The sequence below is a fragment of the Xyrauchen texanus genome, chromosome 21 (assembly GCF_025860055.1).
Source record: "Xyrauchen texanus isolate HMW12.3.18 chromosome 21, RBS_HiC_50CHRs, whole genome shotgun sequence".
Classification (NCBI taxonomy): Eukaryota; Metazoa; Chordata; class Actinopteri; order Cypriniformes; family Catostomidae; genus Xyrauchen; species Xyrauchen texanus.
Genome location: NC_068296.1, coordinates 27000146 through 27110896, shown reverse-complemented (window position 1 = coordinate 27110896; position 110751 = coordinate 27000146). Strand labels below are relative to the sequence as shown.

Below are 110751 nucleotides of genomic sequence, written 5' to 3'. Positions count from 1 at the left end.
GAGCATATTGAGGTTGGGCCACTCATTTCTTTTATTAACACATAAATCATAAAAAGTATATTCTCACAAAATCATGTTATCCAGAAAATAAAACAAAACAACCCCACAAACAGACTGTTTATACAAACTGATTGTTTATAAAATCAGAAGACACTCACCCAATACTAGCAACGGCAGTTTATCATTAAAACATTAGCTATGAAGTGTGCTGTGAAAATTGCTGGGCTACACAGCTTTTGCCTCAGAGAAACAATGTAAACAGACTGTTCGATTGCAGTCACTCACAAAACTATACACAGCTTTTAATGTAAACATGAAACCGCATTCGCAGCCCATTTGTCCACTGTAAATTGATGTATTTTCAACTGAAACAGTATATATAATGAAAAATATTTTTTTACGGTGGGACAAATAGGGTTTGCTGACGTAAGCTGAAAAATAAACGTAGTTTCAAGGATGAAAAATTGTATTACATTTTGATGAAATTTTTCATTCATGTTGACTTTAAAAACATTTTAAAAGGACACAATGTTTTAAATATTTAGACTCCCACTCGCAATTTTCTGGGCAAGCAACATTTAAGCACATGAAGATGAGAAGTTTTTCTCACACATCATCTCATATTTTACGGCCACATGGTTCTCATTTACAGGACAGATGCTGAGAAAGATGCTGGCCAGGTCAGATCCATGATCATCATTAAATTCTTATCATATGATTGTTCTATATATTACTATGTAGAAGATAGCTCCAGCAGGTTAGAAACATATGATTCTATCAGCGCTCCACCGACATCAGAGACGTCCCAGTCTTTAAAAGTGCCTCAGATCAAAGGAATGTCTGGCTATCTTTGCACAGAGAACACATCAGAACAGCTGTACAACAGAAGACACACATGTAGTAACTTTTTTTATTGCAGTCCTGCCATACAGGTGTTGTATAAGCTAAACTTATCTCAATAGCCATTTCTTCTTTAATTTTTTTATTCAAGTTCAATGAATCAGGATTGGGCATTGCAAATGTTAGTTAAGCTTCGTAAATTGCATCCATGACATGCTGTTGATTAACATTGTTGATTCATTTAGATTTATCCCTCAGTTAGAACAAAAATAAATCCTGTTTACAGTAATGGCCTTAAATGGAAGTCTATAAAACAAGGCATTGCAGCAGGATAAACATTAATATATTCACCATTTTAAAACAACCACCAGGAATTACCAGACTGATCTCACTGTGAATGTAGTGACAGGAGGTTGAAATTGTGCTGCTGAAATCGGTCTGTGCTTACCGAAATTTGAACCACTGCCCCCAGTGGCCGTAGCTGGAAGTGTTGTTAGATTAAATGTCCACAGAGTGGTGCCAAAAGCAAGTATTTTTAGTTGTAAATTATGTGATATGGTCAACAGGAAAGCATATTTTATTAACTATATGCCCTAATCCAAACCCCAACCCTAAACCTAACTGAGAGTGAAGTAACAATTTAACCATCCCATTAAGTGATGAACTGTTACCCCACAACAGCAGTTCATTCAGCACACTGAAGCATCTCCTCCATAGACATCCACTCAAAAAGAACAGCCTCTTGTCTCCTCACCAGTGTAATGTACCTAGAATGTCTATGGGACTGCCATGCATTTTGTCAACCTTGTCGGCTCCCCTTGGTAAAAGGGCTCAGTCCCTATCTCAGAGTGAACACAATTACTTCTAGGTTTCCATAGGACCAGATCCCATGTCTCGGAGACTGCTTGCACAATACGCTATCAGTATTAACACAGGTAAAGGAAAACACATTTACATTTATGCATTTGTCAGACACTTTTATCCAAAGCGACTTTAAGTGCACTTATTACAGGGAAAATCCTTGGAGCAACCTGGAGTTAAGTGCCTTGCTCAAGGACACAATGGCAGTGGCTGTGGGGATCGAACCAGCAACCTTCTGATTAACAGGTATGTGCTTTAGACCACTACGCCACCAACACATTTTAATTAATGCAAAAATGTCTTATAGGGGTGGTTCTTGTCAGCAATTAGGCAAAATAGGGTTGATTTTAGTGTACTGGAGGATTTGGAAGCAGCCTGTTGATTTCCCATGTTATCATGTTGGAATTACATGCCACAGATGCTGTCTGTAATTATTTTATATAGTAATATTGTAATCTGAAACATGACATAAACATACAGAGTGTGTTTAGGATGCCTTTGTCCTTGCGCAGAAATTATTCATGATGCCCACCTTGCCATTAACCAGAAGAGTTCTATATCGATTTCAGGGGAAATACTGGAATTTCTGGAATAATTTATTTCCCTTTGGAAAATTTGCATGTATTTCCCCCTTAAGTGTTCTTATCTATACCCTAAAAAATCACAGGTGACTTTATCCAGTAAAAGTAGTGGTGATACAGGTTGAAATAGGCTTGGCATTCCTCACTCAGCAGCAGGGGCACATGAAGGGTAGAGAGAGTGAGGGGCTGGAGGCGGGATGTCCTACTTTAGGAGGGAACCTGAATTTTCAAAGACTAGTGGCCCCTTCCCCTGATTTCAACACACGCTTTCATTCTTTCTGGTTGATTAGCCAGTTTTATCCCATGAACATGAGTACACACACACACACACAGGTCACAGCAACACTTCAGAACAATTGTTGCTGTTAGAACCTTCCCATAAGAAAAACATAAAAACACTTTTTAGAAATAGTAGGCTATATAGATTTTTTGCATCAAGTACATTGCATATCATTTACATTGCATTTCCCATACAAAAACACAAATGTGTGTATCATCCCTGGAAACTTGCATCCGTGCAAGTCATAAAACTACCAGAATAAGACATGAGGTCAAAGGAAAAGTGTAAGAAAACCTCATTCTCTCAACTTGGTTTTCCCTTCCTGCTCGTCCCTCCCTCTCTCTTTCTCTCGCTCTCTCTCTCTCTCTCTCTCTCTCTCTCTCTCTCTCTCTCTCTCTCTCTCTCTCTCCTGCTCACTCAATCCCTCACTCGTTCAAAGAGTAACCATGTGCTTTTCGTGTCCGACACATTTAACCCTCTCCTCAGAATAACCGATGCACAGACAGCTGTCTCTTGCTTTCCACACCCTCTCTTGCTCCTTTTCTCCTTATGTGGTTCAATCTATTCTTTCTTTGCAGCTTTTTCTTTCTATGTGTGGCATTAGAAACTCTCCTGTAGAGAAATTTATGTAAGGGAAATAAGACAGAGACCTCAAGCAGTGCCAGCTACAAGACACACACATCTACACACACTTGAGAAAGCCACAAAAACACATCCAACAACAAAGCAAGAAGAGGACATCTGGAACAGAAGTACCAACTTCAAAAAGTTTGAGGATTACTTTGTGAGAGAGAGGCAAGCTGAAACAGCAAGACCATGCCAGACTGTCAGATCCGGATTGGGTTTGTGCCGGTACTGATGGTCTACTGCTTGCTGCTGTTGGCAACTGGTTCAGGGAATGCACGCATGAGGAAAAGGGGACTAAACCAGAAGGTGAGGTTTCAATGAAAAATTTGTGATTCTATATACTATTGATATTGTTTGTATGGGTGTTATGGATAGTGAAGACCTATCTTCAGCAACACATCTGCAGTCCAGCTATGGAAGATTAATGTATGATGTTGTAGTATTGTAGACATTTCTTGGAGGAGACTTTGGGGGAAAGGTTTAATTTGACACATTTCTTAAAAAGAACCCTTACCAAAAGGATATTTGTGGTAATACCATAATATAGTGATGCTATCAGATTGTAATACCATGGTATTTACATAGTAATCCAAGGTACTTAACATAACGTTTTTTGCTAGTAGATTATGATCTATTATGATGGATGATGATGATTAGGATCTATTTATTTATCCAGATTTTAAGATTTGCGGATATCCATCTAGATTTTTACAGTTTTATTTAAGATATTATGCAGTGCAAATATGCTATTTAAAGAAGATATGGAAAATGAATATTATATATCAAATAAATATGCAATCTAATATAAATCTGCATAATTGCCAAACAAAGTACTAAATTGTTCCTTTTAAGGTATAAGATCTGCTAATGAGGTGGTACCCCTCAAGAGGACCTTTTTTTTGTACCTCTAGTTAGAGTTCGGGGGTACATAATTGTACCCATGAGGTACCCAATTGGTCCTTAGGTTATATTATGTACCCAAAATGAGTCACAAAATCTAACTTGAGGTACAAAAAAGGTCCCCTTCATAGTACCACCCCAATGTCGGCACTTATACCATTTTTACTGAGAGTGTATTTTGGCTAAATGGTTCTTCAGTACCATAATACTGTCATCATACGCATCCAAAAATCTTGGCAGTATTATGGTTCATTTTGGAATTAAAAAATAAAATACAAAACGATTTGGCAAAAGTTGTTATTTGTAAGTCTGGTTTTTAGACATCTTGGTTTTCAGAAGGTTCCAATAAATGGTGAAAAAGAAATGAATATGCCATGTCCTCGGACTCCAGTTGAGTTGCTGTGGTTATGGTTGAATACACAGCTGGTATAGAATGTGTGTGTGTGTGTGTGTGTGTGTGTGTGTGTGTGTGAGCGTGTATTTATCACTTTGTGGGGACCAAATGTCCCCATAAGGATAGTAAAACCCGAAATTTTTGACCTTGTGGGGACATTTTGTCGGTCCCCATGAGGAAAACAGCTTATAAATCATACTAAATTATGTTTTTTGAAAATGTAAAAATGCAGAAAGTTTTCTGTGAGGGTTAGGTTTAGGGGTAGGGTTAGGTTTAGGGGATAGAATATAAAGTTTGTACAGTATAAAAACCATTATGTCTATGGAAAGTCCCCATAAAACATGGAAACACAACATGTGTGTGTGTGTGTGTGTGTGTGTGTGTGTGTGTGTGTGTGTGTGTGTGTGTGCAACAGAAGGAGGGGGAATTTCAGGCGGTAAGTCTCTGGGTCTCTGCTCATTAGTACTGATAAGTGTAGGTTTGACTGATAACAACTAACAAGGGATGGCAAGAGGGAATTTGTTGAATGGATATCCCTTCCTGACTGACTGAATTCCAGAGTTTTTTTTTATCACAACACTACTGTGGAATTCAAGATAGACATTTACAAACAGATCCATTCACATGCCACTGAAAATGGACCATGCCCAAAGTTACCTCCTAGTAACTCACTTTTATCTTTTTCTTGCCCTTAAATGTTCTCTGATAGTATTTTTTTGTTAATTTGTCTTTCATTTTGACAATGTGACTAGCAGTCTTTCCTATTTCTCACTCTCTCTTCTCTCTCTTTCTGCTGAGTGACTTGTGTAAACTGATTAATCATGGGCAGACACTAATATGATCACACAGGAAGTCTGCATGTTGTTTCCGAGAGGTCCAGTACCCTAGGATAAAAGTAGATATAGCTGCAGGCTGGAGATCTCCAAGTGGGGACGGATTCTCCAAAAGAGGTCAGGGTTACTCCAGAAGGGAGCGGGGTTCCTCCTAAAGATGGTTGCATCAATTTCACACAAACGGGGGCACAATTTCCACACATGGTTAAGGTTAGGGAAAGGGTTAGGTTAAAGGCTACCTATATATTGGCTGGCGGTTTGGACCTCCAGCCGCTTTTTGGAGCTCTGCCCACAGCTATATCCTTCTTCTGCGATCAACCACGTTATGCCGACTCACTGACAAGCGACATCTCTTATCAAACATTTTTGCATTATCTACAGTGTTTTTATCTTCCCTTGTGGTGTGACTGGAAGAGAGTTGTGTCTCAGAAGCTTGGGAGACCCAGGTTCGGATCTCACGTTGACACTAGGAAGTAATTGCACCCACATAATCAGTGACAACCACAATTCGGAGGTTGTATTTTTCACTCTAACAGTACATCTTCACTCCACTGATAATTAAGTTTAGGATTGGGTGGTTTGGGTTATAAAATATGCATTCCTTTCACTGTATTACAGCCTGTACAGCTTTGATGCCCCTCTGTTTACATTTCACCCAGAAAATGAGAAGGATATAGCTGCAGGCAGTGCTCTAAAAAGGGGCGGGAGCTCCAAACTGCAAGCATTTTTGGTGAGACTAATTTTACCTAAAGAAAACTCAACCTGCTGTTGCCAATTTCACTGTGAGATCAGTCTGCAGACACAGTACAGCACTGTTACAGCAATGAATCATAATTAGGTTCATTTTGAGGGTAATTAAGATCTATATACTGATGGTGACCTCTTTAACAAAAGCAGCTATAAGTAGGCAAACTTTCCCAGTTTAGGTGTTTTGTAAAACAGCATTGTTGGTGAAAACAGACTTTTGAGTCAGCATTCTGCTGAGCTGTGTGTTCTGGGTGGGCCCAAAACACCAAGCTGTCCAAAAATCATTGTGGTCAAACTGGCTCCCAACTTTCAGAGTTTTTGTGTTGGTAAAAATGCTTGTGATTTAGCATTTTAGGTTTTTGTAGCTCAAAAGAATGCACCGATAAATATAAGGGCATGCAAAACTCAGAATTAGATGTTTCTGAGCTCTTTTGGTTCATTTTTATGAAACTACTGCCTTACACTGATGATGGTTTAACAAATCATTTGTTTAAAGAATGCAGTAAGGTTATAATGATAAATATTCTCATTTATGTTTGTATAGATAGCCATTAGCCATCAGAGCAGGCTAATGGCTTATATGGAATTACTGCTTTAGTGTGGCATCTAAATGCAAGGTTTCTCACAGTGTCTCTGCAAAACATGTGATGGCATGTGAAGGAGGGTCGTCTCGACACTGCTTTGACCACACAGCCCCATCTATCTCTGAGATCCATGCTGATGATTTAACAGGCCAAGGGAGGAAAGCTTAAAAGCTAACAGAGTTTACAGATATTTCAATGCTACCTGTCAACAATCTCCTGAGAGGATATGGGTGTCTGTCCTCCTGTCAGTCTCCCATAGTGTACTCTTACTATATTCACATAAAATAATTTTTTATTTATATGCTTAAATCAAGACTGCAATATCTGCTTGTATGGCATGTAATTTTTATTTGGTTGTATTGGTTAATAGATGTAGCATATCAATTAAAGGAATTGTTCACCCAAAATTAAAATTCTCTCATCATTTACTCACCCTCGTGTCATCCCAGATGTGTATGAATTTCTGTCTTCTGCAGAACACAAATTAACATTTTTAGAAGACTATCTCAGCTCTGTTGGTTCATACAATGCAAGTGAATGGTGACCAAAACTTTGAATCTCTAAAAAAAGCAGCATAAAAGACTCCAGTGGTTTAATCCATGTCTTCTAAAGCGATCCAATTGGTTTTGGGTGGGAACAGACCAAATTTTAACACGTTTTTCACTGTACATCTGACCATTGCAGTCTCTAGGCATGCAAAGAGTCCTATATTGTGATAGGAAGAGAAATCAAGATCGCCAATGTAAGTTCAGATGTCAAGATTTATAGTGAAAAAAAGTTATATTGTGGTCTGTTCTCACTTCAGAAGATATGGACTGTACTACTGAAGTCTTATGGGTTACTTTTATGCTGCCTTTATGTGCTTTTTTGGTGCTTCAAAGTTTTTGTCACTTTTCACTTGGTTTGTATGGACCTACAGAGCTGAAATATTCGTCTAAAAATAATTGTTTGTGTTCAGCAGATGAAAGTAAGTCATACACATGTGGGATGGCATGAGAGTGAGTAAATGATAAGACAATTTAAATTTTTGGGTGAACAATTCCTTTAACATCCCTAACTTCTCTTCTACATTATTAAATAGTATGTTCTTGAAGAGGAAATTGACTCAAGCCGAGACCCATCTGGCCCATTAGGAGTTCAATCAAAAGCAGTTGTACAGCAGTCATGTGTCCTAGGTCCCAGAGTGAGTTGAGCATTAATCCCAGTCATCTGAGGAGACCATGTTTAAATACTAATAGTAGGCCTAATTTTAGAGCATGATTGACTCACTAGTGACACAAAATAAAATAAAATCACACATAAAAACGTTTTACCCTTTTAAAGACTATACAAATATTTAAATGTATTCATTCCTAATTTTTAAACAACATACATGAACGCTTCATTAATGGATTATTTCAAAAAATAGATTTGGAGGAAGCCATTAGAATAGAGAGCAATGGATATCTGTGTTTTGACGGAGGTTGCTTTTGGCTTATAGGTGAAAATGTAAGTTAATTGCCCTTTTTCTGGAATTGTATTATTATATAGTCCTAATTTGGTATTATTTGGTGTTTTACTCTTAGACTATTGTTTTTCTGATTAACACTTTTCATTGATTCACACACACTTGAAACAGAAAAGCAAAACATATATTCATAAGAATCAACTATAACCCCCATAAGCTTCAGATTTAAAACCAATTAACTGTATTCTGAGAACTTAGAAAAGGAATTAATAATTCTGTGGAAGCAAGGTATAGATCTAGTAGGGTCAGAGACAAATAATAAAATATAATCTGCATAAAGCAAAAGCGTATGAACCACACCTCCCACCACCACCCCTGGAAAATCATCCTCCTTTCTTATCACAGCTGGTAATGGTTCCAGGGCAAATCAGAACAATAATGGAGAAAGAGGGCAACCCTGCCGGGTGCCCCTATCCAGAGTAAAATAATCTGAAATGAATCCAATAATCGTTTGAACCGCCACTACCGGGTGTCTTTAAAGTAATTTAATCCACCCAATAAAAGTATTCCCGAATCCAAAATCCTAAAAAGATAATCCCATTCTACCATATCAAATATTTTTCAGCATCAAGCGTATATATATATACACTCACATAAAGGATTATTAGGAACACCATACTAATACTGTGTTTGACCCCCTTTCGCCTTCAGAACTGCCTTAATTCTGCGTGGCATTGATTCAACAAGGTGCTGAAAGCATTCTTTAGAAATGTTGGCCCATATTGATAGGATAGCATCTTGCAGTTGATGGAGATTTGTGGGATGCACATCCAGGGCACGAAGCTCCCGTTCCACCACATCCCAAAGATGCTCTATTGGGTTGAGATCTGGTGACTGTGGAGGCCATTTTAGTACAGTGAACTCATTTTCATGTTCAAGAAACCAATTTGAAATGATTCGAGCTTTGTGACATGGTGCATTATCCTGCTGGAAGTAGCCATCAGAGGATGGGTACATGGTGGCCATAAAGGGATGGACATGGTCAGAAACAATGCTCAGGTAGGCCGTGGCATTTAAATGATGCCCAATTGGCACTAAGGGGCCTAAAGTGTGCCAAGAAAACATCCCCCACACCATTACACCACCACCACCAGCCTGCACAGTGGTAACAAGGCATGATGGATCCATGTTCTCATTCTGTTTACGCCAAATTCTGACTCTACCATCTGAATGTCTCAACAGAAATCGAGACTCATCAGACCAGGCAACATTTTTCCAGTCTTCAACTGTCCAATTTTGGTGAGCTCTTGCAAATTGTAGCCTCTTTTTCCTATTTGTAGTGGAGATGAGTGGTACCCGGTGGGGTCTTCTGCTGTTGTAGCCCATCCGCCTCAAGGTTGTGCGTGTTGTGGCTTCACAAATGCTTTGCTGCATACCTCGGTTGTAACGAGTGGTTATTTCAGGCAAAGTTGCTCTTCTATCAGCTTGAATCAGTCGGCCCATTCTCCTCTGACCTCTAGCATCAACAAGGCATTTTCAGCCCACAGGACTGCCGCATACTGGATGTTTTTCCTTTTCACACCATTCTTTGTAAACCCTAGAAATGGTTCTGCGTGAAAATCCCAGTAACTGAGCAGATTGTGAAATACTCAGACCGGCCCGTCTGGCACCAACAACCATGCCACGCTCAAAATTACTTAAATCACCTTTCTTTCCCATTCTGACATTCAGTTTGGAGTTCAGGAGATTGTCTTGACCAGAACCACACCCCTAAATGCATTGAAGCAACTGCCATGTGATTGGTTGATTAGATAATTGCATTAATGAGAAATTGAACAGGTGTTCCTAATAATCCTTTAGGTGAGTGTATATAATATATAAATAACATAAATTTCACAACCAGCAGATTGCCACCCGACTCAAAGTATGACTGTCTTGCATTGAATAGCCAAAACTCCACCTTTCACAACAAAATAGTATTATATCTGTATTTTAATCGGGTCAATTCTATGAGGCCATTAGATGACATTCGGTGCTTCAGCTCTGCCTCGGCACTTTTAATATTCCCTTCCAATTCCACGAGTTCTTGTTTTTAAGTGCCTCCCAAGCCACACCCACAGAGGATACTGAGGGCCAGTTGGTCTCCTTAAAGACATTGATTTCAACCTTTAATATTTGTTAGAATTCAGGATTTTGCAAAAGGGATACATTAAAGCATCAACTATATGATTCCCTTTTCTCCATATGTGGCAACAGCTCTAAACACACTAGGGTGTGATCTGACATTAAAATGTTTCCAATTGAGCAATCAGAACCCTATAAACTCAAACCGTCCATGCACACCTACGAGATCCCCCATGACAACTTTGCCATGGGATTACTCAAGTCCGGTGTTTCTAAACAGATTTTGTGAGACAGAAATACACGGCAAAAGATAATCTATAGAACAAACTCCAGCCAATAGGTGGAATAAACACAAAGAGCTTGTAGATTCATGCATAAAACTGTCCAGAAGGTGTGTTACTCTACAAAATAAATTCCAGCCGCTAGGCAGAACCAGCACAAAAAAGGTGCGCAGATTCTTTAAACAGTCAAATTAATGTTCAGTGAGCCAGTCTACTTGGCTGCAACATTAGTGCAAACAAATTACTTAATCACTCCTATGTCTTTGCAAGAAATACTCCACAAAACAAACTCCAGCCAATAGGAGGAATAAGCACAAGGAGCGTATAGATTCATCCATAAAACTGTCCTGAATGTGTGATATTCTACAAAATAAACTCCAGCCGTTAGGTGGAACAAGCACAAAATAAAGTGTGCAGTTTCCTCAAAAAGTCAAGCAAATGTTCAGTGAGCCAGTCCACTTGGCTGCAACGTGAGAACCACAAGATTACTTACTCTCTCCATTTACATTATGAAGGACATTGCTTGCTGTGGACATGTGAATGATTTATGGCCATCCTTAGCATCTATTCCCAATTTCGCCAGGAATATGTAAAAGCGACCTTCCGTTCATGTAAATGTTTCTTGCATTCCTTGAATCGATCATGTTTCTCTCATGTCAAATTTGTTAAGTCTGGGAACAAGAAAATGCTGTGGTTTTTTCAAGAAAGCCTTCCTTTACTCCTCGCCTCGCATAACACAAGATCTTTATTGGATGATCTCAGCTTATGGCCTGCTATGTCGATAGTCCATCCAGCAATTTCACCATATCTGCCCCTCTTCGCCCTCAGGAATTCCGACAGTATGGGTGTAATTCTGCCGGATATAGTTCTCCATGTCCTCCAACTTCTCCCAGACACGCTCCTTATTCAGTAGTGAATTAGCTGATAATTGTTTCTCGACATCCACCACTCTTGTAACTACCTCAGTGAACTTCGCCTCCATGGCAGTGATCGATCGACATATCACAGCACAATCCTCCAAGTCAGCAACAACCTTCGTCAGTCGACTCCCAGGCTCACAGCCTGCTTTCGGGTGTTAGCTTGAGCACGTTTAATTTCTCCAGAGCCAGAGGATTTTGAATTCTTTGACATATTGTCCTCCTAGAATAGTTGTGGAACAGAGTGTATTGAATCTCACCGGTTTATGCCATTAAAAGTGTTAAAACTAGCAACGTGCGCAGAGCTCGCCGTTCAAACGTCCAATTCTTGCATGGCATCACATCAATCCCACTCTTAGACTATTGTTGCAGAATTAGAGTTGAATCTCTGTAGGTTGTTTGTTACCTAGAGTGATTCTATGTTGCTTGTTCTCTAGATTCTTGGTTCATAAATGGGCCTTACATTCATAGATGCAGCTGGCTTAAATAAAGGATGTAATTAGTTTTTCCCCAGATTTTTATTGGGGTGTAAATTTCAATAGGATAGTTCCTTTCAGTCATTGTTTCTCTGGCCATTCACAACCCTGTGAAGTTTTGGAGTGGAGCTGATGTTTAGACCAAGGTATCTTTAGTTTGTGTTGTGTTCTAAAACTTATTTAGTATGATCTACAATCTAGGCATATACCACACATTGATCACTGAGCATCACACTGCCTCCATTGGCTTGTCATCTTCCCCATCTTCTTCGTCATCACTTCCCAAGGTAAACGGTGTACACGTACATGGTCCTCCACATGATATAAAAGAAAACGGGACTCATCGGGCCAGGCGACCTTCTTTCACAGCTCCAAGGTCCAGTTCTGAAGCTCATGTGCCCATTGTAGGCACTTTTGACTGAGGACAAGGGTCATCGTGGGCACTCTGACCAGTCTGCGGCTACACAGCCCAATACGCAGCAGGGTGCGATGCACAGTGTGTTGTGGCATATTCCTCCCGTATCCATCATTACAATTTTGACTTGTGCCACAGTAGACCTTCTGTCTGTTCGGACCAGACAGAATAGCCTTCGTTGCCCTTGTGCATCAATGAGCCCTATTGCCGGTTTGTGGTTTGTCCCTCTTCGGACCACTGTTGGTAGGTACTCACCACTGTTCACCGGGAGCACCCCACAAGCCTTGCCGTTTCAGAGATCCTCTGACCCAGTCATCTGGCCATAACAATTTGGCCCTTGTCAAAGTCGCTCACGTCTTTACTGCTGCCCAATTCTCCTGCATTCAACACGTTGACTATGAGAACTGATTGTTTGCTTACCATATAATCCATCCAGACCTTGACATGTGGCCTTGTTAGGAGATGATCAACATTATTCGTTTCACCTGTGAGTGGTCTTAATATTTTGACTCACCAGTGTACCAGATTTTCCACTATCAAATTTTGCTCATCTCATTTGGTGTTTATTTTGCAATGTAAATGCAATGGACTATGCATAATAATGAGATACAGGCTAATTTATGACACATTCAACTCAACTGAACAATAAAAACATTGGTTGATTAGAACTGTTTTTTCATGAAAAAAAAAATGAAAATGAATTCGGCCACCATTAAATTTGTCTAATTAAAAAAAAAAACATTCAACATTGTGGCAAACCTAAACTAAACAGCATTGTTTGGTAATCTCAAATAATTTATGCTAATTAAGCTAATTACCTTGGCTCTTTATTTTTACGACTATTTTCGTCCAATTTTTCATAGCACAAATGTGCTTTTGCTGCCAAAGTGAAGTCAAATGTGTCCAGTGTTTCTCTACAACTGGAGATTCACGTAAGCCTGGTGTCCTTCTCTCCAAAAGATAGCAACGCAAGGTTTTAAAGCGATTCTGAATTGAGAAGCTTCACTGCAGACATGCAAATAGGAATAAAGCAGACTGCTTGTGTTAGTTTGTGGGATAGTTGTGGATCAGGACTCTGCAAGCTTCAGGACAGTTATACCTCTGTGGCAGTGAAGCGCTGTTATTAATGCATGGCATCACACTGTACAGTTGTGGCATCTATGAAAGGGGTTGCTGATGCATCGTGCTTATATTTTCACGAATTCATATTGTGTCTGACATTATTTGAATTTGTCAGACATTAGGATATTTTAATGGTCAAAATAACGGTAATTACCAGCTAACGGAAACCCTGCAGTGGACAGAATTCTGTCTGACAATGCAGACTTCTAGACCTCAATCACTGCACACTGGTGAAACTTAAAAAGAGAGGAAGGGGGCTATTTAGTTCCGCTGTCTTAATTACTGTAATGCTTGCTTGAAAAAACACCCTACAGAGCACTAGGTATGTCAACATGTATTTAGTTCAAATCGTATTGTCTGTACTAACAGGGGCCCCAACTCAGTGAACCTGAAGGATATAGAGCAGTAACAGCGTGAAGTTACATTTTGAATGAGAAAAGAAGGTTGTTTTGTGGTTCCTTGGAGGGTGAGTGAATGTAATTTTGCAGTCCTTTTGGTGCACTGGTGATGTTAACGTAATGGCCTCCTCTCAGTTAATTGTGCACACATTTTTCACCAGAAAAAACAGATCTAAGGCGGTAAAATCAAGTAAATTGTAGGTCCACGGTAGTTAAATAGAGAGAATGTAACTGTACATACCTCTTTTAAAATATTTTATGTTCTTAAAGGGATAGTTCACCCAAAAATGAAAATGCTCTCATTATTTACTCATTTTTTACTGAACACAAATGAAGATATTTTTTTAAGAATTTATTAGCTCTGCAGGTCCATTCATTGCAAGTCACCAGGGTCCAAAGATTGAAGCTCAAAAAGCATATAAAGGCAGCATAAAAGTAATCCACACAACTTATGTTAAAAATGTCTTCAGAAGCAATATGATAGGTGTGGGTGAGAAACAGATAAAAAAAAAATTGTCATTTTTAACTATAAATCTCCATTTTAAAACAGCCCTCACTCTTATCTCCTTATCTTTTGTTTTTGACAATTTGCATTCTTCATACATATCACCCCCTACTGAATTTATAGCAAAAAAGGACTTAAATATTGATCTGTTTCTCACCCACACCTATCATATCGCTTCTGAAGATATGGATTTAACACACTACAGCCATATGGATTACTTTTATGCTGACTTTATGTGCTATTTTTAGCTTCAAATTTTAGTTTTAACAAAACAATAAGCTATGGACCAAACTTGTACACTTATTATCAAGAAACAGCCATGCTATGAGGGTAGGGAATAGGATGTTTATCGAGGTCTTGCATCAGAAAGACCTCTTCGTGAGAAAGAAAATTGTTACAATTATCTGTAAACAGTACTTGGTATAGTGCCTGCAAATATAATGGATTTGCACATGTATGGTGGTGTGACTTCCATTCAATAAACACATGATTAAGAGTGACTTCCATTCAATAAACAGCTCATACAGCTTTTTGTGATGACATGTAGTCAGGCTGGTTTGCATTTGATATCACAAAAACAAACAGTTGACATTATGGCAACTATCACAATGAGGTCTCTGAAGACTCTCTAAATTCTGAATATTCCACTACAGTGCTGAATGATTACAGTACTGATATCTTCTGAGCAGGAATTGAGAGTTTGGGATAGATAAACCAAATAGAAGCTTACAGTACAGCACTAGGGAACACACTGTTGACAGGAAGAGCAAACTACCACTTCCTCTGTCTTGGGAAATGGTACATTACATTATGGTTTATTAAGAGCAATGATATTAGGAAATCATTAGAAAGCTGGCTGATCCTAACAGTCATGGCTATTTTACTGTCACCATTGGTAAAACATTTCTGAATAGTATACAGAATTACTTTGGCACTGAATAAGGTTGTAATTCAATCTAGATCATATTAATATTCATGATTATCCACGCCTCCTCGCATATGTCCTTTCTAACACTATGTGTCTTACAAAAGTTAAAGGACTATATTGTTTTGTATGAATGAGTGATCAGGATGATTTTCACATCCTTTTGTAGCAAACACTCTAGGCTACAAGATCCAGTCCTCAAAATCTTGTGGACAAATGATCATGATTCAAAAATCAAGCATAAACTTTATTTTCTCAAAAATACAAACCTGTACACACATGTTGCGCACATATTATTGTAGCCCAGTTTGTGCTGAATACGGTGTTATCAGACATTAGCCATTAATATGCTTTTAAGCAACTGAAAAAAGCACAAATATCAAGGCATCTCAAAATTCTCCAGGGCCCAAAACACCCTCAGACCCCAGAGGGTTAATTGTAACGCTCATTCCATGCATTCCATTTTTTGTATGTATAATTTCTTTCTTCTCCTCAGGAGCACTATTAAAGTATTTCGGGACAGGACCACAAACCACCTCCACCGATGACACTGCTAGTGAATGGCCCTTACTAACTGTTCTGGTAACTTATTGGTAAAATTCTCTCTCTGAAATGAGAGCTTTTTTTATTTAAAAATATCTAATTTCTCTTCTTTTTGGCTGGTTCAGAAACCTGTAAGGCCCCATAAACTATTTTTGTTTAGGGCCCCCAGAACCCTAGGGCTGGCTCTGGTGGTTACTTACATAGTGGTTAAAGTCCAAAGAGCCTTAATGATATTCTGGTCCATATATAGGGCTCTGTTCCCTCTTTCAGTGTAAATTTAAAGTTTTTTGTTTATTAATTTTTTTGTTGTTGTTGTTTTGCCCATTTGATCATCCTCTAGGTGAAAAGAGTACATCTAAGCGCTTAGAACAGTGATAGGATGACTCTTGTAAGTATAACAAATAGTTCAGTACCAGTTACATATCAACATATCTCATGACAACTTGGCTTGACCAAAAAACATACTGAAATTCAAATTGATATAATATAGGCATAGCCTCCTATCTAACACTTTATTTAGGTTTAGGGTTTGGGTAAGAGGTTAGACTTTATGGTTAGGTTTATTTTTGTTTTAAAATTTCAATTCTTTTGTTTGCACGGGCAACATGATCAGATCCAAAGAGACTCATCCATTTGGACTTTTTACCTTCTATTTTACTTTCTTTTATTTTTCTTTTTTTCTTTCTGGTTTTAAACCTTGGTTTTCCATGTCATAGGTTGTTTTCTTAACCTTTCCCCTACTGTGGCTTTCAATATGCTTTTGGCTTGGAGCTTTAATAAGTAATAACAATGGGGTCTTAAAAAACTTTGATAAGAACTCTTGTTTTAAATCAAAAATACAAAATATATCAATTGAACTAGTCTTGAACCTATGTCTCCAACATCATAAATAGCTTTCTTACCCACTCCTCTATCTTGGTAAATGTCATATGATTCTGTACAAATCAACTCGTATGATTTCTTAAGAACTTGTACAATTATTACAACTTTGGTTTGGTTGGTTGGTTACGCAGTTTACTACTTGTAGTTTAATACTTGCCTTAGCAAGCACCACTTCTGATATACTGTACATCGATCAGCCAGAACATTAAAAGCACCTGCCTAATATTGTGTAGGTCACACTCGTGCTGCCAAAACAGCGCCAACCCCCATCTCAGAATAGCATTCTGAGATGATATTCTTCTCAACACGATTGTACTGAGTTATCAGAGTTACCGTAGACTTTGTCAGACCTTTCTCTGTTGACCTCTCTCAGCAGAAAGGCATTTCCTGTCTGCAGAACTGCCCCTCACTGGATATTTTTTGTTTTTTGCAAAAAACCTAGAGAGAGATCAACAGTTATAGAAATACTCAAACCAGCCCATCTGTCACAATTTTCCCCACTCTGATGGTTGATGTGAACATTAACTGAAGCTCCTGACCAGTATCTGCATAATTTTATGCAATGCACTACTGCCACACTGATTAGATAATCTCATGGATGTTTGTTGGTGCCAGATGTGCTGGTTTGAGTATTTCTGTAACTGCAGATCTACTGGGATTTTCACATACAACAGTCTCTCGAATTTACTCTGAATGGTGCCAAAAACAAAAAACATCCAGTGAAAAGCAGTTCTGCAGGCAGGAAATGCCTTGTTGATGAGAGAGAATGGCCAGATTGGTTTGAACTGACAAAGTCTACGGTAACTCCGATAACCGCACAGTACAATTGAGGTGAGAAGAATATCAGCTCAGAATGTTATTCAGTGATGCGGGTTGGCACTGTTTTGGCGGTACGAGAGGGACCTACACAAAATTAGGCAGGTGGTTTTAATGTTGTGGCTGATCAGTGTAATGTTCTAAACTTCATGGGTTACAGACTCACAGTGCTTTGCTGTTGTGCCACTGATGTCGTCCCTAACGTATCAAGGGAGGACATTTTTTCAAATAGATCAAATATATTTATGAAAAAAGGTTCAAATTTGTGGGCAATTGGCATGAACTCAATAATCTACACAGGTCTAGATAGACACACAAAACACATAACACATTTTCTTTATCAATTGCCCAGATAGATGGTTCAATGCATGCAGTACGTTTTTTGTTGTTGTTGTTGTTATTGTTTTTTTTTAATGCTGATGCAGCTAAATGAACTGCTGGGCAATCCTCCACCCTCATTTTGATTTTGCAGATCACAAACCCATAATCTAATTAATAAACAAAATCACAGCCACATTTCAACTTGGCCTTGAATAAAACACTCTTTGGAGAAGAATGAAGAAATCTATGCCAGCAACTCTAGCTCCCACAGAAACAGAGAGATACGTGTCTGCTTTCTAAACAGATCTGGTCTGGAATTTCAGTAGCAGCATGAAGTTTATACCTGGCCAGTGTCAGAATTGGGGAATTTGTTGGCCAAACTGCAAAAAGAAAGAGAGAGAGAGAGAGAGAGAGAGAGAGAGAGAGAGAGAGAGAGAGAGAGAGAGAGAGAGAGAATGGAAGTAAAGTGAGAGGGAAAGATATAAGTTGGACTTTCAGAATAGAGTTTACCCCTACAGTACCCCTTCTACAAATGGAAACCTGGCTCAGACAGATCTATGAGTCCATTGAAGAACCCATGGGAGGAAGAAAACCAGAGTAGAAAGACATTTTTTTCCAGCAACTGCAGGAAAAGGATTATGTTCCTGAACAGTATATCCTTTATATTAACAGTGCTACATCTAAGGCATAGGCTACAGTGTTACATGGCTAAATCTTTCCTGCCCTCATCCCAACCTTCAGCCAGTGTTTTTGAGCTTGTACTTTTCAGAACATGGGCTTCAATGGGCTTAATGTGCCCTATATATAAATCAATAAGGAGCTAATGGTTTCTATCTCAATATCTCAATTTTCAGTTTATTTACAGTGGCACCCAAAAATGTTTGGACGGTTAAGCCACACTTAAAAAAATATTAAACCAAGTGGCATCTGCAAATAAATTCTGTCAGACCTTCAGTCAATTTTTCAATTATTTCAACAAAGGTCATTTTAGTGGGTGTGTAAGGTCAGTATCCCTCTTCTTCACACAGGTTTCATAATATAGTAACCATGTGTGGACATGAACCATGAACATGGACAAACTTTGTTCCTTTAAGTTTGCCAACCAGAAAACGTCCAAATGATTTTGTCTTCATTTTGATTAGTATATCTTTTGTTTAATCATTTAAAACTTAAACTTCAATGAAAAGTTCACCCAAAAATGTATATTCTAATCATTTACTCACCCTCATGCCATCTCAGATGTGTATGACTTTCATTCTTTTACAGTACACAAATGAAGATTTTTAGAAGAATGTCTCAGCTCTGTAGGTCCATACAATGTGAATGGTGACCAAAACTTTGAAGCTCCAATAAGCACATAAAGTCAGCATAAAAGTAATCCATATGACTCCAGTTGTTTAATCCATGTCTTCTGAAGCCATCCAATCAGATTTGGGTGATACCAGACAAAAATGTTACTCATGTTATACTGTACATAGACCAATCCCATTGTTTACAAAATGTCAGCACATCCGAAGTAAGTGGTGGCAGATTGGTGGTGCCAGATTAGACTATTTAACGAATGTATGACAAAACCATCTTAAATACACAAATGTTCTTAGATATACAATTATTATAATGATATGAGTTAATAACATACCTATAATAATGTTCGCTGTAAATGTTTGCACAAAGTCGTGAACTGAAATGATCTCCTTAGTCCAGTCAGTACTGCTGATGGCTAGAAGCCAAAGTCATCTACGAGAGCCTTCGAAATAATTTTTCAATAAGTTTCCCATAAAAGTTTACTGCTTGCGTATGGTTTTTGCCACCACTTCTGTGTGTGACGTAAGCAGTGATGTTGCTATAGGAGTGGTCTATGGAGTGCTAGATGGCCCTAGGAAGTGTAATCGAGCTTGAAATCATGATCGCCAATGAGATTTCAGATGTCAAACTTTATACTGAAATATGTGTTACATTTTGGTCTGTTTTCACCCCAAACTACTAAAATCACCTCTGAAGATATGTATTTAAATACTGGAGTCGTATGAATAACTTATAAGCTACGTTTAAGGTGCTTTTTTGAGCTTCAAAGTTTTGGTCACTATTCACTTGTATTGTATGGACCTACAGAGCTGAGATATTCTTCTGTAAGTCTTCATTTGTGTTCAGCAAAAGAAAGAAAGTCATAGACATCTATGATGGCATGAGGGTGAGTAAATGATGGGAGACGTTTCGTTTTTGGGTAAACTACAGTATTCTTTTAAGTGAGAAGAAACGTATATTTGTGAGTTTTGCTTAGAAAGTGTGCTGGTGCTATCTGTTTTTAACATTAATACTACTTGGTTATCTTATGACACATTTAGTGTGGCCCAGTTGTTCAGATACTTTAGGGGGCACTTTTCTCTTTTTGTCTACCTCAGACATTTGATAATGTCAGGAGTAAAGAGGTGGTTGGCTAACATAAAATCTTACCATAATGGGTGCTGCGTCTGCCTGTACAGGAATAGAATATAAAACTTCCTGAGATCTAACAACATAAGTTCATCACAGCTTACCTGCTTCCATCTGTTTAGCACAAAATTTGTGCTCAAAGACTAAACACCTAAATTTGCTATGAGTGTGCTTCATATGTTTGTGCATGTATTTTTTCCTCAGGACTACGAGTACCCCAACCACCCCGAGACCACTCAGCATCAAAAGAACGACCGCTGCCCTCCGCCACCCCAGATGCTGCCTGAGAAGGCCTGTGAGGTGCCGGGCTGTCGGTCCGATTCCGAATGTGAGAGACACAAACGATGCTGTTACAACGGCTGCATTTACGCGTGCCTTGAGTCAGTGCAACCTCCACCAGGTGAGAAAACACTGTCTGATCTATAATCAATAAAGGCAAACCACAGACACTCAAATAAGAACAAATTGATTTTAAAATTAAATGTTATTTGTTTTTATGTGTATCTTGTAAATCGGACTGCTGGTCATTTTGTTTGGTATTGATTTCTTATTTGCCAGTGCTGGACTGGTTGGTGCAGCCCAAGCCGCGGTGGTTGGGAGGGAATGGCTGGCTTTTAGATGGACCAGAGGAGGTTTTGCAGGGTGGGTATTAATTGATCAACATGAATAAGTGAATGAACACGCAGGCTCACACTGGTGCTAAACCATTAATTGTCTGAAGTGATATTAAGAAATATGACTCGTTTCCCCATTAATTCAGATCCAAACATTAATCAAACAATGCATTTTACATTTCAAGTTTCTGCTATGCTTTGCGACACTGCCACCTGTAGGTAATTCACTGGTACTACTGTATGTAGTAGGCCAGTACTTGCATATGAACAATTTACAAAATATTTACTATAAAATCTTGTTTCTCACACTGCTGGGGCTCAAACCATGAAATTATTACTTTGTCAATAATCGTTGTCATGCTTGTACATTTGGTAGTTGATGAAATACTGGATGACTGTAAATGTTGTAGAGAACACTAGTTCTCTTACATATTCACATACATCTAATTCAATGCATCCACTAAATACCTAGATAGTGTCACATTTTCCAAATATTTTCAATACAGTTAGACAATAATATAATTTTTTTTAAAAATCATATATTTTTTGATGTTTTATTTGTCATATATCAAAGAGATAATGCAACAAATCAGGAAAAACCTTGAACAGGAATATTACTTTCACACTTAATTTTATGAGTCACAACTGTCTGTCAAACATAACACATAATCTACACATAAAATAAACACAATCTAACTATTTTCTCAGGCACATATTCAGTCTAAATAGATGCACAAGTTTAATAATTTCAGTTGTACACCCAAATGATAATAGTCGTATCATACTGTTCATGTGTTGTACTTGCTATAGTTTACTTCTACCTTGTTGTTCCATTAAATAGCAAAGTCAATCACTGAAACAACAGCGCCACATTGAGTAAGAAATAGCATGTACAGTATAATATGTATTTGTATACACATATGGGATAAAGATAATTCACCATTGTTGCACAGAAAATCAACATAATGTAGTATTTATTTTTTATGAATTTAGTACTCATTTATCTTGTAATAAACAATAAATATATATATACTGTGATATTAAATTTATATAGATCTGAAATAATCATAAAAATGAAAATAATACATACCTAGGGTCTCTGATGACCCTATACACCTTTGGTGCTTAAGCCATCATATTTGTTTATTTTCAATTAAAAACAATGTGTTACACTATTCATAAGAGAGAGAGATTGAGGAATACTAAAGAGGTGTGGGCACAACTCCAAAAAATGGATAATGTACAGGGGGAGGAATGAGGTCCCGTGTCACTAAAGACCAGAGTAATGCATTTAAGGGTAAATTATGCATGCAGATCTATGACCTCATATTAATTATGAGATTATATGGAATATTTGTCATATGAAAACAGCAAAAAGGGGATTAAAACAGTGAAAAACTTAAAAGATTTGGTGAACAGTAACACAACCTGAGATATACTCCCTTATACATGCCACACTGCATCTAAAACTATTTTAAGCAGCATTTACTACCCAAATTCATAGAGAATTTTAACCCAAAGTCTTAATGTTATTTTTTTATGTGTCAACAGACAGACATGCAGTGGCAAAAATCAGTAATCAAACATTCTAACTGGCTTGACTGTGTTTTTCTATATTTAGCGGAGGCTTGCAGCACCACAGAGGATGGAGATGAGCCTTTGCTCTGTCCCACTGGTTATGAGTGCCATATCATTAACCCAGGAAACCCATCCGCTGGGATCCCAAACCGAGGCCAGTGCATCAAACAGCGAGGAAACTCAGGTCTGCAGGAACTCCACACCATCATTTACCATCCATCCATCTACTCACACATACAGTATGTTGTTGAGAATAAGGCTATACTAGCATGGTGGTGATATACATATTCATAGCACAACTAAGCAGGATTAGAATCTGTCACTTCAAAAAACAAATAGATAGCAACTAATTAATTTACATAAAACATTCATACAATAAACACAATTGTAATAACTGTTCTCCCCCCAGATGGACGTAGCCTGAGACACAAGTACTACAAAGATTACAAGGATTATTTAGGTTAGTATGACCACCAATTATATCTGATATCTTTTAGCCACAGGGAGGGGAAGTGTACAAGTATTAATCAATGATAGATTGACAATAGACTGGCATTTAATTTGTGACATTTTATTCAACAGGAAGTAACTCCAACAATGCAGTGAGCTATGAGAAAAATCAACACAAGCACTTAGGCTGAGACAGAGATGAGTTGAGTTTCAACAATAAGGAACAACCCTGAATTTTCATTTTTGTGATTGCTGTTTTAAAAAGAGGCATCACTTTTTTCTTTATTCTTTTAGGTGACTGAATGTGGATTTTGTTTTAGGAGACTGTCATAACCACTTACCCTTATACCTGAACATCGCCACAGTGAAACTGGTCAAGTCTTTCTCTTCAGCCTAAACCAGAGACAGGTTCACAGCTGGTGCTCAAACATTGTGACAGAATTTAAAAGCTAAAAATGTCCTACCTCTTACAAAATCAAGCCAAACATATGACAGACAGTATCAAAAGCTAATACAGTGACAGTATACATGAGCACTCGTGGTGTAAATAGCACATGCCCTCAAAACAAACCATATTTTGCTGACATAAAGCAGGCTTAACTCTGGGAAATGGGGGTTACTGACACTTTTTAGATGCAACATTGTAAATTAAACTGAAGAATTATCCATTATGCCATCCCAGATGTGTATGACTTTCTTTTTATTCTGCAGATTTGGGTGAGAACAGGCCAAAATGTAGCTAGATGGCACTAGGAAGTCTAATCAAGCTTGATGTGATGGTCAAGGAAAGTGCTGTCAAGATGGACAATGTTTATGCTGACTTTATCTCCTTTTTGGAGCTTCTAAGGCCTGATTACCATTTACTTGCATTGTATAGACCTGCAGAGCTGAAATATTCTTCTAAATATCTTTGTTCAGCAGAAGAAAGAAATTCATACACGTCTGTGATGGCATGAAAGTGAGTGATGAGAGAATTTTCATTTTTGGTGAACTATAACTTTAAAGCTGATGTAACTTCTTTGGTGTTAAAATACTTTCTTCTATAACAGCTTAATATGCACAGAAAAATATAAGTAAGCCATTCATAGGTTATTTTTCTTGAAAACTGTAAAAATATCTGTGGATCTATAAAAATTCATGTTTCCAGAGGCCCCCCAACAACATTACTCGACCAATAGCGTGAGTTTGGGGAGGGACTATTTCTTTTTGTTTGATTAATGACATGGGGAATGTTCAGAAAGCTCCTTTGATAACATCTTATTTTTGCACTTCAATCTGGTGGTGCTAGTGTCGCAGAAATTACATACTACAATTTACTCAGTAAATTGAAGTATTTTAAAATAAGATTTGATAAGTAAAAATACTTTTATTCCATACAACACATCTATAATCAATGCACATTTCCTTATCAGTTTGGGAGAATAGTCTGGGCAAAAACATTTTTTCCTCATTTAGGCGTTTACCTAAACTACTGCCTGCAACCAAGCAAGTTATACTCCAGATACTGTCCATCACTGTGAAATGTTTGTTTCATACGGTGCTTCAATCAATAGGTTTACTAAGTCAATGACTCTCTGTGCAGTTATACTCTACCACTCTCTGATAAGCTTGAAGAGTTTGAAAGGTGGGACAAATCACAATATAAACCACTCAAAACCATTGAACCAAATCTATGGTCAGAACTGGTGCTGCAATATGAATGCCTTGTATTTCCAAATAAAAGTTGACAAAGATAAATCACAGACTGTGTGGTGTTGTTTTTCAAAAGGTGTAATAGAAATTATTTCGTTTTTGGTATTGTGCATTTCTAATACAACCAAAGTATTATTTTATCTGGGGTCAAATAAACGATGAACTGCTAAAGAGAGAACATACTTAATTACATCATAATAAACCTTTCAGGAAATCAGACCAACAAAGGTGATACAGTAAATATTTATTTTTAATACTGTCTCAGCAGATTTTACAAAGGATGGTGGAACAGAGCTCAACATAATTTGTAACCTTATTTAAGAAAACACACACTTCCTCATACAGGCCACATTCATACAGATGCGCAGGTTTGTCCTTATGTGGCAAATTTCTTCTGTTTGATGGGTGCAGGCAGTTGAGTAGTGATGTCTGTTAGAGGGCGCTCAACCACCACCAGAGACTGATCTGACATCAGGTCCACACACAGGATCTCCTAAAGGAGAGACAGCAAACAATAGTCAATGCAGTCACATGAATAGTCGATTTAACGCATTCATTTAATGCGATTAATTATACAAAAAAAAATAGTGTCAATATTTTTGTGTAAGAATGCATTTTCCAACCAGTGGAGCAATTTGACCTTGAAGTACAGAGTTTTATGTTTTTATGAGCTCAGCAGGGGGAAGTCAGCGCACCTCAACAAACCTCACAAAATGCACAAACACACAATGACCACGTTTACATGCACTCAAGAAAACAAGTTTTTTTTTCCAGGGTGTTTGCATTTAGCAGCATTCTGAAACATGCAAATAAGAATGCTGATTTCCTTTCGCCATATAAGGGATTAAGAGAAAGCGGTTTAACAGACCTAGGTTTCTCCCAGAGAACGCGGCTTGTGGCCATGTAAACGCATAAGCAGCGTTCTAACAGGTTTCTGAAGAGTGTGCATGTTCGTGAACAAACCGTATAGCTAACGTCATAGGATGGAGCCCAACAACATGTCAACACAGTGTAACAATATTAAACATTTCTGGGAGTAGTTTTATCAACAGTTTTATCAAAATATCAACAGTCCCAAACATTTGTGTATATCTAAAATCATACATTGGGGGAATCCCAGAGTATAAGGTAAGAGGAAAACCCAATTATTACAGCACAATTCCACTGCAGCTCACGGTAGAAAGTTAAGTAAACTAACATCGCAACTCTGTAATATCTGGAAATAAAGCAAAACAACAGGGAATGAAAATAGTGAAGTCTTCCTCTGATATCATGTTTGTCATTCACACAAGCAGAGCAGGGAAATTACATTGCTGTGGAGAATGCTGCTTTCTGACTGAGAAATCAGAAGTTTACATGCACCTTAGCCAAAATACATTTAAACTCAGTTTTTCACAATTTCTGACATTTAATCGTAGAAAACATTCAACGTCTTGGGTAAGTTAGGATCACTATTACTTTTCAGAATGTGAAATGTCAGAATAATAGTAGAGAGAAGGATTTATTTTAGCTTTTATTTCTTTCATCACATTCCCACTGGGTCAGATGTTTACATACATGTTGTTAGTATTTGGTAACATTGCCATTAAATTGTTTAAATTGGGTCCAAATGTTTGGGGTTGCCTTCCACAAGCTTCTCACAATACTTGCTGTAATTTTGGCCCATTCCTCCAGATAGAACTGCTGTAACTGAATCAGGCTTGTAAGCCTCCTTGCTCAAGCTTTTTCAGTTCTGCCCACAAATTTTCTATCGGATTGAGGTCAGGGCTTTGTGATGAACACTCCAATACCTTGACTTTTTTGTCCTCAAGCCATTTTGCCACAACTTTGGAGGTATGCTTGGGATCACTGTCCATTTGAAAGACCCATTTGTGACCGAGCTTTAACTTCCTGGCTGATGTCTTGATATATTGCTTCAATATATCGACATAATTTTCCTTCCTCATGATGCCATCTATTTTGTGAAGTGCACCAGTCCCTCCTGCAGCAAAGCACCACCACAACATGATGCTGCAACCCCCATGCTTCACGACTGGGATGGTGTTCTTCGGCTTGCAAGCCTCACCCTTTTTCCTCCAAACATATCAATGATCATTATGGCCAAACAGTTACATTTTTGTTTCATCAGTACGAATGTGCACTTGCAAACTGTAGTCTGGCTTTTTATGGTGGTTTTGGAGCAGTGGCTTCTTCCTTGCTGAACAGCATATCAGGTTATGTCAATATAGGACTCGTTATACTGTGGATATAGATACTTATCTACCAGTTTCCTCCAGCATCTTCACAAGGTAAATTGCTGTTGTTCTTGGATTGATTTGCAGTTTTCGCACCAAACTATGTTCATCTCTAGGAGACAGAATGAATCTCCTTTCCGAGTGGTATGATGGCTGTGTGGTCCCATGGTGTTTATATTGCGTACTATTGTTTGTACAGATGTACATGTTCAGGCGTTTGGAAATTGCTCCAAAAGGATGAACCAGACTTGTTTTTTTCTGAGGTCTTAGCTGATTTCTTTTGATTTTCCCATGATGTCAAGCAAAGAGGCACTGAGTTTGAAGGTAGGCCTTAAAATACATCCAAAGATACACCTCCTATCAGAACCTAATTGGCTAATTGTCTAAAGGCTTGACATCATTTTCTGGAATTTTCTAAGCTGCTTAAAGGCACAGTTAAATTATTGTATGTAAACGTCTGACGCACTGGAATTGTGATATAGTCAATGAAATGTTTAACAATCTGTCTGTAAACAATTGTTGGAAAAATTACTTGTCATGTCCAAAGTAAATGTCCTAAACGACTTGCCAAAATTATAGTTTGCTGATATTAAATCTGTGGAGTGGTTAAATTAGTTTTACTGACTTAAGCCTAAACGTATGTAAACGTCTGACTTCAACTGTATGAGGAAGTAAAGAGTACACCACTTAAACAGTGCATGTGAACACTACTTTCTCGCAATAAGCCACTTTCTGGTGTCCATGTAAACATAGTCAATGAGAGCCGGTCACTCAGGACACATTCTTTACAGCTGGACAAAGGACAACAGAATGCAGGGATGATGAGATGCATTTTTAAAGTTTTAAGTACTTTTAACTTGACACAGTGTCTTACAAAAGCAGCATTTATGATGCTCAAAACCAACGAGATGCTTCAAAAGGGTCCGTCTGACGCACATGTACACAGACCAACATTTAAATAGCAAAGATGAAATGTTAGATGTGTTCTGCGAGAAAAGGACAGATTCATGCAATGGATTTCTGTCGACTGTAGGCTTATTCAATGAGACGGGAACAAAAAAAATTTTTTTTTAGTTCTTTTGAGTCACTTTTTATATTGTCTAATCAATGCTTTACCACAAAGTAATTCAGTCATTATTTTTATTATATACAATTATTTAAATTTATAATTTATATTGAATCATCTTTTTGGGGGGGGCCTTTCAGCAAATATTGATATGTGATAAATGTATCTGGATTTCATGTAATTAATTGATGACAGCCCTAATTCATATGTATGAGGGTCATACACACCTTGAAGGTCTTGCAGACTTTGAAAGCATGACTATGGGATTTCCTTTGTTCCTCTGGGAGGCTTTTCAGGGTCAGCTGGTTGTAGAACTGAGTTTTCTCACCAGGAAGTGGCTAGAAAAGGCACATGTGTTTGTAAATACATAGTTATAAAACTAGTGATTTTCTAACTCAATTTTGCACAAATCACTTAAAAGGATCTGTACAGATGGCCCAGTTAATTGTTCTTACAGACATGTTTCCAACAATGTTTTTAGCATTTTTGAGAAAGAAAGAATAGACCATGTTTGGGGACCAAAAAAAAAATAACTTATTGCAGACCACGCACTCACCAGTTAAAAATAAATAAATAAATAGCTACCTAGCAATTTACTGTTTTTAGGATTTCTTTTAAACCAATCTAAACATAGCTCTGCGTAAATTGTTGAACATCATAATCATTCATTCCCAGATTCTCTATTTCCAACCCTACTAAATGGAGAGCATAGCACAGTTGTCTCACCAGGCTTTGGTCGATGATGCAGAGCATGTACATATCATGCAGGATAACTTGGGAAGTATTTTGGGGGTTAAACATGACATTGGTCACCGGCGTGTCTCTTTCCCACCAGATACGATGAAGCCCCTTCCTGTGCACCAATCTACTCCAATCCGTATACTGTTTCTGCTCTATAGAGTACTCAAACATCTGTGGTGAACGAAGAACACATGAGCCAAGGAAATAATTAAACCACAGTTGTAATTCCGGTGTCTTTGTTTTATTATTTTTTATTTATGAATGAGAGAGAACTCATATAATCCCACTGATTACCTGTTGATCTGCATGTACCATGAACAGACAGTTTGTGGTTGGGTGTATTCCCATGGCGCTGACAGCTGAACTGTATATAGGAACTGTGCAATGAACCTGAAACATATGAAATAAGGTCATTACTAGGGCTGGGGTAAAAACATTATTCTGTTACAAATCATAATTCTTGAGCCAAACGATTTTAAAATGGTCTCCCTGATGAAAAATAAAATGCTTATCTTAATGCTTCAATGATTAATGGATAAATATAAGTAGCTTTATTTATGCAGAGTTCCACAATAACAGGTTTTCTCTGAGAAGTTGTCTCTTTAATTCTCTACGTTTAGTCCTTTAATGCGCCGCTGTTACAGACATCAAGCGCCATCACTGTCGGACCTCAAAATCCCCTGCTGCGATCAATGTTCCTGCTATTATGCATAATCCAAAAGTTTATTTGAAATGTGTGGCGAGTATGTCAGAAGTCATTCAGCAGATTCTGTCGGACACTGCTTTAATATTGGTTTAGCTATGGAGCCTGGGTAGCTCAGAGAGTATTGATGCTGACTACCACCTCTGGAGTCATGAGTTCGAATCCAGGGTGTGCGGAGTGACTCCAGCCAGGTCTACCAAGCAACCAAACTGGCACGGTTGCTAGGGAGGGTACAGTCAATTGGGGCATCTAGTCATGCCACCATGAGGACCTACTAAGTAGTGGGAATTGGGCATTCCAAATTTGGAGAAAAAGGGGTATTTTTTATATATATATTTATATATAAACATATACACACACACACACACACACAGTATCTCACAAAAGTGAGTAGACCCCTCACATTTTTGTAAATATTTGATTATATCTTTTCATGTGACAATACTAAAGAAATGACACTTTGCTACAATGTGTAAATTTGCTGTCCCCTCAAAATAACTCAACACACAGCCATTAATGTCTAAACTGCTGGCAACAAATGTTATTACACCCCTAAGTGAAAATGTCCAAATTGGGCCAAATTGACACTGTTATACAAGCTGTACACTCACTACTTTACATTGTAGCAAAGTGTCATTTCTTCAGTTGTCACATGAAAAAATTTAAACAAATATTTACAAAAATGTGAGGGGTGTACTCACTTTTGTGAGATACTGTGTGTGTGTGTGTATATATATATATATATATATATAACAGTTTAGATGTAAAAAGTCATATCAAACTGTTGGATGGCATAAACTACATAGTGCCCCCTGCAGTATTTATAATCCAACAGCCAGGATATTCATACAATGGCAGGTAATTTCGCACATTTACCTGCCACTGTTGACAAGAAATGCCACTAAACACAAAGACACTTTCTTGAGGAAATACACCTGATTACATTTTGAAGAACATACGAAAGAAATGCAGGCGATTCACGTGTCTGATTCGCTTTTTTGTTCAGAAGTTCATTTACACTTTCGCACCCACGCACACAGTGCGGCTGTGTCTCTCAGAACGCGTACATTGAGTTCTCAAAAAAAAAATTCTCTGTCAGTCATCTGGGAGCAGTTTGTAAGAATAGTATCATCTATGAGAACGCTGCACAGGACCTCAGACTATCTCAGGATGCATATACAAATAACATGCAACGCCATTGGGACTACAGGTGAATTGTCACGCATGTCATAATTCAGTACAGAAAACAATTGCCATTTCAGACACAACTGTTCTTCAAAATACATTTATTTCTGAGAAAAAGTTTATGACATTTTTAGATCAAAACATTAAATTGCAATACATATTTAATCTGCTAGGAAATATCATTGTAATATCGTATCGGGAGGTCTGTGGCAATTCCCATCCCTAAACATTACTGTAAACTAGCAACCTCTGTCATTAATAAACACAGAGGGTACAGATGTATTAAGGAGTGTGAAACAACCATGGGGTAATAATACTCACCTTCCGTGTCTGAAGATTGTAGACATTAACTTCATGGTCACTGTTTGCAGAGGCAAACCACTTGCCATCTTCACTAGCTGCTAATAAGTGAATGGCCTGATGAGAACCTGGAGACGAAGGATAAAGAGAAATGTTATATAACAAATCCAAAAGCAAAACGTTTGCAAAAGCCATTCATATTGTCATTCTGATCAATTTTAAAACAATAGCATGATATGGGTATGCTGAGTGACTCCAGTCAGGCTTCCTAAGCAACCAATTGGCCTGGTTGTAGGGAGGGTAGAGTCAAATTGGGTTAACCTCCTCATGGTCGTTATGCGTGGTTCTCACTCTTGGTGGGGATGTTGCGGAGAATAGTGTGAAGCCTCCACACGTGCAGTCTCCACACACACGCAGTAGCACGCTCAACAAACCACGTGATGAGCGGATTGACGGTCTCAGACGCGGAGGCAACTGAGATTCGTCCTCCGCCACTCGGATTGAGGAGAGTCACTACGCCACCACGAGGACTTAGAGCACATTGGGAATTGTCCATTCCAAATTGGGGAGAAAAAATACTACAAGATAGTTTTCATAACCATCTGTTTAAAAATAAAAATGGTGTTCATATCTATTGTCCTCTCACCTGACTTGGGCTTAAGGGTGCCCACAAACTTGCACCCTGATTGGCTGAGAGAGACCACGTGCACCAATGCCATTGTGGATGAGGAAAACAAATGGGAGGAATCTGAGGAGAAGCAAAGCTGATTGGCTGAGCTGAGGACCTTTGGAAGCTTGGATATCTTAAAAAAAAAAAAAAAAAAGAGGAAAATGCTTGTTTAATATTTAATCCATTTTTAATAATTTTTTATCTGATGCCATTTCAAGAGACTCATTTCTTTACAGTGGATTCCTCTGAATGACTTTAGCATGATTTAAACCCAGGTAATGGATTGTCATGCAGCTCTATGGAAATTTACCTTGGTGATGCTGACATTGTTATTGTCAAAGTTTAGTTTGTAAAGCCGTAAACGGCTTGCTGTTGAGTAAGCAATCCATTCTCCACACGGAGACACGGCACTGCAGCGAATGTGCTCCTCACCCTGCGGATAAAAATCAAAGCTCAATCACTTCATTCATTTGAGCACTATGAATGTTACACAATTCTTACCGCATTCTACATAAAGGTATAACTGATGACTAATCAATATGGATGGTTGAGGAAATGATTATAATAAATTTAACACATATGCATTTGAAATGCTCCCTCTATTTTTTGTGTTAGCTGATGCTCTTTGTAACATTCTCAAGTCATGCTGGGATAACATAGAAGTTTTAAAATAAACTTGAGGAATCCATACTGCCATTAAAGCAAAAGTGAGAAATATAATTTTTTAAATGTTTTAATTCAACTTCACTAAAATAGTTTTGCAGTTAATATAATTTGTAATGAAAAATGTTGACAGATTTTGAACGATATAGTTTTATATAATATTTCTTTATAGCTTATTTATGATCGAGAATAACGCATAATCCCTGTGGTCATTATTTTTATTATCCCATTTGGTGTGTAATGAACTTGAAATCTGTGCCCTGTAACAAAACACTTTCCTAATTATGCAAGTTAAAGGGATAGTTCACCAAAAAAATCAAAATCTCATCATTTACTCATCCTCATGCCAGTGACTTACTTTCTGAACAAAAACAAAGATTTTTAGAATAATAGTTCAGCTCTGTACTTCCACACAATGCAAGTGAATGGTGACCAGAACTTTGAAGGTAAAAAAAAGCACATAAAGGCAGCATAAAAGTAATCCATATGACTCTAGTAGTTAACTCCATATCTTCAGAAGTGATATGATAGGTATGGGTGAGAAATATATTCAGATCAATATTGAAGTCTTTTTTCACTATAAATTCTCCTCTATGCCTAGGTGGCGATATGCACAAATAATTAAATCGCCAAAAACAAGAGGAATGAGAAAGAATGTGGAGATTTATAGTATGAAATTACTTAAATATTGATCTGTTTCTCAACTACACCCATCATATCTCTTCTGAAGACATGTATGTAACAACTGGAGTCTTGTCGATTACTTTTATACTGCCTTTATGTACTTTTGGACCTTCAAAGTTCTGGCCACCTTTCATTTGCATTGTATAAAAGTACAGAGCTGAAATATTCTTCTAAAAATCTTTGTGTTCAGCAGAAGAAAGAAAGTCATACACATCTGGGATGGCATGAGGGTGAGTAAATGCTGCATATTTCCTCAAGATTCATCACAGCTTTTTTCATACAGAAAATCAATGTACATTCAAATAAACAGTTCAAACATTGTCCATTACCATTGGTACCGATTTAAGAAATGTCTAGCTCTGTCACATGTTTGAGTCTGCCCTCTGTGCAGAATCGTTTCCTGTCTGCACAGAGGCAACATTAGAAGTGTGTCCGCACAATGTTGTTCATGTCACATGTTTTTATGTGAAATATGACAAATCAATTTTCAAAGCAAGCACAGTACCTTCACTTTCAAATGAAGCCGTTTCTCTGGCTTACTTTTTATAGATAAACTCATTCCAGGTATGTCTGAAAACAAAAGACCAATAGATACTATTACTTAAAATGTTAAGATATTTCATGTACAAGTAATCACTAGAAACTTTACATCATATAATCAAGGATCACTCTGAGTTTAAATTTTCACCTATTCCTTCACTTTCTCCAAGTCTCCACAGCTCTAGATGACTTGGGTACTGGAAAAGCATCAGGCCTGCCTTCCTGGCACAGGACACCAGATTCCTCTAGAATGACACAGAGTAGAGCAAACCACTAATGAAGAATCCATTACAGACATGTCATCTACATGACAGTCGTAAATTCTGCAAATACTCACATGTGGGAAGTGAATCTTCCTCAAGGCTGAGGCCGAGGACCACACTTCAATCTTGTCTAACAGAGGTCTCACAACTAGCTGTGTGTCCATGCCTGAGACAGGATCAGTGCAATCCAATATTAATTAAAAATACTTTGGTCATACAGTAACATGTCTACAGAAAGCAGCTCAATTTGAATCTTACAAGACAGGGCTTTTCAATCTTTGTAGATCCCACAAAATAAAAAAATAAAAAACTTTTAATAAAAAGAATAAAACATTAATCATTATTACCTTCTAAAAAAAGAAATAAACGTACCTCCTGACACAACAGCAGTTGTGATCTCTGCCACAGCTCTGACATCATGCGTGTGGTTCTTAAATGTTCTGGTTCTCACCCATTCTTTGTCATCCTTATCTAAAACCACAGAGATAAACTGGAATTGCACCACACATCCCTCTGATGTACCAGCGACAAGGCTGTCCTCATCCTGTCATTTAAGAGGGCACATTTAGACAATCTAGGAGAACAGTTCCTATCTGTATTCTTCAAATATGTCATGTAATACATGCAGGAAAATTAGAACAACTAGTAATTAGAGATAGAGATTTTACAGATTAATCTGTGCTGATAGTTGCTTTTATTCCTCATTTTATTCCTCAACTACAAACCTCGTCTGGTGAAATGATACATACAAAAATCTTCATCTGGTGGACTTATAGGCTATAAAAAGCTTAATTTGTTAAATGCTTGCATATGAAGATTTGTAACAGAGCCAAGTCTCTATTATTTTTTTTTAAATAAAATTCCCCTGTGTATTTCAGGCTTATTTAGAGGTAAAAGTCCCACGTTATGCACCAAAACTGAATCTTTCTGGTTATTAAATTATTATTTTTTTTTTGCAAAATTAGCTTAATATATCAGCTATCATCCTTTTTCACCACCTTAGTAATCAATATCTGCAAAAATCTACTATCGGTCGACTTCTAATAGTAATTTCACAGTAGGGCTAGCAATATGGCAAAATAAATTTACTATTTTTTTTTTTTATCAAACTTATTAATTATTTACGATTAGATTTTTTCACATTTTAAATTTACTCAACATGATTCAAATAACACGTTCTTTATTAGAATGCAAGGCAACCTGGTTAGAGAAATCCAAGTTCTTTTTATCACAGGAAACAAAAGTGTGCAAAAATATTTTACAAATGCACCACAGGGGGAAGTTGTCAACAGAGTGTAAAAGTAAAATTTATTCGAAACTAAGAAACTCAAATGTTCAGAAATAATAGAATAAGAAAATTGCCAAGTAATTCTTAGACCGTGTGGGTATTCACTTTATCTAAATCAAGACATCTAGAAATCAATATTTATAAATTAGTAGAAAGTACGCATTGAACAACCCCAATTCCGAAAAAGTTGGGACAGTATGAAAAATGCTAATAAAACCAGAAGTGATTTGTAAATTATATTCAACCTTTGCTATAATAAAAGCACCACAAATACAGATAATATGATATTTTACCCTGTGAATTTCATTGTTCTTATTAAAATGTACAATAATTTCAAATCAGAAGATTGCAACACACTTCAAAAAAGTTGGGACAGTCAAGTGTTTACCACTGTGAAACATCACCATTTCTTCTAATAACATCTATTAAGCATTTGACTGAAGACACAAGTTTGTAAAGTTTAAAAAGTGGAATTTTCCCCATTCATCCATTATGCAGGTCTTTAGCTGCACAATTGTACGGGGTCTTCATTGTTGTATTGTGTGCTTCATAATGCACCACACATTCTCAACTGGTCATGGCTGCAGGCAGGCCAATCTAGCAACTGCAACCTCTGCTTATTTAGCCAGTATGCAGTTTGAAGTTATCCTGCTGAAAATGTCAGGATGTTCCTGGAAAAGATGGTGCTGGATGGCAGTATATGCGGCTCCAAAATGTATTCATACAGGTATCCGTCTGCATTAATGGTGCCCTAACAGATGTGCGACTTAACCATGCCATAGGCACTGACACACCCCTGGCCTTTGGACCTGATGCTAATAACAGCTTGGCTGTTTTCCTCTTTGGCCCATCTTGGTGGAGCGGTTGTCTGTGTGGTCCACGGATAACAACCTGATCCTCAATACCACCAAAACCAAGGAGCTGATAATAGACTACAAGAAAAATAAGATGGATATTCAGCCCCTTTTGATCAGCAGGGAATGTATAGAGAGGATCACGGATTTCAGGTTCCTGGGCATGCACATAGAGGAGGACCTATCCTGGAGCACTAACACCACAGTAATGGTAAAGACACAGCAGAGACTTTACTTCCTGAGGATCCTTAGGAAGAACCACCTCACCCAAAAAGTGCTTCTGTCTTTCTACCGCTGCTCCATAGAGAGCATACTGACATTGTATCCGTGTGTGTTTTGCCAGCTGCACAGAAACAGAGGAGAAAATGCTCCAGAGGGCCATCACCACTGCCCAGAAGATTATTACTGGCTGCCCTCTCCCCTCGCTGGAAGATCTTTACAGTTCCCGCTGCCTCAAAAAAGCCCAGAACATACTTAAAGATCCATCTCACCCTGGACACTCCCTGTTTGAACTGCTGCCCTCAGGCAGACGTTTCAGGACAATGAAAACAAACAAACAAATAAAAAAAAAAGTTTTTATCCAAAAGCAATAGCAGCACTAAACACTACTTCAATGCATTATTAAGGAGATGTATCGTGCAGTGAACTGTTGAGTATGTGTGGTATGATGGGTTTTCATTTCCCTTAGGATTTTTTTTTCTCTCTCTTTTATGCATTTTTTAGAGCTACTTTTAGAGGCTCTTTTATATTTAGATACCTGATGCACTTTATTTGATGTTGCACTGATCGGATTGTACACGTACAACGAAATTGGATGCAATGACAAAGATTTCAAAAACACGACGGCTGTGTTTTTCAACACGGCAGTGGACTCGGACCAGTAAACACAGTTTCACTGTTCTACTTCCCATCTAAGATGAGAACGAGCCCAGAGAAATCGGCAGCACTTCTGGACAGTGTTAATGTAGGGCTTCTGCTTAGTAAAGTCTAAACTTGCATCTGTGGATGCAGCAACGAGAGGTGTTGACTTACAAAGGTTTACTAAAGTAATTTAAGACAGTGATGTGAATTTGATCTACGATCCCTCTGACAAAATAAAACATCATATAAATGTTTATTTGTAGTGTTTTCAACTTGGCAAAGGGTGAATATAATTTACAAATCACTGCTTTTTGTTTTCATTAGCATTTTTCATACGGTCCACACTTTTTTGGAATTAGGGATGTATATCAGAGTTGCAGACAGAGTCGCACCCTCTAGTGGTTCACGCTGAACATCACAGCAAAATTAAATAATTTATTTTTACAATTCAACTAGCAAACTTTGTCAAAATGATCGCTCGCCAAATGTTGGCTATAGATGCAGTAAACTTAAAACACATCACAGAACAAAGCAATAATTAGCCATTTACCTGAATCATCATGGCAAATGGAGCGGCGGATATTTCATTCTGCCATACACACAAATCAGCCACAACATTAAAACCACCTGACTAATATTGTGTAGGTCCCCCTCATGCTGCCAAATCAGATCTGGTCCAGTACAGCACATAGATGCTCAATCGGATTGAGATCTGGGGAATTTGGAGGTCAAGTCAACATATTGAACTCTTTATCATGTTCCTCAAACCATTCCTGAACAATTTTTGCAGTGTGACAGGGTGCATTATCCTGCTGAAAGAGGCCACTGCCATCAGGGAATACTGTTGCCATGAAGGGGTGTACGTGGTCTGCAACAATCTTTAGGTAGGTGGTATGTGTCAAAGTAACATCCACATGAATGCCAGGACCCAAGGTTTCCCAGCAGAACATTGCCCAGAGCATCAAACTGCCTCCGCCAGCCTGCCTTCTTCCCATGGTGCATCCTGCTGCCATCTCTTCCCCAGGTAAATACGCACCCCGCCATCCACATGATCTAAAAGAAAACGTGATTCATCATACCAGGCCACCTTCTTCTATTGTTCCATGGTCCAGTTCTGACACTCACATGCCCATTGTAGGCGCTTTCAGCATTGGACAGGGGTCAGCATGGGCACTCAGTCTGGTCTGCGTCTACACAGCCCCATACGCTGCAAGCTGCGATGTGCTGTGTGCTCTGACACCTCTCTATCATGGCTAGCATTAAGTTTTCCAGCAATTTGTGCTACAGTAGATCATCTGTGGGATCGGAACAGGCAAGCTAGTCTTCGCTCCCCACGCGCATCAATCTTGGGTGCCCATGACCCTGTCACCGGTTGTCCTTCCTTGGACCACTTTTGGTAGGTACTAACCACTGCATACTGGGAACACTCCTGCCATTTTGAAGATGCTCTGACCCAGTTATCTAGCAATCACAATATGGAACTTGTCAAAGCTGCTCAGATCTGTACGCTTGCCCACGTTTCCTGCTTCCAACACATGATATTCAAGAACTGACTGTTCACTTGCTGCCTAATATATCCTACCCCTTGACAGGTGCCATTGAAATGAGATAATCAATGTTATTCACTCATTCAGGAGACCGTTCATCAACATTATATAGCATACAGTTATGGTTGTGGTGATTACAGAGATAGTGTAGAGATGCTTTAAAACAGCCGAACTCCAAAGGAAGGCAGAGAGAAAGACACGAGAGCGCAGTAACTGGCATGCCCCATTGTGTGTTTTATATGATCATTATTATTGTTCTGAAGCGTTCAGAAAACTATTTGAGACTTTGTTGCTTTGAACTGAGGAATAAGCAAGTCCTGAGAAGGCGGCACTCAAGCGAACTGAAAAGAGAGAATAAAAGCTACCTGAAGCGTGTCACTGCAACCCACAGCAAAAATCTTGTCAAAACGCAAATTCAAATTAATCTTGGAAAAAAAATTTTGGGAAAAAATACAAATAAATAAATCGCCCAGCCCTATATCACAGGTCGGAAGAAAAATGCATGATGCCATAAACACACTTGCAAACAAATCTTACCTGAGAGACTGATAATGCTAGCACGTCACATTTAGTGATATTGTGGCTTTTGATCAGTGTACCAGTGTGATCATCCCACATTTTGACCATTCCCACAGAATCTCCACTGATGATGGTCCCATCTGAGAGGTAGACCACACTCCACACCACACACTCCTTGCTGCGAGACGTCCCCACCCCTCTGTCCACCAGAATCCTGTGTATAGAGTGCCCTAAAAATAAAAAAAAAAAAATCACACACACACACACACACACACACACACACACACACACACACACACACACACACACACACACACACACACACACACACACACACACACACACACACACACACACACACACACACACACACACACACACACACACACACACACACACACACACACACACACACACACACACACGTTCAGTGGTTCCCAACACTGTTCCTGGAGGCCCCACAACAATTTTGTATATATCCATTTTCTGACACTCCCAATTCAGGTCTTGAGTCTCCACAAACAAGCTGATGTATATCTTGTAATCAGGTGTGTTTGATTATGGAGATACACAAAATGTCTATTATTGAGGGGCCCTCCAAGAAAAGGGTTTGGAGCCACTGTATTAAATCATCTACCAGCTGTACCCACTCTTCGTAACTAACGGTCAATGATATATTCTGAAAGAAAGGTACATTTAGCTTACCAGTCTCTACATTAAAAACCTGGATCATATCCATCATTCCAGCAGCTATTTTGGAGCCTGAGGGGTGCCAGGACAGAGAGAAGATGCGGCCTGTAAAATGGGGAAAGAGGTGGTCAGACAAGCTTTTTTTTTCTTCTTTTTTTTTAAAGCAGCATGATAAATATCTGAAAGTTATAAACGGGGGAACAACTCACCTTTCTGTCTGTCCAGATTTCTCTCAAACTGTATTTTGTCTTCATTCACCTCAAACAGTTTCACAGTTCCATCTTCACAACCAACCTACAAAATATTATATAAGACACACAGATCATTTCAAATATTTGACCATATACAAAAAAAATCTTAAACATTTAGTACTAGAGATAAGAGCAAAACATTAATAATCTGTTAATTAATAACTTAAATCACATATCATATGTATACATAAGCCATTGAAAAATTCATACTGGTCAAAAAATAAACAGCAACACAAAGCATATTATTTCAGCTGATAGTAAGCTATGCATTAACATCACAGTTATTATGACTGGTTAATATTAATGCATAGTATCATTGTGTCTTATCTTAGGGAAACCAGACCTACCGCTAAGTGTGTTCCTTGTTGGTTGCCTGTGATGGCCCAGACTGGCCCTCCATATGCATCTACAGTGTATTTGGCTTTCTGATTTGTCAAATCATATTCAGTAATTTCACCATTCAGTCCTGCACTGAACAAACGCTCCCCAACCCAAGACAGAGCCTCTATCCCACACTGCTCTCTTCCAGGGATGATCTGTGGATGCAGAAGTGACATCAGCATCCTTGCAAATTCTTGAATTAACAGATCTCTGGTAGCTTGAGGCACAAGGGCCCATTTTTAATAACAGATCAACATTAAAAACAGCCATAACTGCTTACCTTTTCTTGAAAAAAGTTGTCTGAACAGTGAAAGATCTCAACAGATCCGTCCATCCTCGCCACTGCCATCCTTTCGTTTATTGGGTGGAAGGCTAAAGCTCTGATTCCGGTGGGCATGTAATCAAAGAACCGAACCCGGTGAATTTTAAACTCCCCCATCGCCGAAAATCTGAGGATAACATAGAAAATAAGAATTACATTTTAATTAAGAATACTTGGATCAGAGTGTGTGATCTGGCCAATACAAAGACAATATACTACATGACGTGACAACCGGTCTATATAACCACAAACGACAAATAAAAAGTGATTATTTAAATAACTAAATTAAAAATTATCAGAATTACATGTTCTGGCTAGTCCCTGAAGTTGCATTTCTAAAATTAGCAACCTAACTACTTATTTTACTAACACATTCCTAATGCCGTATTCCCGAATAAAGATTTTGAATAGCATTTAATTCACTTACCTTCTTATCCCCTTTTCGTATGTTTAATTCGCTTTGAGTTGTTTCTGCCACTTAAAAGTGGTCCACACGTTGAGCTGCAGGATGCACCACGTTGGTTACCCTTGACCCGGAAACGAAATCTCAGCTGTCTACATATTTAAAATAATTGACACAATGTAAACAAATATTTGTATTTGTTATTTAGACGTGCAACCGTCGTTTGATGTCGTTTTATTAAGATAAAATATTAATTGCAATTAGATATTGCACTTAGTTTAAGAAAAAAATAGAAAGAAATATTTTGATAATTTTAGTGCAGTCTTGTCTAGCGTCTTCACGCATGACCCCATCCCATCCTAAATCCTCTCTTTTTTTTTGTTCTGTTTATCACTTGTGTTCTTCATGTTATTTGTGTCTTATGAATGTACTGTTCCCTGTCTTGTAATGTAAATTTACAATATAAATAAAATATTGCACACCGCCACATAAACTGTTTCTCTGTGGCTCATTCTGTGTTTTTATTGTTTTGCTTATTTTATATATACAAAACAAACAAAAACAATATATATACAGCTCTGGAAAAAATTAAGAGACCACTGCAAAATTAGATGTTTCTCTGCTTTTACTATTTATGTGTTTAAGTAAAATGAAATTTTTTGTTTTATTCTATAAAGTACTGACAACATTTCTCCCAAATTCCCCCCAAAAAATATTGTCATTTAGAGCATTAATTTGCAGAAAATGACAACTGCTCAAAATAACAAAAAAAGATGCAGTGTTTTCAGACTTCGAATAATGCAAAGAAAAAAAATATATTTTCATTTTTGACAACTCAATAGTAATGTTTTACCTTAGGAAGAGTTCAGAAATCAATATTTGGTGGAATAACCTTGATTTTCAATCACAACTTGACTTGACTCTACCAGTCTTTCACATTGTGAAATCGGGCAGATTCGTCTTCATGAAGGACCCATGAATCAAGCCATGTACAAGGTTCTCCTGAAAGAAAACATGCTTCCTTCTGTTTTGACAATGTTCCCCAACTCTGAGGATTGGTTTATCCATCAGGACAATGCTCCATGCCACACTCATGTCAATCATGGTGTGGATGTAGGACCATCAGATCAAGACCCTGTCATGGCCAGCTCAATCTCCAAACCTGAACTCCATTGAAAACCACATCTTGTGATCAAGAGGGAGATGGATGGCCACAAGCCATCAAAAAGGCAGAGTTGCTTGATTTTTGTGCCAGGAGTGGCAAAAAGTCACTCAACAGCAAAGTGAAAGACTGGTAGAGAGCATGCCAAGACACATGCAAGATGTGATTGAAAATCAGGGTTATTCCACCAAATATTGATTTCTGAACTCTTCCTCAGTTAAAACATCAGTATTGTGTCAAATTAATACAAACTTGTTTCTTTGCATTATTCGAGGTCTGAAAAAACTGCATCTTTTTGGTTAACATCTTGGACAGGTGGCCAGTCCATCACAGGGCTTACACAACCATTTATACTCATCTATGGGAAATTTACAGTTTTCAATTCACTTAACTAATGTTTTTGGATGGTGGGGGAAACTGTAGCACCCTGAAGAATCCCATGCAAACAAGGGAAGAACATTCAAACTCCAAACAGAAATGCCCAGGGTGAGCCAGGGCTTGAACCAGGGACCTTCTTGCTGTGAAACCACAGTGCTACCCACCAAGCTGCCACAAAATCATTTAAATTCTCATATTTTGATCCATTAAGTAAGTTTCTTTAAATACATGAGCAACAGTATGTCAGAATGGTACAAGCTTATCCTACTCAAATGCATGTGATACCAAATAAACAAGAATTAGGTCTGAATTCAAAAGAAATCAGATTATACTACCATAAAAGTGGGTTTGTGCCCATAGGCGACATGTTGCTGGTGATAGGCCTACAAGCCCTCAGTCCAGCCTCTCTCAGCCTATTATGGACAGTCTGAGCACTGATGGTGGGATTGTGGATTCCTGGTGTAACTCAGGCAGTTGTTGCCATCCTGTACCTGTCCCGCAAGTGTGATATTCGCATGTACGATCCTGTGCAGGTGTTGTTACACGTGATCTGCCACTGCGAGGACGATCAGCTGTCTTTCCTGTCTCCCTGTTAGGCGTCTCACAGTACGGACATTGCAATTTATTGCCCTGGCCACATCTGCAGTTCTCATGCCTCCATGCTGCATGCCTAAATAAGGCACATTCACGCAGATGAGCAGGGACCCTGGGCATCATTCTTTGGTATTTTTCAAAGTCAGTAGAAAGGTATTTTTAATGTCCTAAGTTTTTATAACTGACCTTGATTGCCATTCCACAGGTGTATGTTCATTAATTGTTTATTGTTCATTGAACAAGCATGGAAAACATTATTTTAACCCTTTACAAAAAAGATTTGTAAAGTTATTTGAATTTTTTCAAAATTATCTTTAAAATACAGTGTCCTGAGTTTATATTTGTTTGAAGTCCTTTTATATAAAAACAGTCTATATGTACGCATAGAAAATTGCGACTTTTATTTTGAAATCATAAGACTGCTGCCTTACTGTTGTTGCGGCCACACTCACTCATTGTTTTGGCAGGATGGCCGCCTCTGTCATTGACAGTAATCAGCGACCACTACAGAATGCCATGAAACTCGTAAAAGTGGCCATTCAGCTTGACACAATCAACAGACACAAGGTACAGGCTTTTAATTTTTTTTAACTTGTTCTGTTTGGTGCAGGGTTAGATTCAGCCAATAACTGCATGCGAGAATGATGTCACTTATCAGGATATAAACAGGATATAAATCAATATATTGCATAAGGATATGTGAACCCCAATATTTTCCAAAAGGCGAACTTTATCTTGTAAAAGTGGTGATAAAATCAGTGGATAACATCATGTTATCAGTGAAATGCATTGTTTACTGTTTGATGTTTCCTTGATATAATTACCTCCTTCATAATAATCAGAATTGGAGGTTGTCGGTGTGTTTAAAGATCTGCTGTGCCTGGGGTCAGTTTAAGTTAATCTAAAACATTCAAATCCATTATAGATTTAGATAACATTAACCAGATAAGGGGTTATCAACCTTTACACACCCAGGGGGGACCCCCCATTCAGACTCTCAGCCAACAAAAAAAAAAAAAGTTTTATGCTGATGTTTTTAATATCGTCTCCCTGACCCCTGGCTGAAAGCCCTGGATTTAGATGATAAATCATGATGTCATTCTTTCAATAGAGTGGAAAGGTGTTAACTCATGAGATTAAGAAAGGCTTAATTGCATGGAACAGTGTTACAAAATAGAACAAAATCTTTCTGCCACTCACTGTAGTTATTTCCCCTTGTAGGAGGCGTACTGTGAATACTTAAAAAGCATTAACTACATATCTCATGCTCTGCTTGAAGATGCAGAATCTACACGTAAGTTATGATAAATCAAATCTGCATAATAGTAGTTCCAAAAATCTTTCGTCCCTTCCAGTCAAACACATTCTGTGCTTTATTTCACAATAAATGTCATTTCCTTTATGTTAGTCATCATAATGGGGTGTAAACTGACTTCCTTTTTTAAAGTTAAAATACAATGTTCCTGTGTATTTTTAAGGAAGAGGTTTTAAGTGTGCTCATGTGTCACATAAGTGTCTTGCTTAGTTATAGAGATCTTTTAAACTCTATATCGAGCCTTGTTCATTTGCTTCAGAGACTCATTATGAAATCCCCGTGAATTTCATTGACCAGAATATGAGATAAGTAAATGACACACATGACCACTCACTGCTTTTGTGTGTTCAAATTTATCTTAAAGGGATAGATCACCCAAAAATGAAAATTCTTTCATCATTTACTCACCCTCATGCCATCCCAGACATTTATAACGTTCTTTCTTTTGCAGAACACAACATTTTTTTAGAAGGATTTCTCAGCACTGTAGGTCCATACAATGTAAGTGACTGGTGACCAGAACTTTGAAGCTCCAAAAAGCAATTAAAGGCAGCAAAAATTAATCCATACAATTTCAGTGGTTTAATCAATATCTTCTGAAGTGATCTAATCAATATTGGGTAAGAACAGACCAAAATGTAACTCCTGTTTTACTGTAAATCTTGTCATTGCAGACTGTAAGCCTGATCTCAAACTGGAATACTTTTCCTAGTGCTTGACGCTTGCACTGAGCACTAGTTGGCGCTATAGGAAGTGTAATCGAGCTTGAAATCATGATAATCAGCGAGACTGCAGATGTCAAGGTTTATAGTGAAAAGGGCGTTATATTTCAGTCTGTTCTCATCTAAATCTGACTGGATTGCTTCAGAAGACATTGATTAAATCACTGAAGTCATATGGATTACTTTTATGCTGACTTTGTGCTTTTTGGAGCTTCAAAATTTAAGTTACCATTCTCTTGCATTGTATTGACATACAGAGCTGAAATATTTTTCTAAAAATCTTTGTGTTCAGTAGAAGAAAGAAAGTCATGCATGTCTGGGATGGCATGAGGGTGAGTGAATGATAAAAAAATAAAACTTTTGGTGAACTATCCCTTTAACTCCGATTACATTAAATTATTCTTAAAGCTCTTTTAAGATAAAACTAGATAATCTCATCCTGGTACATGATTACCTGTTCCGGCATTTAAAGACAACCAGATTTATAAGTCCGCTCTTTTGTTGTTTGGTCTGAATTGGTAATAATTCCATTTCATGTTTACTGTCTAAGTCATATGACTCTTATGCAATTATTTTGCCAGAAGAGGGAGAGCTGGAGCCAGTGGAAATGGAAAAGATGGTGAAACTGGTTGAGCAATGTTTAGAGAGGGTCAAATCTTGCATAGAAAGAAAGCACAAGTCACCTGCATCAGTCACCTCCACACCAACTCCACTAACCTCTCTCAAACAGACCACCCTTCCAGTTGTTGCTGTAACAAATGATGACAAAATGACAGGTGAGCCTTTATTTCAGGGTTCCCATGGATCCTTAAAAATTCTTAAAATGACTTAAATTCATTTTCCTGAAATTTAAGGTCATAAAAAGTCTTAAATATCTTAAATGATACAGCATAAGCCTTAATAATAATTTAAAGAGGTCTTCAATTTGGGGACAGAAAGACAGGAATCATGATATGACCTAATGTAATTATCAAACTTCAGAAGAATAGGATTTAATTAAATAAATGCATGCGTTGCGTCCTTCAGAGTGAATACGTGGCACTGTTGTGTTTTCTCCATACCGGGGGGTTGTGAACAGTGTTGGGTAACGTTACTTTAACAGAAGTAACTCGTGAGAATATTAACTTATTTAATTAAAAAATTATTTTTATGGAAAATAAAGTGTTACGTTGCTTTTGCATTACTTTAGCACTACTTTTTTCTCACAGCTACTTTATCTTCTGCTATGCTATGCATTCCATACAAGAGACATTATAGGCCATGCTAGCTACTGTACAACACTCATGTCTAAACAACAGTAAACAAACAGATATTTAGAAAGTAGGTCTTCACATCATGTTTATAATAAAGAATCAATAACATGTATATGCATGACTTGTATTTCCATCAACATGGCAGTCAATATGAATAATAACCATTGCCTTACCTAAAGTCCAACACTTGCATCATGTGCTGTGCCAGATAAAATTCAGTGGGGAATACCAAACTAACATGTAAAGATGCTGGCTACCACCCCAGGAGTTTGCTAGTTCGAATCCCAGGGCATGCTGAGTAACTCCAGCCAGGTCTCCTAAGCAACCAGATTGGCCCGGTTGCTTTGTGTTGATCCACAGTGCGTGCAGATGCCACAACTTCAAAGGCGCATGTTGATACAACTTGAATGGAATTTTTTTGCTATCAAAATTTCATAGAATCATGAATCAATACTTGTTTATTATAAAACAAAAATGTAGAATCTTTTAAGAAACTAAGGCATTTTCTCTGTGTACACAATCGATGTAGAACGTAGTTTGGAGCCACTGATCCAGAGTCAGCTTTTCTCATCCCATTGTCCCAGTTACTGGGAGCTGTAACATGGAGAAGTTTGGCTGCATAAGTCAGTGCATTGAGCGAGTATTTCACCATGCGCATTAACGAGTTGATTGACAGGCGATATCTGTATCTAAAACGTCATTGGCTCTTTTTCCATGAAGGCGGGACTTCCTTTCTACATCCTTTACTGTTGGGTGCTAGAGCTTGGTTAGGCGTTCCAATTTCTCCCTTTCATTTAAATAGTCAGGGTGCTTCAGTTTCCCCCACCGTCCAAAACATTAGTTAAGTGAACTGAAAACTGTAAATTGCCCAATGATGAGTGTGAATGTTTGTGTAAGCCCTGTGATGGACTGGCCACCTATCCAAGATGTTTTCCTGCCTTCTGCCCGAGACCGCTAGGATAGGCTCTAGCCCTACCCTACATAGGAAAAGTGGCTATAGAAGATGGATGGAGGGATATGATTTTGTGTTTGTGATTTACTCGCTATTTGTCTGTTTTTGAGTGAAATAAAAAAGTTGTCTGCTAAATAGTCTTTGTCCTTTTGTAGAGATGTACAAAATCAACACATAATTTTATTTAAAAAGTAACTGATATTATGGTGTAAAATAAAACGTTACTTTACTCGTTACTCAAAAAAGTAATCTGACATTTACATTTATTCATTTGGCAGATGCTTTTATCCAAAGTGACTTACAGTGCACTTATTAAAGGTACAATCCCCCTGGAGCAACCTGGAGTTAAATGCCTTGCTCAAGGACACAATGGTGGTGGCTGTGGGAATCGAACCTTCTGCTTACAAGTTCTGTGCTTTAGCCCACAATGCCACCACCACTCATACATAACACACGTTACTTTTATAAAAGTAACAAGAGAAGTAACACTCCTTGTGAGTGTTTTCAGCTGTTGCAGAGCAGTTCGCAATCATTAAGCTGTATCGGGTATTTATGACAAACCATCACTAAAGATCAACTGTTGATGATATAGTGTTGATGAAATATGGCAGTGTTTACTTTTAACTGTCTGTTTATATTGTAATACGTTGTAGATTTTTGTAGGAGTGCACATTTTGTTTCCCTTATCTGTTTGTATGAGGAGCTGGAAGCAGTGACATTTCAAAATTAGAGTCCAGGTGTATTTCAGCCTTAAAATTTCCAGGCTATGAATCAAATAAAATCTTTTTTTCTTTTTTTTTTCTTCTGGTTATTGATATATATAAATTCATTTTGGACTCTTGTAGCCTCTGTCTGGCAATCCCATCACAGGAAGGAAAGACTAAGAACATTTATTATATGCTACCAATTTTAAAAACTTTTGGCAGATTTGTTTTCTGTATTTTAACACATTATCTTATCAGCAAAATACAATATCGGTTGACCTTTAATTTTAATTTACTTTTCTAATACAAAAAACATTTTTAATGTGATAAATACAATGTGTAGAAAACACATATTTAGTATTTTAAACTTGCATATATTCTACCCTGTTTTCCTGATAAACAATGTTTAGGCCATGTTGAATGTGTGTCCCTGCCTGTTTAAGAAAGATTCTGTGCTACATGATTTATTGTGAGATTGTGTTTGTTTTGGTATGGGGATACGGTATTCATTTTAATTGTTCAGGTCTAGAAAAAGGTCTTCAAAAGTATTCAATCTGATTTTAAGAACTCTGCAGCAGCCCTGTATTTAGTAAGACTACTGATATTAAGTATCGAGGATAACAGCACCAATGTACTGCATGAATATTTTAAACTTTTCTTTCTGTAGAAACATCTGAGGCAGCAATGGTTTGTAAACCGCATCCTAAACTTCAACCCAACAGACATCGTAGAGTCCTCTCAGATGGAGGGGTGACAGGGTCCTCCTTTCTCCCACCTGAAGTCTTCCAGAAGTTTCAGACAGTGGAGTCACAAGACAACAGAAAGTGAGCCGCTGAGTGTTTCATAACAGTTCCATACATAACAACAGAATGCAGAAGGCGGAGGAACCTTTTGATGTACTCATCAACATAATGATGAGTACAGAGTCCCGATAAGCATTGATCATTGAGTTCACAGCTGGCCTCTCCCAGAGACCCCAAAGATACTGTATGATAGACACTGATGTACAAGATAACAAACAAAGACAAAATACAAATAACACTGAAAAAAAGATGTAATCCTAAATGTTAATGATGAAAGTTGTTTCAGCTCAGTTTCATCTCAGAACTCTACATTTAAAGGTGCACTCAGTATTATTTCCTTATTTAAAAAAATATTCTCAAAGATTATTATTGAGAGTTTTTGTAGTTTATATAGAGTTTTGGATTTCGTGATATAAAAATCATGGGAGTCTTACTACAATGGCATCGATAACCAAAAGTTATTACTTTTGCGTTATGCATACACGCCACTATGTGTTAGTATAACTCCAAGACAACTGCCATATTGGCCAGCACAAATTAAATAAAAAGTTACTGGGTCCACCTTTAATAGTAGTGTTACAATTCACTTTTAAATGTATCCAGAATGAATGGCTCTGTTTGTTATATTGGATGTCTAAGAACATTTTACAAGAGACGGAATCACTTCTTTCACATACTTCTAAAGCCATAGTTTCTGGTTATGTACTACGGCAGGGCTATTCAACTTCATCGACAAGTGAGCCAGATTGAAAAAATCCTCTGGGCATGCGGGGCCAAGCCAGAATATTTTGTTAACGAAAAACTTCCATCAGATATCATTATAGTTGGCTTATATTATTTGCTCCCTATATAATTAAAACATCTGTGTTTATAGCTTTCATTTTTATATATCATGAGAAAAGTTTTCTTGCAGGAAATTCTTCAAACATATAAAAATAAATACAGATGTGCTTATAAAATTGGTGCACAACAGAGGAAGTAAATCTGATACAAAAAAATTAATTGAACACTAACAGTGAAGCAATGATAGATGCAATAATTTAAACTTTTGACTTTTTAAATATAATTTTTTTTCTTGACTATATTAAAGGGCACCTATTATGGCATTTAAAATGTTCCTAATATTGTTTTGGGAGTCCCCAACAACAGTTTTACATGCATGCAATGACAAAAAACACTTTTGTTGTCTTATAATATGCATTTATGTTTACCTGATTTGCTCACCGACTCCCAAATGATTCGTTCAACGACAAATTTTTCCAAACCCCTCCTTTGCGTGACACTAATCTGCGGTGATTGGTCAGATGACCCAGTCAGTTGTGATTGGTATACTCTGCAGAGATTGTCGGAAACGGAACGCCCATCACCGCTTTGTAGTAAAAAAATCAAAATCAGAGAAGGAATTTGAGTTGATATATGTTAGCAATCATAGCCCAAAGTTCGGTGGTAAACACCCAATCAGTTATTGTTTGCTTTAGCCCAACGCATAAACATATTGGTAAAGCACTGCATTACTACAAGTTATTGCTCTATTCTTTATGACAACTCCAATAACATCGACAAACATTTCACATATTTCAAAAAAATTGACATTGGAGACCTAGAAGCTGCTCTGAGCGTAACTTACACAACACACACAAATACTTATTAAGCATGCTAAAAAACACATAAAAGCAACAATTATTAATAATACTTACAGGTTGTGATTCGGAGGAGGAAGCTGATCCAAATAAACTTGGTACTGAACCTTCCTTCAGTATCAACCGGCTCGGGAATCCACACTTGAAAGCATTCATGTTCGAAAAGCAATCATCATTAAAATGACGCGAACACAGCACAAGGTTCGGGCTATACTTGTGTGGTATAGTTGTAAACATAAACTCTAGCCACTGATTCTTCACATGCTCGTCCCTGGGCAGTGAAAAAAAGGTCGCTTTTGATATGCACTTCAGAACACAGCGTCTTGTTGTCGACATGATGTTTTCAAGTTTTCCCTGATGTCTGCGCGCGCAATGAGTGGGCGTGGCCAATTTGATAATTTTTCGTCTTGACGTCACAACGAAAAGGAAAATGACTCATTGGAAAAACTATTCATTACATTGACTCAGAGTCGACTCCTACTTTTGAGAGACAATAACTTTTTTTTACGGTGAACTTTCATATATAAAACTTTGCAGGATGTTTTTGTTCACTTAAATCTGTTACACACTACATGAAAGGTAATTTTCAGAATTCCATAATAGGTGCTCTTTAATATAAATACCTTTCCTGTTTCTTCGATTTCACGCATATTATTCGTCCATGCTTTTATTTATTTAATCTTCCCAAATTGACGGATAATGATTATTTGCACCTCAATGTATTGAGTATTGATACAATATTGTGATAAAAAAGTATCGCAATATATTTATATTTGATTGTATCGATACAGCCTTATGCAGGATTTGGCCTGTTTGTTTACCTCTCATTTGCTTTTTGGATTGTTTAGGTTAAGGTTTATGTTAGGGAGGTATGATTTACTAGTTAACACCTCCATCTAACATTCACCTGAAAAACCTTGTCTGATTATGACATTTCACCTGCATTTGGCGCCCCTCACTGGACATTTCACTGGGTTACTGCAGTTAAAGTGTAGTGATGTATCATTTCGTTTTGCAAAAATGTTTCCACAGTCACATAATTTTCATTAGATCAGGCTGGTTTCCAGTCTATGATATAGATAGTATCAACACACTCTATTTTCTGTTATTTGTATACTTTTTTTGATTTTCTGGAGATATTCACATACAAAAATGATAGAATTTTAGAATTTTGGTATATTTACTTAATTACTCCATTTGTAATTTAAAGAACCCTGCTTCATTTAAAATATTTAGTCCATAGATTTTGGGGTTTCTTTTGGCTTAAACGTTTTTATGTTACTACGTTATAGTTTGATGAAAAATATAAGATAAATGATATTGACACATTCATCATCCTAATCCTTTAGCATATGGTTGTTTATTGCTGTAATTTTTTTATGGTTCATATAACACCAGGTTACATGCAGTTCCACTGGCCATTGACCCCAGTAATTGATCTTTGTAGGATGTCAGTTCTGTAATAATGGGGGAAGATAATAGTACATTATGTTCTTATAAGATCTATTGTCACTGAGATCTGTCCCTAATGTACTAAATGTTCTTAATATGTTTGTATAATTTACGCTATACTACTATATTTACTATACTATACTATATAACTAATTTTTTTCTACGTTTGTGTGCGTGTATGTGTATGACAGGGAATTGACGCCTATTGAGGAGGCATCACGTCTTAACCAGAAACTTAAGGCTAATTATGAGGCACGGATGGCAAGACTTACTCCTGGTCAAGCCACTCAAAAGACTTCATTGGTAAGTCAGGAAAAAGTGGAAGATAAAGTGGATAAAAAGAGTGGAAGAGAAAGAATGTGCATGTATATATGTTTTATATAAATAAACTGTTATATTTTTATCAATCTGATATACATGCATACATTTACCATAACAGGAAATGGTCTGGCATGGTGTTGTAAGTCCAATCCATTAACCCTAATACAATGAAGTAATTGTTCTTTGACCCAATTTTGGATGTTTATTGACAGTGGTTTCTTACCTGATTGTGCGCATGCGTAAAAAACTTCTGACGCCACACCTCTTCTTTTTAAATGGCTTTGCGTGATTCACTCAACTCACATGTTCCTCTGATTGTAGTGATAGATTGACCGCACACACTCAGAGAGAGAATTTACTTTACGGTGCGTACTACAGCAGTTTAATGAACAGTACCGTGTTTACTTACAGTGATTGACTTTCGGCGGAGGGTCGGTTTAAAACGTTTTTGATTGACTTTATAAGTCACAGGACACAAACACTGTGTTATCCAGTTTTCGAGAATGATCCAGAGTCGCAGAGAAAAGTCGGTGGATCTCCGTTTATACTGGAGAAAGCTGAAGGTGTTTTGGAAGGTATCTTCATTTTTTTACCTATTTGTAGGCCGATGATTTACGATGGTAACTGTCGCTTGGCGAAACATCCTAATTGAATTTTAAATGTAGATTATTATTTTATACCGTAGCTTCAAAAATTCGAATATAGAAGAATATTGCTGAGTGTGCACTATGTAGGGAACTTATGGGGAGGTACTACAGGTGAATACGCTAAAATGGTTCCTTATATCAAAATTAAACTTTATGAAACGACACAATGTAAATGTATTAAAGTATTGTATTTTGACTTTTAAATGTTTAAATATGCTAATTATGGTTCACGCACAAATGTGTATATTATAACAGTGATTTTTGCTCCACTGTGTTGTCAAATAAAACAACATTAACCATGTATGTATTTAAATAATGTTGTTCTTGCTTTTTAAAAGATGAAATGCCCCTTAAAATAGCAAGTTTAAGATCTATGGATCTGTATGCATTCCTGTAAAAAAAATGCCACATTTATAAGTTGTTAACTGATGCCTTATGTGGCTATAAAGCCACATTTAAGGCCAAAAATTAAATGCTTCTAAATTTTATTGCCGATTATTTTTGATTCTTTCTGAATGTCTGCTATGTATCTAAATCTAATCAAAATCCTCATTTATATACTACCTTAAGAGTGCCAAGTGTGGAATGTGGATAAAGTTGTGCCCATGTTTACATGTTTTTTTTTCCTCAAACAACTTTACATAGCCCTTGCAAAATGTGTTCGATTTAAAAAAAATAAGAGGAACAATAAAAGTTGCATCCTGTTTTTTTTAGTTAGCACTGCCCTGATAAAACTACTTGACATAACCAGTATTTAAAGAGACAGTTCACCAGGGCCTGGGTAGCTCAGCAAGACGCTGACAACCACACCTGGAGTGGCGAGTTCGAATCCATGGTGTGCTTATTGACACCAGTCAGGCTTCCTTGCTAGGGTGGGTAGAGTCACATTGGGTTAACCTCCTCGTGGTCGCTATAATGCGGTTCTCGCATTCGGTGGGGCGCATGGTGAGTTGTGCATGGATGCCGCGCCGAATAGAGTGAAACCTCCACACATGCTAGGTCTCCGCAGTAACACGCTCAACAAGCCATGCGATAAAATGTGCGGATTGACCACCTCAAACGCCGAGGCAACTGAGATTCGTCCTCTGTCACCCGGATTGAGGCGAGTCACTACACCACCATGAGGCATGCCAAATTGGGGAGAAAATGGGAGGGGGTAATATTTCATTATTTACTCACTGTCATGTTGTCCTAAGCCTGTATGACTTTATTTCTGCAGTGGAACACAAAAGGAGATGTATGTTAATCTTAGTGGTGACTATGGATAATTTTCTGCCTAACATCTCCTTTTGTTTCACAGAAGAATGGGTTTGGAACAACATGAGTGCATAAACAATGACTGAATTATCATTTTTGTTTGAGCTTTCCCTTTAATAATAACTGAATTGAAAGTATCTTGTTCAAAAGTTTCTGACCTTTTGTGAAAGTCATTTATAAGTCCCTCAATTGTCCTGAGTGGCAAAGCAAGATTTCAACATCATTGAGCCACTGAGGGGAGGAACTAAAATGTGTGAAACCAATGAATGTACAGACAGTACTTGGAGCCTTTTGTCAAGATCGGTGGATGGCTTCACTGCCCAGGACAAACCTGTACTTGTGCACAACTCAACTTTTGAACAGGATAGTTTGTGTATTTTCAGCCATTATTTTGTCTTGTGGTGTATGTCAAAATGTTATGTCAAATAGCTTCAGCCAGACAGTATTAAATATAAAACAAATAGCAATTTTATGATCCCTCCCTTTAAAAAAAAAAAAAAAAAAGATAATCAAGGGTTATGTAAACTTATGGGCACTGTATTTCTTTCCTCAAACAAAAATCTTACTTTAAAGAAACCCCAATGAAATTCATAAGGGGACTGATTTAATTACTCATACAAACAGTGTTGTCTTTATTTCTCCTCTTTTATACAGACCCTCTCACTCCAGAGGCAGATGATGGAGAATCTGATAATAGCCAAAGCCAGGCAAGATGCTGTATCCTTTATGGTTTTCTGGGCCGTGGCCTTTATGAAGATCTGTTTTCTATTGCTACACTTGATTCTACAAATGCATTGCAGTTTAAAACCGTTCTTTTTTTTTAAAACCTATTTAAATCAATTTGGACTTGGATGGGTGTGAAAATATACTAGTTTGTGACACTGGTGCTTGTAATTGTATTGCTCTTGTAAACTTGGATTTTATTTGTATTTTTAATTTTATTTTTATAATTTTCAAATCAATAATTTCAATCATTAAGTTATGTTGATGTTAAGGTTATTACATTCAAGTCTTTAAGTTCAGCAAAGGGTTTTTGATGTGTATTTTACTATACTGTTGTTTAATCAATGTTTGACCTTTTGAGATGCATATGAGGTCCGGATGGCCTGGAAAGAAATGTGAATAAAGGTCATGAACTCTGACCTTTTGTACTCTCTCTAAAGCAAAGGAAACTGATTATTCACACTCAAACTCTTATGGTATTATATTTATGCTGTGGTTTTATGGAAATCTGGGTGTCTCAATTAGCTCCCTTTGTACTCCCTCTAAAGCAAAGGAAACTGATTATTCACACTCAAACTCTTATGGTATTATATTTATGCTGCGGTTTAATGGAAATCTGGGTGTCTCAATTAGCTCCCTATAACAAGAATCAGTATATCGTGAACACAAATTCGGGCACTGTTAAAGCTGTTTATCCACTGAACATTGGGACACTTATAACACAATCACTTGCCACACGAGTACGAGGTCACACTTTTAAATGCAGCTGGTATTATTCAGCAACATTGCTTAATATAATATACTCATGCATTTTCATTGTAGATATTAAAACCTATGATTTTATTATAAAAGATAAATAATTTTTTTTTAAACTATAATATTTAAAGTACTTTTATGAACATTATGAATAATAGATCAATATAATTTAAAGAGGAAAAAGTATGTTACTTCATAATTTTACACTTGTGCTCATCTTCTGATTTGAGAGACTTCAGGAGACATGACAATGTTTCTGGTAAGGGAACAGTGAGCAGTGATGCTCCCTGAATTTTTAGGGAGAAAATGTTTCAGTACACTGGAACAATTTAGCGATTTGAGACAATCATAAAAATGTCCAACTCGCTGATCGGTGCACTGACTACTGAAATAGGGAGCTGATTGATATGCACCCTGAGAAGTATTTATTTTGAAAAAGAATTCCAGAATTCTTTTTTTTTTTTATGTATATATCTATATCTGAGTGGAGTACATTTATTTAAAACTGGTTGGAGTTTTCCTAAGCACTAGCAGCTTCAACGGAAAATGGAGGAGAGGAGACTCCGGCTGCAGGAGGAAGCCAACCGGTGGGTTTTAAACCATAATCTTATCAAATGCTTTATTTTATTGCCAGTCTCTTGGAATGACAATGCAACACATTTAAGCCATTTAATGACCAGCAGTTCTACGCTATGATGTACATTTGTGCACGTGATTGGATGTGAAGTACATTTTTGCCTACAGGAGATTTGCTACCTGTGGGACAATGTCACAAGAGGAACAAGAGCAGCGATTACTTTATGCTAGCGTGCTTGAATACGAGCAAGATCATGTGAGTTTTAATTGCTGCATCAGTTTTGATCTTTGTATGCCTGTGTGTGTGGTGCTATTATTGATGGCAGTATCCATTATTCTGGTATACCAGTAAACTTATGTATGGTTATGCATTAATATATTTGTTTGATCATTTAGGAATGGCCAAAAATTTGGAAGGCTAATTTGAAAAAGAGTCCAAATGATCCGACACTGGTTTCAGGTCTTATCGCCTGTCTTTTCAGGTAGGTTCTTAGTGTTAGATCATCAGTGCACCAATAATTTGGTGTTTGAAGCCGTGTCTCATAACACTTGTTGCCGTTTTCTTTCCTGGTACCAGCTGCCCAGATCACCCAGTCATGGAGTTGTTAAAGAGGCTTCAGTACAGGGTGTACAACAGTCTGTACCCCATAGTAAGCCAGCATGCTCATCTGAGCCCAATGCCTGGTTGCTCACTACCCTTAAAGCCCTCCCGCAGTGCCCAGAGCCTGCTCCTCTCTGACATTCCCATCTCGCCACAGCAGCATCGAAACCCACTCAAATCAGCTCTTAAACACAGTTTATCTGATGCCTCTATCTCCCTTTCCCTGTCCCATGACCTCAATGCCAACGACACAAAGTCGGAGGCAGACCCGGACGAGCCCCCATCTCTAGGTGGTACAGATAGGGAGAACTCCTTTGAGGATCTGGAAAGTTTCCTTACTCAGCTGGACTGGGTTCCTTCTCACAGTAGTGAAGACACAGATTCTGATGTGATCATAGACACGACGCACATGGACCAAGGAATTCATATTCAAGATCTTGAGGAGCGTGCCCTGAAAGAACATCTGAAGGCAATAGTCAAAGTCATCCACAATTCTATCGGTAAGTGTTTGTCACTTACTTTGATGTAGTTTTACTAGTCATGAATATCTATAGGAAAACTGGCTGCAGTTACTGAGTGTAGAAAATGTCTTGTTCTTGGTAATTGCATTCTGCTGCTTTTATTTTGAGAAGTTGAGACTTTAGATATATGCAATGCTGGTTCAGCATTCCCAAAAAACCCCCATTATAGCCAGTGGAATTTGTATGGCTGTATCATGCGCCAGAGTATAACCAACGCATGAGCTTCTTAATCTGCCATACATTTTTTTTGTCAAAAGGTCCTTTTATGAAATGTACTAGTTTGCTAATTCTCTATGGTAATTGTGCAAATGGATTTGTCTTTGTATGGAACAGATCGCCTGCTGTCTCTGTGTCTACTGTCCTTTGAATGTCTCAACACTGCAAGTTCTAAAGACCAATGCGTGGCGAGTATAGAGGAAGTTTTCTTCACCCCCATTTGGCGCCCACTGTTGGCACTGTTTAGGTATTGCATTGCATTAATTGAATGATCAAAGCATAACAATTCGCAAATGGCAATTAAAGCTGATAGGTATGGACTAAAAGACACTTAAAATACAATCTGCAACTTGGTGCTCACTTTCACTAAAGAAGTTTATGTATGAATCCTAGTCGTACATGAGTATTTTATTTTTTATTTCTTTAAATGTTTCCATGGTCGGCAAAAATTATGTATTTTGCGTAATGTTTGTGTATTTAACTTTATTTTTTGAAGTTTTTCCCCCCTGTATCACTAAGCACAAAACTAAAATGTAACACTTGCATCATAGCTTGATTTTAATTACTTCATGGCTTTTGTGGTAAAGTAGATGCTTGTGAGATGGGCTAAACTTGTAGTATATTTACACAGACTTGACTAAGCTCTTAATCAAAATGTATAGCATTCAGCTCAGCCTAATTGTTGGATATCTCTTGAGTTATGTTGAGTCATGATTGTATGAATTATCTGGATATTGAGCAGTAGATGGCACACTTAAGCTGAAAACACTGAAGTGCTCTTAAATTTCAATTTTAACCTGTGTTCTTTAGTTAAGGTGTGCCTAAGTTGCAATATGGTTATCATTCAATACAAATGGCATATTGATGTTTTGCCCTGTCACCTTCTGATGCTTTTAGGAAGGTGCATCGAGAACGGGAGTTGGCTGTTGAGAGCAGCATGCGTCTTTATCAAAATGTTTTGCCAAGTGATGTTGGTATAGAACCTAAATTGTTCCCCAGAGACCCTGCTGTGCTGCACGGTTCCTACCCATATGAGTCAGCAGTACAGGAGCTGAAACTTCTTTGTAGAGACTATTGTCCTCAGAAGAAACTGGAGTGTATTGGTAAGATCTCTTAAGATGACTTAAAGGGATAGTTCACCCAAAAAGGAATCTTAATCTTAATTTACTTGCCCTCATACTGTTCTAAACGTGAATGATGTACCACAAAAGGATATGTTGGAGAAGAAGATCTTAGTCACCATTCACTTTCACTGCATGGGGAAAAAGATGCAATGAAAGTGAATGGTGACTGAGGCTGTCCGTTCATACAGGTTTGGAACAACATCAGGGTGAGTAAATAAAAAAAATTGTTTGTTAACTATCCCTTTAATGGAAGTGTGACCACAAATCTTTAAATCCAAGTGTGAGTTTATTGAAAATCTCTTTTTTTTTTTTTTTTTTTTTTTGTAGTTCGAGCCCTACGAATTATCTGTGCTTGTGCTGAAGAATACCGCCTGCTGCAAGAAAATGACCCTTCACCCAAATCAGCAGCCATGTAAGTCTACATATTGCCTTACACATTTTGCTGTCTTTCTTTAAAAGTTGAAATGGGCTTTATGGAACTTTCTTTCGTTGGAGTTCAGACTGTCCGCTGGACGTGTGTCAGACTTCATCAGACCCCACAGATGCCAAAGCTCAGCAGGGGATCTGTCTTGACTCTCAGTCCACTGCTGGGTGCTCTGAGCTGACTTCCTCTCTAAGTGGGTCACCCTGTCTGGAACACACTTTGGCACTGACTCACTTTGAGAAAGGGTCTGTGTCTAGAACTGCTGCAAGAATGTAAAAAGTCAAGTCCGCCGTAGCATTGGTCCAATTATTATAACCAAAAGCTAGCGTTATCTTTGACTCAGACCCGGACATTGAGTTGTGGCCTTGCATATGTTGTGAAGCTACTCGCAGTAGACAAAGTTTATTCTTTTCAACTCGGTCATGCATAGCAATGTAAGCTTAAAGGTGATTTAATTTTCTGATGATAAAATGCGTGTTCCATTCCCAGCATATTAAACTGGGATAACTGTATAAAAGCCTTTTCACACTAAACACAATGTGATTGAGAGGCAAATCGGTGGTGAACGACACTTTCCCATAGAAAGCGAGGCGGATGTTCGCTGTTAGCACATTCAGGCCTTTACAATAGGTGCCGCTAATCGTTAAGCAATTTTACCCCAGTAGAGTAAGTGGCTCAAAGCAACTTTGAGCTGGTCCTCCCTCTGCCCATAACGGGGTTAGAAGAAATAACCACTTAACAAACAAGAAATGAAAACAATTTTCTAGCCAGCAAATCGTAAATATAAAACCAATCTCCCTACCAGCTGCAGCAGCAATAAGTGTGTTGATTTTGCTCAATGAGGAAGAGAACTTTCAAGACACTTTCACAAACTATTACAGTTCACCTGCTGGACAAGTTGACAGAGAATTATCATGTATATGCATTCTGAGGGGGTGATGGGGAAAGAATAGTGTAAAGAAAAAATTAGAATGGTTAAAACATCATGTCTGTTAACAACTATTAAAAATAGTACAGCAATAACAGTTTTGGTATACAACACTGTTAAAGGCACACGGAGTGCAATGCAATTCACAGCAATAGTATTAATATTTGGTGAAGAATAACACTTATGCGTAAAGTTGTTTTATTAAAGTGATACAAAGGCAAAGATGCTAATTTATAATTATATTTAAAATGTAAGATTAAATGCGAAATTAATGTTTGTTCCAGGTGAGAATGGCTCATTAGGTATCCATTGTTTCGATTCAAAATGTTGATCATGGCAAAAACAATTTGCAGAAAATTTGCATTTGGTGAGCAAAGGCCTTTGTTTATAAGTCAGCATTGCTGTGTATTTTTGGGTTTGGGGCAGGACTAGGTTAACAAAGGTATAAAAAAGCAGACCATTTAGATTGCAAAACAACAAATATGATGCCATTAATTAAAATAAGAAATTATAATGATGATTTTTATCGTTGTTAAAATAGTCATAATTATGTTTTTATTGTTGTATTCTGATGATTAGGCATTTATTTTCAAAAAGCATTTCTGCATGTCGTTTATCAGACAAATATTACAGTATTGGTGTTTATCTCTACTGATGAAGAGATTTATCAGAGTGACTGTACTTTGATCAGAATATCTGTGGAAAAATTGAGAATCTGTTTATCGCGTGCTGCTGAGCTTGTTAATCTCCCACTGAACTCTGCTCCAAACATTTGGAGTTGGAAATTTAAGATGTTTTCCTCCTGACTCATCTGTGATTTTGATGGTAAATGTGCAAGTTCACACCAGCATCCTGTAAATGGAAAAACGGTGCCGGGAGATTATGTGGGCCGTTATGATGTCTGTAATCTTTTGCTCCCACCGCACCCCACCAATCAAAACAAGCTGTCGGTTCCTCTTTCTCTCTTGTTTTCTTGTGTCCTACCCATTTACTAGAATAATTAACCCTGGGACCAAATCTACATGTGTCTTTTTGTATCGCAGCATGCAGACCAGGTCCATGGCTGATGCACATGTTTTCGGAGCACTGTCGGCAGCACTTAAATCCACACACGAGAAACAGTTTAGTCATGTAGTCAGATGTATGTTCTATGTAGAACAATGTGCTGTTGGTAGCCAAATCCAATCCATTGGCTTTGGTTCATTAACATATTTGGGTGTTTTCTGTTTCGTGCTGTAACTTTGGTTTTCAAATGATATTATGCTTTATAGGTATTGCCATCTGAGTGGGGATGTTTCATTGTGAGACTTTTCTTTTTTTTAGCCCTGGTTGCTCAGCCAATGCACATTCTGCCTTTTTAATTGTTTATACTTTTAAGTTTGTGTTTGGTTGTGAGGGAGAATGAATGTCTTCATGCATGCATGAACATGAACAATTTAGCCATTCTCACCCTTTATTTCGGCTGTTCTGTTCCATTTGTCGATTTCTTTCTCACTCTCTTTTTCTGGATAACATTCACACACACTTAGAATTCCCTTCTGCACAGCAGTCATTTCCTCCTGTCCTTCATTGACCAATTCTTTTCTCCTATGGAGGGAAAAAAACTTAAAATTTTTTTTTTTAAGGCTTTCTCTTTTTGTTGAACATGCTCACATGTTTTAGCCTCTTAGTAGGGATTTTTATTTAGGGGAAAGTTTTTCACATCACCAAACTCTCAAATTTGGGCCTCATCGTTCGAAGAAAATCAGCTAGGCTGCTCATTGTGCCATCCATTTAGCAAACAGGCTTGAACGAGCTAAGGACCACGTTGTTCCAGCATGCCTTCAGTGTGCGTGAGTGTTATTTTTTGATAGCACAGCAATAGCAGTGTTAGAAGGGAGGACATTGATAGAATGCAGATCTATTCTCGCCTCTGTAAAGCATATCAGGTGTCCTGCAGTCCAGCAGGAAAGGGGACACCCAGCTACTTTCTCACGCAAACCCTCCCTTCCGCACGAGTGAGGGGGGGTTTATATGATCTATCAGACAAAAGACAAGCTTATCTTGCATGCAAGAAATTTAATAGAAATAAGTTTACGTACATTTTTGTCTAGAGAGGCACTAACTGCTCTTTTTTTTTTTTCAGAGGGGCCGACGACCTGCTGCCCATCCTGTCGTTCGTGGCTTTACGCAGTGAACTGCCTCAGCTAGTCTCTGAATGTGCTGCGTTGGAAGAGTTCATCCATGAGGGGTACGTCCTCAATCCAGTGCTCCTCTAACAAACTTACATTCTTTATGAACTGAGAATGCTTGCAGCCTGTACCACAAGAATTTGAGTTCACAAGCAATATTTTCTTCAGGCAAATGGGTAAAGACCCCAATATACTTCCAGTTAAGTTCTGCTTTGTTCTTTGTTCAGGGGTAAAAAGAAGTTCAAAACAGCCAAGCAATGATGTACTGTTTGCAAACATTCAGACACCTGAGGATGCTCCATAAAATTGAGGATACTCCATAAAACCTTAACTAATGTGACACTGAAATGTGTTATGACTTTATGCCTCATTCTATGAGTTGACATTTGCAGTAGACCCGTTTATATTTTGAATTCATGACGATAATGCGCTAACAAATGCGATTACACTGCTATTGAAATTTATGACACTGATACTACTGCAAAGATTAGTATAAGTATTAATTAGCAGAATAAATACAAAAGAATGATGTTAAGAGAGGCTTATCTTTGTGCAGATGTGTGATAGTTTTTGCTGCAGATGGCACTAGGGCTGAAACGATTAGTCTACGTTTTTGACAATGTCGTCAATCAAAAATTTTCAACAATTTTGCAGTCGAATAGTCGTTTGATCTCATTTAACGTAACATGAGGTCATATGAAACGAATGATGACGTGAGAGAGGAGCACAGCAGCTCGCCCTGAGAGGAAGAAAACACATGTCCAGATGCACTCCAAAACAGCTTCAGGTGATGTAGATCATAAAATATTACGGAATTATAATGGAAAAATACAAAATAAGTAAATACAGAAGCACTGTCATTGTGAAATATAGCAGAGCATTATTGTGACGGCGCAAATGTGGCATTCCACTTAAGAAAACCTGCATATCAGAGCATCTAAAAAGCAAACAACCTGGCATTATATCGCTAATGCATCCTTTATTAAAGTTCAAGTAATAAGAACGTGAAAGAAACTTAACTACAAAAATTGCATTTCTCTGTGCGGTCAGCAACATGTCTATGTGTCACTTGGAGGAGGTATTGAAACTGCACCCGACTGATGCCTGTCCCCTCGTGCACTTTTGCTATAGATAGATTAATAATGCGATGGATTGCGACGTATTGAATCATACAGTAGCCTGTGTGTATCTTATTGTGAAGTAAATCACCGATATGCAGCTCTATTCAGAAGTTAGTTTGTTTTTGTGAGTTAAAGATCGATCGAAGTGAAAATAAATTGTGTAGTCCTAGCCCATTATACACTTCAACAAAGCTTTTGATCAGTCTTTTTTGGCTTGTTATCCAAAAACAATATCTAAAACTCATTAATACATTAATAGCTATACTGCAGAAGAAAACATTTTTATTGGAGAATGTTGAATACAATATTTTATATTTTAAAATATCTAAACAAGATACATTACCTGAGAAGCAACATATAAGATATTTAGACTTGCATTTAGAGAATATGTGGAAAATAAGACAAACTCTTCATTACAATAGGTTTTTTTTTTTTTTTGTAGTGAATATTTACAGAAACTTTTTTTTTTTTTTTTTTTCCTTTGGAATTCAGTGAATGTCATTTAGAGATTTTTAAAAGATGATTTTGTCCTCTTTATTGTTAGTAAGCACGTTTAACACAACCTTTTAAGTCTAGGCACAAGAGCTAATGATTAATCGTTGCAATCGAGTAGTTGAATAATCGTTCTAATAATCTTTAGATTAGTAGATTAACAAAATAATCGTTAGTTGCAGCCCTAAAAGGCACATGAGTGAATGGGCACTTGATAGTATTTGAGTAGATTTGATTCCTTTTGTAGACAAAAAAAAAAAAAAAAAAACAATTGCATGCATATGGTCTTGGCTAGTGTCTCTAAGTGAACAATCTTGCAGATGTATGTAAAATTGCACCAGCTCATTAAAAACTCTGCATGCTGGTGTGTTCATGTTAGCTGATCTTAATGAACTGAACCATGTTAGCACAAACAGCTGTTGGCTTCAAGGTAGGTGGAGATCTAGATCACACCTACTGATGTCATGTCCCAATGGCAGTAAGGTGTTTAGCAGCCGGTAAGAATTTTTCTTAAATGGTTGCCTGGGCATGTTGTTACGAACCACCGAAATGAAACGCAAAAACACCTTTTTGGCCAGATTTTGTTCTAGATGATGTAACACCTGTTCATTCTTCGATTTGGTATTGGGCTTTAGTGGCATATGTACAGTCAGCTGGACCCTGATGTGAATCACACTGAAGAAGTTTGTTGTATTTTTTTAAATGAGTAGCAGACTGTACAATAACCAGCCAAGTAACCACACAAATGGTCATGAAATATTGAGATGGATGAATGGGTGGATGGATAAAAAGAAGGTAAAAATATGGCTTTTTTCACCTGACACAGAAGTCAATAATACAGTTTAGCGGCCATTGTACATATTTCATTGCAGAATGCATTGATTGACCAATCATAATCTAGTATTTCAGAGAGTTGTGTAATTTTAGCAGAGAATAATTAACAATCCGGTTTCATTTCAGGCATGTTATACAGATTTGCCAGTGGCTTATGGAAAAAAATTAAGTTCTTATGAATTTAATTTTATTGGGGTTTATGGGTTAAAAAGATCTAAGTTTACAGCCTGACTAAATATGCCATGCTATTGCATCATATTTCAAAGAGCCTGAGAATCTGTCAAATTTGTAGATTTAATTATTGATAATAGTTGGGTAGATGACGCTGTTTGGTAATCTGGCTTGTCATATCTCATCCTTGTGCTAAATGTGGATTTGGCACATGCTCTTTGTCGTTTGTGCATGCAGCAAGAATCAACAGAGCAAGACCTTATCCTTTGCCAAAATGTATCTATTGAACTCTTATGTTCTCTGCACAAATAATTTCATACAAGGAAAAATACCATTCAGTATAAACTTATTTTATGAATCCTAGATAACAAACAAAATGTCCTCAGTCTTACTGCTTATGTAAGCCCAACTTTGATGTTTAGATATTTGTTCAGCAGAGGATATCACAACAGTCAGATCTCAATTTGTGAGGATGACCATTTGACCTTTTTCCTAAGTGGCGTTGTGGGTGTTCATGTCACCCCTCCTGCACCCTTGCGTGTCTACTCAGACCACAGCCCTGAGCTCTGTTGCATTTATCAGTATAAAACTGGAAGTTTTTACAAGCTGTTTAGAATGGCACTTAACAAGGCGTGTGGGGATATTCTGGTTTGGGTTTTCCTCTATAAAAATACAAATAAAAGCTCTTTTAGATGTTTGTTTCTTGGTGGCTTGGAAGACGGACGGGACTCTATACAGTGTATGAGAGCAAAGTTCTGATGGGACGTTTTCTCATTCTTGGGCACAGTTTGGTAGGTTTTGTTTGTTTATGACTCTGTACAGGTATCTTAATCTGCTTTTTTTTTTTTTTCTCTCTCTCTTCGTTTCTCATTTTCTCCCCTACATTCTCTCTTCACACTAACACATTTCACATTGACTCTTGGCTTTGGCTTGATCTTGTGTCTTGGTATCCTTATCTGATGGGTTCATCTGAAGGGGACCCTCTGTGGAGAAGTGATTGTTTTCTCTTGTGAAATGAATCTCAATTGAAGTGTTTTATGTCTACAGGTATCTGATCGGAGAGGAGGGGTACTGCCTGACGTCAATGCAGAGTGCACTGACCTATGTTGAGTCATTGTTCTTGGGTGGGGCGCCACCCCCCGCTGCCAAACTCACCTGATGTAGGTATAGCCGTTGACAGCATTTCAGGTTCATCCTCTCTAATACATGTCATCACAGTACTGTATTTTTAAACTAACTTCCCAATTTACTAATCATTTTAAAGTAGTTAAGTTACAGTCAAACTAATCATTTGAAAGTAGTAGTTGGCTAGACTATTAGCTGCTAACCAAAAGTAGCTTAAGATATTGAAGACAAAAATATCTTTTTTTTTAAAGTATGTACTATACAATTATACTGTATAATTTTAATCAGAACCATATGTTTAACTTGAACACTTTATTTTACAATTAATATTATTTACTTTATATAACTGATTTGTAAATACGCTGTAAAAAAGAATTGAGCAGTCTTTAAAAAATATCAAGGCAACATGTAGTTTGATTTTGACAATATCTTAATTGTCCTCAGTAATGTTGCTTTGTTTAGTGAATTTGTCCGCTAAATGCAAATGTTCTTGTATCAAATCGCAATACAAGAGCTTTTATTTTGTTAGCAATCTTTGCCTCTGAAGAGAGGTATGTCTTGAAGGCAGTCTGTACAATTGTTTGACATACTGTAGACACATAATAGACCTCAACCGTTAACTCACAAACAGCAATAACGGTGACGGTCAACAAACCTCATTAAGTAAATAGTTGAGCTCCTAGCATAACCACACAACAATTGACTAACAGTGGCAACAAAAAACAATAACAGCTTAAATATACAAATTCAATAAACAGCCTAATAAAAATAAAAAACCTATAGCACCAAGCGCATAATTTATTCATGTTGCAATGCATGCTGGGAACTCTCAAATCAGCAAAATTGTTTACAATAAAATTTTTCCTTCATTCAACTCTGTTTGGCTAGTTGGGACAACATAGGTAAATGTAGTTGGTCTTATTTGTTTTTATGAAGATGAAAGGAATTCACATTTCGTAGTACCTGTGACTCAAAGATTTAATTGTATTTTATTCACTTTATTTTTTAGAGTGTAGTAATAAATGGCAGCATTTCACTATAAAATACCTAAAGACCACGATTAAAGGCAGCGCAATGACTTAATAGAATCGTTGGATTCACTAGAATAAAGCAGACTTTGCACTGCTACATATAACAGAGACATTCAAAGAAAGATGTTTTCATTTTATTATTACCGAAGTCTTTCTAGCAAGTCTCTTGGGCAGCTTTTTTTCTATGTAAACAAATGGCATACAAGTACAGCTCCTATATATCTGAATGGGGAAAGACCGAAATCTCAAATGTTTGGTTAAGATTACGATTAAGGAACATTTCAAATCAGCAGTAAAATCTGACAACAGTGGTATCATAAATTGTGCTGCTTTACCTCAGATTACGCTTTCTAAGTGCATTGACTTCCTTTCTAAGTGCATTGACTTCCTTTCTAAGTGCGTTGACTGCTGGGTGTTCCAAATTCTCCCTTTCATTTTAATAGAAGTGGCCCGTCTCTGTTAGTACCCACAGAATACAAAAAATGAAGTGTATTGTCCCAAGTATACTTTGATTTTCCGAGGACCAGTACATTGTGTGCGTGATGCAAATTTCGCACACACTGCATCACTTAGGCAGTGGACACATCATCGTAACATTTAGAGCTGAATGGATCACAAAAATGTGCAAGCACTTAAACACATATTTAACCAATAGATTTTCTTTCAATACATGCAGTTGAGGAAACTGCAACCGTTAACTCTACCCGACAATGTTATTTAGTTTCATCAAAATTGCCTGTGTCAGAATTATCCCATTTTATCCAAACGTTTAACATTTGCAAAGAGCACTGTCTATATAGCTGTCACTTATACTATGGTGGCCCATGCTGAAATGTGCATTGAGATGCCACACTTCTACTGCAATAACTGTTTAGTCATCCATCCACTACAAAGTAGTTTAAAGTGATGGATCACCCCCCAAAACTGAAAATTGTCATCACTCACTTTCATGTCATTTTATTTTAAGTGAATGGTGACTGAGGCTGTCAGTTCCTATCATTCTGCCTTACATATAGTTTTGTAATTTTCGTCGGAAGCAAATTATAATTTTTTTTATGGGTGAACTAATACTTTAAGTGAAAGGGACTGGGCGTCACTGGTGGATCAAAGCCAAATTTACTGATCTCTTATCTTGATGGATTGATTACATTGACCTTGCTGAACTTTCAACTAAACTTCAAGTGAAATGTTATGGATTATTTTTGGCCACAGGGCAAAGTTTCTGTTTAGGGTCGAGTTACATAATGATTGCCTACAGTGGCTCAAATTCTAATTGCATTATCTAATGTAGACAATTATCCAATGTTCTGTTTGTTTACTTTGAATTGTTTGTTTTTTTGGTTCTAGGTGATGTAGCCAGCAGAAATATCCCATCCTCTTTTGGCTGCGCTCGCACAGGATCAGCTCTTCTGCTAAGCCCGTTTAGTCACAGATCTTGCCATCCTGCAGTTTCTTTAAAATCTATCTTGCATACCTTTCTGCACTCTGAAGGGACTGGTGAAGGCCATGCGCTGTTTTGGTCACTACAGGGAAAGTTCATCAGAATGTGATTAGACCTGATATCTGTGTTGTAGCCAAGGTAAAAAAAAGAAATGTAATGAAGGGACTTGTTGAAAGGTAATGCTATATTATTGTAAATGGAATGAAATCTAATGACATGCTTTTTATTTTCAAGCCCTATTAAATTATTTTGTTCGAATGGTTTTTCCCAAATGAAACATGAGACTAAATGTTAGCCTCAGGCATACAACCAATTTATTAATATACAATATTAAAAAGAGTGACACTAATTTAGTTTTTTGTATTTTAGCTCAGAATTTTAGCCTTTGTTTGAGCTAAATGGGCAGGAGAAAATGGATATGAGTGGATGATTGTAAATGATAAATTGTTGAAACTAGTCAAATCTTTTTACACTGAGCTCTGTCTTTCTCTTGTGAGTCAAAATACCACTATGCATACATGCATCATGTTAGTGTATGGTTCTCATTAAGCAGTAGGCATAATAGATTTTATATATATTTTTTAGAAGTTATTTAAATGTTTTTCACTCCACAAGTTGAGTAAGTGAGGTCTAAAATCAATGTGAAAAAAAAAAGTTTGGATGTGCGATGAAACGCTAATGCTGCTGTACCATCTGTCTTCAGTCAGATCAGATGTTACTGATTTGATGGGATATAAAATTAATTAGCCATAATATATATTTATATGCTTTGTGTGAAAGTTATGTTTTGTATTTAATGCAGACTGTAACAGAGACTGCAATATATGTGTGTGTGTTGTTGCTTAAGAACTGTTGTGTGAATTATAATGTGGATGTACCCTGAATCGTCTCTGTGCTGGAGAGCCAGAAACCATGCAGGTTGACAGTCAACCAATAATTCTTTATAAGACTTTGGGCGAATGCACATAGGCATGGTTTACAAGTGCATGGCATGTGAATATTCTAATAATAAAGACTACGTAACCCTTGAACTTTTTAGTACTGTTGGGGGTGTTTCCAAACTCTACTTTATTCTCTCCGCTCCCATTCTAAAACGCCACATTTTAAATAATTTGTTAAAATTAGACAAGTCCTTTTTATTTAGGGCAGTCTGGGGAGCTGGTTTAGGCTTGGTTGTTCTTCGATATAGTTGGTAGAAGAGGGTGAGCGACTGCACAGAGGGTGGCAGGGATGCCTGATGGGCAAATGGCTGGATTGTACCGAAAGTTTCCGGGCCATAGGAGAAAACATGCCACTCTGAATCAGTAGGCTTAACCTCTGTCCTAGAATACCCTCAGCTGCACATGAACATTACTCTAATGGCTTCACTATGTGACTCTTTGTCTATGGGTGGCCTTTTAAATCCCTTCCAGTCCACTTGTCTTGTCCCTCTACATAAACGCCCCAATTCCTGCCTGTGTTTTGGAACTGGCACCCATGGGGTCCAAAATAGTCTGCGAAAAACCTTACAGGCAAGCATCAAAACTTTGTGAGAGTACTTAAAGTTTGCAAACCCTGTAGAATGATCTGAATGCATTTAATTTGATCTGTAATGATAGATTAATATATGAAATCTGGATATTATGAGTGATTTCAAGGCTATCACTAATATGGGACCCACTTGGTGTCTTTAACTATTATGTACTTTATTATGTAAACATTTTTTTTTTAATTGTACTTGCATCTAAAGTACCTGCATTTAATTGCACTGTTAGCATTATGCCTAAACCTACCCCAACCCTAACTTCAATCTAAACCCTAACCCTACTCCAGCCCTAATTCTAAACCCTGAATCTCAAGCCAAGTAGCAGCTAATGTGAATCTTGGGAGAATTTTGTAATTAATGCATTGTACAGTGGTAAGAAAAAGTATGTAAACCCTTTAGAATTACAAGAAATTTTGTATAAATTTGTCTTAAAATCTTTTTAAAATAATGGCACACAAATTATTATATTGTTCTTGTACATACTGAATACATCATTCAAAATGTACAGTGTAGATTGGAAAAAGTATGTGAACCCCAAGACTAATGACATCAATAAAAGCTAATTAGAGTAAGGAGTTGCCAAACCTGCCATCCAATCAATGTTTCAAATTTTATTTGTCACATACATAACCATACATAGTACGACATGTAGTGAAATTCTTGATATGACTTTTCTCCCCACAGTTTACGATAAAGATTATTTATATATATATATATATATACTGTATATAGATTAGGAATAGAAATAAAATTAAAACAATTTAAATGCCCATTTAAAAAACAATAAAATGGGGGGAAAGAGAAATATACTATTATGTAAAAAATATGAAATGAATATGAAGTGCATTGTGACAGATGTAAAGAAGCAGCAACAGTTTGACTGGCAATATATATATATATATATATATATTGTGCAGGGATTGAGATGATGAAACGAGATTGGAGGTGTGGGTTACAGCTACTTAGTCTTCTAAGAAGCATTCAAACATTTTGAGTTTGCCATTCACAAGAAGCATCTGATGACATGGACCATGCCTTGCCAAAATGAGATCTCAGAAGACCTACGATGGATGAATTGTTGCTTTGCATAAAGCTGGAAAGGGATACAAAGTTATCTTGAAGAGCTTGGATATTCATCTCTCCACATTTAGATAAATTGTCTATAAATGGAGACAATGTAGTACTGTGGCTACTCTCCCTAGAAGTAGCCATATAGCCAAGATGACTTAAAGGGTAGACAGCTCAATTAGGTAAAAAAGGAACCATCGAGTGACAGATAAAGACTTGAAGGAATCATTGGAATTGGTTAACATTTCTGTTCATGAGTCTACTATATGGAAAACATTAAACAGGCATGGTGTCCATGGCAGGACACAATGAAGGAAGCTGCTGCTTTCTGACAGTAACATTGCTGTGTGCCTGAAGTTTGCCAAAGATCACCTTGACACTCTACTGGGAAAATTATTTGTGGACTGATGAAACTAAGGTTGCATTGTTTGGGAAGAACATTCAGCACAGCGAATGGTGTAAAATGTGCACTGCAAACCAACATGAAAACATCATCCCAACTGTGAAATACGTTGGAGGGAGCATCATGATTTGGGTCTGCTTCTGGGCAGCTCTGTATGGAAGAATTATCAAAAATTCCTTTTGAATGTTGTGCAGAAACACTTGGTTGAGTTATTGCTGGCAAAGTTGATTCGACCAGTTATTAAATCTGAGGGTTCACTTACATGCTCCACAGCACTGTGAATATTTTATGGGATGTGTTCAAAAAAGACATGAACGATTATAATTGTTTTTGTTTTGTTAGCTCAGGCACATTGAGTTTGTTTATACTTGTGACTTTAATGAAGATTTGATCATATTTTATGAAAAACAGAAAAACAGCTAATTCCAAAAGGGTTCACATACATTTTCTTGTCACTGAATGTATTTCAATATTAGGGCATAGTAGTTAAAGACACCTAACATAAAATGGGACCCAAATATGATTAAATTGTTATCCATGGTTTCTAACCTTGCCAGATATTTCATGCTGTATTTGTAGGTTTCTGGTACCTTAGTACAACTTACTCAAATCTCAAGATCACACATGATTTCGTGGTTATTAGTTTTGTCTTTGTTGGTCTGGCACTGAAATTTGCATCCTTGCATGTCTGCATCTCTTATGTTTAGACCCTTTAACTAAGAGATTTAAAATGTTGATGAGAAACAATGGTGTTTTGGCACTCATACTGTACCTTCACACGGAAAGGGACATCTTCGGTTGCCAATATGGAAACTTTGTTTTTCATTGTTTTCAAAATTTTAATTCCCAAACCATTTTAAAGAGAGGGCTTCAAGCCAGATTTTAATTAAATCCAGGGGACTAGAGTTAATGTCACACCCTCGGCTTTGTGACTCATGTAACTATGGTTACTACGTTAAGCACAGGTTGTCAGCCTCCACAAAACAAAACAAACTAGGAGTTTAGGAGATTGCTTTTTTTATTATAATTATTTGAATTTTCTCTGACACAAAATTCAAATGCATCATATTTTGAATTCAGTCTTCTCTCAGGCACTCTGCCAGAATCCAATTATTTTATTGGCAAATTTACATTCATGTCACTCCAATTATTCCCAGCCGTTTGGCCCATAAAATTTACATTTATGCATTTGGCAGACGCTTTTATCCAAAGCGACTTACAGTGCAATTATTACAGGGACAATCCCCCCGGAGCAACCTGGAGTTAAGTGCCTTGCTCAAGGACACAATGGTGGTGGCCGTGGGGTTTGAACCTGTGACCTTCTGATTACCAGCCTTGTGCTTTAGCCACTACACCACCACCACTCCATAATCAATGTGTAAGGGAGTGTAAGGGGTTAAAAAATAGCTGGCCCCCCAAAAAGGAGAATGGAGGGCATTGTTATCATTGTTTACTATTATTATCAAATTTGGATAAACACTTTAGTGACATGAATGTAAATTTGCCAATAAAAGAATTGGATTCTGGCAGAAATATAATTGGGGGTTGAGAATGCTTTGTCAGCTTGTCGGCAGCCAGATAGGTTTTTTTGGTGAAACAGGGCAGGGTGTAATGCTAAGGTGTTGCAAGTGTGCCAAAAACCTGCCAAATATTTTCACTTTCTCTCTTTAACAAAGGAAAAGTACATATTTTCACATCCGGTTCTCACACATTTTTCTCCATTCTCCAGTCATGATCTCTTGGCTGGGGCCGCATTTAGATTAGAAGCTCCAAACTTCTGTACCACTCCATTGGAGATTAGGTTGATTTGTTTTAAGCACAATTAATATTTCAACGCTTGGAATTCTCAATACAGAAATGTTTTGTTGACATGCATTAAAACAATACATGCATACTGATGACTGGAAAAAGTGAATACAGAGTAAAATTCGATGATGTACTTTTGGGTTTGGGGCTTGTTTTATTGTGCTTACAAATTGCCCTCCAAGATAACAGTTTTTAGGTCAGCAGGAGAGCTCACGGGGAAGACGGTGTGAGACGTGTTCCGGCGCTCCACCAGAACAGCCACAGCCTCGCCTAAATCCAAATGATTCAGATACCCAGGAGCCATTCGGTCTGGGGCTGCCACACCTGTATTTATTTTCACCTGTAGATTTAGATGAATGGTTTTGATTAAATATGTTTTACAATATTTAATTAAGCAGATCGACAGTAATTCAACATGCCATTGCTGAAAGATTTTGTATCCGTCCTTATTTTTAGCAGACACACCTGGTTGAGTTTACATGGCACCTCTGGGTACTCTTCAAGCAGAACCTGACAGAAAGCCAGAGCACTAGCTGACCCTACGGTCAGGAACCCTGTCCCAGGCATTAGTATTTTCTCTCCTGCACCTCCTGTACAAACGTAAATACATCTGTATAAGCTGGGTCTGAGATTAACTTTTTGCTACACCAACCAGTCAACTGCAATTGAGAAAATTAACTGGCCATAAATATTTCCATCCATTAAACAATATCATGCCATCCAAATCTGGTTACTATATCGCATTTTTAACCAGCATAATGTTGATTACAATTCCAAAATAAAGTTACTAACGGGCCAATGATTCTGTTCTATTTACTCTGCAAGCGGCAAACACGTGCAAGTAAAATTTGGTTTTGCAGAGTGTTTATTTTGGACCTTGTGCAAGTGTTTTACCTTTAAATAGTAAAAATGAACCCTGTGAAAATGCCAGATTCTATGAAAGATTTCTATGAAGAAACACTCACAGATACCATTAATCATATAATTCACATCTCAATCAGTAGGATTGTGTGCACCAATGACTCACCTGTGATGAATGTGTAGGTGCAGTTAGGATCCTCTCTCACCAGGGGAAAGAATGCTTTCCAAGACACAAAGGTGCTAAACAGCAGAGTCTCAATAACCTTTTGATTGGAAAATAAATACTAACTCAATTTTGAGGAATAACACTGATGCATTGTGGAATTAGTCTAAAAGATGAAGGCATTAGACAACAAAAGGTGGTTGGTGATATTTAGTACTTTGTATGACTCAAAATAATCTTAAAGAATGATAAATGCCCTATGCTGCACTGTATCTTTATTTGATGCCCAAGATAAGCTCACCCAGTTCAGTTCTTTGAGGGGTTGGGTGTGTGGTGGACCTTCCTGCCACCAGCTGAACCCCAGAGAGGACACCACATCTGTGATCTTCCCCACAGACTTAAGCAAAGCCTGTTTCACCTCTTCTACTCCTTCCTCTGAGCCTGATAATTAGGAGAGTCATTTATTAGAAACATCCGACATCAATGAGACCTCAAACAGAAATTGAGGGGGGCTTGAGGCAGAATTGCCACCAGCAATGAAAAAATTACCCTCGAAATTCAAAATGCGGGGGCAATAAATGTCCATTATTTATTTGAAACATCTGATATAGTTCTTAATATTCTATAATGATACTAGTTATACATATTATGGCAAATAAAAATTGTGGATGTTGATTTAATTCTTAGGTTAAGAGTTTTTATTCAGTTAGATTAATTAATCAGTTAAATTACCGCATTTGACACAAATGGATGAGACACAGTTAGTTCTAAATGTCCAAAAATAGTACCCCCATAAATGTAAATTATACCCCTGAAAATCAAATCCATGGGGCAAATATACAAATATAAAAGATACTTACCAATATTGCCCACTAAAGTGGTCAGGTTACTTTTTGTGTTGGGTGAAACAAACCCCTTGAGTTTCTCCAACTTGCTGCTGTCTCTGGAGATCACGGCAACCTTGAAACCTACATACAGTATATGTTTGCGTAGTTACCACACATGCAATACAGAGCTTTGAGCAAAGTGGTTAACCATTTTTAATTTTTAAAGCAAAAAAGTTCAAATCTCTACCTGATTCAAAGCTAAATTTGCAAACCAGGCAAAAAGATGATAGGCTATTTGAATTTTAGCACAACATACTGAATTTAGAACAGGTTTGATGGAATTAATAGTTGTTTTCATTAGTAATAACTGTACTTCATCCAGTTGTAAACAAAGTAATACATTCATAAAAATGAGAGCAGGGCAGTTATGAGCATATTGCGCACTGTTTAATTTTTTGTGACAATTGAAAATAACAAATGTTTAATTTATCAACAAATAAATCAGGATTCAACTCTTTTAAATTATATGTTTATGTGTAACATGCATTCACAGAAATATATTTAAACATGAACTATTAAATAACAGTGAGTGAATAATTGCACAGACTTAGGAAATATAATAATAACAACAATAATAAAATAATGATATTATTATTAATAATTTATGTTTTTTTTTCTTATATAAAGTAGATGTGATATGACAGTTGGTCTTACCTCTATCCAGGAGCGCTTTCACTATTCCGGAGCCCACAGTTCCTGTCCCGCCAAGTGCCAAAACCACCCTGTCCCCGTTTGACATTGTGCACACAACGGCAGCAGTGCAGACGTCTGAGATTGATTATGGTTTATGAGATTAATATATCTGGCTGCTGAAGATATTTAAATCGAAATGCAAAAGGAAAGCCACGCCCAAAGTCCCGCCCTCCTTAGAATGGTGCTCCCACTTAAAGGAACATTCCGGGTTCAACACAAGTTCACAGCATCTGTGGTATAATAATTATTGATTAACACAAAAAAATATTTTGACTCGACCGTAATTTTTTTGTTTTTTTTTTAAGCAAAAATCTGGGTTCCAGTGAGGCACTTACAATGGAGGTGAATGGGGCCAATCTGTAAACATTAAAATACTCACTGTTTCAAAAGTATAGCCACAAGACATAAACAATATGTGTGTTTAAATGATTTTAGTGTGATATCACTTACTAACCTTTTCTGTGTAAAGTTATAGCCAATTTTACAACTTTGTTGCGTCACTACGATGTAGTCAACAAACCCTAAAACTACTGTTAAAATGACTATTTAAACATACATTAACATTTATATAGCTCAAATAATACATGAGTTTTAACAGAACAATTAATGTAATTGCTTTTAGAATCAAAGCACTTTTATAAAATTATAGGCTTCACATTTCTGCATGTAAAATAAATACAAGTAAAAAATGGCCTCATTCACTTCCATTGTAAGTGCCTCACTGTGACATCGAATTTGGCTTTTTAAAGAAAATGAGGGACGAGTCGAATAATTTTTTTTATTTAGTTATTTATAAATGTTTGTGGTAATCAACATGCCACACATGCTGTCGATTGAGCTTAACTTGTATTGAACACATTCCTTTAATTATGCTTAGGCCTATTTGTATCCTTTATCACCGTTAACCTAAAAACAATTTCAGAGAAGCAGTTATCATATTTTAAGATAATTTTAAATGAGATGAGTGATATCGATTATATAAGTGTTTATTATAGGCCAGGCCTAATACCATGTCATATCAATGGATAAGAGTTTTATTCATTAACTTAAGTGTGATAATATAGTCAGAACTGATATTAAACAATTTCCAGGATCATTATTTTCAAAATGGAATAGGAAAACATTAAGCCATTCACAAGTACATTTTACTCAGCACCCAACCGCATGATATCAATACATTATTTTACTTAAAATATGTCTGATATGTGATGACTAGTGTGTTTATCTGTGCGTTCAAGTCATTGCGGAACGATCGTATTTATGATATCCGACATCACAAGTTTCGCGTGAGCTGAACACGGAAGTGATGTCAAAAAAGTTTCCCCAACGCTCTTCAAAGCGGCTTGTGCGGGACGCTGAAGAACATTGATCAGGTAACAATTCGATTTTATTTGCTACGTCCCGATCCAATGTGAAAGCCTGAAAGATTCTGGTAATGTATCCCGCGAACATCGCATCTCTGATTTGAATTTAACGATTTAATGGAAAACATGTCAACGTCGCTTTTGGTTTGTGTAGACAACAACAAACAAACTTTATCACACAGTGGTAACTGTGGTTTATGTTATTTGCAGTGTGACACTACGGTATACATTAAGTATATGAAACAATCTGAATGTCTTTACTACAGAATTATGGAAATTAAGATGTCTCGTCTAAGCTAACGTGACGGAGCTGTTTTAAATCTTCACTTTCAGTTCAGTCTGAGTGACATAATAGCCTTTTCTAATAGTCTGCATTTGTACAGATATTAATTAATTAATCAATCGTTGTTTGGTTTACATAGAATCTGAATATTTCACTTTAAATAAAGTAATTTGTATAAAGTTGTATTGCATTATTTGTTTAACGCCAAAGAGTTTTGGTACTGCCCATTAGACTATTTTGGCTAAATGCATGTCACTGTCTTTTCTAGCATATAAATGAATGCTTTTTTTTTTTTTTTTTTTGTGGAAAAATATTGTTTGGTTTCATAGAAAATCATAACGATGAATACATGTTTACATTAAAAGCCTTTTAATATATTTTGTGGGCTAAATTTCTTGCTATGTTCCTCATTTGGATAAAAACGTCTGCTAAATTACTAAATGTAAATGTCATATTCACAAATGTACATTTCCTGCTAAGAAACATTGATTTTTAGCTTTTGAAAAGGAAATAGAACCGGACCTTTCTGAAACAGAACTGTTAAAACTACAATATTTTCAGATAGATTTGTATTATGCTCCCCCTAATGTATAAATATTGTATTACATTCGTGTTTTATTTATTTTTTTTGTGCGTGTGATGCACAAATTTAATTATGATTAAAAAATAACTCTCAAAATTCTGATCTGTATTGACAAGAAAGCTATTAAAACTACATTTTTGCTCTGCCTTTAAGATGTTTATGTAATAATAAGGCCTTATGTGTGTTTTATATGGCTTTGTTTGTTTGTTTTATTGTTCTGAGAATAATAATAAAAAAGTCCCTCATGTTCTTAAATTGTCTTTTATAAATAGGATGAGTTCTGTTGGACAGAAAATCAGAGTGGATGATCTCATCCAAAAGTACCACACCAACTTGGAGATCCAGCTTAAAAAGGGTGATCGAAGTCTAGTATGCATAGATGAGCAACTTTGCAAGGAAGTAGAGATGCTTCTTACCAAAGACAATGCCCAGAAGACATTTAACATATGTGGGGTAGATCCTTTGACAGTGATGGAAAACTCACTCCGAGCATTGCCTTTTAAAACTGGCCATTTGGGGCTTGAGAAACTTTCCAAGGCCTTTGGAGTGTTGGAGCTTGCTGCGTTAAACCTCTACCTGTATCCGTGGAGAAGGGAGTACCGAGTTGTGAAGGTATGTGACAATACCGGTGTTACACATATACATAGATGAGTGTCTTCAGGTTTTGCAGCTATATCTGTGCTCTGGCCAACATTCAGTTCATTTTCACTGCCTTAAAATGGTATTGTCTCTTTCCTCCCACCAGATGTTTTCAGGAATGTTCACCCATTCCATCAAACCTGCCTTAACCCTACAGCAGGCTAAAGAGCTGTTTGGGTTGCTTGGATATCAGCCTTCAGGTCCTTCTGAAGAAGAAGAGCTTATACTCCACTCCAAACTAGTTCCTGCTGATTCCTTACTCAACCTGGCATGTGGCTTCTTCACTGCTCGTATGGAGTGCCAGCTACTACATTCCACCTTGGGTGCTCTGGACAGAGGTGCAGAGTGGGTTCTTCAACTAATCAAGGAGAGAAAGAGTGGCCACAACCTTCAGGTAGCATTGGAAAACATCAAAAGGAAGTTAGAGGCTTCCCATTCTTCAGGTATGAATTTAGATCTGGATCTTTACACCGATAATGATTTGGTGAGCAATGTGCAGGCAGATGCTCCTCAAATGACACCCACTTCTTGTTTGCTAACTCACTCTTCGTATATGCAACCAAAGGAGACCCCCCTACTAAGCAACCCTCTATACGGTGACTCGTTTCAGTCAGACAGTGTGAGTAATGAAGATGCTAGCCAAGGAAGAGCACTCTGTGTCTCAACGCTTCAGTACCAGATCAACAACCCCACAAATCATGTCTCACCTCTGCAGATTCCAGGACTACTGGAAAGCTCTGGTAAAGTTCAAAATGAAGGTTATACCCGGAGACAAGGCACAGATGTTGGACCAGTGATGTGCAGCTGTATTACACCATCTTGTTTGTTTATATATCAGTGTGACCTGTGCAAAGATATTCACAGTTCACTTTGTGAACATTATAATGAGTGCAAAAAGAAAGGGCATACTTTAGCACTGTGTCAAGACAAAGTTGGACAACAACAGAAAATGAATATGCAACAAGACCAGCATAAACCAGGCAAAGAAAAAGATTCTCTGAAAAAACATTATTGTATGAGCAATTCATTGTCTGAGACCTTTTTGGTGTGCTACACCTGCCAGTTAATCCACGACCAGAGCTGTACAAGAGTTAAATCATGCACAATGCAATCTCACAACATGTTGCCCACAGGAAAATTACAGCTTCCTCAAGGAGAAAGAGCCAATGCTCCAAAGAGGCACGTGTGTCTAACTGCAGATTCTCCAGTATACGTAATCTGCAACACCTGTAACGACTCCCATGATTGCATATGTGGACATGTGAAAAATTGCATTAAACTCGACCATGATGTGCAGTACCTCCAAGAATCGGGTGATTCAGAAACACCCGATAAGCCAATCTCATATCACCAGTGCTACACTGCTAATCAGCATTGGCCTGAAATTGTATGCCTCTCTTGTAATGTCTTTTGTTTCTCCGGCTGTCCTGATGGAAGGCAGTGCTCTCAAAAACACAAAATACGACAACTCAAAACTAAATGCGTCAATTGCTCAGATTCTGAGCTCTTCATCCTATGCAGGTATTGCTGTGATGTGTATTGCAAAAAGTGTTGGTTTAAAAGTCCCATTTTGTGTAAATGCGGAATGTCTTTTAACTCCCCTGTTTAATAACACCTGTACTTCAATGTTAATCAGCGATTCTCACTACTACAAGTTTACTTACTTTATGCAATGATAGGAGTTATGAATGATTCCTCACAGAAAATGTAACAAGGCAATTCACTATTTCTGAAGTGGTTCAAGGATACAATGTCTACCATACCAAAACAATGTCCTTAAAGGAATTGTTCATGCAAAAATGAATATTCTCTCATCATTTACTCACTTTCATACCATCCCAGATGTGTATGACTTCTGCTGTACACAAACAAAAGATTTTTAGAAGAATATCTCAGCTCTGTTGGTCCTTGTGTCCATTTACAGTAAAAACAGTTACAGTGACTTACACATTGTCTTGTTTTTCACCTACACTTATAATGTTGCTTTTGAAGATGTGGATTTAACCACTGGAGTTAAGATTACCTTTTATGCTGCTTTTTGGAGCTTCAAAGTTCTGGTCACCATTCACATGCATTGTATGGACCTACAGAGTTGAGATATTCTAAAACGCTTTGTGTTTAGCAGAAGAAAGGAGCAGCTAGGGATGGCATGAGTGTGCATCCCAGATACACATCTGGGATGGCATGAGGGTGAGTAAATGATGAGAGAACTTAATTTTTGGGTGAACTATTCCTTTTAATACCATTGATTCAGTCCAATATGTGATTTTGGTAGAACTAAACTCCTACAAGGCCATACTATTCTTCCAGAATGCCTTCACATGTCATATTGTTTGTTTTGCTTTCAAAACATTCTTGCTTTCTGTCACACTTTTATGTAATAATGAGCACAAACCTACCTGCCATATAAAATGTAACATATTCTTTTAATGGTTAGTGAAAGATTTTAAACATTGTTGATTAAGATTGTGTACTATGATGTAGTTTTAGAAACATCTCTAATATGTTGTTTGGATTGACATACTGCCATTTAATATATCTAAATAATAATACATTTGGTCCCACTTTATATGAGATGTTTTTACTATTTACTAAAAATACAAACAATAAAATGTATTTATTGTGTAACTACATGTTGTGTAGCAAACTTCTCTCAAAATCATTTGCTGCTACTGAGGTTGAGGTACTGGTAGGTTTAGGAGTAGGGGTAGGTTTAGGGGTAAGGCTAACTGTGTAACTACAGATGTAACTAGATGGGTACATTTCCTGAAGAAAATGTGAGTGGTGCTTGCCGTGGCGAAACTCGTCAAACAGCATGTTGTAACTTGAAAAGAGCAAAAATCACGGTCGTAAATAAATCAACCCAGAAGTCTGTACGATTCTCTGGTGCAGAAATGTGCGATTTGTTACTCGGTCGCTAGGGTAAGGCTGTGTGGTTGCTATGCAGTTACCAAGGTAATACAATACATGGCTCCTTTCCATCATGAGTGAAATAAGTCAACCCGGAAGTCTGTAGTGTTTTCAGGTGCAGAGATATGTGATTTGTTGCTCGGTTGCTAGGGTAACCCCATCTGGTTGCTAGGCAGTTACCATAGTGATACTAATGAATTCTCCTTGCCATCCTGTTTGAAATAAATCAACCCGGAAGTCTGTACGATTTTCTGGTGCAGAAATATGTGATTTGTTACTCGGTTGCTAGGGTACTCTGTTTAGTTGCTAGGGAGTGGCTTGGCAGCTGCCAATCATGAATCTCCAAAGGCTGCTTGTCAGTATGAATGATATAAACCAACTCCCATGCCTCTGTGACATTCAGAATGGAAGATATCCCTGTATGGATTTTGGTTGCTAAGGTGCACGACAATGGTTGCTAGGGAGGGGCTAGGAAGTGTTGAGGTGATTCATGATTGGCTGTTTGATGCTCAGAGTCAAACGAGACCACCCTTGTGTTTCTATGACACTTCTATCCGTAGAGATCCCTTTGATCTCTTTCATTAGAAGTCTATGGGACTTGTTGCTAAGGTGCTCTAAATTGTTGCTAGGGCGTGGCTTGATAGATTCAAAATGATCCTGAGAGACTGATTGGTCGTCTGAGTAAAATGAGCCCGCCCCCTTGTCTCTATGACACTGTGATCCAGAGCTATATTCAATACAAAATCCCTATGCCATGTCATTTCATGGGCCGTCCTACACCATTGTAAGTCAATGGGGGCAACTTTGGGCGGCTCCTGCCCCCCAGGGGTGCAACATTTACCCCATATTGAGGTATGCTCTTACAGAGCCTGCCAGCCTCTTCAAATGTGGCGAATCACACATTTCTGCGAAATCCTCGCTCGGAGCTGTGACGCGTCAAAGTTTGTCGCAATGTTAAGTCTATGGGATTTTTCGGCCGCTTTTTTGCCACTGGGGCAAATACTGTACCCCCGATCGCTTATAAAAGTCATAGCACACGTGTCCTCAATTGGCCGTTCGATTTGACACCTCATTCGTGGGTCTACGCCAAACGGTGCAGGACGAGTTTTGTACGGAGATATAAAAATAAAAATAAAAAAAATAATAAGTATGTGAGGTTACAATAGTGATGCTTTGCAAGCACCACTAATTAAACATGTGAACTTTAAATGTACAGTAAGTACAGTGCAACAACACATAGATACATATTAAGTGCATTGTATCAAATGCTTAAGCACATATTAGTTGAGAACACTTAATATAAAGTGGGTCCATAAATGTTGACAGTTTTGGTTGTGACAATTTAGTGGACCTGATATAAAAATAAATGATTGAAAGGGAGCCCTGCTTGTATATAGTTATAGTTTTTTCAAGAAACATAATGTTATAATACATGACAAGCACAGACTAAACCTCTTACATATGATGGTGAAAGTCAGTTTCCCATATGATAAAAAAAGCAATTGTTTATTGATAATATACTGTATATTTGGCTTTGGCATATGGTTATTTACCATATGGTCATTTTATTTTGATTTGTTGTAAATCATCAACAAGAGAAATCATTTCCAAGTGTGCAGTGATGAAACTATACATGATAAATTATAGGCAATAATTGCATTGATATGAATGTCCATTTTGTCCCCATGAGTAAGTTTTGTCAGATCCTGAGGTTAAGTTGCAAAGAACCAAAGGTTTATTCATTATACTCTTCCCAGTTGACATTAATGAATGTTTTACTGTCCATGCGATCAATATATAGCACTCCATTTAGGTGATCCATTTCATGCTGCAGTATTCTGGCTGGCCACCCACTCGCTTGCCAGGTGATGGGCTCAGCTTTCTCATTAAGACCTTTGAAAAGAAAACAAGCCTTTATGTTTTTATTTGATCAGTACATTTGATTTACTCATTATTTAAACCTTTCTATACTTAAACCGATGAGTTTACAGACTATTTAATTTTAGACATTGACGGCTGAGGAAGTTTGGAATGAACCACCACATCCTCACACGGTTATACACCAGCACTGTAGAGAGCATCCTGACTGGCTGCATCACCGCCTGGTACGGCAATAGCACCGCCCACAACTGCAAAGGGTGGTGTGAACTGCCAGACACATCATCGGAGGTGAGCTTCCCTCCCTCCAGGACATATATACCAGACAGTGTGTGAAAAAAGCTTGGAGGATCATCAGAGACTCCAGCCACCCAAGTCATGGGCTGCTCTCACTGCTTCCATCAGGCAGGCGGTATCGCAGCATCAGGACCCGCATCAGCCAATTTCATGACAGCTTCTTCCCCCAAGCAATCTGACTTTTGAACACTTGATCTCTCACGATCAATATACATCAGCACTGCACTTTGTTAATCTTATATCTCACACTGGACTGTCAAATATATTCTCCTCAATACAACTACTGTATATATATTTTTTATTTACTCTTTATTTTTATTGTGTTGTGTAAATATGTTGTTTATTGTAATTGGTATATGTCTCGTCACTGTCATGACTGCTATGTTGCTAAGAACTGCACACAAGAATTTCACCTACTGTTGCACTTGTGTACATGTTAGTGTGACAATAAAGTGATTTTGATTTGCAGATTTGAGTTTGCTCTCATACATCAGAAATTAAACCCTTCGGTTGCCTCAATGGCTTCAGCTTCATAGTTATGTGTCACTGTTATTAAAATGTTGTCCATATTGTATAGTCTGATAAACAGGATGAGATTTACCTGATACCTCTACAGACACATAGCGTGGAACAGATGCTGAGTACCCACAGATGCTCTCACATGCCTCTTGGAAGATGACAGTCCGTCCGTCCAGCACACGCAAATGTGGGTTTATGAAAATCATAAGGGGCACTGCCACCAGACCCCTAGCCTCAACAGAAGCTGATGAGCTGTCCTCCAGCATTTTCTTTGGATACTCCAGAGCTAATATTCGCAGAGGAACCCCAATCTGGGGTGCACTTAGACCAACACACTCAAGCTTTCTCATCACCTTGACCAGGGTCTTTATGACCTGCTGCACCTCTTGTCCCTGAATGGCTCCAGGTTCAACCGCTGCAGCCTGTGAACGTAACACAGGATCTCCCACCTTGCATACATGACTGTATGGAGGGGCTGGTGCTCCTTTGACTTTCCTTTTCATGTACTGTAAGTAGGAGCGCATCTTAATGCTGCTAGAATAAGCACGTGAGGATGCAGTGCATGTGAATTGTGACCAGGGCAAAAAGCTCCTGACTGGTGATGAGAGTATATTATTTGTCTGACTTTTAAAGACACAGAGTGTGAATGTCTTCAAGTGCCTGTTCATGGCTGGGTGCAGTGAAAGCTAGTTCAGTTCAACAACTCTGGTCAACTGGAGAAAGCAAAAATATTATAATTTTAAATATAATATATAACATTTCAATTACATGTAATAAAACTAGGCTATTGGTTGAGCAAGTGACAGAACTTACCCACACTGAAATGATTCCTTATATTAGTAGGAATTAATATGAACAAAAATTGGAATTTCAAATGTGCACATTTCTTTGAAGCGCAAACTAGTATCACCAATGTGAGTGTCTGAGGACAGACAGAAATCTTACCGGAAAACGTTAACGTGTGACCCGCAAAAATAAAGTCGTCTCTTCAAAATAAAGCAGAATAGTGAAAAGTTGTAAAACTGTATTTTTAACTGTATTGTACAACTAGTTATAATCGACAAGACCTAAAAACATAACGCTAATATATAATTACTTAATATATTCCAGATGAAATAGCAAAATACATAGAATCAACATGGCTTTTATTTTGGTATATATTTTCGAAAGCGTACAACTTCACGCCCAGCTTCTTGGCGTCACGTGATATCGATGGCGTGGAAATTATTGATGTTACAGGCCACGCCCCCTGCCAAATCAAGACGATCGTTTTTTTTTATATATATATATAAAACTAGTTTATAAACAGAAATAACTTTTTCATTATCATTTAAAATAAAACGATAACATTTATTCTTCATGTCCTGTTGTATCACACCCGAAGAAGCAGTAAATTATTCTCATTTCGTGTTAATCTGTATTGTAAACCATGAATAATTTAAGAAATTGATTCAGATTTCTTTAAAAAAAAAAATTGCATTTTTATTTTTTAAATAAATCCCGCTGCTGAAAGTGAAATTAAATATGTGAAGAAGGCGCAACATCACGTGTTTGAATATGTGTAGAAGGGAAAGAGATTTACCCAGGGTACGTGTGATCTGATGAACATGGCGCAGAGGAAACAGGCCATCGTTGGACTGTAAACAAGAGGATATTTTGGGATAAGATCGACATCGTACCATGCACGTGTGAAATGCTCTCAATGTCGATATATTGGATCACTTCATCTGCTTTATTGATGACTACAAAGCGACAGATTGAGTGCAACACATCCAATTGCATTCATAAACATTTCTATAGGACTTCAAACCCCTGAGATTATCCATTGTTTTGGATATTTAAACAAAAAAGCCCTGTTGTATTGTGGATGACATCCTCGCACGATCAAATGGCAGCAACTGGAAAAGTAAAAGGGAGTAATGATCTGCATCAAGGCGTTGAGAGGTTGAAAGAGGAGCACAGGAAGGTCAGGCGTAATGTGTATTTCAGAAAACATCAATGCATTGCTGCAAATTGTATCATGCATTGTCGATGCACGTGCATCACATCATCATTTATCATCATCGATTGATGATGTTTTTGCCGTTTGATCGCAGGATTACACGTTTTATTTCTCTGGAAAGTTCCTTGTATGTCACATGTTACTTCAGCTGCTGGCTAACTGGCTTCAAACCGTTGTTGTGCTTTTGTTTATTTCTTCTCATTTGCAATACAAATACACCTTAACACCTACCTACAATATAGGTCTACACTGTTAAAACTGATTAACACTTACACACATGGATAGTGCAGCGAGCTAGCAGCCGAGTTAAACTCCAGCCTAAACTACACATGGTGCAAGTACAAAAACAGTCAAGGAAATGCATACAGTATTTGTAGGTGAATGTACCCACGGTTTCAACTAACCTAGTTTTCTTTACATGGTGTTTTAGTGTCATGAGTTGGCGAAAGGTTGGCGAACAAAAAGTGTCTTTCACCCATGTGTTGATACAGTTAGCAAGACAGCAGAATTTTTCTTTGGAAGACCTGAACATTTTTTTTTCTTTTTATTATTTATTGCATAAAAGGTAACATACAAATAATAACAAAATATAAACAATCAAGATAAAAAAAAAAAAAATATATATAAATAAAAATAAATAAATAAATAAACAAAGCATAGCTCACATTCAATTTTAACAAATAAGGATATTACAAAACATCAGGGGTATTGAAGAGTGTATCATAGCGTTTTAAATAATTCACAGATTTTTTGTTTTTTAAAGGGGTCATGACATGAGAAACCAAATTTGCCTTGATCTTTTGGTATATAAGAGGTCTTTGTATCATTAAAACGTCCTGCAAGTTTAATATTTTAAGACGTCCTCCCCATTCTAAACGAATCATTTATTTAATCAAGCTCAAAATACAGCTCGTTCTGGATTCATGGTTAGAAGTGACGTGTCGGTTAGAAGTGACGTAACAGCGTTTGCATATGACCGCCTCCAGCACAAGATAACTACGATTTAAGCGCAAGACAACTACGCTCATTTCGTATCGCCGTGCGCCTCACAAGTGTTCAGTCGATGGACAGCGAGCTCTGACAGAGACTACTTGTGCACAGGAAAATTACGATGCCACACAGATGTGCTGTTCCTGGCTGTGGTCAAACAAAACCTCTGAATAAGCTGCCGAAAGATCCAGACGTCAGGGAAAAATGGATGCAGTTTATTTTTTGCGGACGTTCCAGTCACGGCAGTGTTAACTTAAGCGTTTGTTCTGTACATTTTAAGGATGACTGTTTTGAGAACAAATCTCAATATGATGCTGGCTTTGCCAGAAAACTGTTGCTCAAAGATAAGTCCGTGCCGACTATTCTGGGAACAACGACGACGCAAACTGTAAGTAATCTATTTTAAACTTTAAACTACTTTTTAAAGCGCAATTTCATTCATTATGAATAATCACAGTGTTTTTACTTAGTTTACTTGCATATTGTTCTGGCTGGGGGCGTCAATAATTGATACATAGGCACTGACGTTAGCCAATCATAACAGTGGGCGTTAACACTGAAGTCTTAAATGGAAAACGCCCCCAAAACAGACTGTTTGAATCAGAGGACGAGAAACAGGGTGGGAAAAGGTCATAAATCACTAGATTTTAAAAGTTTTTCTTAAAAAAAAATATATTAATACTATAATTGCACCTAAGGGAACATAATAATACAATAAAAAAAAACCATGTCATGACCCCTTTAACAGTCTTATTGAAGAAATGTAAAAATCAAAGTCAGAACAAAACAAATTTAACATAGGAGACGAATTAAGAAATTTTTGTTTATGTATGTGAAATTTTGCTAATAAAATAAAAAGGTTAACAATAAATTCCAGATCTTTTATTTTCATAATACAAGGTAACATCTTTTTAAAGTAAAAAAATAATTAATATTCATCAGATTAAATATAAAATCTGCCAAATCAGTCCAGGAAGACCTGAACATAGATATTGACATCTGCGTTGCACTGACGTCAGCAGCATCCTTTCTTGTCCTTAACAATGGCTTTCTCTTAGAAGAGAGAAAATGTAGAAAACTAAAAACATACATATGTTTTATATTGGGTGTTTAATTGTCACGAAAATAATGTCACAATATATAAAATGTCGATATTCCCGAAAAAGGGTTCATATTTTTAATGCAAAGTATGTATATTTTTTATTTTGAGGTGAAACTGATATCTTTTCATGAGATGTGGTCTGGTAGCTTTCCTTACAGCCTGCAGGAGTTTGCTAGAATGATTTTTTTATTTTTTTTTTATTGACATAAAGGTGCAGAACCCTATCCTAAGATACCTGTGAGCAACTTCAAAGAAATTCTCAAAAATGAGAATCTTCTCATCATTTACTCACCCTCATGCCATCTGAAATGTCTTCTACAGTACACAAAGATTTTTAGAAGGATTTCTCATCTCTGTAGGTCCATATAATGCAAGTGAACTGTGGCCAAAACGTTGAAGCTCCAAAAAGCACATCAAGACAGCATAAAAATAATTCATACAAATCCAATGGTTTAATTAATGTCCTCTGAAGCGATCCAATGGGTTTTGGGTTAGAACATACCAAAATATACTTCTTATTGTTGCAAGAAAGTGTTTACATACACTGTATAAGCAGCAAACACTTATATCTCGTATGCTTAAGTCTCGTTCAGTAAGCATCTTTTTCCACCGCAACATAATTTCCCTGTGACGCTTGTGCAAATAGCAATTAAGGCATTGGAGTAAAACTTTGCTATTTTATTCTCTGTTGCTTCGCTTTATTTCCAGATATTACAGAGTTGTTGCTGTGTTTGTTTTCTTAACTTTCTAACACGATCTGCAGCAGAAATGCACAAACTCTGGGATTCCCCCAATGTACTTAAGTGATGCAAACGTGAGGGACATTCAATATTTTAAATTGGAGTTTATAAATGGGTGTAATTTGTGTACTGGTATGTGTTTTCCCCACTGTACTCCCAGATATGTTTAATTCTTTCCTCTGTGATTACTCTCCATTCTGATGTTTGTTATGTGGTCTGTTCACGCACATGTGCACTCCTCAAAAACCTGTAACAATGCCGCTTATGCGTTTTCCCCTGGTGTGTTTAACTGCTTTCTCTTAATCCCTTAAATGGCATAAAGAAATCGGAGTTCTCTTTTACATGTTTCAGAACACCACCTTCTGCAAAACTCCTGGAATAACTGTTTTTCTTAAGTGCATCTAATATCATTTTTAAACAAATACTAATGATGACAATAATAATAATATTAAATTGGAAAGTTCACAGTAGTTTAATTAGCTTCTTATTCAAATTCTGGTAAATTATATATTTTGGAAATAATATTGGAAATAATGGAAATGCATATTATAAGTGAACTAAACTTTTGAGCATCTGCATCTGAGATGTTGTTCGTGAGTAACGCTCATATATTGCGCACCGCTGTGAAGGCTAAAAATAGCCACGTGTGTGTAAACAGAGCAGCGCCATTCGCTGTGGTGGAGCTGCGCTAAACTATATATTTACTTATTAAACACAGCCTTCTGTGATTCACAGAGCTATCGCACATCTTTTAGTGGCTTTGAATAAAATGCACGAGTCATATGTACTACTTAAATGGTGTTTTAATGGTCATAATAACATTTAATAGTAATTTCTGGAGCTTGACAGTAACGAACATGACTAACACACAGTATCGGATCGGGCTCGTCAGATAATACCCGATCCGTCTAAAACTTCAGTATTGGAGCAGATACTGATCCAGGTAATGGATCGGAGCATCCCTAGAATCATGATCCCCAAGAAGACTGATGTTAAGATTTATAGTGGAAAAAGGAATTATATTTTGGTCTGTTCTCATCCAAAAGTAATTCGATCACTCCAGACGACATGCATTAAACCATTGAAGTCGAAATTATTAATTTTATGTGCTTTTTGAAGCTTCAAGTTTTGGTCACCATTCACTTGCATTGTATGGACCTAGTGAGCAAAGATATTCTTCTAAAAATCTTAATTTGTGTTCTGCAGAAGAAAGTAAGTGGGATGGCAGGAGTAAATGTAAATTTTGGGGTGAACTATCCCTTTAAGAACAACATTCACTTGCTCTGTGGGGACCAATCCAGAAAATCACAATTATTTTATTGGTTTTCACAGTTATGTCAGTGGTATTTTGGACCTCAGTTGGCTATGAAATAACAAATTGTGTATGTTTCCACAACAGGTGGTGAAAGATTGCAGAGGTCAAATTGAGCACTGGTGAGTGCCCTTACAGAAAGCCTGATGCATTGGCACTATTACACCGATCAGCCACAACAATAAAACCACCTGCCTAATATTGTGTGGATCCCCCTTGTGCTGCCAAAACAGCGCCATCCGCAGCATTCTGAGATGCTATTCTTCACACCACAATTGTACAGAGCGGTTCTCTGAGTTACCGTAGACTTTGGCCAGACTGGTTCGAACTGACATAGTCTACAGTAACTCAGATAACCGCTCTTGTACAATTGTAGTGAGAAGAATATCAGCTCAGAATGCGTTTCCTTTTTTTTGTTTTTTTGTTATCCCAATTTGGAATGCCCAATTCCCACTACTTAGTAGGTCCTCGGGGTGGCACGGTTACTCACCTCAATCCGGGTGGCAGAGGACAAGTCTCAGTTGCCTCAGATTCTGAAACAGTCAATCTGCGGGTTTTATCACGTGGCTGGCTGTGCATGACACCGTGTAGACTCAAAACATGTGGAGGCTCATGCTACTCGCTGCGATCCATGCACAACTTACCATGTGCCCCATTGAGAGTGAAAACCACTAATTGTGACCACAAGTTGGTTACCCCATGTGACTCTACCCTCCCTAGCAACCAGGCCAATTTGGTCTCTTAGGAGACCTGGCTGGAGTCACTCAGCCCATTGTGGATTCTAACTCGCGACTCCGTCAATACTCTGAGATGCGGGTTGGCACTACACAATATTAGGCAGATGGTTTTAATGTTGTGGCTGACTGGTGTATATACAAAACATTATACTATTCTTAATGTCAGTGTGTCTCTGACAAATATAAAGTATACTCGTTGGCCATTTAAAGTTGCTAATACTACATTAGCTCCTGTTATTTTTCAGTTGTTGCTTGTTTAGATTGCGTTTTGAAATGCTAAATAGTGTATTTAACAGGCCTCTGTAACATTTTTCAAGTTTTATAAAAAAAAGCTATGGAGTTGGAAGGAATAGCCTTTTTACATAAAAAGATTGGCTTGATTGCATTTACTTTATGATTGACAGGAAAAAAGTGGAAAAAGATTACGAATCTCTTCAGGACCGTTTCAGGACCTTGCCTGACAAGTTGTCTTATGATATTATGGTATGGTGCCACATTTGAATTGTTATCCCAGAGTAAAAAAATATTTTCATAAAGAGTTACAAAATTACATTTTGCATTATACTTTTGTTTTAGATTTGAGAGGTATATGTGACACCTTGATTAGTGGACTTCCCCTGATATTCTTTACGTTTAGTGTTTTTTTATATAAAAAATATAGGTACCATTTGGACCCTTGGCTTTCATGCCAGGAAAGCTAGTTCACACGAATGAGTTAACGGTGCTCCTTGGGGATAACTGGTTTGCAAAGTGTTCTGCCAAACAAGCAGACTCTCTTGTGGAACACAGGATGAAACGTGAGTTCATTTTTTAATAGCTTCTTTAAAACTATTGAATCCCAGTTTGAGAGATATATATCTTGACCTGATGTATGTGCGATCACTTTTTTCCAGATGTAAAGAATGCACTAGATGATTTACAGAAAACAGTGAAGAACTTTGAGAACAGAGCTGACTTCACAGATGATCTTGAAAGGTTGACTGGTGTAAGTGTCCTAACCATGACTCCTATACTGTTATGTCATAAGGAAACCTTATACTAATGTTTTCTTCTTCTGGTAGAAACAAGTACTGCTCACACCGTTAATCAGTTCCCTTTTTTTCTCATCAGGGTACTGGAGATTTTGTAGACATTAGAGAAGAAGTGGTAAACGAGGAAGAAGTTACCAAAGGTAAATCTGGTTTTCAGGTTCCCAAAATTCCTCCAAGAGGACTTTAAGAGTTTTAGGCATCATTACACATATCCTATGTTGCTTTTCCAGGAAAGCATCGTTTCGCCCACAAACCCAACTCTAAACCCAAACAGGAGTATGTGCTGAAACTGAAGGGGGAGAATGGCAAAGGAGAGGGGGAAAAAGGGAGCAGGAGAGGAGTGCTGTCTGAGAAGGAGCTTTGGGCTAGACTTGATGAATTGGAGTGTCAGGAGGAACTACAGGATGAGCGATACCGGTAAAAGGAATTCCCATTGCAGGGCTGCAGACTAACATTTGAGAGTGGTAGCACAGGTGCCACCAAGGGGAAAGTTACTTTATGAATTGCTTCAAAGTTCATTCTATTACCATTTTTTATGTTCACGCACTCACACAGTACTTTGTTGTTATTTCGTCGATCTCCTTGTGACAGGGAAGCGGAGAGAAAGTTATAATGAGCCACCGTGCGTGTGAGTGTCTACAGCTCCTGTTGAAGAGAACGAGATCTCAGACACAACATTCTGTAGGTCTGTGACATCCTCTGCGAAAGTAAAGTTGGTTTGAACCAGCTAGTGTCAACCCAGCTTTAATATACTGTTATGAGAAGGATCGCAGCGTCGTGTCTGGTTAGGACACAGTTTTTCAGTGGGAATTAGTTTTCTTTCACAGTATCTATACATCAGGATGTGGTATTTGAAATAAGATTATAGTAACCAAAGGTAAAAGTAAAACCAAGATAACATGGACACTAACCATAAAACAAATGCAATTTTCCATAAGAAAAATACATGCCGAAATTAAATTGTATTCCCTCACTACCAGATTTATTGATCTATTGAAGTTCATGGTACTCAATATATCATGGTTCATGGTTAATATCTGTGATTTGTGGATTGAAAGATTTAGCTACAATTTCTGTCAGTTCATGGTCAGGGGGCCAGAAGGGGGGATTGGAGTGGCAGCTGCAACCCCAAAAATGAGCTTTGCCACCGCAACTCGGACCTCGCTCACATCCTGGAGATGGTGCGCAACGGCTTAACCCTTCTGTGAACGCCCTATGAAACGTGTATCCAAAACATGTTCTGCCCGTGTCTGTGTCACCGCATTCCACATCAGTAGACAAATCCCCCTCCTCTCCTTTATTCCTTATCAATGCTGTTTAAAATGTTGGGGCCATTTAGTATGATTTTAAACTAGTTTAATCATCGACACATTATGGGCTTTTAAACAAATAATCAATTCTGAATCCACGACCCAGCCTATTCACAGCGCTGTTTATGATGATCTGCATGGCTGAGCGCTCAAGACAAGTAAATGCACGTCTCTGCGCTGATCTGTCCATAGAGCCTTGAGCCATGGTGACTGAACTGGGTAGAGCTGTTTCCTTGCGTGTTTTGAACGTTTGCGTTTGATATTTCTCATATGCAACACAAAATGACAGCACAGAGTCAGAGTGTCGGCATCAGTTTGACCTCTTGCAAAGTTTAATCGCACCGTTTTAGTCGCAGTCTGGAGCCCTGCATTGCCTGTTGTCTTTATTAAAGTAACAGATTGCTGCTCATTGAATGGATGATTTTTAAGGCCTTTCTAAAAAATTATGAATACTTTCAGCATGGAAAACCTGGAAATATTAAAGAATTTCTCCCTGGAAAAGGCCTGGAAAGAATACAACATTTCAAATGATGGACATTTGTGTAGTTATAACCTTAAAAATGATGGTTCACCCTCATGCCATCCCAAATATGTATGACTTTCTTTCTTCTGCTGAATACAAACAAAGATTTTTAGAAGATTATCTCAGCTCTAAGTTTTCAATGCAAGTGAATGGTAGCCAGAACCTTGAAGCTTCAAAAAGCACAAAGGCAGCATAAAAGTAAGCCGTATGTCACCAGTGGATAAATCCATATCTTCAGAAGTAATATGATAGGTGTGGGTGAGAAATGGATAAATATTTGAGTCCTTTATTACCATCGTTCACTTTCACATTTTACATTTGTTTTTGGCGATTCACATTCTTTATACATTTTGCCACCTACTGGGCAGGGAGGAGAATTTATAGAAATAAGGATAAAACAAATTTCTCAGTTTCTAACACAGACCTATCATATCGCTTCTGAAGAAATGTATTTAATCACTGGAGTAATACTTTTTTTGCTGCCTTTGTGATTTTTAGAGCTTCAAAGTTCTGGTCACCATTCACTTGTATTGTATGGACCTACAGAGCTATTCTATACATTTAGATATTCTTCTAAAAATGTTTGTAAATGAGGGTGATTAAATGATTAGAGAATTGTCATGTTTGGGCGAACTATTCATATTAATATATTTTAGTGTCTAGATATTGTTTTTGTGAGACCTTATAACATTAGTCTGATAACATACTGCCAATTAAAACTGCTCTTCAAGTGAATGAAAATTCAATGCAAATGTAAAGCCACCCTGATATATCTCTTAAATAATTATAAATATAGAATAAATCCTTATCCAATTATCATAACTGGCACAGAAAGCATGCACATTCATTTGTCAAAAAGTACAAATAACTGCATGCTACATTAAATATTTTACCAATATATTCATAGTGTATAAATAATTTTGTATTATTTTTGTTTTTCTATCTTTCTATACCAGATTGGACTGCACAGACACTAATGGAGAAGACACCACTTCCTCTTCCTCGGAGGAAGAGAAAGAATCAGACAGTGACAAGAGTGTGCAGGTAAATGGCCATCCGAAGGAAAATGGCTGGGTATCATCACCACCATCATCATCATCTCAAAGTCAGATGAACGGCACCAACGGGTCACATCCTGAGGAGGTGGAAGAGGAAAATTGTGAGGAAACAAGCAATGGGCTTCCAACCATCTTCTTTTCTCACACTGTGGAACCCAAAAAGGTAAATGCCTTTGGTTACATAAACCCCTTGTATAGTATATAATATGTTTGCGTAATATGTACATTTAAATTTAGTTACATAAACAGTGCATTGAATAAATGTGTACACAAGACTCAAAGCATTTATTTTGAATGGGTCTTTCTACCTTCTCCTTGAAGGTCAGAATAAATACTGGGAAGAACACCACTCTAAAGTTCAGTGAGAGAAAAGAACAAAAGGAGCAAGCCAAGCGAAAAAAGAAAAATGGTAAAGGTAATGGCCATTCTCCTCATGAAAATTACAAGATCACCAGCCCAGCAGACATTTATAGGTAATAGTTTATTGTGAGACATTACCATATCATTCATATTGCTTTAGTTGTTGTGTTTATGCCCTTTTGTCCATATTATACTTATTTTCTTGCTGCTATTGTTGTCACTTTTATGAACTCACTGAGACACAAATGCCATACAACTATGTATATACTTTTGGATAGTTGACATGTCCTGCTGTAAGATTTGCTGTAACTTCATTTAAAACTGTTTTAAATAACATATTGCTAATTCTTTTTAAATGATTATGCTTGCTGATTTATGATCTCATATTAATTGAGACTACATGGAATATATGTTCTGATAAGTAGTCACACTATAGGACCATTTAAAAAAACAAAACAACCTAGTCTCATAGAATAAAGATTACATTAGGGCATTATTGATGATTAGTTTGCTTGATATTGTAATTGCAATTATTCATTTAGATAAAAATACTTTATGTAGGCTATACATCCAAAACAAGCTGAGAATTGTTCCTGAATTGCTTTAAGGCATAAAAAAACAAGCATTTTCAAATGTTGTTTACATTTTAAATAAATTATAATGTTATAAAGACTTATTTTTCGCACTTACTCACAAACAGCTATATTGTGATATCAAAACACTTTTAAATGTAACGCATCATTTGAAAACCAATACATTTTAAAGCTTGTGTAAATGTAGGTGGGTCTGTAATACTAGTTTTCCAACATGATTACCTTGGGCAGTAGCTCACCTGATATTGTTGGACTTTAACGAAAGGCCGAAAGCTCAGCCAAGGACATAATTTAACTTTCTTTTGTCACCCAATCACTGGACATTTCATTGGAAAACTGCACTCAAATGTCTAATGAAGCAATGTCGGCAATGTCACGTAAATTTCATGAGATCAGGCTAAAAAAAAAAAAAAATACTGAAGGCAAAAAGGAGAAACCTAAAAAGAAAAGGGGACATCAGTTACAGAACCTAAAAAATATACACTTTCCCCTCACATTCATGTAAATTAACCTAAAATCTTGACGAAAACTTGTCAACTGCTGATTTTCTGGTATTCACACCTTTATTATGCATTTTGTTTTAGAATTTGACATCAAATTGTCATCATTTTAGGGCGTTTGTGGATTTGGTAAATGGAGAGCAAATACCACGGAAGTCCATTTTGAAGTCCCGTAGCCGTGAAAACAGCATGTGCAGTGACACCAGTGAGAGCAGCACTGCAGACTTTGAAGAGCGCCGTGCAGCTTTCGGGCATTCACTGAGCCATGATGACGCCATGTACAGTGATACCAGCGATGGCATTACAGAGGAGGACAGTCCTACAGGCAGCATCCCCCACATCAATGGACGCTTTGAGGTACAGAAAGCCCGTGTACTTATTAGTGCTGCTAAGACACACATCTGTATTGCGCAAACTTAGGTTTGGGGATTTAAACAAACCCCTAAACCAAAATATTAAAATTTGCATTGTGGCGTTGAGTTTTGCTTGGGCAAGTACCACTCACATTTGATCATGTCACAAAGAATGTAGTTTTAGTTTCTCTTCAGTCCAATTCATATTAAATGAAGATCAGAAATTCTTCAGAATTTAAAATAGATGTAGATTGTGCAGTTCAAATAAAACTTTTTGGCTTAGTTTCCTGCATAGCCACATAATATCATTAAATCTGCAATGGTTTTGCTCTTTGTTTTTTAGGCTTTTACTGGCACAGTGATTGAAAAGGATCCCCTGCCTTCCTCAATCCCACACCTGACCATCGCCCCTCCTGCATTGCCCACAATCCCAGAGAGGAAGCTAGAAGAGGTGGGCACAGAAATGCCACAGGAGCCCCCTAAAAGGATGTCCAAGTTTAAAGCTACACGGTTGCAGCAAAAATGAGAGCTTATCGCAACAGAATCCAGCTATGCTTTTTTTTTTTTTTAATCCCCCTTTTGTACAACTTTAACCCTTATAGACTGGATTACAGATGGTATTTTTCACACAAGCGGGCCGCTACCTTGTCCTCAAAGTTGCTTCTACATTGTTCTACATCTGTCTGTTTTTTGTATGTGTATTATATTCATCCCTGACACTTTTATTGCAATGTTATATGATTTGCCTGACTGTCTGCAGTTTTAGGCCGGATGGTTTGAGATGATTTAGACAGCATAATTTGTTGTTTTCTATGTGCATTTAAAAAAAAATAAAAAGCAAAAATGGAAAAACTTTATTAAGGATAACATAAATGGCATTAGGGACATCATGGCTTCACCCTACTGTCATTTTGATGGGGTCTATGATGTAAAATGCTTGTAAATGCAGCTTTTTCAAAGTTCCAGAGTTACTTGCTACTTTGACTTCAGCAATGCTGCCAGATTTGAAAAGGCAATTTTATCCTCTGAGCTTTTACTTTGATTCTCCTTTATTTTTGTATTGTTTGGGTTTTATTTCTGACTCCTTTAAATGTACATCAGCTTTTTTGTGACTGCCATGAAAATGCTGTTACTGAAAAGAACATGAAATAAAATGATTTTGACTATTAAGGATTTATTTTGGGCCAATATATAATTGGGCAGGAACATCATTCAGTTTGTGTCGATCCCACACAGATAATAAGTTGAATTTGCCTTCATTTCTGGGCATGAAGCGGATGAAGTAACTCAGCCTCTAGAGGGCGCGAAAGCGCTGTTCATATTTCAGCCTTTGTCACTAGATTTACCTGAACAAGCATTTTTTTCACTAGTAGTAGTCGTTTTAGGATTTAGCAAATATTCAAAACAAATAAATGTAAGATACCAACAGGAAAATCTGAACGGTCAACACAAATCGGAATATAAATCTCAAATCTATATAATCTTAAAATGTTTAGAAAAACATGCGAATCAGGCAAACACCCGGGCGGTTTTAACCAATGACGTAGGTCACGGCAAACACAGGAAACAAGGGTGCAAAAATAGCCACATTTTAAAATGTTCTCGAAGTGAGCTCTTCTGTTAATACTTTATTCAGTGGGCTACTAGTTATGCGTTCAGACGGTGTAGCGACCTTTTCCATTATTCCTTTTTAAGCGTTTGACAAATGGACAACACTGTTTGCCATTGCCTCTTAATAATAGCAAATCTGATACTGCAGGACTCTTTCGTTTATCATTATTTGTTGAACCAAAGTAGACATTTGAAAACGAAAAGACAAATCTTTAGGTAAATCTGGTGATATTGGCCAGTTTTGTAGCAATCTTAATTTGCATTTGATGCCCCCATAATTATGTATCCTCAGGAAGGTCTGCTAAGATAAAAGATGGTTTTACATTTTTAAACATGGGAAATTGTAACTTTTTAGTGGATAAAGTACTGCAAAAACTTTACTGAAGTCTTTACTAAAACGGTCAATAAAAATAGCTATGACTTCCTGAGATCAAGATCTGGCAAACCAAAGTGCCCCCCCCGATTATAAGCTTTGGCATTTAAGGATAGGACTGAGTACTTTTGAGCTGTGCTGCCAACAATGCCTTTGTTCCTGTATCAGTCACTTGTGTTTTACCGCAGACTTATCCATCAGCACATTGACATTTGCACTTTGACAGGCTCGGAGTCAGCAACTGGACTGAATGCAGCATTCAATTCAATACATTTTTTGTCAAGGATGACTGAATGTTAATCCACCATTTCTTAATCATAATCTTCATGCTTAAACAGCTTGCAGTTGAATTTTTGAAGCATTCAACTCTGTAGCACTGAAATGTTCACATCACAATTTAGAAATAAAATATAAAAAAGGGGTAAACCCATAGAAACACACTTGTTTGAAATCCACAAAACTAAGCAGAGCTGTGGCTCACCAGGAGGAAGTGGCTAATAAAAGACACTATCTGTCCTGGAAAACACCACAAAATGGCAAAAAGCTCTGCATGCAGTGAAACAAACCACCACCAGATACAAAGATGAAGCCAGTCTCCCTGCCTCAAGCACACAGCTCCTACAAAAAACAGAAACACAGAAGTTAACATTCAAAATATAAAGTCAAAATAACAAATTGGACACTATAGCAATCATCGAGTTGGCAAAACTACGATAAAATCTTCTAGGGCTAAATTAGGCCCAAATCAAAGCCCAACTCACCAGCACACTATAACAAGGAACAGCAAACATGCAAGTATGGGCACATTCATTAAAACACACACACACACAAAAAAATTCATCAGCAAAACAAAAAGCACGAGCATAAGCTGGTTTAACTCAAACATCTTCAAAGAAGAAAACAAAAAAAATAAAAAAAATAAATTAAAACAAAACAGCAGACGAACCCCACAACGCAAGCCACAGATTACATAACACAGAAAGAAACAGTGACAATTAAAAATGCTAATCAGCACACATACAAGAACAACAAGCTGGTAATGCATTTACACGACAGATACAGTTGTCAAGCAAAAAATAAATAAAAGAGAGAGGAGCTGATTTACAATTCTGTAACAGCTCAGAGAAGCAAACATTAACAAAGGTTTGAAATACCTGAGGATGAACAGCCAACATCAAGATTCTCAACATTAGACACATCCTCAAGTTTGCTACCAGTAATTTGGCATTGACCAAACACCAGGCCATGGCATGGCCAAACAGCTAAAGGGAAGTAGCACTCATCTGACCCATGTGACACCAGAAGGAGGGCAAGGTTGACAAAGACACCTCCCCAGGTAACATTCATAAGCCTTAAATAGACTTGCTACTGCACTGATAGGCTGTTATTGAATGATGTCATTACCTAAAGCAGGAAGGTGACAGTCTATCCTGCTACAATAATATAAGCATTCGGTACACAAAATCATACATGACAATAGCCTACAATAGGCAATACATTGCAATATGTAACTGTACAGGTACAATGTCCTGAGTGCATCAATTAGCCAACTCCACTGCATCTAACAAAGTCAAATCACTGTATTGGCTTTTCTTGTATTGTAGAGACTTAAAGACTTGGGGCATCTGTGTTACTGAAACTGTCACTGATAAGGATAACACTAATGTGCCTCTGTGCCTGTGAGCTCTGTTATGTCCAGCTGTTCTCTCATGCTGATCCACCATTTTAGCAGTCATTGGCTCAGAGGTGAATGAGCTGAGTCATTAAACCCTATGTATCAACTGTACCAAGCCATGAAACCTCCTGAGAATAGCCTGTTCCCCCAATAATTGAAACATATGATACTCATTTCAAAGAAACAGTTATTAAAGGCAATTGCACACCAATTAGTTGTGTAGTTAACACATCTAATAGAGCCAGATGGGGAATATCAATTTATGCCCAAATGACAAACCTGCCCTGGATTTTGCTTGGGTGCAATTAGCAATATAAATGAAACTGAAAAGAGAGAGAGAGAGAGAGAGCTGCTCTTTTTGCATGTTTCTGATATTACCAAGAATTTTATGCATTTTCTGGTGAAATTGTATAGCCCGTTTTTGGAATGCATGCAACTTATGCAAGCATGCTGGAGAAAATGAAACAACATTACATTCATTTTGTGGATTCCTTTCAGTGCAAGTGTTCCACTATGTGTTTGACTGGTAAAACAATAGAACACCACAGGCAGCTGTGTTACCTTCTCCGTTTCTATGGCAATGCTGCTGACTGACAGTTGCCCTGACAACTCCATTCAGCCACCACCTGCTAGCTGTCAATCAAACCTGCCATCTTGGGGCTATTGACAGGGCTATTGCATGAGATGTGCCTGTCAAAGCTTTCACACACTTTTGTTGGTAGAGAAACATCTTTTCCCCCCATTCACATTGGCATCTCTTTCCTCTCAAACTCAAATTTGGGCAGATCTCTATTTATACGTTTACATTTACATTCACATTTATATGCTTGGAACTTGCTCTTCTACCCAGTACTGTTTTCTGTAAGATTCAGTGAGAAATGAGGTGTGGATTGGTGTTGATTATTAAACTGTGGGGACCATAAAATGTCAGTGGGAGAGACTCGAGGACAATATTTCTATGTTGGAATGGCATTTTCTAACTGGCTCATGAATGATTAACAAAGTCCCTGTTATGAAATCTGACCTAAATAAAAGTTTGGGAGGAGCACATTTATTGTAATCATATATCTATAACTTTATTAAGGAAGTAGTCCAAGGGGGAATTTAGATTAGAGTTAAGTATCATGCACGAGACCTCCTTCATGAACAGGAAGCTAAATCTATTTACCTTCATCTCACTTAAGAAGTATATGAACATGTGCACTCGTGACAAGTGACCTGCAGCTAAAAGTTTGGACCTTTGTATGGTCCTAATGCTAGGTTTCAAGCAAATGAGGATGGAAAATGTAACTAGACTGTTTCTCTCCAGCTACATTTAAAATCTGATCTCTATAAATCAGTAACCAAGCAATTACCGCAAACCTCACCCTCTCCAAGGAGCAGTTATAAAAAAAAAAAGAAGGAAAATCTCTTCCTGAGGACGACTTTGTCACGATATCTTGGCTAACTTTTTGGAAGTTTTCAGGCTGTCATTGGAAAATGAACAGAAAATCTGTTCATAAGAACAACTTGTGCTGTCCTGTATGCCATGACATCTTCACCGACCCTGCTGTCCTGTCCTGTTCCCACAGCATTTGCAAAACCTGTCTTTTCAAGACCGGATCAGCCAAAGATTCACTATTGTGTCCTATCTGCGGAAGAATATCTTCTAAAAACAATCCGCCAACAAACCGTGCCTTGAGGAAAGTATGTGAGGCTTTTTCATGGGAGCCAGATAAAGAATCGTTCTTTGGACATAATGAACTCTGCAGTCAACACAATGAGAACCTTAAGCTCTTCTGTCTGACCGATGAGGAACCCGTCTGCCTGGTGTGTAAGATGTCAAAAAAACACAGAAAGCACAGTTTCTGTTCAATAGATGAAGCTTCATATTATCGAAAGGTAAACAACTTTGTTTCTGTGAGTACTATGTGCATGTTTTATGCTTCCAAATGTGATTACACATTTAATATTAACCTGGAAGAAAAAAAATTAAATAAAGAATTGGATAGGAAAACTCAGAAAAACTCTTATTTCCTCATTTGTCTTGCTTTAGTTAAACAGTTTGTCCATTTCAACATTTCAACTATAGTTACACAGTTTGTCACATTCACAAATTGTCTGTTTTACTAAAGGAGGAACTTAATTCTGAGATTGAGCCATTGAAACAGAAACTGGGTGACTATGAAGGGGTCAAGCAAACTTTGACTGATATACTAGAGCACATAAAGGTACATGTATCTCTTAAAGAAACAAATATGTGGAATTGTAAAGTCATTAAATGATTTGTGTTGTATTGTGTTACATATATTATATGTTCAGAAATTGTAAGATTCTTTAGTAACAACATCTAGACTGAATTAAATTCAAAACAAGTTCAGCTGGATCAGGATTTGTGGCATAATGTTGATTACCACAAAAACAATATATTAAACAAATAATAATATTTGGACATTTTCTTAAAAAAAGAAAAAGGGTTACAGTGAGGCACTTACAATGGAAGTGAATGGGGATAATTTTGGAGGGTTTAAAGGCAGAGAAGTGAAGCTCATAATTTTATAATAGCACTTTCATTAATCATTCTGTTAAAACGTGTAATATTTGAGCAGTAAAGTTGTTTAAATCATTGTTTTTGTGGGATTACAAGGTTTTCGGCATTATGTCGTCATGACAACGAAGTTGTAAAATTGGATATAACATTACACAGATAAGGTCAGTAAGAATTTTTTTTGTTTTTTTAACACTAAAATCAAATCTTGTGGCTATACTTTTGAATGTTTACAGATTGGCCCCACATTCAATTACATTGTAAATTCCTCACTGTAACCCAGATTTTAGTTTTGTTTTTTAAAAAGCAAAGAAAGGACAATAAAAAAAAAGAATTGTGGTAATTAACATTATGCAACTACTGTTGTCGATTGAGCTTAACTTGTTTTGAACCCAGAATATTCCTTTAATTGAATATGGTATTAACAAATGTCTTTTAAATCATGCAGAAGCAAACCAAAATTACAGAGAAAATTATAAAGCAGGAAGTTAATATGCTCTGTGAATTTCTACGTGCTGAAGAAGTGAAGAGAATAGCTGTTCTGCAGGAAGAAGAGAAGCAGAAGTGTGAGAATGTAAAGATTAAAATTGGGGAGATCAGCCAAAAAATATGTGACATCACTGATGTCATAAGCGCCATAAAGAGAACCATACAAGATGACGATATTACATTTCTCAAGGTAAGAATAATTGAAATTCAAATATATTTTACGAGAATCACTATAATGGGGAAACAGAAATTGTACTATATAAATATTTCAGGTTCTTAAAAGTTTTGCTTTATATTTTTTGCAGAACTTCAAGTTTTCAGTGAAAAGGTAAACTTTGTTAGTACTGTATATGTCTGAATTTTGTGACATGCAAAACAGTGATCTTTGATATTTTTGTCATATTCCTAAATGTATTTGAATAACTTTAAATGCTTAATATTTCAGAACTCAAGGTGTAAAGCAAGATCCAGAGAAAGCTTCTTATGCCCTGATCAATGTGTCTAAGCATCTGGGGAATCTAAACTTCAAATTATGGTCCAAAATGAAGGAAATTATACAATTTTGTAAGTGTTAAAATGCCCTAAGCTAATCACAGTGACCTAAATGATCTCAACTTAAATGACTAGAGTAGAAGTTTTTGAAGAAAATGCTGAATTAATTTAATTACACATTAAAGGCAAAGTTCACCACAAAATGTCATAATTTACTCACACTCATGTCGTTCCAAACCCAAAAGGCCTTTTTTTTTTTTATTTAAGCCCAAATATACTTAGGTCAGACGCGAACATTGAGCATCTGCATACAGGACACGACACAAATTTCGTCATCAGCAGAGTGCATGAGTACTGAACATACGCAAACGATTTTCTTAACCGCTCCTCTTTGAATGTGGAGAATGAGCCTTGAGTTATTTGCACTAATTAGTGGGTCCACAAAGTGGCAACACTTTCATTTTGAGCTGCTGATGTCACAAAGAAGTGCTAGAAGGAGATGTAATTGCTGCTAAACTTCAGAAGATTAAGGTAAAAACAACAACAGTGGATGACAAGTCAATGAGATATAGAGTCTGAAAGAATATAAAGGCATCTTTATGGGTCTAAACTCCTGAAGAGAAAGTCCAGAGTCTCATAGTAGTCTTAGCGCGCATGTGCCAACCACCTGTGCATGCACGCACAGTTATATGGAGTATCATTTGACAGGCCAAAATGGACGAAAAAATGGAAGTATACCCATGACTTTATGTGGAACACAATGAGTTTAGCTTCATTATAATAGTCTGTCTTTTCAATACAATGGCAGTAGATAGTCTCAATTTAAAGCTCATTAAAGGACCAAAATAATCATAAATTAATTCCACGCAACTCATGCATCATGTTCCAAGTCTTCTGAAGGCATACAATACATTTTGTTGAGAAACAACCCAAAATGATTTTTTTTTTCAGTGAAAATCTTGAAACTGTTGCACGTTCATGTTCACATGGGAATTTACGTAGTTTTTAGCACTAAACAATGCAAGTTCTCACATTAACTTGTAAGTCATTTTTGTGTGAAGTATTCCTTAAAGACTATTTCTACCTTTGTACATTTTATGTTGCATATTCACTGGCCATGTAACCACTCCATAATCCAATAATTGTATTTTTTTAGATCCTGTGACTCTCAATCCTAATACTGCACATGGTAATCTGTTCCTGTCTGAGAACCTGACCAGTTTTGGATTTCAGCACAATTCTCAAGATGAAGAGCATCCAAATAAGTTCCCTGCAAATCCATTTACCAACTCCCCTCGGGTTTTGGGCTCATCAGGCTTTGACTCAGGAACACACTGCTGGGAGGTTGAGATCGGAGATGTTGCAACCTGGTCTGTGGGTGTGATGAATGAATCTGTTCTTGAAAAGTCACCTGAAGAGGCAGAGAATGGTCTCTGGGAGCTGATCTGCTACGGCATTGACTGTGAAGCCAGGGCACCAGATGCTGAGCCTGAAAGCCTCACATTTAGTCCACCACCCGAGAGGATCAGAGTGCAGCTGAACTATGAGACTGGAATTGTGCGCTTGTTTAATCCAGAGTATAGCAGATCTCTATACACCTTCAGGCACAAATTTACTGAGAGGCTGTTTCCGTGTTTCTCTTCCACACTCAAAATCTTACCTATCAATGTGTCTATTCGAATTAAACAGAACACATTACCAGCAGCTGAACATATGCCCACTGAGCCATTGTATGGCACAATTACAGAAGTAATCGATGAGCCCATCTATGAGGAGATAGTATTAGATCTTCAAAGACCTAGAAGCTAGATATGGTTAAATGTAATTTACAAATGTCATATTATATTATTTAAAGCAAAATTACAAGTTGCGAGATCCAGATTCAGAAAAAGGACCATAAATGAACAATCCTCCTTAGACCTCTGATTACATGGATAGCCAATGAATGTGGGACACTGAATGAAATTTGAAAGAGGACACATGATATAGCATTTTAGCTTAGCAGAAAGCTAAATGTTCGCATAACAATTATTTGAGAATCAACATCACAGAAACGGCCTCAAAGTCATCACTAAAGCAATATGGCATTTATTAAAATTTGATATATAAAGCAGAGTACAAAAGTAATTACCGAAACAAGCTAATGCAATTGGATTACATTGTGAATATGAAATGATGTGTATTTGGGCATTTTGATGCGTTAGATGGACAAAACCCTTTCAAACACCTAGCGACACATTCCAATAATTCAAATAATAATTAAAATGTGTTGGTCAGGTGTTCAGTTAGGAAAGTTAAGAAAACATGCAAAAATACCTTCAAATGCCTCATTAAATTTGAGGTTGAATCCTTTGCAGTTGAGAGGATATTAACCAGGCTGAGGCAGAGTTTACATTTCACTGTGATGTTTTTGCCCTGTGCTGCCTTAAAATTGAAATGATCTCAGCACATCCAGGTCAAATGCTGATTTAGACCGCTCCGTCTTCACCTGGCTAATGACAATTATCAGGCCTGTGTGCAATTTCACAACCCTCCCTCACACCCTCTCTTCCAAAAACACTCAAAGAGTTACCAAATGTATATCGAAGGTAGGCTGATTTAGAGTGAAAAATGTAAAAGATTTTAAAAAGAGAAAAATTACGGTGGCCAATAAATTATGAACAATTTACTGCTGTTGCCTAATTAACATGTAATACATAAAAAAGCAAACGTTGACTGATTTCAAGCATTTTAAAATGTAATTTTATCCAATTACAAGTACTTTATTATTGTAATCTGATTATGTAACCCAGATTACATGTAATCCATCACTACCCAGCACTGCTAATTATATTACACTTTTACACTGTGAAAAGAGTTTCAGTTGGTCTTTCACAAGGAACTGATCTTCATATTTAGCAGCTAATGTATGTATACATTTTCTATAAGCATATCTGATGATCGAAACAACATATCTGCTGATATGATCATCAACTCCAAAAGCATTCTAGAGAAATATTCCTGATCTTTTCTTCTTTCCGCTCCCTTTTTCTGCTATCCATGTTTGTGCCATCAGCCAAGCAGAGCTTTGCTCACACCTGACAAATGACAAACCCCAGCTCAGAGGCTGACGCTGCAATCAAAGTTCTGTCACACCTGTCAATATCCTGCTGTCATGTCAACACTTCTTGTTAATGATGATGTGAGAGACGGTGGTGGTGGGTTGGGGTCTAATTTACAGTCACCCCCACCTCCAGCTAAAACATGGTTAAGGTTCTCCAGTATTAACAACTTCATATCTGTCAGTAAATAAATGTATAGTTTTAATAGGTCTTTCCATTATTTAGAATTACCCAATGAAATACACATTCAACTGTTATACATTTATGTGTATTCATAGTTTGCTGACAGTGTAGAGGCTACTGAGCTTCATTTGTAACTATCACTAAAAACGTATTTACAACTGTTGGAATGAGGTAGTTTTAAATATCCAGGGAACATTTCGAAGCCTAGCATCACCTTCAGATTAAGGCTGATTCTGATGTCTGCAAACTCACATTGATCTATCAGGGTGTCACAAAGGGTTTTGAAACAGTTTGAATCAGTCTATGTTAATGATGTCTGCATTCAGTTCCTCTGCACAGGATTGTTAATCATTATCTGTGATATTTGTTGTCAAATTTGGATACAAACCTAACTGTCCAAAGAGTTTCCATTTCGACTATTCGTCATGCTAAAGTCCAGTAAATGGAAACTTGTCTCCTGTGCAATAGCATGAAGTGGAATCGGAAGAGACAAGCTCATTCTTGACAAATACACCTGTCACAGGGTCAAGTCAGATCCCATTGGCAGAGTCAAGCATGTTGCACTTGGTTCTTGTGTTTGTGTTTATTTCTAGATAGATTTGGTGGAGTAATAACAAGCTGACCTGTAAAGCAACAAAGAATTAAATAATTAAAATGTATTTTCAGACATTTTCAGATAGTAACACTACACCAAATATAATAAATAGAAATGTATTTACAGATATATTTATATGTATTTATAATTTACAGAAAATCAAAAAATGTGTTGCTTCCTATGGGGCATGTTCACAACAACATACAATTTAACACTGGACAATTTGCCTATGCATCTAAGCAGTATTTTTAGCTAATATTTCATTTTTAAAATCAACCTGGTCTTATAGAATCAAGTTACTATACCAACATTTTTGCAAAATGATTTTTAAATGACTCATTGTACATATTGCAGAAGTTTCCTGGTGAAATGAACACTAGAGGCACTACATTTGCAAAAACAATGACTTTGATTCCCTTTCACACAAATAACAAGTATAACAACATATTATTTATTCATAAACACTTTTTGCCCTGTTCCTCACACATTGCAATCGTATGATATCAAAACACTTCTACTGTAGTGCATTACTTGTAAGGCCAAACATTTTAACATTTGCTTTAGAAAACGTTAAGTGATAAAAGCTCAAAGTGTCTTAGAAAGAAGCACCACTTAATGACGCAGTTGCGGATCAGAATTAGCATTTTTCATCTCACGTTTGCTCTTTAGGACACTACCGGTTAGGTTTAGGTTTAAGGTTTAGTGTAAAAATCTCGCCAAAGTCACATAATTTGTATTGTTGTAAATTACAAATCCAATGATTTCATTTAATTAAATACAGATATCTTGTGTCTTTTGAGCATTACAAATAAACTTGTTTTTAAACTTGTGTCCTTTAAGAATAAGAACGAATACTGTACTTTAAAGTATTACATAACACTCTGGGAAATGGATAACAATGACTAAATGCTAAAATGTCATTTTATTATGATTTATTACAATATAAAGTCATCAAAAAATTAATTTTCACATTTAAAAGGTAAAATATCCAGTGAATGCTTATTTTAATCATAATAACTATTTATAAACTCATAAGCAGCTGTTCTCTATAAAAACTATTGATATTTCCAAACTTTGTAAAGTATACATAAAATAATATCCTGAAATCAAGCTGATGGACATAGTTGACACTTCTTTCTTGAGCTCAAGTTATTATAGGGGCATTTTAACATGAGGGAAGGACTCTCTCTGCCAAGTGCACAGGCTGATGTTCACAGCTTTGACAAGATTCTGCAGCTCTTTGATGTCTGTATGTGAAGATGTACGTGTGTGTTAACCAACACATTATCACATGTCTAACTGTCATTCTTCTGTGATGAGCTGACATGTATTGGATAGCAGTATGAGAGACTGCATTTGTGTGTGTGTGTGTGTATTGTCTGAACAGTGAAAAAGAAGAACCAATAAAATAAAGAATCGATGATGCAGCAGTCAATAGTATTTTTCTGAACACGTTACTCCCTCTAAAATTCAATACTGCATCTGGTTTGGGCTGATACAGACCAGTACAAGAACACTATAGTGTTAAGCTAGATAATATAATGTTCAATAATTAAAGCTGAAATGTGTAACTTCTTTGGTGTTAAAATACTTTGCTCCACTTTAACGAATTGTCTAGACAATATCTGTCCCCTTTCCTCCACACCAGCCCGCACCACATCTCCCAAACCCTGTTCTTCATGAATATCGGTTTAAACTCAGGGCTCCTGAAAGGCAATGCTGCAAACCTAAAGACCAAGCTGACCTGATTAAGTATCAGCCACTGGTCTCTTTCTTCTATGACATCATACATCATTACATCAAAACAAAATCAACAGCACTTCTGACACTCGCATGCCCTTTAAAACCTTCACATCTCTCCTCTGCCCTCCACCTACCACATACTCTCTAACAGCTGAAGACTTTCAAAGACAAAATAACAAACTTCACTGGCTACCTGTTGCTGCCCGCATTAATTTCATGGATTTGACTCTGGCCTACAGGACAGCCAATGGAACCGCAACCTCTTATGTCAATTAACTTCTCCTTGTCTATGCTCCAACTCGCTCTTTGTGATCTATGAATGAGTGGCACCTGGTGGTCTTATCAAAAAGAGGCTTAAAGTCTATTTAATAATCTTTAACTTTCTCTGATCCACTGTAGTGGAATGAGCTTTCAACATCCAGATGATCTACTGATACCATCTCAACATTCAAGAACTAGATGAAAACACATCTGTTCCGTGAGCACTTAACCAATCCACACTAATTGCACTTACTATTGAACTTAATTTGCACTTGCAAAAAAAAAAAAAACTTCTGTCTCTTTCTTCTGTGCTAGCACCTATACTACTCCAGCCACCTTGAAAGCTTGGCAGTAGATCACCTTTGTATGACAAATTGCTTGCTATGTTCCTCATTTGTTAATCGCTTTAGATAAAAGCAAAATCAAAAATGCAAAAAATTAAATGTAAATTTCAGCTGTCAATTTACCACAACACAAACCCACAGACACCCATCGCTAACACACAACCAACTCCCCTCGTTTTCTCCCATCTCTGAGGCTGAGGTCTCTAAACTTCTCTGCAGCCACTCTACTACCTGTCCCCTCCATCCTAATCGCTCCCATCTCCTCCAGGACAATCCTTCTATCCTACCTGCACTCTCACACATTATTAACACGTCTCTGCTCTTTGGTACCTTTCCCACTATATTTAAGCATGCTTGAGTAACCTCACTGCTTAAGAATCCCACACTGGGGGCCTGGGTAGTTCAGCAAGAAAAGACACTGACCACCACACCTGGAGTCACAAGTTCGAATCCAGGGTGTGCTGAGTGACTCCAGTCAGGCTTCCTAAGCACCAATTGGCCGGTTGCCATGATGGGTAGAGTCACATTGGATTAACCTCCACGTGGTCGCAATAATGTGGTTCTCGCTCTTGGTGGGGCACGTGGCGAGTTGTGCATGGATGCCGCAGAGAATAGCGTGAGCCTCCACACGAGCTAGTTCTCTGTGATAATGCGCTCAACA

At 37.4% G+C, this 110751-nt stretch overlaps 8 protein-coding genes across 8 annotated transcripts; 5 read left to right on the top strand and 3 right to left on the bottom strand.

Annotated features, from left to right (window-relative positions):
• Positions 1-3005: 3005 nt before the first annotated feature.
• Positions 3006-24630, top strand: wfdc1 (WAP four-disulfide core domain 1). The gene is made up of 7 exons (XM_052152671.1): positions 3006-3495; positions 20457-20652; positions 20811-20894; positions 22488-22628; positions 22854-22904; positions 23027-23096; positions 23189-24630. The coding sequence occupies exons 1-6, from the start codon at positions 3379-3381 to the stop codon at positions 23083-23085; spliced, it is 648 nt and encodes a 215-aa protein (XP_052008631.1). The 5' UTR covers positions 3006-3378; the 3' UTR covers positions 23086-23096; positions 23189-24630.
• A 194-nt stretch (positions 24631-24824) lies between these two features.
• Positions 24825-40876, bottom strand: LOC127661194 (U3 small nucleolar RNA-associated protein 4 homolog). Its single transcript, XM_052151798.1, has 17 exons — positions 40776-40876; positions 40307-40475; positions 39993-40181; positions 39604-39688; positions 39410-39499; positions 38723-38934; positions 34008-34179; positions 33710-33801; positions 33521-33617; positions 33338-33402; positions 31796-31918; positions 31462-31618; positions 30837-30943; positions 28922-29017; positions 28613-28798; positions 28114-28224; positions 24825-25079 (listed from the first exon to the last, which is right to left on the bottom strand). Exons 2-17 carry the CDS (start codon positions 40463-40465, stop codon positions 24963-24965), a joined length of 2058 nt encoding a protein of 685 aa, XP_052007758.1. The 5' UTR covers positions 40466-40475; positions 40776-40876; the 3' UTR covers positions 24825-24962.
• Positions 40877-43332: 2456 nt separating this feature from the next.
• vps9d1 (VPS9 domain containing 1) lies at positions 43333-70279 on the top strand. Its single transcript, XM_052152422.1, has 16 exons — positions 43333-43452; positions 44107-44179; positions 45504-45698; positions 48499-48655; positions 51918-52029; positions 54606-54668; positions 55965-56017; positions 56175-56262; positions 56403-56488; positions 56584-57107; positions 57462-57591; positions 58242-58447; positions 58796-58880; positions 61946-62050; positions 65657-65769; positions 68113-70279. Exons 1-15 carry the CDS (start codon positions 43354-43356, stop codon positions 65766-65768), a joined length of 2088 nt encoding a protein of 695 aa, XP_052008382.1. The 5' UTR covers positions 43333-43353; the 3' UTR covers position 65769; positions 68113-70279.
• A 1923-nt stretch (positions 70280-72202) lies between these two features.
• On the bottom strand, positions 72203-75735 carry LOC127661771 (uncharacterized). Its single transcript, XM_052152652.1, has 6 exons — positions 75574-75735; positions 74893-75000; positions 74334-74473; positions 74036-74132; positions 73474-73598; positions 72203-73348 (listed from the first exon to the last, which is right to left on the bottom strand). The coding sequence occupies exons 1-6, from the start codon at positions 75656-75658 to the stop codon at positions 73172-73174; spliced, it is 732 nt and encodes a 243-aa protein (XP_052008612.1). The 5' UTR covers positions 75659-75735; the 3' UTR covers positions 72203-73171.
• A 1188-nt stretch (positions 75736-76923) lies between these two features.
• On the top strand, positions 76924-80103 carry LOC127661218 (spermatogenesis-associated protein 2-like protein). The gene is made up of 3 exons (XM_052151828.1): positions 76924-76985; positions 78115-78454; positions 78588-80103. Exons 2-3 carry the CDS (start codon positions 78116-78118, stop codon positions 80088-80090), a joined length of 1842 nt encoding a protein of 613 aa, XP_052007788.1. The 5' UTR covers positions 76924-76985; position 78115; the 3' UTR covers positions 80091-80103.
• Positions 80104-80142: 39 nt separating this feature from the next.
• On the bottom strand, positions 80143-85028 carry LOC127661219 (peptide deformylase, mitochondrial-like). The gene is made up of 3 exons (XM_052151829.1): positions 84899-85028; positions 84168-84798; positions 80143-83284 (listed from the first exon to the last, which is right to left on the bottom strand). The coding sequence occupies exons 2-3, from the start codon at positions 84751-84753 to the stop codon at positions 83127-83129; spliced, it is 744 nt and encodes a 247-aa protein (XP_052007789.1). The 5' UTR covers positions 84754-84798; positions 84899-85028; the 3' UTR covers positions 80143-83126.
• A 620-nt stretch (positions 85029-85648) lies between these two features.
• Positions 85649-97859, top strand: LOC127661840 (unconventional prefoldin RPB5 interactor-like). The gene is made up of 11 exons (XM_052152767.1): positions 85649-86051; positions 90319-90353; positions 91373-91451; positions 91630-91765; positions 91862-91953; positions 92079-92139; positions 92230-92416; positions 94789-95053; positions 95212-95363; positions 96457-96700; positions 97040-97859. Exons 1-11 carry the CDS (start codon positions 85953-85955, stop codon positions 97220-97222), a joined length of 1533 nt encoding a protein of 510 aa, XP_052008727.1. The 5' UTR covers positions 85649-85952; the 3' UTR covers positions 97223-97859.
• Positions 97860-101503: 3644 nt separating this feature from the next.
• On the top strand, positions 101504-108562 carry LOC127661837 (zinc-binding protein A33-like). The gene is made up of 6 exons (XM_052152762.1): positions 101504-102236; positions 102470-102565; positions 103331-103561; positions 103677-103699; positions 103817-103935; positions 105020-108562. The coding sequence occupies exons 1-6, from the start codon at positions 101835-101837 to the stop codon at positions 105670-105672; spliced, it is 1524 nt and encodes a 507-aa protein (XP_052008722.1). The 5' UTR covers positions 101504-101834; the 3' UTR covers positions 105673-108562.
• Positions 108563-110751: the final 2189 nt, after the last annotated feature.

Coding starts and splice junctions, on each gene's coding strand:
- wfdc1 (XM_052152671.1), top strand. CDS start 3,379: ATGCCAGACTGTCAGATCCGGATTGGGTTTGTGCCGGTACTGATGGTC. Junction 20,895..22,487: donor ACCAGAGGAGGTTTTGCAGG/GTGGGTATTAAT, acceptor TTCTATATTTAG/CGGAGGCTTGCAGCACCACA. Junction 22,629..22,853: donor CAAACAGCGAGGAAACTCAG/GTCTGCAGGAAC, acceptor TTCTCCCCCCAG/ATGGACGTAGCCTGAGACAC.
- LOC127661194 (XM_052151798.1), bottom strand. CDS start 40,465: ATGGGGGAGTTTAAAATTCACCGGGTTCGGTTCTTTGATTACATGCCC. Junction 39,689..39,992: donor AACAAGGAACACACTTAGCG/GTAGGTCTGGTT, acceptor AATATTTTGTAG/GTTGGTTGTGAAGATGGAAC. Junction 33,403..33,520: donor TGGAGAAAGTGAAGGAATAG/GTGAAAATTTAA, acceptor TTTTGTTTTCAG/ACATACCTGGAATGAGTTTA.
- vps9d1 (XM_052152422.1), top strand. CDS start 43,354: ATGGCCGCCTCTGTCATTGACAGTAATCAGCGACCACTACAGAATGCC. Junction 48,656..51,917: donor GAGTCACAAGACAACAGAAA/GTGAGCCGCTGA, acceptor TGTGTATGACAG/GGAATTGACGCCTATTGAGG. Junction 54,669..55,964: donor CCAAAGCCAGGCAAGATGCT/GTATCCTTTATG, acceptor AAGCACTAGCAG/CTTCAACGGAAAATGGAGGA.
- LOC127661771 (XM_052152652.1), bottom strand. CDS start 75,658: ATGTCAAACGGGGACAGGGTGGTTTTGGCACTTGGCGGGACAGGAACT. Junction 74,133..74,333: donor CCCTCAAAGAACTGAACTGG/GTGAGCTTATCT, acceptor TCCAATCAAAAG/GTTATTGAGACTCTGCTGTT. Junction 73,349..73,473: donor TGCCATGTAAACTCAACCAG/GTGTGTCTGCTA, acceptor CTAAATCTACAG/GTGAAAATAAATACAGGTGT.
- LOC127661218 (XM_052151828.1), top strand. CDS start 78,116: ATGAGTTCTGTTGGACAGAAAATCAGAGTGGATGATCTCATCCAAAAG. Junction 78,455..78,587: donor GGGAGTACCGAGTTGTGAAG/GTATGTGACAAT, acceptor TCCTCCCACCAG/ATGTTTTCAGGAATGTTCAC.
- LOC127661219 (XM_052151829.1), bottom strand. CDS start 84,753: ATGAACAGGCACTTGAAGACATTCACACTCTGTGTCTTTAAAAGTCAG. Junction 83,285..84,167: donor TGTGTCTGTAGAGGTATCAG/GTAAATCTCATC, acceptor TTCTTTTCAAAG/GTCTTAATGAGAAAGCTGAG.
- LOC127661840 (XM_052152767.1), top strand. CDS start 85,953: ATGACATCCTCGCACGATCAAATGGCAGCAACTGGAAAAGTAAAAGGG. Junction 91,954..92,078: donor ATCTTGAAAGGTTGACTGGT/GTAAGTGTCCTA, acceptor TTTTCTCATCAG/GGTACTGGAGATTTTGTAGA. Junction 92,417..94,788: donor CTACAGGATGAGCGATACCG/GTAAAAGGAATT, acceptor TTTCTATACCAG/ATTGGACTGCACAGACACTA.
- LOC127661837 (XM_052152762.1), top strand. CDS start 101,835: ATGAACAGAAAATCTGTTCATAAGAACAACTTGTGCTGTCCTGTATGC. Junction 102,237..102,469: donor AAGCTTCATATTATCGAAAG/GTAAACAACTTT, acceptor GTTTTACTAAAG/GAGGAACTTAATTCTGAGAT. Junction 102,566..103,330: donor ATATACTAGAGCACATAAAG/GTACATGTATCT, acceptor TAAATCATGCAG/AAGCAAACCAAAATTACAGA.